General features: G+C 42.4%; 3 protein-coding genes and 1 non-coding gene across 11 annotated transcripts in view; 1 reads left to right on the top strand and 3 right to left on the bottom strand.

Moving 5' to 3' along the window:
- The window catches only part of zdhhc11 (zinc finger DHHC-type containing 11), a 44,940-nt gene extending 3,087 nt beyond the window's left edge, over window positions 1-41,853 (bottom strand). The window contains exons 1-11 of one of the 4 annotated variants that reach the window (XM_060900294.1): window positions 41,787-41,853; window positions 41,500-41,633; window positions 28,753-28,974; window positions 26,819-26,997; window positions 15,021-15,122; window positions 14,799-14,923; window positions 11,031-11,186; window positions 7,949-8,064; window positions 5,775-5,833; window positions 3,616-3,673; window positions 3,460-3,535 (exon numbers count right to left, since the gene is read on the bottom strand). In XM_060900294.1, the coding sequence (XP_060756277.1) occupies window positions 3,460-3,535; window positions 3,616-3,673; window positions 5,775-5,833; window positions 7,949-8,064; window positions 11,031-11,186; window positions 14,799-14,923; window positions 15,021-15,122; window positions 26,819-26,997; window positions 28,753-28,974; window positions 41,500-41,508 (1,102 nt within the window). In that variant the 5' untranslated portion in view covers window positions 41,509-41,633; window positions 41,787-41,853. The remainder of the gene's footprint in view (window positions 1-3,459; window positions 3,536-3,615; window positions 3,674-5,774; window positions 5,834-7,948; window positions 8,065-11,030; window positions 11,187-14,798; window positions 14,924-15,020; window positions 15,123-26,818; window positions 26,998-28,752; window positions 28,975-41,499; window positions 41,634-41,786) is intronic. The other 3 variants (XM_060900296.1, XM_060900295.1, XM_060900297.1) reach the window with 3 other exon arrangements.
- Window positions 15,204-15,306, bottom strand: LOC132868122 (U6 spliceosomal RNA). Its single transcript, XR_009650810.1, has one exon. It is a non-coding gene; the product is annotated as a U6 spliceosomal RNA (small nuclear RNA).
- Window positions 41,854-47,284: 5,431 nt separating the features above from the next.
- brd9 (bromodomain containing 9) lies at window positions 47,285-77,513 on the bottom strand. 3 transcript variants are annotated; one of them, XM_060900290.1, is made up of 17 exons: window positions 77,371-77,513; window positions 71,947-72,167; window positions 71,281-71,370; window positions 71,058-71,187; window positions 66,516-66,573; window positions 66,139-66,283; window positions 63,940-64,050; window positions 63,433-63,614; window positions 56,938-57,070; window positions 56,780-56,852; window positions 54,940-55,035; window positions 54,718-54,850; window positions 54,317-54,428; window positions 52,501-52,551; window positions 51,587-51,683; window positions 51,318-51,491; window positions 47,285-47,524 (listed from the first exon to the last, which is right to left on the bottom strand). In XM_060900290.1, the coding sequence occupies exons 1-17, from the start codon at window positions 77,420-77,422 to the stop codon at window positions 47,427-47,429; spliced, it is 1,956 nt and encodes a 651-aa protein (XP_060756273.1). In that variant the 5' UTR covers window positions 77,423-77,513; the 3' UTR covers window positions 47,285-47,426. The 3 variants fall into 3 exon arrangements, with proteins under 3 accessions (XP_060756273.1, XP_060756274.1, XP_060756275.1); XM_060900291.1 differs by having other exon boundaries at window positions 63,433-63,554; XM_060900292.1 differs by having other exon boundaries at window positions 63,433-63,551.
- Window positions 77,514-77,553: 40 nt separating this feature from the next.
- trip13 (thyroid hormone receptor interactor 13) lies at window positions 77,554-109,809 on the top strand. 3 transcript variants are annotated; one of them, XR_009650733.1, is made up of 14 exons: window positions 77,554-77,606; window positions 79,723-79,869; window positions 81,005-81,155; window positions 82,065-82,191; window positions 91,729-91,784; window positions 91,876-91,966; window positions 96,309-96,381; window positions 96,478-96,541; window positions 96,651-96,737; window positions 99,776-99,882; window positions 104,374-104,527; window positions 104,704-104,839; window positions 108,813-108,882; window positions 108,975-108,994. XR_009650733.1 is itself a non-coding variant. In XM_060900288.1 (14 exons), the coding sequence occupies exons 2-14, from the start codon at window positions 79,760-79,762 to the stop codon at window positions 109,068-109,070; spliced, it is 1,299 nt and encodes a 432-aa protein (XP_060756271.1). In that variant the 5' UTR covers window positions 77,554-77,606; window positions 79,723-79,759; the 3' UTR covers window positions 109,071-109,809. The 3 variants fall into 3 exon arrangements, 2 of the variants coding, with proteins under 2 accessions (XP_060756271.1, XP_060756272.1); XM_060900288.1 differs by having other exon boundaries at window positions 104,704-104,816; window positions 108,975-109,809; XM_060900289.1 differs by having other exon boundaries at window positions 77,558-77,606; window positions 79,759-79,869; window positions 104,704-104,816; window positions 108,975-109,809.
- The last annotated feature ends 9,269 nt before the right edge of the window (window positions 109,810-119,078 follow it).

The following is a 119,078-nucleotide window of genomic DNA, read 5'->3' as shown; positions in this document are numbered from 1 at the left end:
AAGTACCCATAGGGTACCTACTTTTTTTGCGATATCTTCTTTCATATTCATCATAAGTGCTACCGGGCGAGGTTTGTTTTGCCTGGCAACACTTATTTATTTTACTGTTTTATAGTCTACAAGCTGTCCACATGATTCTGCATCTCTTTTTATTGTTATCGAGAGCTATCTGCCTCAAAGACAGGTTGAATGGCAAAAGCTTCTCTGTTATTATGCTTTCGGCTCTGTGCCATTTGGGGTTGTGTCTTTGGCTGTATTACTTTCAAGCTCAATGATGTAGGGCAGAGGAGAACTGTCAGGGCCTTCTAGGCCTTCAGAGGAGGCCCAAACATATCAGTATTTCAAATGTTATATTTAATTTCTTTCATTCTTTCATAATTTCATAATAATTATTTTCTTCTAATTCTAATTTGGCCTTATTTTCTATCAAATTTGCTTCAGAAATGAAAGGGTTACTGTCCTCAAAAAAATTTAAATCGAGTTATCCAATGAAATATTTTTGTTTGTTGTGTCTAGGCTGAGAAGAGTTTCGAGCTGGCTCACTCATTGGTTAGGACTTCATTGCCGGGACAGAAGGCCATGGCAGTGTATGTTTATGTAGGAAGCGACAGATGAATTAACCAATCAGATTTTTATTTATAGTGGGAGGGACTAAAATTGATCACCCTAGGCCTTCTCGAAGGCCAACGTGAGCTTAACCACGAGTCGTTCATCAGTAGCGTTAGCGAATGCTAATAAAGCAGTCAAGCCAGAGCTATTGAGAGCAAGTAGCACAAGCTAACGACCGAGAAACTAAGGCCCTGTCCACACGGCAACGGATTCAGGTGACTCCGATACAATTGCTTATCGTTTAGGCCTGGCGTCCACACGGCACCGGCGTTTTGGGTGCCCAAAACGCAGTCTTTTTGAGAACGGGTTCCAGAGTGGAAAGATCTGGCAACGTTGCCGTTGCGAAGTCGTCTGGATGAGTAGAACGGATTTGTTTACGATGACGTCACAACCACATGACTGTGAGTGCTTCACGCCGGGTAGAAGTGTAACGAACTCGATGCAAGTTGTCAACAAATCCTACAACTTGGTTCATGAAACGCGCTTACAAAATATTTTCACTGTGAATATTTATTGTGTAATGGTGCAAAGTGAGAGAGAGAGAGAGAGAGAGAGAGAGAGAGAGAGAGAGAGAGAGAAAATAGCCCTTAGGGCAGAGTCAATCCCGCCAGCAAAAATAGGGAAAAAAAGGAGCGATCTCACCTCTTCAGATGTTGGTTTAAGTCCTACAATACATTCCTCAAAAAGGGCATAGAACAACAAATTAATCCATCAACGTGTAGCATTCAATTTATTCCGGACCATTAGGCAGCTGGGCCATAGAAGGTTCACGCTGCACGCTGCATGCTGCACGCTACACGCTACACGCGTGTAAAGAAAAGTGGACAAACGTAGCATGACTTGCTCTGGGCCATAGAACGGCGTTCACGTTGCACGCTGCACACTGCACACTTCACGCGTGAAGCGAGAAATGAACATGCACACTTTTTTCTAGGCGTGAAGATGGAAATTCCAGTCAATGCATGCGGTCACCGCCACGCCAGCCAATCAGAACGGGTCTAGGGAGATAACTCTATGCTTTCAGGGGAAAACTTCAGAAAAAATATAATTGAATGGTATAATTGAAAAATAGTTCTTCATCGGGATTGTCAAGCAGATTATAGAATGTTCGGTGAAATTCACCACGGGTTTCTCTCAGAAGGAAGTGTTCTCGGCTCCAAATTCTGTTCCTTTTTCTCTTCCTCTGTCTCAGTAAAAGCAGAATGAGGCAATCGTCGTCATCCGAAGAGTCCATATTGTTGGTTACTCGGTCAAAGTAGAACAGACGCAACACGTGAACATCCAAGCATGAAGTTTAATGGCCCAGGGCCCGGTTCTTCACGTGAACGTGTAGCGTGTAGCGTGCAGCATGCAGCGTGCAGCGTGAACCTTCTATGGCCCAGCTGCCTTAAAGACGCCGCCTTCCGCGTAGAATCATACGTCATCCTCGCCGCCATATTGGATAGGTCAAAGCGGAGAATAAAGATGCCTCATTCATGTGCTGCGTTTAACTGTACCAACAGGTTTACCGTCCAAACGAGATCACATAGGATTACCTTTCACAGGTGAGACTGGAAAAATACTTTTCATTGTATTTGGTCATTATAATGTAATTTTACGAACAGATTTTCCTGACTTTGTGGCTAATATGAAGTCTCGCGCATAATAGTTTATGCGCATGTGTCCTTACTTCTTCTATTGTTCTGGTGTCTCCGAAGGGACCGTCTTACAGCGCCCCTAGAGGTGTGGCATGTGTATTGCATCGTTTTCAGCAAGCGTTGCGTTGCCATATGGACCTGATATTTTACTGATCGTTGCCCATTTGGACGCGATATATTTTTAAATAACATCTCGTTGCCGTTGTCGTGTGGATGTAGAAGATTTCTGTCTCCAGACTCTTCTTCCATGTACGCTTGACCCAGTATTTTTCCACTCATACTTAAGTATTCATTTCCTTGTGTAATTTAGACAGCTACACACAACGGAGCTACCTGGCACCCTGCCGCTGCTAATCCCTTGCAAAATCTTTTGCCCTGTTGCTTTTTCTGGTGTGTCTGGCTACGTTTTGGCTGAGCTGAAGTCCCAGCTCTAAGAGTAGCGGTTCGCCACTGATGTAGGATATACAGTATCTGAGCTTGATGAAGTATGATGTGAATATTTGAAAATTTCCACCAGATCGAGCCTGACAGCACTGACTTTGTGAATTTACTGTTACAGGATTGTCACAGCAGCTTAGGAACATCATGTTTTAGAGTATTTTTTTTCATCTGATTTAGCATTGTTTGTTTTTAGAGTATTATCCAAAGGATCCTATGTGCTGTGGCTGTAAATATTTAGATCAGTGTTTAAGTTTTACAGGAACAACTGCTCAGCACTGCCTAACTTGAATTCTGTCTAATTTGTTTTGGGTAAATCTCATCTCATCTCATTATCTCTAGCCGCTTTATCCTGTTCTACAGGGTCGCAGGCAAGCTGGAGCCTATCCCAGCTGACTACGGGCGAAAGGCGGGGTACACCCTGGACAAGTCGCCAGGTCATCACAGGGCTGACACATAGACACAGACAACCATTCACACTCACATTCACACCTACGGTCAATTTAGTCACCAGTTAACCTAACCTGCATGTCTTTGGACTGTGGGGGAAACCGGAGCACCCGGAGGAAACCCACACGGACACGGGGAGAACATGCAAACTCCGCACAGAAAGGCCCTCGTCGGCCACGGGGCTCGAACCCGGACCTTCTTGCTGTGAGGCGACAGCGCTAACCACTACACCACCGTGCCGCCCTTTTGGGTAAATCATAACTAAATAAATCATACTACTCATGGGATGTTAACTTTTATGAACAAAAGAATGAATGAGCCCTACCTGGTACCACTTGCATTTCTGATTTCGGGCCATAGTTTGGACAGTTCTCAACATCAGCTGACTGAGGTTTCGTCTGCTGTGAGAATACGTTTCAGCACCACATCTGTATTCAGTAACGCTGATAGAAAAGTGCTAATTTTAATGATCTTAATGAACCTTAGAACAGATGTTTTGTGAGACAGTTGATTGTCCTCTGTCTTGGTACTTGAAGATACTAAAGAGAGGGAAAAACATATTCACGGAATATTTATAAAAATAAAACATCATTAGACAACAGGAAAAAATATGCCTTTTCCCTTAATAACCAAATTATAGCAATATGGAATTCAACATGCCCCAGAATTTAATATACTCTTCTGCATACTGCAACACAACTGGCTCTTATATTTTATGATGCAGTTACACTCATCAGTCGTATTAATCACATTCTGACCAGTCACATTAATTAATCTTTAAAAGGGATTCAGTCATAATACACGTTTTAGAGTTACATACACTCCCTGGCCACTTTAATAGGAACTCGTTCTTGATTCTAAGATTCCTGTTCTTGGCTGGCAGGACTGGAACCCAATGTGTTCTTCTGCTGTTGCATGCTGAGATGCTTTTCTGCTCACCACGGTTGTAAAGAGTTGCTATGAGTTACTATATCCTTCCTGGCAGCTTGAACCAATCTGACCATTTTCCTCTGACCTCTCTTATCAACAAGGCGTTTGTTTTGAGAACTGTCACTCACTCAGTGTTTTTTGTTTTTCGCACCATTCTGTGTAAACTCTAGAGACTATTGTGTGTGAAAACCCCAGGAGATCAGCATTTTCTGAAATACTCAAACTAGTCCATCTGGCACCAAGTGAAAGAAAGTCACACTTTGAGATTACAATTTTTCCCATTTTAATGTTTGAAGTGAACATTAACTGAAGCTCTTGATTTGTATCTGCATGATTTGATGCATCGTGTTGATGGCAAGGGATCGCCTGATGAGATAACTGCATAAAACAGCAGGCGGATGGATGGGTGTTCCTATTAAAGTGGCCGGTGACCGTATAAACCCTTAGGTTTTCTCATGAACAGAGGTGGACAAAGTACCCAACTTCATTACTTAAGTCAAAGTACAGATGGCACTGGTCAAATGTTACTCCGATACAAGTGAAAGTTGTCCAGTCAATTTTTTACTTAAGTTAAAGTACTGAAGTACTTGCTTTTAAAAATACTTAAGTATTAAAAGTACATTTTCTGTCAACGCATCATTGTATTATTGCCACAACGCTTACAAAACCTAATGCCGTTACCAAAGACAGAAATGTGAATTCACAAAATGAACGCATGCTGTGCCGTCATGGTGGTTTAACGTTAAGCTAGCTAGTCAGTGAAACTCCACCTGACATGCTAGCAAACTCTCTTCAAACTTGAAATCATATTGGGTAGCTAACGCTACTAGAAAATAAACATTTCTACATTGTTTATTTGGCAAGATTATGCTAAAACGTATTTCTGAAAGGACTTCAGATAAGTTAACATTATTCATGTTAGCGTAACTCCGTTTTTACATGCTAACTAACAGTGTCCAAGTTAACTAGCTATGTGTTAACGTTAGCCGTGGACAAGGCGATGGCAACTTGGCGGGCAAATCCATAGAAAGTCATGTGACTAACCAGACTGCATAGCTATTGCAATGTTATCGCTAGCTCTAAAAGCACAGACAACTTCGTTGCAAGCTTTCTCTTGGAATAAAACGTTTATACCTCGATATGCTTCCACAGGTTGGATGGCGAGTTTTTGTAGGCCGTGATGTGGTTCATTTTCGGCAAACAAAGCAAACATTTAAAATGAAATGAATCTTTAATCCTTTCAGAAAACTGAAACATGGGTTCTAGGTAAAGCCATGAGTGCGTGCATTCCCCAGAAGAACAGCCTCCTTCCATTCTGACATCAACTGATCATGTTAAATAATGCTGCGGAGAAATCACTGAACTTGATTTTATACAGTCTATGGACGTGACGTGACCCTAGTGATTACTGATCAGCTGTCTCAGTGTCGCCTGCGAAAAAAAACAGTCATGTTTTAAAAAAGAAAAGAAAAAAACATCCACTTTGAAAGCCACTTCATAGTAATGAGTAACGAAGACCTTGATAGAAATGTAGTGGAGTAAAAAGTACGATATTTGTCTTTCAAATGTAGTGACGTTAAAGTAATAAGTTTCCCAAAAAAATAATGCTCAAGTAAAGTACAGATATTCAAAAAGTGTACTTAAGTACAGTACTCAAGTAAATGCACTTCGTTACTGTCCACTTCTGGTCATGAATACGCTGAAAGTTACCTTGAATTGCTGGACACTGGTGCATCACACCCTAGAGGCATCTCAAATTGTCCAAGGTTCTGAGAGAAGAAAAATAAATGTCATTAGTATCATAGTACAGGGCAGGGCCACGATACCATCGACGAAACTCAGACTAAAATATGATCCATAGACGGAAAAAAAAAACAGAATCAGGTTATAATGCAGTAAATTAGTTTAGTTTAGCTTATTTATCTTTGAAGAATGGAACAATATGAATCCAACATGAAACCGAGTGCACTTGGCTCAGGTTCTGTAGTGAACACGTAGTGAAGTAGTAAATTGGAGCGCGATCCATGTATTTCACTTTCCTCCATCATTGATTTCCAATTCCATTGAGATTGTTTGAAATGCAATGTATTGTATTTTGATATATAATCTGAGTTGACCAGGAGCAATGGGACACAACCAGAGGGTTAAAACGTTAGAATGTTACACCGTATTTAGATGAGCTCCCAGAGCCTGAAGGTCGAGGGTGAGAGTAATAAAGAAACGTGATGTTATGAAATCTCAGATGTGGCTTGATGATGTTACAGAGGCATGCAAAAGTTTGGGCACCCTTACTGAAAATGTGTGTTACTGTGAATAGTTGAGTGAGCAGAAGATGAACTGATCACCAAAAGGCATAAAGGTAAAGACGAGACATTTCGTTTCAGCGTTTTCTGCAAGATTTGTGTATTATTTTTGTTTTGGACAATTGGAGAGTGAAAAAAGAAAAGGAACACCATGTGAAAGTTTGGGCACCCCAATACATTTGAGTTCTCAGGTAACTTTTACCAAGGTTCCAGACCTTAATTAGCTTATTGAGCTGTGGCTTGTTCAAATTCTTGGTTAGGAAAGGTCAGATGATGCAGATTTCAAAGCTGTATAAATTCTCTGACACCTCAAACTTGTCCCTAAAATCAACAGCCATGGGCTCCTCTAAGCAACTCCCTCGCATTCTGAATAATAAAATAATTGATGCTCACAAAGCAGGAGAAGCTACAAGAACGTAGCAAAGTGTTTTCAGGTAGCTGTTTCTTCAGATTGTAATGTTATTAAGAAATGGCAGTTAACAGAAACAGTGGAGATCAAGGTGAGGTCTGGAAGATGAAGAAAACTTTCTGAAAGAACTGCTCGTTGGATTGCTAGAAAGGCAAATAAAAACCCCTGTTTGACTGTAAAAGACCTTCAGAAAGATTTAGCAGACCCTGGAGTGGTGGTGCACTGTTCTACTATGCAGCGACACCTGAACAAATATGACCTTCATGGAAGAGTCATCAGAAGAAAACCTTTCCTGCGTCCGAGCCACAAAATCCAGTGTCTGAAGTTTGCAAATGAACATCTAAATAAGCCTGATGCATTTTGGAAACAAGTCCTGTGGACTGATGAAATCAAAATAGAACTTTTTGGCCACAATGTGCAAAGGTATGTTTGGAGAAAAAAGGGTGCCAAATTCCAGGAAAAGAACACCTCTCCAACTCTGAAGCACGGGTGTGGATCAATCATGCTTTGGGGTTGTGTTGCAGCCAGTGGCACAGGGCACATTTCACTGGTCGAGGGAAGCATGGATTCGAATAAATACCAGCAAATTCTGGAAGCAAACATCACACCATCTGTAAAAAAGTTGAAGTTAAAAAGAGGACGGGTCCTACAATAAGACGATGATCCAAAACACACCTCAAAATCTACAATGGAACACCTCAAGAGGCGCAAGCTGAAGGTTTTGCCCTGGCCCTCACAGTCCCCTGACCTAAACATCATTGAAAATCTGTGGATAGATCTCAAAAGAGCAGTGCATGCAAGACAGCCCAAGAAACTTGTCGAACTGGAAGCCTTTTGCAAGGACGAATGTGTGAAAATCCTCCAGGTAAGAACTGAAAGATCATTAGCTGGCTACAAAAAGTGTTTACAAGCTGTGATACTTGCCAAAGTGGGTGTTACTAGGTACTAACCATGCAGGGTGCCCAAATTTTTGCTTCGGGCCCTTTTCCTTTTTTGTCATTTTGAAAATGTTAAAGATGAAAATAAAAAATTGCTTTTGCTTAAAATATAAAGGGAATGAGTCGTCTTTAACTTTATGCCTTTTGGAGATCATTTCATCTTCAACTTGCTTAACTGTTCACAGTAACAGCAATTTTGACCAGGGGTGCCCAAACTTTTGCATACCACTGTACCTGAGGTGCAGCTTGGTTCGAGGAGGACGGCTGTGTGGCTCTTTGCTCCTGCTGCCTGGAGCTCTGTAGGTGCCGCTGCTTCATTATGTACTCATACGTGCTCATGCCTTTATATACTACAGAGAGAGAGAGAGAGAGAGAGAGAGAGAGAGAAAGATTAAGAAAAAATACTGTATTTCTGTAGATTACAGTCCAAAGACTTTACTATATACATCATCTTGAAAAATAAATCCTATTTAATCCAGATGTGGTCAAAGCTTTGTGCTTTTAACTTCTCTGACATTGCTAGGCAAAAGAAATATCCAGGTTCTGGTTACTGATTATTTTTGAGGAATTATTTCTTTTTGCTTGAACGGTTCAAAAGTATTTGGAGCATCAGTCGAGGAAACGCAGTAAACAAAGACATTGAAAAAAAAATTAACAAAACAGACAAAACAAGATTTAGACTTGTGCTAAAGAACATACAACCACATCAGGTATATACTGCCCAGCCACTTTATTAGGAACACCCTGCTGTTTTATGCAGCTCTCTAATCAGCCGATCCCTTGACAGCAGCACAACGCATCAAATCATGCAGATACAAATTAAGAGCTTCAGTTACTGTTCACTTCAAACATCAGAATGGGAAAAATTGTGATCTCAAAGTGTGACCTCCTTTCACTGTGGCATGGGTGTTGGTTTGAGCCAGATGGACTGGTTTATTTGAGTATTTCAGAAAATGCTAATCTCTTGGGGTTTTCACACACAACAGTCTCTAGAGTTTACACAGACAGAATGGTGTGAAAAACAAAAAACATTGAGTGAGTGAGCGACAGTTCTCAATGTGGGTGGAAACAAATGCCTTGTTGATAAGAGAGGTCAGAGGAAAATGGTCAGATTGGTTCGAGCTGCCAGGAAGGATATAGTAACTCATAGCAACTCTTTACAACCGTGGTGAGCAGAAAAGCATCTCAGCATGCAACAGCAGAAGAACACATCGGGTTCCGGTCCTGCCAGCCAAGAACAGGAATCTTAGAATCCTATTCCTATTAAAGTGGCCAGTGAGGGGTAACAAGCAGCATGATTAAGTAAAAGGAGAAAAGTATTCACCAGGCAGATAATTTTGTAATGAAGACAGGAAACAATGATCTAATATGGAAAGTGGGTCGCAGACTCAAAGGTTTCTTACAGGAAAATATGGCCTATGTGGTAATGCTGATGGGTACACGCATACTGTATATCAAAGAAAGAGCATCATGCATGAAAACAAATTATTTTGTTTTGTCTTCTCCTTATTATTATTATTAGTAAGCCCAGTGTACATGTTTTCAATTTATTATGGACACAGTATATATTAAGTATAAGTCAATATACATTTCCTTTGGCAAAAAATAACATTCTACAACCCTGATTCCAAAAAAGTTGGGACAAAGTACAAATTGTAAATAAAAACGGAATGCAATGATGTGGAAGTTTCAAAATTCCATATTTTATTCAGAATAGAACATAGATGACATATCAAATGTTTAAACTGAGAAAATGTATCATTTAAAGAGAAAAATTAGGTGATTTTAAATTTCATGACAACAACACATCTCAAAAAAGTTGGGACAAGGCCATGTTTACCACTGTGAGACATCCCCTTTTCTCTTTACAACAGTCTGTAAACGTCTGGGGACTGAGGAGACAAGTTGCTCAAGTTTAGGGATAGGAATGTTAACCCATTCTTGTCTAATGTAGGATTCTAGTTGCTCAACTGTCTTAGGTCTTTTTTGTCGTATCTTCCCTTTTATGATGCGCCAAATGTTTTCTATGGGTGAAAGAGCTGGACTGCAGGCTGGCCAGTTCAGTACCCGGACCCTTCTTCTACGCAGCCATGATGCTGTAATTGATGCAGTATGTGGTTTGGCATTGTCATGTTGGAAAATGCAAGGTCTTCCCTGAAAGAGACGTCGTCTGGATGGGAGCATATGTTGCTCTACAACCTGGATATACCTTTCAGCATTGATGGTGTCTTTCCAGATGTGTAAGCTGCCCATGCCACACGCACTAATGCAACCCCATACCGTCAGAGATGCAGGCTTCTGAACTGAGCGCTGATAACAACTTGGGTCGTCCTTCTCCTCTTTAGTCTGAATGACACGGCGTCCCTGATTTCCATAAAGAACTTCAAATTTTGATTCGTCTGACTACAGAACAGTTTTCCACTTTGCCACAGTCCATTTTAAATGAGCCTTGGCCCAGAGAAGACGTCTGCGCTTCTGGATCACGTTTAGATACGGCTTCTTCTTTGAACTATAGAGTTTTAGCTGGCAACGGCGGATGGCACGGTGAATTGTGTTCACAGATAATGTTCTCTGGAAATATTCCTGAGCCCATTTTGTGATTTCCAATACAGAAGCATGCCTGTATGTGATGCAGTGCCGTCTAAGGGCCTGAAGATCACGGGCACCCAGTATGGTTTTCCGGCCTTGACCCTTACGCACAGAGATTCTTCCAGATTCTCTGAATCTTTTGATGATATTATGCACTGTAGATGATGATATGTTCAAACTCTTTGCAATTTTACACTGTCGAACTCCTTTCTGATATTGCTCCACTATTTGCCGGCGCAGAATTAGGGGGATTGGTGATCCTCTTCCCATCTTTACTTCTGAGAGCCGCTGCCACTACAAGATGCTCTTTTTATACCCAGTCATGTTAATGACCTATTGCCAATTGACCTAATGAGTTGCAATTTGGTCCTCCAGCTGTTCCTTTTTTGTACCTTTAACTTTTCCAGCCTCTTATTGCCCCTGTCCCAACTTCTTTGAGATGTGTTGCTGTCATGAAATTTCAAATGAGCCAATATTTGGCATGAAATTTCAAAATGTCTCACTTTCGACATTTGATATGTTGTCTATGTTCTATTGTGAATACAATATCAGTTTTTGAGATTTGTAAATTATTGCATTCTGTTTTTATTTACAATATGCACTTTGTCCCAACTTTTTTGGAATCGGGGTTGTAAATGACTAAATAGATCCCTACCTCATTTAATTTAATGACTTAGAGTAAGCAAATGACTGGGTGAGCCTGAAATCCTGGGACATGTGCACTCACACAGGTATATATGGAAGATCAGTAAGTGGCACAGCAGTACGAATGAGGCAAATGCAATGATGACAGTGATGCCAGCCAACACGAGGAGACTGGCAGAACTGGTCTGTACTGGTGCTACGGGCAGGAACACTAACCACGTCGTGCTCTCATTCACAGCTGTGTAGAGAAATTACAGAGTAACACTTAATCATACATTCATTTCATAATTAATAACACAAGAAAATATTAATTCTGATAATAGAACGTGATTTTGAGCATTATTCAAACACTGTTAGGCACATTAACCTTTAATAACACGCCGTGAGTTTTGTTTTTGTGCTATTTTGGGTGCAATCTCTTTTTAATTTGCGCTAGGAGCGCCGGTGCAAATTGTTACTCTCATTCAGGATCTTTCTACTTTTCTTCTTCTTCTTCTAATGTTTTTAGGACGCTATTTCTGCCTCAGTTTTCAACCAATCATCACCAAATTTCACATGAAGAATACCTCTGGGGCTGAATTACGTTGCTATGACTTTTGGTGGTGATCTGGATCACTGATCTGGACTCAGAGGTGGACAATAACGAAGTACATTTACTTGAGTACTGTACTTAAGTACACTTTTTGAGTATCTGTACTTTACTTGAGTATTATTTTTTTTGGACTTATGACTTTAACTTCACTACATTTGAAAGACAAATATCGTACTTTTACTCCACTACATTTCTATCAAGGTCTTCGTTACTCGTTACTATGAAGCGGCTTTGAAAGTGGATGTTTTTTCTTTTCTTTTCTAAAACATGATTTTTTTTTGCAGGTGACACTGAGAGCCTATCAGTAATCACTAGACTCATGTCATGTCCATAGACTGGATAAAATCAAGCTCAATTATTTCTCAATAGCATTATTTGAACACGATCAGTTGATGTCAGAATGGAAGGAGGCGGTTCTTCTGGGGAATGCACACACTCATGGCCATACCTAGAACCCATGTTTCAGTTTTCTGAAAGGAATAAAGACACGTTTCGTTTTAAATGTTTGCTGAAAATGAACCACATCACGGCCTACAAAAACTCACCGCCCGACCTGCGGAAGCATATTGAGGTATATAAATGTTTTATTCCAAGAGAAAGCTTGCAATGAAGTTGTCTGTGCTTTTAGAGCCAGCGATAATGTTGCAAATGTAGCTATGCAGTCTGGTTAGTCAAATGACTTTCTATGGATTTGCCCGCCAAGTTGCCATCACCTTGTCCACGGCTAACGTTAACACATAGCTAGTTAACTTGGACACTGTTAGTTAGCATGTAAAAACAGTGTTATGCTAAGATGAATAACGTTAACTTATCTGAAGTCCTTTCAGAAATATGTTTTAGCATAATCTTGCCAAATAAACAATGTAGAAATGTTTATTTTCTAGTAGCATTAGCTACCCAATATGATTTTGAGTTTGAAAAGAGTTTGCTAGCATGTCAGGTGGAGTTTCACTGACTAGCTAGCTTAACGTTAAACCACCATGATGGCACAGCATGCGTTCATTTTGTGAATTCACATTTCTGTCTTTGGTAACGGCATTAGGTTTTGTAAGCGTTGTGGCAATAATACAACGACGCATTGACAGAAAATGTACTTTTAATACTTAAGTATTTTTAAAAGCAAGTACTTCAGTACTTTAACTTTAGTAAAAAATTGACTGGACAACTTTCACTTGTATCGGAGTAACATTTGACCAGTGGCATCTGTACTTTGACTTAAGTAATGAAGTTGGGTACTTTGTCCACCTCTGTCTGGAATGATCCATGAAAAACGGGATTTTTTTCAATCACTTATAACTCTGTCAATTTTCATGATTTTTTCAATCAGTTTTTAATGCCCTGCTGGCCGAAAGGCCAGAAGGGGGATTAAGTCATGGTGATGTCCGTCCGTCCGTCCATCCCAGGAAAGGGTTCTCACCTTCTGAAATCAACTCCTCTCACAATTTTTGGAGGAATTTCACGCAACTTGGCAGAAGGTTTTGTTACAGGACGGTAATACACATACTGCAATTTCGTTTGCAATATATTGTAGCAGGGGATATTGTGCACTCAGAGCACGCTTGTTTTATTTTGTTCAGGGCGGCAGGGCGCAACTTTTCCTCACTAAGCGTCATTCTCTATCGCTTACCGTTCCGGATCTATCGGGTACAGTGACCAGACGTCCCGGTTTGTAACAGCTAGCGTAAACTACTGTGACTTTAGTCACAGCCTCTATGTCATCTCATCTCATCTCATTATCTCTAGCCACTTTATCCTTCTACAGGGTCACAGGCAAGCTGGAGCCTATCCCAGCTGACTACGGACGAAAGGCGGGGTACACCCTGGACAAGTCGCCAGGTCATCACAGGGCTGACACATAGACACAGACAACCATTCACACTCACGGTCAATTTAGAGTCACCAGTTAACCTAACCTGCATGTCTTTGGACTGTGGGGGAAACCGGAGCACCCGGAGGAAACCCACGCGGACACGGGGAGAACATGCAAACTCCGCACAGAAAGGCCCTCGTCGGCCACGGCGCTCGAACCCGGACCTTCTTGCTGTGAGGCGACAGCGCTAACCACTACACCACCGTGCCGCACAGCCTCTATGTATTTTTCTTTTAAATTTGTCACCTGTTCCTATTTCCGTTATCATAAATGAATGCACTGTACTGACGCCTCCCAAGAATCCCTTTTAGTGCACGTGGAATAATTGACATGACTTCTAACTGAATAATTGAAGTTCAAACTGTAAGGTCCACCAAAAATTATTCGGATCTTGCCAAGCTTAACCGGCAAATCTCACAACCATAAAGGGTTAATAAGCCAGGGTCCTTACTGTTGGGTATTAATCAGTGAATAAGAGCAGCCCATTTTTAACAATACTGTGCATGTTAACATGACAACGAATTTGTTAATATTTAAAACCATGTCGCCAAAGTTTTTAGGTTTGTTAAACTGGACTCTGAATCTACTGGCTTTCATTTTATTGGCTAGGGAGTGTCAGGAGTGTTCTGCTGAATCTACTTTATTCTTATTTGGAACGCAACATACACTGTAAAACCCGATAAGGTCACTGAGCTCAAAAATTTTATTGAAACCGATTACGTAAAAATTTTTGAGGTAAGTAACTTAAATTTTTTTAAGGTAAGATTTCTTAAAAATTACAATTAAGTGTAACTATAGTGTAATTTTTAAGAAATCTTACCTTAAAAAATTTAAGTTACTTACCTCAAAAATTTTTACGTAATCGGTTTCAATAAAAGGGGCGGCACGGTGGTGTAGTGGTTAGCGCTGTCGCCTCACAGCAAGAAGGTCCGGGTTCGAGTCCCGTGGCCGGCGAGGGCCTTTCTGTGTGGAGTTTGCATGTTCTCCCCGTGTCCGCGTGGGTTTCCTCCGGGTGCTCCGGTTTCCCCCACAGTCCAAAGACATGCAGGTTAGGTTAACTGGTGACTCTAAATTGACCGTAGGTGTGAATGTGAGTGTGAATGGTTGTCTGTGTCTATGTGTCAGCCCTGTGATGACCTGGCGACTTGTCCAGGGTGTACCCCGCCTCTCGCCCGTAGTCAGCTGGGATAGGCTCCAGCTTGCCTGCGACCCTGTAGAACAGGATAAAGCGGCTACAGATAATGAGATGAGATGAGATTCAATAAAATTTTTGAGCTCAGTGACCTTATCGGATTTTACAGTGTACAAATGAGGTGTAACACCAAATTGCGTATAAGGTATGAGGGACTGATCAGGGCACAGGTTAACAGGGTGAGTCACGTTTTCACCTTGAAAAGCTGCTGCTGTACGAAGAGTCGCAGGATTCACAAAATGTTCGATAAAAACAAATAAGATGACCAGGATGAGGAGGAACGTTCCACAAACAGCTGAAAGCACAGTCACAAAAAATAGCCTGGGGACAGAAAACACAGGATCTGTAGGAAACACTGCAAACTAGATTTACAATGATTTCTCTTGCAAAAGGATATTTTTTTGTTCCAGATATTTACCAGTAGTTCCTACTTCCTACACAGTTGTTGAGCCATTTGCAGTGGTGGTCAAAATCTGCAATGCACTTGTTGCAGCTGCTGCAGTGTTTCACTTTAGATCCCCTGCAGAGAGACAGTAGACACGCTGAGTCAGACAGGATGCTGGGTTTCTCTTTGTTGTAGCAACAGTTATAATCAAAACAGCAATGCGACATACACTTCACGACTTTACGTGTCATCCTTGTACAAAGGTCATGCAAACCTTTTCTGTATCATTCCAATTTTAGTGTATGTGCTGCCGTCGCAAGAGGCATCCAATGTTCCCACTATGAGGTGATAATTAATACCTTACAATCACATCACATCATATCACAATGGGTGTATACACAAAATAGCTGAACAAAAACTAATCTCTTACTGTTTATTAAAGCAGCGTTTCTCAACCTTTTTTCAGTCACGGCACCCTTCAGAAGTATGCAAATTCTCAAGGCACCCCCATATAAAATATATGCAGTCACGTTGACCATACGCTGACCCCGGCAGTGACGTTGTGACATGGGAAAGGGGTCCGTGTGACAAATTTTGATGATGCATGAGGTGGCGATGATCTGCATTAGTGTAACTATCGTTTTTTGGAATTTTAATTCATCTCATCTCATCTCATTATCTGTAGCCGCTTTATCCTTCTACAGGGTCGCAGGCAAGCTGGAGCCTATCCCAGCTGACTACGGGCGAAAGGCGGGGTACACCCTGGACAAGTCGCCAGGTCATCACAGGGCTGACACATAGACACAGACAACCATTCACACTCACATTCACACCTACGGTCAATTTAGAGTCACCAGTTAACCTAACCTGCATGTCTTTGGACTGTAGGGGAAACCAGAGCACCCGGAGGAAACCCACGCGGACACGGGGAGAACATGCAAACTCCACACAGAAAGGCCCTCGCCGGCCACGGGGCTCCAACCCGGACCTTCTTGCTGTGAGGCGACAGCTCTAACCACTACACCACCATGCCGCCCAGTTTACATAAATATCTCATCTCATCTCATTATCTGTAGCCGCTTTATCCTTCTACAGGGTCGCAGGCAAGCTGGAGCCTATCCCAGCTGACTACGGGTGAAAGGCGGGGTACACCCTGGACAAGTCGCCAGGTCATCACAGGGCTGACACATAGACACAGACAACCATTCACACTCACATTCACACCTATGGTCAATTTAGAGTCACCAGTTAACCTAACCTGCATGTCTTTGGACTGTGGGGGAAACCGGAGCACCCGGAGGAAACCCACGCGGACACGGGGAGAACATGCAAACTCCGCACAGAAAGGCCCTCGCCGGCCATGGGGCTCGAACCCAGGACCTTCTACACTGGCAAGTTATTTAGGAAAATGTTTCCAGACTCGGAAATAGCAAGAAATTATGCCTGCTCCTCCACTAAGACAGCAGCTGTGATGAACCTGGCACTGGAACCTGAATGTTCAGAGGATGTATACAAATTAATCCGGGCAGAAAAAAGGCCATACAGTATTTTGGTTGATGAAAGCAATGACATCATGTGTGAGAAAGAATGTGCTATTTTAGTCAGGTACTACAGTGAAGCACAGGATAAGGTGACAGTTAGATTTGTGGATATGCAAGTGTGCAATGATGCCAAAGCTGAAAATATATTCAACTGCATTGCATCATCCATGCATGAAAAAGGCCTTGAATGGTCTAATTGCATAGGATTCAGCAGTGACAACTGCAATGTTATGATTGGCAAAAACAACTCTGTCTTATCAAGAGTGAAAGCACAGGCCCCACATATATACAGTGTTGGCTGTCCTAGTCACTTGGTTAACATACACTACCGTTCAAAAGTTTGGGGTCACCCAGACAATTTTGTGTTTTCCATGAAAAGTCACACTTTTATTTACCACCATAAGTTCCCATCTCATCTCATCATCTGTATACCGCTTTATCCTGTTCTACAGGGTCACAGGCAAGCTGGAGCCTATCCCAGCTGACTACGGGCGAAAGGCGGGGTACACCCTGGACAAGTCGCCAGGTCATCACAGGGCTGACACATAGACACAGACAACCATTCACACCTACGCTCAATTTTGAGTCACCAGTTAACCTAACCTGCATGTCTTTGGACTGTGGGGGAAACCGGAGCACCCGGAAGAAACCCACACGGACACGGGGAGAACATGCAAACTCCACACAGAAAGGCCCTCACCGGCCACGGGGCTCGAACCCGGACCTTCTTGCTGTGAGGCGACAGCGCTAACCACTACACCACCGTGCCGCCCACCACCATAAGTTGTAAAATGAATAGAAAATATAGTCAAGGCATTTTTCTGGCCATTTTGAGCATTTAATCGACCCCACAAATGTGATGCTCCAGAAACTCAATCTGCTCAAAGGAAGGTCAGTTTTATAGCTTCTCTAAAGAGCTCAACTGTTTTTAGCTGTGCTAACATGATTGTACAAGGGTTTTCTAATCATCCATTAGCCTTCTGAGGCAATGAGCAAACACATTGTACCATTAGAACACTGGAGTGATAGTTGCTGGAAATGGGCCTCTATACACCTATGGAGATATTGCACCAAAAACCAGACATTTGCAGCTAGAATAGTCATTTACCACATTAGCAATGTATAGAGTGGATTTCTGATTAGTTTAAAGTGATCTTCATTGAAAAGAACAGTGCTTTTCTTTCAAAAATAAGGACATTTCAAAGTGACCCCAAACTTTTGAACGGTAGTGTATGTGCCAAAACTGCTGCTAAAGAGCTCTCAGTGTCACCTGAAGAATTACTAATTGACATCTACTACTACTTTGAGAAAAGTTCAAAAAGAAGAGAGGAACTTAAACAGTTTCAGGACTTCTGTAATGTAGCCCAGCAGAGAGTACAAAAGCACTGCCCTACACGATGGCTTTCTTTGGGAAAATGTTTGGACCATCTACTTAACCAATGGCCTGCCGTTACTTCTTATTTTGAATCACGTAATGAGAATCAGAAGTCCTGTGATATTCAGAAGAGGCTGACAGACCCAATTATGAAAATTTACACTTGCTTTCTCCACAGTGTCACACAGTCTCATCTCATTATCTGTAGCTGCTTTATCCTTCTACAGGGTCGCAGGCAAGCTGGAGCCTATCCCAGCTGACTACGGGCGAAAGGCAGGGTACACCCTGGACAAGTCGCCAGGTCATCACAGGGCTGACACATAGACACAGACAACCATTCACACCTACGGTCAATTTAGAGTCACCAGTTAACCTAACCTGCATGTCTTTGGACTGTGGGGGAAACCGGAGCACCCGGAGGAAACCCACGCGGACACGGGGAGAACATGCAAACTCCGCACAGAAAGGCCCTCGCCGGCCCCGGGGCTCGAACCCAGGACCTTCTTGCTGTGAGGCGACAGCGCTAACCACTACACCACCGTGCCGCCCGTGTCACACAGTGTTTTGACAAATTTAATTTGATTTTTCAAAAACAAGGCACCCATTCTTTTCAAATTAAATGACAGTGTTGAAGAGCTCCTGCATGACATAGCAAGCAGATTTATTGTGCCAAAGGTGTTGAGAGAACAGAAAGTGCAGGAGATAGATGTGAGTAACCCTGAAATCCACTGTGAAGATGAAGAGCTTTTTGTTGGGTTCTTGACAAGGAGGCACTTGCTAAGTGAGGAAGCCCTCCCCCCTTACAAGACAAAGCAATTCTTCAAAGATGCCAGAGCATTCTATGTCAGGAGCTTCCAAAAAGTAAAGGAAAAGTTCCCAATGAGAGACCAAATCTTGACGAATCTGTCAGTGGTTAATCCAGAGAGCCAAGATGATATGAAACCAGAGCAGATTTTGACTTTGGCTGCGAGATTCCCTAATGTGATGAAGGCAGATGCCAGAGAACAACTCCACTTGGAAGTCCTGGATTATACGGTACCTCTACCAATTTGGAAGCACTGGTCCCAAATTACAAGACTTTGTCAATCGATGAGTTCTGGGGGAAGCTGTCCAAGGTAAAATCAGTAAGTTCAGGGCAGGTCAGATTCAAGGAGCTCTGCCAGTTAATGAAGGTGTTGTTGGTTCTGCCTAATTCCAATTGTGATGTGGAGAGAGCATTCAGTTTGGTGCGTCACATCAAAACTGAATTCAGGTGTCAGGTGTCTCACCAAACTCTTGTGAACCTGATGTCCTGTAAAATCAACAAATTCAATGACACAAAGTGCTATGAGCTTGAAGTTTCAGCGAAATTGCTCAAGTCTGCAAAGCAAGCAGCATCAAAATACAATGAAACCCTGCAAAAGTCACATGAAAAGGAATAGGTCTACATTTAGGCTAAAAAACAGTGTTCTATTCATGTGAAGATATGAAAGCAAATTGGATCCTAACATGGAAAAGACATGGAAGTAGGCCTACGTTCCGGCTATGTCCAACCTATGTAAATAGTTACTGAAAAAGTTGTGTTCTATTCATGTAAGAGCAAAAATGAAAGGAAATATCATAAGTGTTGTTTTACATGGCTTGCTAGTACTTAACATGCTAGTAGTTAATTAAAATTTGTTGAAGTTACATCGCCCCCCTGTTATGTGCATCTTTATTTTTTTGGGGTGGGGGTGGGGGGGGCATGACTTTTTTCCCCATCAGCGGGGGTGGGGGTGGGGGGGTCATGACACCTCCCTGAAATGAGTTTCTGCAGGTTGGGATGTCTGGAAAGGCTGTATTAAAGATTAAAGGGATGCTAAAAATTCACTTGGGCTTAACTATAGCGCCATCTGTTGTTTAAATATTAAATAAGACACCAGACGGGTTGGTGTAGACAAATTGTCATGATATTGAAGTCTCTGAATGGTCTTTCTCCACCGTACCTTGAAGACTTTATAATGAACAGGCCCCTAAAGAGGACTAGAGCAGACAACAACAATGATTTGGTGGTTCCTAGGATCAAGAAAAGTTCATTTGGTGGAAGAATGCAAGCCTACGCAGGTCCCAAGTTAGGAATACCTTGCCGAGAGAACTTGAGTCATGTAAAACATTAACAATTCCAAGAAACAATTGAAAACCTTCTGATTTAAAATCAGCTTAGCTTCTTAGGTTCTGACATCTCATCTCATTATCTCTAGCCGCTTTATCCTGTTCTACAGGGTCGCAGGCAAGCTGGAGCCTATCCCAGCTGACTATGGGCAAAAGGCGGGGTACACCCTGGACAAGTCGCCAGGTCATCACAGGGCTGACACATAGACACAGACAACCATTCACACTCACATTCACACCTACAGTCAATTTAGAGTCACCAGTTAACCTAACCTGCATGTTTTTGGACTGTGGGGGAAACCGGAGCACCCGGACGAAACCCACACAGACAACATGCAAACTCCGCACAGAAAGGCCCTCGTCGGCCGCGGGGCTCGAACCCGGACCTTCTTGCTGTGAGGCAACAGCGCTAACCGCTACACCACCGTGCTGCCTAGATTCTGACTTGTTTATTAAAATTTATTTATTTATTTATTTATTATCCTGTAGTGATTTTAGACTTGAAGTATAATTATTGCTTGCTTGCATTTTTTTGAACTGTAAAGCACTATAGAGTGTACATATATACTAGCACCATATAAATGCAATAAATTATAATTATTATGAACGTAATAAATTATTGTACTGGTGTAGACAGGTTTAGACCTTACTTGACCAAATGTTACCAGTTTGTTAACATTCCCTGTGTCCGAAATCACTCACTACTCACTATATAGTGAGTTTGCCATTTTGTAGTGCTGTCTGAATGTATAGTGAGAATTATTACACCCTATATAATGGACTCATAGTATCCTACAGTGCACCGTGAAAAGTAGTGTACAACCGATGGTCACTAACCAAGCAATACATACACCATCATGCATTGCGGTTGCACTGAAAGAAAAAAAAAGTGTGTTGGGGTGAATGGACGGAGGAAGAAACACATTATAAATGGACATTCACGTACAATTAAAAATAGTAAGAGAATAGAAAATAAGTTTAGAACAAGACATCCATCCATCCATTATCTGTAGCTGCTTATCCTGTTCTACAGGGTCGCAGGCAAGTTGGAGCCTATCCCAGCTGACTACGGGCGAAAGGCGGGGTACACCCTGGACAAGTCGCCAGGTCATCACAGGACTGAGACATAGAGACAAACAACCATTCACACTCACATTCACACCTACGGTCAATTTAGAGTCACCAGTTAACCTAACCTGCATGTCTTTGGACTGTGGGGGAAACCGGAGCACCTGGAGGAAACCCACGCGGACACGGGGAGAACATGCAAACTCCACACAGAAAGGCCCTCGCCGGCCGCTGGACTCAAACCCAGGGCCTTCTTGCTGTGACGCAACAGTGCTAACCACTACACCACCGTGCTGCCCGGAATAAGACATATAAAATACAAGAATAAAAGTTAGAGTACAGAGTGAAGAATTAATCAAAAGCCTCAATTTTGATTTAATAAAAGGCAGCGGCAAAGAAGAAAGTATTCAGCCTTGATTTAAAAGAACTGAAAGATGCAGCAGACACAAAGTACTTTGTATTGATTAATGTGGGAAATGTGCTCAGTATAATATGGATTTATCACAAAAATACATGCATGCATTTATTATTTTGAAAACCCACCAGCCGACTGATCTGGCATGTTTTAACTGTGCGACAGTAATGACGTAAATAACAGCGCGGCGGAGTAGTGTCCGAAAGTGTTTTTTTCATTTTATTAATAAGTTCACTATATAGAATTCCCTAGATAGTGAGTAGTGAATGAGTGAGTGATTTCAGACACAGCCATTATCAGAGATTCTGTAGAGTGTAAAAAAAATGTAATATGGTGTCCCACATGGCTCTTTTCTAGGTCACCTACTATTTTCCCTTTATATGGACATGTATGGGCGGCACGGTGGTGTAGTGGTTAGCGCTGTCGCCTCACAGCAAGAAGGTCCTGGGTTCGAGCCCCGGGGCCGGCGAGGGCCTTTCTGTGTGGAGTTTGCATGTTCTCCCCGTGTCCGCGTGGGTTTCCTCCGGGTGCTCCGGTTTCCCCCACAGTCCAAAGACATGCAGGTTAGGTTAACTGGTGACTCTAAATTGACCGTAGGTGTGAATGTGAGTGTGAATGGTTGTCTGTGTCTATGTGTCAGCCCTGTGATGACCTGGCGACTTGTCCAGGGTGTACCCCGCCTTTCGCCCATAGTCAGCTGGGATAGGCTCCAGCTTGCCTGCGACCCTGTAGAAGGATAAAGCGGCTAGAGATAATGAGATGAGATGGACATGTATTTCACAAACATAAGGCCTCCACTTCTATGCAGATGATGATACTTTTCAATAACTTAACAGTTATACAGTACCTATCAGTTTGGCCAGGTTCATATGGTACGACTGTGTAAACGATATAAAAGTTCGTATTAACAGAAACGTCCTTCCACTAAATTTTAATAAAACCGAAACACTGATATTGGGTACTGATTTTCAGTTGCTGAGTTCAGCCTCGAGCTTGACTGCTTTTCTGTGAAACATAAAGCTACAGTTAGGGACCTCGGTGTACATGACTCTAGACTCTACCTTCTCTTGTCAATCTCTAAAATGGTTTATTATTTGAGAAACATAGTCAAAACTAGTCGAACTTGCAGCCAAAGGAGTTAATGGGGATGCCTCGGTCCTTACTAATTTATATGCCTTAAATACCCTTAAAATACATGTTAAACATAAAGAAAGCTATTGAAGCTGTTGATCTTGGGATCAATTCCAAAATGCAATCAGTTTGTCTCCTGGTTAAATTGATAATCCCATGTAAACATTCAACCATTCTTGAGATATTGCACTAATGAGAGCCTTAGATGGTTTCCACCATGTGGTGGATGCATAATTAACAGTTATTCCACGAAATCGAGTCGTACATGAGCTAATAGCCGACAAGGCATGTCACACCGAGTTGGCTATAAGCCGTGTATGATGAGATTGAGTGGAATAACTGTTTTATTCTATCCACGTTCACTGGATTTTGAGAAACAGAGCATTTTTATTTTTTGCAAATTCGATAAATAGAAACTTTATACAAAACGTCCGACAAAATCATTTTTATTTAGAATGGAAACAAACCATTGAAATGACAGGAGCAATTTGTGAAAAATGCTATTCCTTTTTTTTGGGGGGGAGGGGGGGTGTCTTCTGCTTCTTCTTTAGGGTTCTTTTGGTGGTTGGCAAACCAACTTAAAGGTGGATTACCGCCACCAGCTGGGCTGGAGTGTGGAACGGGAGATATTGGGGGAGGGGACTATATTGTTTTAGCTATTTCTATTTACTTGCTAACAATTTTGGGGGTTTTGTTTGAGAGTAGAGCTTTTATTTCGTCCTCGGTTGGTTCAGCAACACGCTCCACCATTTTATTTTTCTCTACTCACGGTATATGAGCTGATATCCTAGTAGTAGCGTAGCCAATCAGAGCATATGATTGCTCATATCCAGTGAATGTGGATAGAATAATAAGACATATTGGAACCCAACAATATGCTGAGAAGCTAATGAATACTTTCATAACCTCTGGACTGAGATATTGTAATGTATTTCTTGCCGGCTCCTCTGCTTCTTTTTAGGTAAGATTCATATTGTTCAGAATGCACAAGCTCACATCCTTACCAGGAAAACATACACTGATCACCTATTAAGTTACACTTTGCCTACAAAGACTACATCGAAAGCAGTGAATGGTTTAACTGCAGCATAATGAATGGTTCAACTGTGGCATAACTTGCTGATCTACTGAAGCAGTATAACCCATTCTGAGAACTTCACTCATCTGATGCAGACTTACGATTAATCTTGAGGATTTTTCACAGCTATGCCAATGAAAGATGAGTTTCATGACCCTAAACTCTGGAACAGTGCTCCAGGGATCAGTAGGAACGTCAGCAGTTTTCAAGTCTATATTAAAGTCTGTGTAGAATTAGCTAGTCTACTTGTACTTATTTAACCTGATTTATTCTTGGAGCAGTTGAGGGATAAAATGTGTTGTGCATGGGCAGCCTGAGGCAGTCCTGCAAACTAATAATATATTATTCAAACAAGAGTGCTCTGAGAGCACTCCCCTGCTGGCAACTAGGCCATAACTCTGGTACAATGCGACTGAACTGAACGAAATTGCAAGATGCGTATTACCGACATATAACAATGAATCCTGTCAAGTTTCATGAAATTCCTACAAAAATTGTGAGAGGAGTTGATTTCAGAAGATGAGTGCCCTTCTTGGGCCAGACGGATGGACGGACATCGCCACGACATAATCCGCCTTTGGGCCTTTGGGCCAGTGGGGAATAAAAATTGCGAGGGAAGTTGATTTCAGAAAGCAAGCACACCTTGATGAAATTGCCAAAGTACAAGTTTGTTAATAATCAAGGGCATAACTCTGGTAAAATTTGCCCAAATTCAACGAAATTTCAATATGCGTATAACTGTCATATAACAAAGCCTTTTGCCAAGTTTGGTGAAATTCCTCCACAAACTGTGAGAGGAGTTGATTTCAGAAGAATGTACAGTGGTGCTTGAAAGTTTGTGAACCCTTTAGAATTTTCTATATTTTTTGCTAAATACTGTCTGACCTAAAACATCATCAGATTTTCACACAAGTCCTAAAAGTAGATAAAGAGAACCCAGTTAAACAAATGAGACAAAAATATTATACTTGGTCATTTATTTCTTGAGGAAAATGATCCAATATTACATATCTGTGAGTGGCAAAAGTATGTGAACCTCTAGGTTTAGCACTTAATTTGAAGGTGAAATTCGAGTCAGGTGTTTTCAATCAATGGGATGACAATCAGGTGTGAGTGGGCACCCTGTTTTATTTAAAGAACAGGGATCTATCAAAGTCTGATCTTCACAACACATGTTTGTGGAAGTGTATCATGGCACAAACAAAGGAGATTTCTGAGGACCTCAGAAAAAGCGTTGTTGATGCTCATCAGGCTGGAAAAGGTTACAAAACCATCTCTAAAGAGTTTGGACTCCACCAATCCACAGTCAGACAGATTGTGTACAAATGGAGGAAATTCAAGACCATTGTTACCCTCCCCAGGAGTGGTCGACCAACAAAGATCACTCCAAGAGCAAGGCATGTAATAGTCGGCGAGGTCACAAAGGACCCCAGGGTAACCTCTAAGCAACTGAAGGCCTCTCTCACATTGGTTAATGTTAATGTGCATGAGTCCACCATCAGGAGAACACTGAACAACAATGGTGTGCATGGCAGGGTTGCAAGGAGAAAGCCACTGCTTTCCAAAAAGAACATTGCTGCTCGTCTACAGTTTGCTAAATATCACGTGGACAAGCCAGAAGGCTATTGGAAAAATGTTTTGTGGATGGATGAGACCAAAATAGAACTTTTTGGTTTAAATGAGAAGCGTTATGTTTGGAGAAAGGAAAACACTGCATTCCAGCATAAGAACCTTATCCCATTTGTGAAACATGGTGGTGGTAGTATCATGGTTTGGGCCTGTTTTGCTGCATCTGGGCCAGGACGGCTTGCCATCATTGATGGAACAATGAATTCTGAATTATACCAGCGAATTCTAAAGGAAAATGTCAGGACATCTGTCCATGAATTGAAGCTCGAGAGAAGGTGGGTCATGCAACAAGACAATGACCCTAAGCACACAAGTCGTTCTACCAAAGAATGGTTAAAGAAGAATAAAGTGAATGTTTTGGAATGGCCAAGTCAAAGTCCTGACCTTAATCCAATCAAAATGTTGTGGAAGGACCCAAAGTGAGGAGTTCATGTCAGGAAACCCACCAACATCCCAGAGTTGAAGCTGTTCTGTATGGAGGAATGGGCTAAAATTCCTCCAAGCCGGTGTGCAGGACTGATCAACAGTTACCGGAAACGTTTAGTTGCAGTTATTGCTGCACAAGGCGGTCACACCAGATACTGAAAGCAAAGGTTCACATACTTTTGCCAGTCACAGATATGCAATATTGGATCATTTTCCTCACTAAATAAATTACCAAGTATAATATTTTTGTCTCATTTTTTTAACTGGGTTCTCTTTATCTACTTTTAAGACTTGTGTGAAAATCTGATGATGTTTTAGGTCATATTTATGCAGAAATATAGAAAATTCTATGGGGCTCACAAACTTTCAAGCACCACTGTACACCCTCGTGAAATTGTCAAAGTACAAGTTATTTAATCAAGGGTCAAAACTCTGGTAAAATTTTCACAAATGAAATTAAATCACAATATGCGTATTACCGTCATATAACAAGGCCTTTTGCCAAGCTTCGAGAAATTCATCCAAACATTGTGAGAGGAGTTGATGTCAGAAGGCAAGCGCACCTTCATGAAACTGTGAAAGTACAAACTTCTTAATCAAGGGCTGTAACTCTGGTAAAATGCGACCGAATTGAACAAAATAACAGTATGCGTACTACCGACATATAACAATGCCTTTTACCAAGTTTGGTGAAATTCCTCCAACAACTGAAAGAGAAGTTGATTTCAGAAAGAAAACACACTCATGAAATTGTCAAAGTATAATTTTGTTAATCAAGGGCTGTAACTCTGGTAAAATGTGACCGAATTTAACAAAATTACAATATGCGTAGTAACGACATATAACAAAGAATCCTGCCAAGTTTTGTGAAATTCCTCCAAAAACTGTGAAAGGAGTTGATTTCAGAATGTGAGAACCCGTCCTGGGACGGACGGACGGACATCGCAACGACATAATCCCCCTTCAGGCCTTTCAACCAGCAGGGGATAATAAATACAGTAACATCAGAGACCATGACTGGCCTTGAACTGTACATACACGTCGACGTCACACAGGCTGCAGTGCTGATTGTGTATGACGTGTGGTTGTTTCTTCCTGTCAAACACAGGCATAGGGCTGGAGTAATCCTTCTTCACACGCACAGCATAGTCAGCCGGGTCCATGGTCACCGCCGCCAGATGAGTCAACAAGTGCAGGACGAAGACTGTACCGATCACCTGGGAGATCTATGTTAAGGCTTTATATTACATCGAGACACAAGGTCAACTGATCAACTGAGTGAGAGCAAGTCATAGTTTGTGAACTGATATGTGAATTCAGAAAGTGTCAGACAGGGCAGAGGGTCAATCAATTCAAGTGGGTTTAGATATTGTGGCTTGTGACACAGCCTGCTTCATTCCTTATAATATAATATAAAAGTACCCTCACTGTCTGGGTCATGTGACTGAATCATCTCTGTGTATTTTCCAATTTTAGTTTTCCAAACTACATTTGGACTCATCATATTACCCACAACTCCGTGTGTGTGTGTTGTGAAAAGGATCAATGAGACAAATCTATTGTGTATAACTCTAAGTTCCAGCAATTACAGTTAACTGATATAAGGTTATATCTGTCCTGGAACCCATATCTGTACAGTATAGTACAGAGTCCATTAGTATTGGCACGCCTGAAACCTGACATTAACTCAGTCACTGTATTCCTCTACTCACTGAAAGCAAAGGGGAACCGCCAGGGCTTTTTGGGCCTTCAGAGAAGGCCCAAACATATCAGCATTTCAAATGTTATATTTAATTTCTTTCTTTCTTTCATAATTTCATTATAATTATTCTCTTCTAAGGGCGGCACGGTGGTGTAGTGGTTAGCACTGTCGCCTCATAGCAAGGAGGTCCTGGATTCGAGCCCAGTGGCCGGCGAGGGCCTTTCTGTATGGAGTTTGCATGCTCTCCCCGTGTCCACATGGGTTTCCTTCGGATGCTCCGCTTTCCCCCAAAGGCATGCAGGTTAGGCTAATTGGTGGCTCTAAATTGACCGTAGGTGTGAGCGTGAATGGTTGTTTGTATCTATGTGTTAGCCCTGCGATGACATGGCGACTTGTCCAGGGTGTACCCTGCCTCTTGCCCATAGTCACCTGGGATAGGCTCCAGCTTGCCTGCAACCCTATAGGACAGGATAAGCAGCTACAGATAATGGATGGATGGATATTCTCTTCTAATTTGGCCTCATTTTCTATCAAATTTGCTTCAGAAATGAAAGGGTTACTGTCCTGAAAACACTAAAATCAAGTTATCCAATGAGATTTTTTTTGTTTGTTTGTTGTCTCTATGCTGAGAAGAGTTTAGATCTGGCTCACTCATTGGTTAGGACTTCATTGCTGGGACAGAAGGCCATGACAGTGTATGTTTATATAGGAAGTGACAGATGAATTAACCAATCAGATTTTGATTTATAGTGGGAGGGACCAAAAATTTATCGCCCTAGGCCTTCTTGAATGCCAGTGCGAGCTTAACCATGAATCAGTGCCATCAGCGCAGCAGTGAAGTCACCTTCCAGCCAGTGTAGCGTTCATCAGTAGTGTTAGTGAATGCTAATAAAGCGGTCAAGCCAGTGCTATCGAGAGCAAGTAGCACAGGCTAACGACCGAGAAACTAAGATTTCTGTCTCCAGACTCTTCTTCCATGCAGTCGCCCCAGTATTTTTCACTCATACTTAAGTATTCATTTCCCTGTGCAATTTACTTAGTTACTTTTAAAATCAACATCGACAACTACATACAATGGAGCGACCTGGCAGCCTGCCGACGCTAATCCATTACAAAATCCTTTGCCCTGTTGCTTTTTTGGTGTGTCTGGCTACGTTTTGGCTGAGCTGAAGTCCCAGCTCTAATAGTAACAGTTCACCACTGACTGAAACCCATTTGCTTTCAGAAAAGTAGGCTACACCAAAAGTACCTCAAAAACTGAGCAGGATACTCCATATGAAGTGTAGTTCCATGGAGGAGGCAGGAGAGGGATATAAACTCCAAAGCCTACAATACCCATGAAGCTGTATATGAGCCACGCCACTCCTTGGAGAACATGAAGTGGTAAGGACCATCCGTTCACTCTAGCGTGAATTGGCGCTGTGACGAGTCCATTGCTGCTTTGTCCCCACGTCGGCACTGTGCGTCTGAAACGGCGCTCGAAACAGCCGACCTGGAACACAGCAAATTAGCTTTACGAGGCTGTGATGGCTATCTGAATTGAAATGTTAATTACATTTAACATTGTTATTTATATTGAACTTCATTCTTTAAATATGAGGTTTATTTTTATTACCATTTAATTGAAGAAAACCTAATCTGGCTTTTGGATGTCAGCATTGTGATTGTATATAAAAGATTGTGCATAAATTATCTAGAGAGATACATTTAAAACGGCCAACACGCTTCCTTCACTGACATGCACATACTGAAAGTGAATTGCACTGAACTTGACAGGCACAGTGGTCTAGAGGTTAGCACTGTCGCCTCACAGCAAGAAAGTCCTGGGTTTGAGCCCAGTGGCCGACAAAGGCCTTTCTGTGTGGAGTTTGCATGCTCTCCTCATTTCCGCGTGGGTTTCCTCCGGGTGCTCCGGTTTTCCCCACAGTCCAAAGGCATGCAGGTTAGGCTAATTGGTGGCTCTAAATTGACCATAGGTGTGAATGTGAATGGTTGTTTGTCTCTATGTGTCAGCCCTGCGATGACCTGGCGACTTGTCCAGGGTGTACCCCACCTCTCGCCCATAGTCAGCTGGGATAGGCTCCAGCTTGCCTGCGACCCTGTAGGACAGGATAAGCAACTACAGATCATGGATGGATTGACAGGCCCAGACACCATGCCTCCTTCGCTGATATTAAAAAGCACAGATGCTTCACCTTCTTGACTGGCACTGATAGACACACAGGCCATGCCTCCTTTAGGGAGACTGACCACCACCTCTACTGGGACTGTCAGACAAAGAGACCACTGTCAGAAATGGCGAGCTGAGGTGAAGTGAGGACCCAAGAGCAGACTCAAAACAGGCAGTGTTCAGAGAAAAACTTATTTAATGAAGTAGAGGGCAGAGTTACAATAGGGCTGAGGCAAAAATCAGTGGTCAAAGAACGGGCCAAGAGATCAAAAACACAGTGGACGCACGGTCAGGGACAAAAACAGGACAGAAAAATCTTCACAAAAAACGAAGAACACAGGAACAAGGGAAATCCAGGCAGAGGAAGCGAAAACACAATCCCAAAGAACAGGCAGGTACAAAACTGGACAGAAAACTAGACAAGAAAAAACAAGGAACAATTCAAGCAGGGGGAATCAAGAAGGCACAATATCAAAAGGCTGTAGCGAGGCGAGGAAAGTCTACAGGAGACAGTCTGGCAACTGGAGTGGCTCCAAACAGTTCTTAAAAAGGCCCTGGCTGATGGGAGAGGAGTGGTAGCAGGAAAATGGCCTTCAGCAAGACAGGACTGAATTCCTGGCCCAGATCCGGCCTGGAGCTGGCATTGGAGTCCCACATACTCAGGCATGGATGGACCGGACCGGACTGTGACAACCACATCTTCACGGACACTTAGGGCCTCTGCATGCTCTTGCGACAAGGCTTTCGCAGATAGCTTTTCGCAGACAGTTGTAATTTATCATTGAGCGGGGAGTAATAGGCGTGCGCGATGTTATTCACCACCACAACGCAAGGGGGCGCGAAGTCGTGAAATCGCTAGGAGTAGTTGGTGGGTGTGGTTAGTGGAGTGTTTATCCTCTGGTTACTTATAATGACTAGAACTGGAGTCGTATAGATGTACGTACTTCCTCACTTCCTCGATCAACCGCTCTTCGTGCTGCTCCATCTTCGCTCATGTTTTTAAAAATGGCGGTAGTGAAAACAAACCAAACCGGGAAAGTAGGGAAGCGGAAGTGCGTGTACAGCGGATGTAGAGTGGACCAATCAGAGCCCTCTTGTCTGCGACGCTGTCTGCGAGGCTTCTGCGGTGGTCACAATTTTTGGGAGGTGCGCGCAGAGCGTCTGTGAAGGGGGGGGCTACGCAGACGCCATCTGCGAGGACTGGGTTGTCAGCATAAATTAGCCTTTAAGCTACATCCACACGACAACGGCAACGAGATTTTTTTTTTAAATATCGCGTCCACATGGGCAACGGATCAGTAAAATATCAGGTTCATATGGCAACGCAACGCTTGCTGAAAACGATACAATACACATGCCACACCACTACGTGCGCTGTAAGACGGTCCCATCGGAGACACCAGAACAATAGAAGTAGACGCATGTGCATAACTGCGCATGCGCACAGTGACTATCCCTGTCACTGTCACACGCACACACTTTCTCACTCCCTATCCTATGGATATAGTCCCCTTAAATTACGTGCTCGTTTTTTGAATGGAGACGCGGAAAGAGGAATGAACGGGGGTAGATGGAAGCCGGTACGCCAACATTCTGATATCCTCCAGAATTCTTTAATGGTCCAGAATAAATTGAATGCTACATGTTGATGGATTACTTTGTTCTTCTACGCCCTTTTTGAGGAATGTATTGTCGGACTTAAACCAACATCTGAAGAGGTGAGATCGCTCCTTTTTTTTTCCCTATTTTTGCTGGCGGGATTGACTCTGCCCTCTCTCTCTCTCTCTCTCTCTCTCACTTTGCACGATTACACAATAAATATTCACAGTGAAAATATTTTGTAAGCGCGTTTCATGAACCAAGTTATAGGATTTGTTGACAACTCGCATCGAGTTCATTACACTTCTACCCGGCGTGAAGCACTCACAGTCATGTGGTTGTGATGTCATTGTAAACAAATTCGTTCTACTCATCCAGACGACTTCGCAACGGCTCCGTTGCCAGATTTTTTCACTCTGGAACCCGTTCTCAAAAGATTTCGTTTTGGGGCACCCAAAACGCCGGTGCCGTGTGGATGCCAGGCCGAAACGATAAACAATTTTATCAGATTCACCTGAATCCGTTGCCGTGTGGACAGGGCCTTAGCCAGTGTTGCCAAAATAATCTCACCAGAAGACGCTAGACTGCGTGATGAACAAACCTTTATTCATCACATGCCACTTCAAGCACAGTGAAATTCATCCTCTTCATTTAACCCATCTGAAGCAGTGAACACACGCACACACACCCAGAGCAGTGGGCAGCCCAGAGCGCCCGGGGAGCAGTCAGGGGTTCAGTACCTTGCTCAAGGGAACCTCAGCCCAAGGCCGCCCCACGTTAACCTAACTGCATGTCTTTGGATTGTGAGGGAAACCGGAGCACCCGGAGGAAACCCACACAGACACAGGGAGAACATGCAAACTCCAGACAGAAAGGCCCTCGCTGGCTGCTGGGTTCGAACCCGGAACCTTCTTGCTGTGAGGTGACCATGCAAACCACTACACCACCATGCCGCCCACTGGAGTCGAGCACACGGCATGGCCACCAGGCTAACTGCTAAAAGGCTAACTAGCAATGGCAAGCCGAAGATAGCGTCCTGTATTTATCCCGTTTTCTGGAACGAAAGACAAAAACAGGCCGCTTTAGTTGTAATGTGTTAATCTAGTTGCCGTTCTTGATCGTATTTAAATAAAAATGAGACTTGGAGACTGAAAATAACTCACTTTAAGTCTGAAAGACCCGAAACGTTGGACTTGCTGCAGTTTCCGCTGCAGATATCACATAATGTGTAAGTAATCACATCTAATTTGCATAGGTCATGTACCTGAATGGCATCCTATTCTTTGGTTGTTGTTTCTTGGACGAGTGGGGTAGGGAAGATGGGTTAGGACCAAACGTCCTCTTTTGCCCGGACATGTCCACTTTTTACGTCCTGTCTGGGGCGTCCAGGGGTTTTTATAAATTCATGAAAATGTCCGGTTTTCACTGTTTTTCATGGGACCATTAAGCGTGTACTTAAATTGACTGGCACTTTGCACAGAATACTACGGTAGAAAAAGAAGAAAGAGAAGAAGAAACCTTCATTTGTCACATGCACACTTCAAGTACAGTGAAATTCATCCTCTGCATCTGAAGCAGTGAACACACGCACACACACTCAGAGCAGTGGGCAGCCACACCAGAGCACCCAGGGGTTAGGTACCTTGCTCAAGGGCACCTCAGCCCAAGGCAACACAAGCACCTCAGCCCATGTCAACTTAACTGCATGTCTTTGGATTGTAGGGGAAACCGGAGCACCCGGAGAAAACCCACGCAGACACGGGGAGAACATACAAACTCCACACAGAAAGGCCCTCACCGGCCACTGGGTTTGAACCCAGAACCTTCTTGCTGTGAGGCGACTGTCCTAACCACTACACCACCATGCCGTACTTTGGTGCATGACGTAATTCCCGAGAGACTGTCTTGTGGGCAGCTCTGCGACGCACACACACAGAGGGAGCAGAGCAGACAGCGGAGCAGCATTGCGCACAAAATGTCAAAGCGAAAGTGCAGCTTCACAGATGAACTGCAAAAAAATTTTCCCACGTACCGTCCCAGTCGGGACAAGTTGGAGGCTGAGTGCACTGTGTGCAAAGCTGGCACATATGTTTCAGTGTCTAATAAAGGTGCTGGAGATCTCAAAGCTCACATGGACTTCGTTGAGATCTACCTCTGGCACATGCACTCACTCATGTCTGTGTTCCACACCCACATTCAAGAAATGGAACAGGAGAGCATGTCCATTCTGGAGGTGAAGAAAATATTGAACAATATCCACACCATTCTTCTTCAACGCAAGAGCAACAACTTCATGCCCCTTAAAGTTAAGGGACTACTGGCACAAAAGCGCAAAGATGGACTTGGTAAGGGCTGTGACCAGTTCTGTGCTGATGTACAAGGCCTGTACAGTGCATGTCTGGAGTATCTGGAGAAGTGGATGACTCCCATGGAAGAGTTCTCAACATTCATGTGGATGGATCTGAGTGAGCCACCAAACTGGAATGATGTGGAGGCCTGCATCAAGTACCTCGGAGAGAAGGGGGTGCCAGTTGATGTCAAGTGTTTTGACCAGGTCACCAATCTGAAGAAATTCACAGAAAGATACAACGGTGATGAGGAGTTCAGTGGCCTGCAGGTGCACCAGAAGTGGACCAAATATTTTGAGAAGGCAAAAAGCATTGCATGTTACTCAGAGCTACTGAAGATCGCACAGTTTGTCTTTGCACTTCCCTCTCACAATGCAAATGTTGAGAGGGTTTTCTCACTGATGCAGAGCCAGTGGACCAAGGAGAGGAACCAGCTATCTGTTGAGTCACTGAAGGGGATTAGTGCAATACAATTTCAAAGACACTTCTTGCAAAGACTTTTATGCTTATTTGTTGAGCAACCGAAAACTGCTGGGAAAGACCAGCTCTACAACAAAATATGGATGGGAAGACAAGGAGGATGAAGAAGAAAAGCATGATGAAGAAGAAAAGCAGGATGAAGTAGACAACTAAAGATTAAAAGTATAGATCCTTTTTGTTTGTTGAGTTAGTATCTTTGTGAGACTGTTTTATTCTCATTATCTGTAGCCGCTTTATCCTGTTCTACAGGGTCGCAGGGCAAGCTGGAGCCTATCCCAGCTGACTACGGGCGAAAGGTGGGGTACACCCTGGACAAGTCGCCAGGTCAATACACAGGGCTGACACTACGTTCAGACTGCAACCTGAAACGACCCATATCCGATTTGTTGTGAAATCCGATTTTTTTTGTTAGGCCGTTCACATTACCAATTAGATATATGAGACTTGTATGCGATCTCCAATATGAACGGAAAACGACCCAAAAGTGTCCCGCATGCGCAAATTGACATGTAATAAGCACATCTACGTAATACATAAACAAAAAAAAAGCGCACTCTTCAAGTTTGCAAGTAAAGCATGGAGATGAGGCGAGACCTTGGCGATGTGGTTTTTGTGGCGGCGGCGGAACTCGCACAATAATCTGATTAATGTGGGCAGCAGACTAATGAGACCGAAGGTGTCAAATTACTGGAAATTTCCAGAACAATCTTATAATCTTGTAATACAGGATGATTTAACATCCAGGTCCCCTACCAAATCCACCATTAGCTTGATCAATTCTATAAAAGTCTATTTAAATTCTGAACTGTACAAATGTTGTTGTTTTCCACCAAAGAGGCGGGATTAGCCAACGCAGAATAGTGACGTTTGTCTCTTGTTGATGATGTGTAGGTCGCGTGAATGCGACCTGTCCCGGTCAGACTGCAGTCGCATGTGAAAATAACGGATATGCATCGGAATTAGGACCACATATCCAAGCGGCCTGGGTCGCATGTGAAAAAAATCGATCTGTGTCGTTCAGATTGTCAATAACAAATCGGATACAGGTTGCATATGGGCAAAAAAATCGGATATGGGTCGTTTCAGGGTGCAGTCTGAACGTACAGACAACCATTCACACTCACATTCACATGGATTAAAGCAAAAAAAAATTATTTGACTGAAAATTTACGGGGGGGGGGGGGGGGGGGGGGGTTATGGGTGGATTTCGATCGATGAAATTCTGAGAATGGTTAACTTAGAACTGATAACTTTATCAATTAATTAACGGATTAATATATTCAATTTATTGCACTTTCTTTCCATTGCTTCTGTATATTTTTTTTGTGGCAAACCACACAAATGCAAGCGCCTGGAATGTTTAGTTTTTTGCACCATGAACTAAATGGCTTTCCGTTTTCACCCATTTCGTACAGCCAAGCCCACCTCCACTTGTTTTACACCTTTATCGATGGCAGACACATCAGTGCATTCTTTCATGTAAAGCGCATCCATGCTGCCGAAACCGAAAGCAGAATGACATGCTCCTCTGTGCCGAACGTCAATAATAGAAAAAAGTTTGGATCTTCGCTTAAATTAAAATTGGGGTTTGACCTTACTTTGTGTTGAATACGACTTCAAAAACAATTCAAGATTTTATTAAGAGAAATATTGTGGCCAACACGAGTGTTAAATTACCTAAAAAATCGCGTGAAGTTGGCTGCTATCTACTTTGCGTTCGTTCTCATTTTCCTCCATCATTTCATAGGCCAGAAACAGATGCTTTGACATAATTTAACTTAGTAGGCTATGATGATTATTTAACTGTAGTCTTCTAGACATTTTGACTGTTTGGGGCGTTGAACGCTGGTGTATGATTTTCAGGGAATAAAGTTTAGCGCATGTCGGAACATCATTGCGCTCGCAGCCTCCAACTCCTCAAACGTCCTTTAAATTGTGATATAACGTAGGCTATAAGGCACGGTTCTAACATACCTTACACATTGGCCTAACGAAAATAATTGTTGGGGCGTCTGCTGATTTGTTAGCTATAAATTTAGGTCTAATTACTTCTGACAGTCTGCAAGCATTGCACTGTCGGGTCTTCAAGTCTGGCTGAAGCAGAGGAGCGGGCTTTCCGGGGTTTATTTTTTCGTGTTTTTTTTAACATGCTCTATTTCTATATGCCCAAGTTTGAACTAAGTCATTTTGGCAAGATTTAATTTAATACAAAGCAGAAATGGTCAGACACAAGCACGCCAAGCACATGGGAATGTATTTTGCCAATTTTGACAGCGCATGTTTTTTTAATGCCGCACTGTAGACAGCGAACGTTTAAACATGATCAAACATAGGAAATGAACGACACAAAGCATGGCTCAAAAACAAAAAAGTTAAATAAACCCTGCTGATAGTTGATGGTGTTGCAACACATCAGTGTTATAACCCAATCTCTATGGAAGCAATTTTGTGCCAAAATGTTCATACGATACTTTTGAAATATCAAACGAAAACGACAAATCAAAATACAAAAAAAGAGAGTTCAGTTGACGGAAATCCGTCACACGACGGAAAACTTTAACCCATGCGTTCACACCTACGGTCAATTTAGAGTCACCAGTTAACCTAACCTGCATGTCTTTGGACTGTGGGGGAAACCTATGGAATCAATTTTGTGCCAAAATTCATACAATTGCTTCCATAAGGTGCTGATCCGAGGAGAATTAAAATGACGGGTGGTTGGGTAGAGATTTATGGAATCAATTTTGTGCCAAAATGTTCATACAATACTTTTGAAATATCAAACAAAAACGACAAATCAAAATACAAAAAAAGAACAAAAAGTCAATTTTTTTAGACTGGCAAACAAATTATTCTTGTAATCGTGCAAAATATCAGTCTATTACTCTTCAGAAACCTTTTATTTTTGTTCCGCGTCTTTCTCAGTTTTGCAAATTACGTCAAACAAAACTGAGAAAGACGCGGAACAAAAATAAAAGGTTTCTGAAGAGTAATAGACTGATATTTTGCACGATTACACGAATAATTTGTTTGCCAGTCTAAAAAAATTGACTTTTTGTTCTTTTTTTTGTATTTTGATTTGTCGTTTTAGCGGCACGGTGGTGTAGTGGTTAGCGCTGGCTGTCGCCTCACAGCAAGAAGGTCTGGGTTCGAGCCCCGGGGCCGGCGAGGGCCTTTCTGTGTGGAGTTTGCATGTTCTCCCCGTGTCCGCGTGGGTTTCCTCCGGGTGCTCCGGTTTCCCCCACAGTCCAAAGACATGCAGGTTAGGTTAACTGGTGACTCTAAATTGACTGTGAATGGTTGTCTGTGTCTATGTGTCAGCCCTGTGATGACCTGGCGACTTGTCCAGGGTGTACCCCGCCTTTTGCCCGTAGTCAGCTGGGATAGGCTCCAGCTTGCCTGCGACCCTGTAGAAGGATAAAGTGGCTAGAGATAATGAGATGAGATTTGTTGTTTTCGTTTGATATTTCAAAAGTATTGTATGAACATTTTGGCACAAAATTGCTTCCATAGAAACCGGAGCACCCAGAGGAAACCCACGCGGACAACATGCAAACTCCACACAGAAAGGCCCTCGCCGGCCACGGGGCTCGAACCCGGACCTTCTTGCTATGAGGCGACAGCGCTAACCATTACACCACCGTGCCACCAACTGTTTTACTATTTATCTTATTACACTGAAAAGGTATTAAGAGATATTTTGTTGAAGCTGGATTTTCTAACACAGAAGAGGTCATATTTAGAACATTATTTCATATTATTTATTGATTTGAAAAGAGAGCTATCATTTTGTTACAGATTTAATTTTATTTTATTACAGAAGTTATTTTTGTACCATTGAGGCATAATAAAGCATGTTCATTAACCTCTGAGAAGCCTGTCTGAATTTGTGTCTCGAGGCCGGGCCGAGTGTCCTCTTTTTTGGAAATCAAAATATGGTCACCCTGCCCAGTGTGCGCTGCTCTGACTCAGTGCTTATTTATACCTCTACAGCCTGCGCTCCCGAATACAGGATGTTCCTGTTGTACAGAGCGAATCTTTAACTCCGTTTCATTTGCCAGTGAAATGAGCTACATATACAAGTCCAAACATTAATGCGCTGTTTACCCAGGAAAAGAAAAATGAAGCACGTCTTCTACACCTTCAGGATATACCTGATTGTGTTCTAGGTACACACGCCTCAGGGTATAATAGGTTATTACCCCATCCATTGGTACTTTTACTTTATGAACTCGATTTTCCCTAGAGAACAAAATACTGTTTCTACTCAAGTTTGTATTCAAGCAAACTAAGCAACCTGACTAAAGAGAGACCTGTTTCGCTGTCGGGAGGAGTTCTTTGTGCCAGTCGATGTGGAAAGTGAGCAAAGTAATTGGGTTGCCTAGCAAATATAACCACAAATCTCCTGTCATGTTGTACGCTCCTGCTGGGTCGAGCCAGCGTTTAGTCCACCATGCACCTGTATCAGTCGTTTACCTGTATTATCTTCTCACACATTCTTATCACGACTCTTCTCCAGCTTCATCATGTAACCTACAGTATTTCTGCACATTCCAGGACATACTGTACAGCTTGGACTTCAACAACTCACTCACTTTTCAAATTTTCAGATATATTTCAGATTCTTCTATTTTTTATTCTATGTCTATAGCTACTGTTTGTCTTTGCTAAATTCTTCTGTTTTAACTGCTCAAGCACTAATCACCAAAGCAAATTCCTTGTATGTGAGAACATGATTCTGGTTCTGATTCTTTCTTCCTTTGAGTTCTAGTAATCTTTTTTTGTTGTATTTCACGAAACGTTGTGTTAAAATGGTATCACATGCATTTTGCATGTCTAAGTTTATTATTATATCTGTATCGGGGTTAGACCTAATATTATTGTAATATTATTGCATCCGCGGTTCGCATACCTTTAATTCGTATTAATCTCCTGCCTGTGTTTGTTCAACATCCAAGCTAGAGTAGAGTATATCAGTCCACGTACTGCTGTTTTCTTGCAGTTCATCCATTTTATATAAAAATCTGGATTAGTTTATCTTTTACCAGGCTTGTAGTACTCGAGTCTGACTCATGCCCTAATTTTAAAGACTTGTTCCTTGACTTGGACTGTGAGTTTTTCTTTATTTTTTGTAACATGCCATAATAATTTGGCAGAAGATACACTACCGTTCAAAAGTTTGGGGTCACCCAGACAATTTTGTGTTTTCCATGAAAAGTCACACTTTTATTTACCACCATAAGTTGTAAAATGAATAGAAAATATAGTCAAGACATTTTTCTCTCCATTTTGAGCATTTAATCGACCCCACAAATGTGATGCTCCAGAAACTCAATCTGCTCAAAGGAAGGTCAGTTTTATAGCTTCTCTAAAGAGCTCAACTGTTTTCAACTGTGCTAACATGATTGTACAAGGGTTTTCTAATCATCCATTAGCCTTCTGAGGCAATGAGCAAACACATTGTACCATTAGAACACTGGAGTGAGAGTTGCTGGAAATGGGCCTCTATACACCTATGGAGATATTGCACCAAAAACCAGACATTTGCAGCTAGAATAGTCATTTACCACATTAGCAATGTATAGAGTGGATTTCTGATTAGTTTAAAGTGATCTTCATTGAAAAGAACAGTGCTTTTCTTTCAAAAATAAGGACATTTCAAAGTGACCCCAAACTTTTGAACGGTAGTGTATTTATATCTACATTCATTTTTATCCTAATTTTGTGCAAGAGAATGCACATTCACCTGTTCATACGTCATGTTGAGGAACAACCTAACGTTAATGGCGCTAAAATGCCTGGAGAGAAGCACCTAGGATTGTCCGCTTTGCTTATACAGACTTCTCGTGCAGTGGGAAAAAATGCCCTGCTGTGTGTTCCATATGTAGAAGAACTATCGAGGAGATGACGGGGACAACCTCGAACTTCAATCGTCATTTGGCAAGACTCCACCCAGAGAAGGAAGTGACATGCTATGTTCATTGCTCTGTTGATAGCGGAGCTTGCTTGCTGACTGATGAACTAGCTAGTGTTAACCGTCTCTCATGTTATTTGCCCTGTTGTTAGCGGGCAGGGCTTGCTGAGCGATGAACAAGCTTTTTATCTGTAGCCTGTTGACTAAAATGGGGCGGTCGAGCAGTAACGTTAGTCCAGCACAGTAGTAGAGACGCTTTCACATAAAGGCAGCAACAGCCACCGTCAAATGGTGCCATTGGAGTCTTGTTCTCGGACTCCATCCATTATCTGTAGCCGCTTATCCTGTCCTACAGGGTCACAGGCGAGCTAGAGCCTATCCCAGCTGACTATGGGTGAGAGGCGGGGTACACCCTGGACAAGTCACCAGGTTATCGCAGTGCTGACACAGACAAACAACCATTCACACTCATCCATGGTCAATTTAAAGCCACTAATTAACCTAACCTGCATATCTTTGGACTATGGGGGAAACCAGAACACCTGGAGGAAACCCATGCAGAACACGCAAACTCCACACAGAAAGGCCCTCGCCGGCTGCTGGGCTCGAACCCAGGACCTTCTTGCTATGATGCGACGGTGCTAACCACTACACCACCATGCCACCATGTTCTTGGACTTGACTCGAAATTTTCTTTAATGATTCAGACTTGAACACTAGGGACTCGAGACTGGACTCGGACTCGAGGTTTAGTGACTCGACTGTCTTTTACCAATATTTCATCTACCTCCTAGTTATATCAATGTTTAGTCCAGGGTGCTATTTCGTCTGCCTCTATCTGTGTTTAGTCTTTTTACGTCTATTAGTATACCGATTGTAAATATTTAGGTTAAAACATTTTTCCTGCTGGTGTGTTAACTTGACCTTCTGCGTTTTCCATAGTACCTGTATTAAACATATTTAGTATACCTTTTATATGTCTTCACCTTGTTTTTGACCCACTTCCAACCTGTAACAGTTTACATTCTGCCTTCATCATATTAATTTAATATATAATTTCTTACCTGTGTTTAGACTCTTTTTCACCTATCTGTGTTGTAGTATTTTTTTGTATTATTCTTTTAAGATTTATCAACATTATACCTGCTTTTTACCTTTATTAAAGTCAACATTTCATTCGTATTAGTATTATAACCGGATTTAGTGCCTCTATTTGTCTTAGGCCCTAGTTTTATTTATTTACCTGAGGCGTTTGGTTCACCTGTAACATGCTAATGAGGTGCTGTATCCTAGCAGCGTTACAGTGAGTGAGCTAACTTTATGGAAATATAGGATAAATACATATTAATGAGCAAACAGACTGTAGTTTCATTATTCAACTGGAACTCATTTTATCACTGTTATTCTTACATTTTTAAAGGTTAGTTAGCATTACTGTTGTTTTTGTGAGCCAACTGTGATGAAATAGTCTATTGACAGTGTCTAAATAAGCACAAAAATACTTACATCCGTCATTTTATACTTTTCTGAGCATTCTTTATATTTCCATATGAAATAATTCGTCCTTCAGAGTATATCCTAGAAAACCTTAACTCCATAAATTCCCATTCCCAGTAGGAGATCCAGCGTTGGGTTATTAACTAAAATAATAATAATAATCATTATTATTAGTATTATAATAATAATAATTATTATTATTATTATAAAAAAATTATTATAATAAAAATAAGTGCAGTTTAGTTCAAGCACAGCTCAAAATTAGTGACACAAATGAACATTGTACACAAGCACACCATTAAATCCTCACATCCATGTGAAAAAGTCCCACACTAACTCCCCAGGTGTGCTGCAGGTAGAGTTGGAGAAGTTGTGCTTGTTTCAGTTTCCTCAGGTTGGACACTATTGCCTGGATACGAGTGATGTGTCATTTGGGAACGAATCAGTTCTTTTTGGTGAGCCGAATCACGAACAAGTCTTTTTATTTATTTATTTTGCAATACATATGTGCTGAATTTTTAGCTTGGATTTTAAAATTATCTTAATAATGACTTCAATCAGATTTTCAGCAATTGCACCAGGTCGGCTATAATAACATTAATGATTGTGTATTTGCGAAAGCACACGATGCATTGATGATTAAAAATATATATTAAAAAAAAAACCAATGCAAAATAGTGTGATTTGTTCATTAGATTGCGAGATTTTGAGTATCTGTACTTTACGTGAATTTTTTTTTTTTTTGAAACTTCTGACTTGGGCGGCACGGTGGTGTGGTGGTTAGCGCTGTCACCTCACAGCAAGAAGGTCTGGGTTCGAGCCCCGTGGCCGGTGAGGGCCTTTCTGTGCGGAGTTTGCATGTTCTCCCCGTGTCCGCGTGGGTTTCCTCCGGGTGCTCCGGTTTCCCCCACAGTCCAAAGACATGCAGGTTAGGTTAACTGGTGACTCTAAATTGACCGTAGGTGTGAACGTGAGTGTGAATGGTTGTCTGTGTCTATGTGTCAGCCCTGTGATGACCTGGCGACTTGTCCAGGGTGTACCCCGCCTTTCGCCCGTAGTCAGCTGGGATAGGCTCCAGCTTGCCTGCGACCCTGTAGAACAGGATAAAGCGGCTAGAGATAATGAGATGAGATGAACTTCTGACTTTAACTTCACTACATTTGAAAGACAAATATCGTACTTTTCACTCCATTACATTTCTATCAAGGTCCTCGTTACTATGAAGCGGCTTTGAAAGTGGATGTTTTCTGTTTTCTTTTCTAAAACGTGATGGTTTTTTCGCAGGTGACACTGAGACAGCCGATCAGTAATCACTAGGGTCACGTCACGTCCATAGACTGTATAAAATCAAGTTCAGTGATGCACGCACTCATGGCTTTACCTAGAACCCATGTTTCAGTTTTCGGAAAGGATTAAAGATTCATTTCGTTTTCAATGTTTGCTTTGTTTACCAAAAACAAACCACATCACGGCCTACAAAAACTCGCCATCCAACCTGCAGAAGCATATTGAGGGATATAAATGTTTTATTCCAAGAGAAAGCTTGCAACGAAGTTGTCTGTACTTTTAGAGCTAGCGATAACGTTGTTAGCTATGCAGTCTGGTTAGTCAAATGACTTTCTATGGATTTGCCTGCCAAGTTGCCATCGCCTTGTCCACGGCTAACGTTAACCCATAGCTAGTTAACTTGGACACTGTTAGTTAGCATGTAAAAAGAATAAGAAACTTTTGTCACATGCACATTTCAAGCACAGTGAGATTCATCCTCTGCATTTAACCCATCTGAAGCAGTGAACACACACACACACCCAGAGAAGTGGGCAGCCATACTACACCGCCCAGGGAGCAGGTACCTCACTCAAGGGCACCTCAGCCCAAGGCCGCCCCACGTTAACCTACTGCATGCCTTTGAACTGTAAGGAAAACCCATGCAGACACGGAGAGAACATACAACCTCCACACAGAAAGGCCCTCACCAGCCACTGGGTTTGAACCCGGAACCTTCTTGCTGTGAGGCGACCATCCTAACCACTATACCACCATGCCACCCTAAAAATGGAGTTACGCTAACATGAATAACGTTAACTTTGACATAATCTTTCTTTTCTAGTAGCGTTAGCTACCAAATATGATTTCGAGTTTGAAAAGAGTTTGCTAGCACGTCAGGTGGAGCTTCAGCTCTACAGGTTCTACAAACTAGTCAGAAAATCCAGTCGGTTGCTTCAGAGGCATTCGGTATTGTAAGCATTGTAGCAATAATACAACAGTGCGTTGACAAAACTTTTAATACAAGTATATTTTAAAAGCAAGTACTTTAACTTAAGTAAAATTTTGACTGGACAACTTTCACTTGTATCAGAGTAACATTTAACCAGCGGGATCTGTACTTTGACTTAAGTAATGAACTTGGGTACTCTGTCCATCTCTGCTACTCAAAAATATCAAAAATAGGTCTGCTTTCGGGCGGCACGGTGGTGTAGTGGTTAGCGCTGTCGCCTCACAGCAAGAAGGTCCGGGTTCGAGCCCCGGGGCCGGCGAGGGCCTTTCTGTGTGGAGTTTGCATGTTCTCCCCGTGTCCGCGTGGGTTTCCTCCGGGTGCTCCGGTTTCCCCCACAGTCCAAAGACATGCAGGTTAGGTTAACTGGTGACTCTAAATTGACCGTAGGTGTGAATGTGAGTGTGAATGGTTGTCTGTGTCTATGTGTCAGCCCTGTGATGACCTGGCGACTTGTCCAGGGTGTACCCCGCCTTTCGCCCGTAGTCAGCTGGGATAGGCTCCAGCTTGCCTGCGACCCTGTAGAAGGATAAAGCGGCTAGAGATAATGAGAGAGAGAGAGAGGTCTGCTTTCTGAGAGAAAAGAGTCACTGAGGAGTCGAAAGAGTCGGTTCTGAGTCGGTGAGCTGAGTCAAATGATCTGATTCCCTAAAAAGAACCAAAAGTCCCTTTCTTGCGCATGCGCAGTAGCTAAAGCGTGCGTCCTGTCGCACGAATCAAAATAAAATGGTGATTAAACCAACAACCTGCTGGCTAACCTGTTTTTAGGAAGTGTAACTACAAGTAACAAGGGTTAGTAAGTGGAAATATTATCTCACTTTTAAATATTTACATAAAAGATACTAAATTGTGAGAGAACCTGATTAGAGATAGGTGTTATCTATGAAAACAGGGTTACAGCTGATTATTATTTGGTCATAATTATATTTGTTTTGTCATAATGGTTATGATATAAGTACAATTATAATGTCTTACTAGACATTAGCGGCGGCTACAATTATCGACAGTCCATAATTATCGACACCTTTTCAGATTTACCAATAAAAAACAATTTTACAAAGGTGAGTTTCAGTTACAACAGTTCTTCTTGGCTAATTAATCAACCGGAAGACCCGCCCCCTCACCTTTTGATCTTGTCTGATGACGCAGCTGGTTACCCTGAGATGGGATTTTTTTTTCTTTTTCTAACGATCAGCAAGTTGAGGAAAACCCAGATGTTATCATCACAGGTAAGCATGTTCTTACTCATCAGATTCACTGATATTTCATGATCTCCTTGTCGAACCCTTTAGAATTTTCTATATTTCTGCATAAATATGACCGAAAACATCATCAGATTTTCACACAAGTCCTAAAAGTAGATAAAGAGAACCCAGTCAAACAAATGAGACAAAAATATTATACTTGGTCATTTATTTATTGAGGGAAATGATCCAATATTACATATCTGTGAGTGGCAAAAGTATGTGAACCTCTAGGATGAGCAGTTAATTTGAAGGTGAAATTAGAGTCAGGTGTTTTCAATCAATGGGATGACAATCAGGTGTGAGTGGGCACCCTGTTTTATTTAAAGAACAGGGATCTATCAAAGCCTGATCTTCACAGCGCATGTTTGTGGAAGTGTATCATGGCACGAACAAAGGAGATTTCTGAGGACCTCAGAAAAAGCGTTGTTGATGCTCATCAGGCTGGAAAAGGTTACAAAACCATCTCTAAAGAGTTTGGACTCCACCAATCCACAGTCAGACAGATTGTGTACAAATGGAGGAAATTCAAGACCATTGTTACCCTCCCCAGTATTGGTCGACCAACAAAGATCACTCCAAAAGCAAGGCGTGTAATAGTCGGCGAGGTCACAAAGGACCCCAGGCTCGAACCCGGACCTTCTTGCTGTGAGGCGACAGCGCTAACCTCTACACCACCGTGCCACCATAGACTATATGTACAAAAGAAAACAAAAGCAACAAACAAAAAACATACCAACAAAGTATAATATCGACCAACTTCAACTCGAAATCCAACTCGCGTGGTCGCCATTTTCAGAGTGATGATGAAATCATAGTGGTGTAGTGGTTAGCACTGTCGCCTCACAGCAAGAAGGTCTGGGTTCGAGCCCCGTGGCCGGCAAGGGCCTTTCTGTGCAGAGTTTGCATGTTGTCCGCGTGGGTTTCCTCCGGGTGCTCCGGTTTCCCCCACAGTCCAAAGACATGCAGGTTAGGTTAACTGGTGACTCTAAATTGACCGTAGGTGTGAATGTGAGTGTGAATGGTTGTCTGTGTCTATGTGTCAGCCCTGTGATGACCTGGCGACTTGTCCAGGGTGTACCCCGCCTTTTGCCCGTAGTCAGCTGGGATAGGCTCCAGCTCGCCTGCGACCCTGTAGAACAGGATAAAGCGGCTACAGATAATGAGATGAGAATCGTCTAGGTGTCGATAATTGTGGAACGGTGTCTAATTGTGGACAAAGGTGTCAATACTTGTGGAACGGTATCACGTGATCTGATATGCTCAGTAATCAAGAATCAACTCATTTTTTTCCAGTGGAAGTTTGTGTAATTATTCATGCACAATTTACTTTTTGAAAGCCTTTTCTACTTTTGCAATGGCCAAAAGATCGTTAAGGTGTTGATAATTGTAGCCGTTGCTCTATTTCATAATAATGAGAACATTTCAAAATTATGACTTGAGATTATTCATTATTCAGAGATTAAGTCATAATTTTCCATCCATTATCCATAACCGCTTATCCTGTCCTACAGGGTCGCAGGCAAGCTGGAGCCTATCCCAGCTGACTACGGGCGAAAGGCGGGGTACACCCTGGACAAGTCGCCAGGTCATCACAGGGCTGACACATAGACACAGACAACCATTCACACTCACATTCACACCTATGGTCAATTTAGAGTCACCAGTTAACCTAACCTGCATGTCTTTGGACTGTGGGGGAAACCGGAGCACCCGGAGGAAACCCACGCGGACACGGGGAGAACATGCAAACTCCGCACAGAAAGGCCCATGTCGGCCACTGGGCTCAAACCCAGAACCTTCTTGCTGCGAGGTGACAGAGCGAACCACTACACCACCGTGCCGTCCTAAGTCATAATGATGTACTCTCTCATGATTTAGTATGATCATATAATCATGACTTAGATTTTCATTATAATTCATTCTTGATTCTAATAAGATTTTATCTCATAATAATGAGATCCTAAGGCATAATTATGAGATACGAGAGTCATGATTATAAGAACATGATCTTATGAGAACCCTTCTCAATATTATGGTGGCAGAAACAAGCTTCCATAGTTACCACCTATTCTGGCTAAATTATTATTAATAATAATGTGTTGATAACTTGTATAATACAATGTAATAATAACCAACGTTAGTGAAAATTGTACAGAAAACAATATTGCATCATGGATAGTTATGAGTATTCCTCATTATCTTGTTACCTTATGATCAAATCTGAAATAATACACTTAAGGACAGACCCAAATAAATACAAATGCAAATACAGTTTCATGAGGAGCATTTATTGTCTAAGAAAAAAGTGACACCAAATGCAGCTAATCTGTACAAGGTCTCTCTCTCTCTCTCTCTCTCACACACACAAGCACATAATCACACAGTCTAATTTATACAGAGAAACACTGCATACGTCAGCTGGTGCCCGACTCCGGCTCTGGAGACTGCAGAAATTCGTAGGGGTCGTGAACCATCTCAGCCTGGTCTCCGACACCCAGGTGAGGTGAGCTTCCTGCTTGCAGGGGGGGGGGAAAGTAATTTTACTTATTTAACCCAGATTAAAATACCTACAATGTCACCGTTAAACAGTAAACTTTAAACACAATCACTGTGTGGCAGCGGGGGCGTGGTCAAGCGCCGGTCTGTGACCGGAGGGCAGAGTCAGGGAAGTGGCAGAATCACTACACCTGTCAATTAACCTGTGTTTGTGTGTCTTCCCAGTGACCACGCCCTATATATAGAGAGAGAGAGCGAGAGCAGAGGAAGTGAGCTCTCTCCTGAACCAGACGACCTGTATGTGTGTGTGTATGACTGGGAGAGTAATTTGTGTCTGAAAAGAACAAATAAACTAAGTTATGGAACTTTATTCTGGCCTGCCGTCTTTCTGTGCTCCGTCCCGGGTTTCGGCACCACTGTGGCAGTTCGTAGGAGGGGGAGGGGCACAGAAAGACGGCAGACCAGAATAAAGTTCCATAACTTTAGTTTATTTGTTCTTTTCAGACACAAATTACTCTCCCAGTCATACACAAGTCGTCTGGTTCAGGAGAGAGCTCACTTCCTCTGCTCTCCCTCTCTTTATATAGGGCGTGGTCACTGGGGAAGACACACAAACACAGGTTAATTGACATCAGGTGTAGTGATTCTGCCACTTCCCTGACTCCACCCTCTGATCACAGACCGGCGCTTGACCACGCCCCCGCTGCTACACACTGATATCAAATGGAGTTTTCATATGTAGGAATTTTTATTTGGTTCCAGACATTCCACAAAAAAAATAATCGTGACTAAAGGCACAACGCCATTCCACATTGTCTTTGAGTTCAGGGTCTATGAACAAGGAGGTGGAGTCTATCTGCCTGTCAGTTCTTGGTGAATGAAGTCTGGTCTCTGTGCTGGTCAAGTCAAGTGAAGGAAGTGTCACCTCTGTGGTTGAAACTTCCAGTTCCAGTCTTGGTAAAAGAGGCGTGGCTTTTGTACCTGCCAGTTTTGGTGTGCATCCTGAATTGAACGTCAGTCATCCCAGAAGGAAAGATACAGACTCTATACTCTAATCTTCTAGAATCTTTTAAACCCATACAAAAAAAAAAACCAAAAACCTCACCATTATCTCAATTCTTTGCCTCCGATGAGCTTTACTCATCTTTAATCATAAAGCAACCCTGAGTGATAAAGGTGCTCAATAAACACAAGGAACTATTAACAACACTTTTAACCTCTTAAGGCCCAAGGTGTTGGGAGGTATGACTCACTGAGACAGACATACCCAAAACAAGATCAACTGTGACCTACTGCTCACTTACCTATCCCCCCATTCTCGCTTATATCAGAATCCAAACAATCGCAGGAATCGGACACTTATTATGACTGTTGACTTCAACAAATAATCAACCCTGAAACAAGTAAGTAAAGAGCAGTGTCTCTCCCCAAGGATTACAAATAGCATCCTGGTAAACTGTCATTTTGAAATAGCATTTTGCTTCTTGAAATGGCGTCAAAATCCACCCTATAAGTTTCGTAAATGCATTCAGTCAGGAAACAGGAAGTTGATGTGATGTGTGACAGACCTGAAAACGGTATACATGGTAAAGAACCCCAAGCTGAAGCTCGGTACCAAATATCAAGCAGTTGTGGTTTGTAGTTGCGGAGAAAAGTGTTAGGAAAATTTTGTAATTCCACGCTATATGTTTTGTAAATACATTCAGTCAGTAAACAGGAAGTTGATGTGTGACAGACCTGAAAACGGTATACATGGTAAAGAACCCCAAGCTGAAGCTCGGTACCAAATATCAAGCAGTTGTGGTTTGTAGTTGTGGAGAAAAGTGTTACGAAAATTTTGTAAATTCACGCTATATGTTTTGTAAATACATTCAGTAAACAGGAAGTTGATGTGCGACAGACCTGAAAATGGTACAGATGGTGTAGAATCCCAAGCTGAAGCTTGGTACCAAATATCAAGCAGTTGTGATTTGTAGTTGCTGAGAAAAAGGGTGTTTCGGATGGACGGAAATACGGACGGACAGACAGAGGTAAACCAGTATACCCCCATTCCTTCAGAGCGGGGGTATAATTAATCAAAAATAGCTCCACAATTACAATGATCAGGTTAATATACATAATCTTGGTCTCTATGGATTTGTACGACCTCATATATTTCCAGTATCAGTAGCACTGTGACTGTTACTATGCTTGAGTAAATTGTGATAACCCAACCAAGCAACTGACATTTTTTTTTTTAAAGGTCCCATGGCATGGTGGTTTGTTGATGCTTTAAACGGGCTCGTGGAGGCTTCCAGATGTTATATCCGCAGCCTTTCTCGAAATGAACCCTCGGCACGTAGATATAGCCTCCTGGGAGAAAGCCCCATTTCAGCGCTTTTCCCAGTGCGTCGTTTTGCTAATGAGAAGCAGGAGGCGGGGAAGGGTAGAGGGTGGGGGCGGGCCATGGGGGGAGGGGGAGGGGCTTGACCAAGCTGTGCGCGCGCACACACATACTCGCTGCTATCAGCGCCTGTAGCCACGCTGCTAAGACAAAACCCTGTTCTCCCTCGGACTCCTTTCGTAAACTCAAAGTGACACAGAGAACAGAGAGTGAGAGTGTTCGGAGTGGTAGTTTACGAATGTATAATACCCTAGGCTTGAACACGCACTCCATAACCAAAGAGGATAGAAGCAGCAACTACAACAACATATCGCTTATCCAACAGAAGACATGCATTGCGGAGCAATAGTCAAACATAAGCTCATAAGTTACAGTCGATTTCCAGACTAAACTCAGTTTAACACAGCATGCTGCATGCTCTTTAGTTTTGTAGCGCAGATTACCTGGCTAACTACAGGAAGCGGTTAGCTGCACAGCTAATGTAGCCATTGCTAGGCTAACGCACCGATTTTAAAACACGGCAAAACGACCAGTTACACACTTACTTGTTCGGTGTTTGGTGCTGATGCGGCAGGGATGCTTGGTACGGACCCAGGCTTCAGTGACAGTTGATGTGCAAAACCTGCCCTGTACTGTCCCAAGTTGTGGAAACATTCCTCAGGAAAATGCTTCCGACAAACATACACCGTCTTAGGTAGACTCGACGGCGTATTATTGAAGTAAATAAAATTAAGCCACTGCGTCTTCAGGGGCTCTCCCTTCGGTAGTAAAAACACACTCTTTTCTGTGTTGTCACATCCATGTACAGCGCAATTTCCATGTTTCGCTCGCTTAGGTGATGCCATGTTGTTGTGTCCTCCCTCTATGGTCTCCTCACTACAACTGGGCGGGGCAATCCATACGGTGGGTGGGAATCCAGAGGGGGAGCGTGGGGATCATCTCCCTTGCTGACGTAGTAAAGGGAAGAGCTTATCAACGCGCCGTTTTGACGCGCCATTCTCAAATGTTGGGCATAGTTTGGTTTACACATTATGAAATTTCTAGCCACTGGGGTGACTTAAGGTCAGAGGAACTCATTTTAACGTTAAAAAACCTCAGAAAGTGAAAATTTCATGCCATGGGACCTTTAAAAATCCTCGCCTAAAGTTTATTCTCGACTAGACATGCACAAAGATGCCATTTTTTTTCCATTCAGCAACTCCTTGACTACAACTGGACCAAAAAACAGAAATACCACAAAGTATATAGATCCTACAAAAGTTTTTGCAAGTATAGAACTTACCAAGACAGCATTTTTTGAACTTTTTACCGGAAGTCAATTATAGTAGCGTTCGGCTGGTTCTGGTACCGTGTCCATAGGGTTTAATTAATAAGCAGTAATTGTTTCAGAGTCATGTTTTCTTTTCAGTGCTGCATGGTGTGTTACCTAAATGGTGCTGGTCTCTCTCCGAGGCATTGGAGAGAGAGGAGAGATTGGAGGAAGGTCTGGATCCGACCCTGTCCACCGCTGCGTCCTGGAATTCCTGCAACAGCTTGGCCGTGTCATCAAAGTGCTGGTGGCTCTCCTCATGCTCGGGCTCTTTCTTCACAGGCTTCCCTGCTACAGAATGGGGAAAAAAAACGATGAGAGATGAGATGTGCATCAGTGCTGCTCAGTTGTTCCTTCTGCGATGAAAAGATGAAAGAAAGACTTACTCAGAGGGTTCAGCATGTCCAGGGTCATGTCTGGGTAATTCTTTAGACTCATGAAGTCCAGGACCGAGCCGCTGTCCATCATGGCTTCGTCTGTACTCTGAGATCATAAAGTGAGCAAGAACGGTTAGTCTGCCATAAGACTTGATGGAAAAAAGAGTTTAGAACAGTCCACATACAATTGCTTTATAAATACGATTCGAAACCTTCCGTGTTGATCTTTGATGGTTGTCCCCTAAAACTTTATTTATTGCCTTAATAGTGTCATAAATTAGGACATGTTTCATGCAAATAATCCTCATATGCACACATAGTCATGTCTTATGAATATGTACATAAAGGACTACTCTGTAGGTCTTAGATCAAATTATATTCTCCTACAGCTGTTTCATCAGTTGGCATGTTGGTGCTCCTTTGAATGAATGTGAAGTTAAAAGGCACCATAAGACGGTGGAGTAACACAGGAGGCTCTGTTTCACGTTCTCACATTCCTTCATCAGTCATGGAAAAGATTCTTAAGCTGGGCATACACTGCGATTTTTGGCCCGATTTTGACACGATTTTCACTCGTGCGACTATTTTGGAGATCGGGCCGAGTTTTGGCTCAATCGTGCGTCTCGGATCGTGTAGTATACACGGGGTAACGACAAGCGATTAACACCTCACGACCTCCTCCCGATCGACCGGATGAAAATCAAACCTGTTTGAAATCCTGAGCATCGGATCCGAGCATCGCATCGTATAGCGTGAGAACAGGAATCGTAAGCTGCGTGCTGTTTACCCCTGCGATTCACTCGTACAGTGTGAGCAGCAGCTGAATACCGCGATTGAAAAAAAAAAAAAAAAATCGCACAGTGTATGCCCAGCTTTAGATAAACAAACTCTTCATTGTTGTGTTGTAATGCAAACAGCATTACCTGCATATCACACAAAACAGACTTGGCTTCATCCACTGGCATGTTTCTTTTCTGAAAAGGAACACAAGTATTTTATTTCTTTTTTTTTTTTAAAGTTGCCCGACTTGTATCACCACAACCCCTTTACACCAATTGTAGTACATCACCAAAACACACTTGGTGTCCAAAATACTTCTGCAATTTTGCACTGGAGAAAGTAATAAAAGCTTAAAACCTCTCTGCATCTAAATCATTGAACACTTGCCTCAAAAAGTGATCACTTGCACTACCGTTCAAAAGTTTGGGGTCACTTTGAAATGTCCTTATTTTTGAAAGAAAAGCACTGTTCTTTTCAATGAAGATCACTTTAAACTAATCAGAAATCCACTCTATACATTGCTAATGTGGTAAATGACTCTTCTAGCTGCTAATGTGTGGTTTTTGGTGCAATATCTCCATAGGTGTATAGAGGCCCATTTCCAGCAACTCTCACTCCAGTGTTCTAATGGTACAATGTGTTTGCTCATTGCCTCAGAAGGCTAATGGATGATTAGAAAACCCTTGTACAATCATGTTAGCACAGCTGAAAACAGTTGAGCTCTTTAGAGAAGCTATAAAACTGACCTTCCTTTGAGCAGATTGAGTTTCTGGAGCATCACATTTGTGGGGTCGATTAAATGCTCAAAATGACCAGAAAAATGTCTCGACTATATTTTCTATTTGTTTTACAACTTATGGTGGTAAATAAAAGTGTGACTTTTCATGGAAAACACAAAATTGTCTGGGTGACCCCAAACTTTTGAACGGTAGTGTAGATTAGCAGCACAAAAATTAAATACGCAAAGCCACACCTCCTACCCACGTGTTACACTTATGGCACATAAGGGAATGAATTATGATGTTTTTTTTACATTCTAGAGAAGCCATTGGCAAAATTTGTCTTATAAATACTGTATCTATTTAAACAAATATCCATCCAAATCACCATCCATCCACATATCATTCAAATCTCCATCCATCCCCCTCTCTCTCTCTCTCAACTTATATATATATATATATATATATATATATATATATATATATATAAGTTAAGTTAAAAGTCCTTCCCGCGCCATGTGGCGCATTGGGTGGCGCCGATGTCCGCTGTTTCTGCAGCCCTCGGCCTCTCGCCTATTACATAGCTACGGTTACAGTGGGGGGCTAGTCCTCTGGTAACCACGAGAGTTTAACTCCCCACTCGCATCTGTATTGCAGCGTGCCTTGCCAGATGGTAGTAGGTACCATTTTTATGATAGTCTTTGGTATGACCCGACCGTGAATAAAACTCACGATCTCCCGATTGAGAGGCGGACATGCTACCACTAGGCCACTAGTTGGTCATCCATCCATCCATCCATCCATCCATCCATCCATCCAAATCTCCATCCATCCATCTATATATCCTCTTTCCTCATCCGATTTCAGGTGAAAAGCAGGGTACATCCTGGGCAGGTCACCGATCTATCACAGGGCTAACACAGAGACGAACAACCCTTCACATTCACACACATGGGCAATTTAGAGTTGCCATAAGCTCCGTGGCAATTATTTGTCAATTTTGTAAGTCATCCAGGTCTCAGGAACCACAGCAAGTCTGTCTGAGATACTGATTCACATAGCTTGGTTTGATGTGTAACTATTTTGACAAACCAGCAGTGGTAACCATTGCTTTTTTTTTTTTTAAAGCTACATTAGCCTCATTGCTCCAGTGCAAAACTAAAGAAACATTTCATACACCAAATGTTTTAATCAGTTACATTTTGGGCAAACTATCGGTGTAAGTAACATCCCCGGGTACCTGTCGGATTTGGAAGGTAGCCTTGGAGTGATCGTTGCCTGTCATTTTATCTAACAGATCATTGACGAGCCTCTTGGTAAAGCTGCCACAGTCCTTGACAAACTCCTGAAGGCTGAACATGACCATATCACATATGGACAGAGATACTGATGTTAATGCGCACAACCACATAAAATGTAATAGTTCGACAAATGAAAGACAGGAGTAACGAGTTAGCATTGACTAGAACAATACAATAGATACACCACAGTACAGATCAGTTACACCACATACAGTTCGCACATACAATATACAGTATGGAAAATATAGACTATAATCATAAACAAAACCCGTTAACGGATTGTACAAAATTCTCTCTTCATAGCAGATGGTAGGACAGATTGAGAGTTTTGATGGCACACCTGAGAGCGAACTGCACCCCTGTCTCGTCTCCATAAGCTGAATACAGCGTATCCATCTCCTCAGGAAGCAGGTCCGGGTAGATGGAGTTGTTCTGCAGCGTCTGAGTGTTGTACGCGCTACTCAGGAACGTCACTGAACGCAGAAAAAAAAAAAGAATGAAATCAGAACTGTGCACCAAACATAAGCAGTGCGCATAAAGGTGAGAGCTTTGGACTAATTACCCTTGTGTCTCCGGTCATCTTTGAATCCCAATGTTGTAAGGCCAGGTAAGAGCTTATTGCAGAGCGAGCTTAAATCTACGGTATGAGTCTCTTCATCTGTAAAATATTGCATTTTAGAAACAGGAAGGATTTGGACTGTAAGAGTAGTTGTATTTGAGCAATGTGATGCACATGTAGGTGTTTTTCCACTTCTGGTACATTTTCTGGTCCTGATACCATTTTCCAGAAAATTTCTTGAAGAAAAATCTAAATTTGTTCACAGAAATCTTTGTTCCAAAATTAAAATGACTTGTATTTAAACTCCTTGTTGACAAAATAAACAGAACGTTGTAAGGACCATCAACGTAATTTATGATGCTGCACCCCTTTTAATTAAACAAGAACTAATTACCATTATTCTATCCACATTCACTAAGCAATTATGCGTTCTGATTGGCTACTCTACTACTAGGATATCAGCTCATATACCGTGAGTAGAGAAAAACAAAATGGCGGAGCGTGTTGCTGAACCAACCGAGGACGTAATAAAAACTAACCCCCCCCCCAAAAAAAAATACAAAACCCCAGCAACAAAATATGGAATGAAAGTATGAATATATTTGATGGTAAGAATGTACCTTATTTTTTCCTCAAGTTTTTTTTTTTTTTCAGATGATGTCACTCAATCGAATCGTACATGGCTTATAGCCTACTCGGTGCTATGCACCTCGTTGGCTATCAGCTCATGTACGACTCGATTTGGTGGAATAACTGTTAAATATTTCTCATACAACCCCAATTCGTAAATAAAAACAATGTGGTAATTCGCAAATCATGGAAGCACTATATTTCACTGAAAATAGTACGAGGACATACATTCATTCCATATTTTTTTCTTTGTTTTTTTTGGGGTTTTGTTTTCGAGTAGAGTTTTTATTACGTCCTCGGTTGGTTCAGCAACACGCTCCGCCATTTTGTTTTTCTCTACTCACGGTATATGAGCTGATATCGTAGTAGTAGTAGAATCAGAGCGCGTATTTTCTCATATCCAGTGAATGTGGATAGAATAATGGTAATTAGTTATTGTTTAAGATCTCATCTCATTTCGTTATCTCTAGCCGCTTTATCCTGTTCTACAGGGTCGCAGGCAAGCTGGAGCCTATCCCAGCTGACTACGGGCGAAAGGCGGGGTACACCCTGGACAAGTCGCCAGGTCATCACAGGGCTGACACATAGACACAGACAACCATTCACACTCACATTCACACCTACGGTCAATTTAGAGTCACCAGTTAACCTAACCTGCATGTCTTTGGACTGTGGGGGAAACCGGAGCACCCGGACCTTCTTGCTGTGAGGCGACAGCGCTAACCACTACACCACCGTGCCGCCCTTGTTTAAGATCAAATGTTGAAATATCAAATGTTGAAATTGAGAATTTTTTTTAAATGTATGCTCAGTCCTATTTTAGTACCAGCAACACGTTGATTTATAAATAAATAGAATTTCACACCCACAAAAATAACATTTGTGCTGAGTTTGTACTCGGGAAAACATTGGGCTGTTACTTTCTTTTAAATAAAACAGCAAAATGTTGATTCGGACAAATGTTTTTTCTTTTTAATTTTGTGTTATGTGTGTCATGTTCGGTGTTTCATGTGTTATGTTAACCAAAAGCATGCATTTGGAAACTTTCCTACTTGACAGCTGGCTGACGGGGAGGAAGGTGGGGTGGGGAGGAAGGTGGGGTGGGGTGGGGTGGGCTGGGGGGTTGGGGAAGGAGGGAAAAAAAAAAGCAGCCCTCCAGTTTCCTGGTGCCAAAATTTCCAGAAACAAAATGTTTGTCTATGGTGATGTGTACCTTCTGCCTCTGGATCCTGATTAACTACAGTATAAATCAGAGTTCCATCTCCTTCTTTTTTAATGTATCCTATCTGAATAAGAGAAACAAAGAAAACTCATCAGGAAGCACCTTAATAATTTGTCTCTCTTAACAGTATTTTAATCGACATCGTGTACCTTCGAGTTTGGCATGTAGCGGTTGATACGATCCCGGGCCTCATCAGCTGCGTGCTCCACCAGCGCCAGGACATGTTCCTCAGCTGTACTGTCCGTCAGGCTACACGCGTTCCCCTCCGGCTCGTACAGGTCACTGAGGGAAGGAATACCCAACAAAGGAGTAACACATTCAATTCTATTGAACAGGAGTTACTGTTGATTATTTTCCAATAACCGCAGGTCCTGAAGTGTTTTTATTCCTCTTATACAATTTTAAAAAAAAAATTATTAAATGAATGACAAGCCGCACTTTTTAATCCATTTTTAGTGAAATTTAATGCTGTGGGACGTCCATGAGAGAAGCTGGTTCCTATGTAACAGCAGCGAACAAACAAGCGGCCTTTTTTTGGACACTGGAGACTCGTTACAGAAAACTTTACCATAACAACTCTCGATTATGACTTCAGAAAGTTCTCAGCATCACCAGGAGAAAGATTGTTCTTGCACTCTCCTTTGACTTCAATGCACTTGGTCCACCAATGTTCAAGCTTCACTACCCCTTCGCGGAACATGGTCACATCTTAAACCTCCAGATGCTCCTCAACAGCATGGATGATTTCATCTCATCTCATCTCATCTCATCATCTCTAGCCGCTTTATCCTGTTCTACAGGGTCGCAGGCGACCTGGAGCCTATCCCAGCTGACTACGGGTGAAAGGCGGGGTACACCCTGGACAAGTCGCCAGGTCATCACAGGGCTGACACAGACACAGACAACCATTCACACTCACATTCACACCTACGGTCAATTTAGAGCCACCAGTTAACCTAACCTGCATGTCTTTGGACTGTGGGGGAAACCGGAGCACCCGGAGGAAACCCACGCGGACACGGGGAGAACATGCAAACTCCGCACAGAAAGGCCCTCGCCGGCCACGGGGCTCGAACCCGGACCTTCTTGCTGTGAGGCGACAGCGCTAGCCACTACACCACCGTGCCGCGGATGATTTCATCATCACTCTGAAAATGGCGACCACGCGAGTTGGATTTCAGTTTGGGGAACAGATAGAAGTCAGACGGTGGCAGGTCGGGTGAGTAAGATGCATGAGGCAACAGATCCAAGCTACGTTTGGCTGATTCTGCCCCTGCCACCTGCGCTGTGTGGACGGGATCATTGTCCGGAGCAACAGCACACTACCTCGAAGCTCATCTCATCTCATTATCTGTAGCCGCTTTATCCTGTTCTACAGGGTCGCAGGCAAGCTGGAGCCTATCCCAGCTGACTACGGGCGAAAGGCGGGGTACACCCTGGACAAGTCGCCAGGTCATCACAGGGCTGACACATAGACACAGACAACCATTCACACCTACCGTACGGTCAATTTAGAGTCACCAGTTAACCTAACCTGCATGTCTTTGGACTGTGGGGGAAACCAGAGCACCCGGAGGAAACCCACGCGGCCACGGGGAGAACATGCAAACTCCGCACAGAAAGACCCTCGCCGGCCCCGGGGCTCGAACCCGGACCTTTTTGCTGTGAGGCAACAGCGCTAACCACTACACCACTGTGCCGCCCTGCCTTGAAGCTTCATCTCATCTCATCTCATTATCTCTAGCCACTTTATCCTTCTACAGGGTCGCAGGCAAGCTGGAGCCTATCCCAGCTGACTACGGGTGAAAGGCGGGGTACACCCTGGACAAGTCGCCAGGTCATCACAGGGCTGACACACAGACACAGACAACCATTCACACCTACGGTCAATTTAGAGTCACCAGTTAACCTAACCTGCATGTCTTTGGACTGTGGGGGAAACCGGAGCACCCGGAGGAAACCCACGCAGACACGGGGAGAACATGCAAACTCCACACAGAAAGGCCCTCGCCAGCCACGGGGCTCGAACCCGGACCTTCTTGCTGTGAGGCGACAGTGCTAACCACTACACCACCGTGCCGCCCTACCTCGAAGCTTTCTTCTCTTTTTTTTCTTTGATTGCTTCTTTGATTTGAGTTTGTCTGGACAGTGATAAGGCTTTATAGCATACAGTTATGCCCCAAAATGGGAGTTACGCCCCTTGTTTCCAGGTGAGGCTGAGAACTTTTTGAAGTACTCTCATATTAATTAGCCTTACATTATGTGGTATTTTGGTGTCTATACAAGTCTCAGTAAAGGAGCTGTTGCAATAGAAACGATATTATATGAGAAGAAGTGCATTAGTATAAACCTGTTATTTTCCTTGCAGGCCACCGTCATAGCTGCTGTTATAGAAAACTACAACAGTGCTGTGATGTAATTTAAATTTACATAATATTCCCTTTACTACAAATGTCAATCAGCCAATCACTGAAGACATGTTTAATGTACGAAGCTGCCTTTTTAGTTTTGCACTGAAGCCGTAAAGATTTCTATTATGAAAATAAAGTTTTCCATATAGACATTCCCAAATATCTCACCAATATGTGTACAGGATTGTGTAAAAGTTTTAGGCACACGTAAAGAAATGCTGGAGACCAAAAATGGCTTAAAATAATGAAATGAAAATGTTTCAACATAAAAAAAATAAATACTATAATCAGTAAGCCATAATCAGTAAAACAAAAGTCAATATTTGGTGTGAGATGACCCTTTGCCTTTAAAAGGAAAAAAAAAAAAAAAGGTAGTCTCGAGTACAGTGAGTGCAGTTTTATGCGGAAATGAGCTGTAGGTTTTACTGAGCATCTTACAGAACCAGCCAAAGTTCTTCTGGACACTTTGACTGTCACACTCGCTTCTTCATTTTGCCCCAAAACCCAGTAGCCTTGATTATGATTTCTTTATTCATCTGAAAAGTGCCCTCTTATGTAATATGCTGCTCAGATACACACATTTTTTCCCGGCAACATTTAATTTTGTGCTGGAAAATGAATGTTTGGACTCCAGAATGTTTTTGTACTGACTCGATAATGCAGAAGTCAGTTTGTATGGGGAAAAAAAAAAAATAATAGGGTGCCTTAGACTTTTGCACAGTACTGTAAATGTTTCCAACAACGTTACGTTCTGTAAAATCTCTTTCTTTCAATGACTGTCTAAATTTACATATTATTATTATTATTATTATTAGCATCATCAGTTCCTGCTCAAATGTTTTATGAGCTTTACAACGTCGCTTGTGTTCCATTGGAAGGTTCTTTTGTAATGACACTGTGATTAAGCACACCCTACACACTATATAAGCTCAGCTTAAAGGAACAGTCCACCGTACTTCCATAATGAAATATGCTCTTATCTGAATTGAGACGAGCTGCTCCGTACCTGTCCGAGCTTTGCGCGACCTCCCAGTCAGTCAGACGCAGTCAGACGCGCTGTCACTCCTGTTAGCAATGTAGCTAGGCTCAGCATGGCCAATGGTATTTTTTGGGGCTGTAGTTAGATGCGACCAAACTCTTCCGCATTTTCCTGTTTACATAGGTTTATATGACCAGTGATATGAAACAAGTTCAGTTAAAAAAATTGAAACGTAGCGATTTTCTATGCTATGGAAAGTCCGCACTATAATGACAGGCGTACTAACACCTGCGCGCTTCGGCAGCGCATTGATACGGAGCTCAGATATCAATGCGCTGCCGAAGCGCGCAGAAGGTGTTAGTACGCCTGTCATTATAGTGCGGACTTTCCATAGCATAGAAAATCGCTACGTTTCAATTTGTGTAACTGAACTTGTTTCATATCACTGGTCATATAAACCTATGTAAACAGGAAAATGCGGAAGAGTTTGGTCGCATCTAACTACAGCCCCAAAAAATACCATTCGCCATGCTGAGCCTAGCTACATTGCTAACAGGAGTGACAGCGCGTCTGACTGCGTCTGACTGACTGGGAGGTCGCGCAAAGCTCGGACAGGTACGGAGCAGCTCGTCTCAATTCAGATAAGAGCATATTTCATTATGGAAGTACGGTGGACTGTTCCTTTAAATAAATAAGCGAGACTGTCAATGACGGTATAGCTCACTCCGATCCCGTCTAGTCCAGAAGGAACGATCTAAAGTGGGCCACCTTGCACAATAAATATTGCAAGCTATATACGATACACCTTAGGAATACCTACCTATTTGCCAGAAAGAATCCAAAACGGCAAGGAACTGACCGAGAAGAAGCGATTTTTGTTGAACTAGGCTTAATTAGTCCATAACTTCATTATTAATAATTGTAATTAAGCATCGCTACCTGAGGTAGCAATGACAGGCCGTTTTTTAAAGTAGTTGTCATAGTGTTGTGTAATGTATCAAATTAAAGAGCGTGAAGATCTGATTTGAAAACTTGTTTAATTTTGTAAATATGTCTAAAAACAAAAAAAGTTGTGAACATTTGAAAATCCAGTGTTTTATAACATTTCCATTTCTGTCCGTTGCCCCGGTCATAAACCAGCAGTCATTTTCCACTGGCTTAATTTTCCATTAATGAGAAAAAAAAAAAAAAACCTCAATCAGAAATGAATAGACCAAAAAGCCAAAAGTAAAAAGAGATTTAGGATTTTGAGTATCAGGGTAAGAATTACAGATAAAGGCTTCTTCCTTTATATCACAATTATGCACCTAAAAGGCTTAAAAGTAATGCATCAGTGAAATCGGTCCATCCTTTGTTTTTCAACATAAAAGCCAGAATTGAGTGGGTATGTTCACTTTAAATTGTGGACACCAAGCGTGACTAATGACGGTCGTGCTCGAATGCGCTGTGTATAAGAGGGTCAAACTTTTGTTAATTCTCTTCAAAACAGTATTACTGATATGTATACACCTTCTTCTCATTTTTTCTCCATGAAAGAAAAAAAAAAATAGGAAAATCATTGATTTTTAGGCAGGATACAAAATTTTCCTCAGTGATCTCACCTTTCACGAGGGTTCAGCCGATTTTATTGGAAAAACAAGTCAACATGAGAGATTCGACCACTAGGTGGGAATCATGAGTTTCAAGCTGATCGAACCAACAGTGAGCGAGCCGGAAGTAACAACAACAACAACAACAAAACACCACGGACTGGTGACGAATATCACTAAAAAACCCAAGATGGTGGCGCCTGTGAATTTGGTGTATTGCAATACACGACGTTAAACGCTTAAAGTAAAAGCTCACCACAACGCTGCACAAAATGAACATCTCATCTCATTATCTCTAGCCGCTTTATCCTGTTCGTTCTACAGGGTCGCAGGCAAGCTGGAGCCTATCCCAGCTGACTACAGGCGAAAGGCGGGGTACACCCTGGACAAGTCGCCAGGTCATCACAGGGCTGACACATAGACAACCATTCACACCTACGGTCAATTTAGAGTCACCAGTTAACCTAACCTGCATGTCTTTGGACTGTGGGGGAAACCGGAGCACCCGGAGGAAACCCACGCGGACACGGGGAGAACATGCAAACTCCGCACAGAAAGGCCCTCGCCGGCCACGGGGCTCGAACCCAGGACCTTCTTGCTGTGAGGCAACAGCGCTAACCACCACACCACCGTGCCACCCATAATGAACAACATATTCCGTAAATGTGTTAATTATTCTTGAATCTTATGTAGATTAAATGCTTTTAAATGTCTTTGAAGGGCAAATGAAAACATGTTATTCTCCCATACAAACATCTCATCTCATCTCATTATCTGTAGCCGCTTTATCCTGTGCTACAGGGTCGCAGGCAAGCTGGAGCCTATCCCAGCTGACTACGGGCGAAAGGCGGGGTACACCCTGGACAAGTCACCAGGTCATCACAGGGCTGACACATAGACACAGACAACCATTCACACTCACATTCACACCTACGGTCAGTTTAGAGTCACCAGTTAACCTAACCTGCATGTCTTTGGACTGTGGGGGAAACCGGAGCACCCGGAGGAAACCCACGCGGACACGGGGAGAACATGTAAACTCCGCACAGAAAGGCCCTCGCCGGCCACGGGGCTCGAACCCGGACCTTCTTGCTGTGAGACGACAGCGCTAACCACTATACCACCGTGCCGCCCAAAATGAACAACGTATTCCGTAAATGTGTTAATTATTCTTGAATCTTATGTAGATTAATGCTTTTAAATGTCTTTGAAGGGCAAATGAAAACATGCTGTTCTCCCATACAAACATACGGGAAGTTTATCAGCGCAGCGGCACGCCGTCAAGCCTACCCTAGGTACCCCTACCTTTATGCCAGAAAGAATCAAAATTGATGAAGAATTGAGAGAGAAGAAGCAATTTGTGAGGGTTTAATTACTCTGTATCTTTGTTAATTGCAATTATGCAAATTTGGGTAGAAGTTATATGCACGCCAGGCAGATCTACCTTCCTGCCAAAAAGAATAAAAATCGGTGGGAAATTGAGAGAGAAGCAGCGATTTTTGTGAAATGTGGGCGACGCTGGATGGACGCCGGACAACGGACAACACATGATGGCATAAGCTCATCGGCCTGCCGGCCGGATGAGCTAATAAACAAACAAACAAACAAACAAACAGCAACTGTTGTAGTATTCATAGCATCCTTTCTTCAAACCTTGAGCTTTACCTCATCATGGGCTCTTTAACCGGCTGCTTTTTGGATTTTTTGGCAGACTCTGTGTGGAAATGGGCAACTTCTGGAACTGGCTCCTCACCGGCTACGTCCTCGTCACCCAGAATGGCAGCCTGCTGAGAGAAATCCATGTCGTGCATGAAAGACATGCTGCGCTTCAGAGCTAACAGCCGTTCCTGCAAACAGAGCAGAAAAAGAGCCGCGCAGCCATGTGTTTACTCCTCCATCATGAGGCCTGAGTGGGTCATGACCATGGGAGTGTAGGAACGTAAAAGCCGATGGCATGCAATGGAAAGGGCTCTGGCTTGGGGATTAAAAAAAAAAAAAAAGAAGCATGCAAGCCTATCATGCATGTGCATAGCAAGCGCAGTGATGTTACTCATGTTAGTGGAAATACTAAGCATTAGAATTAGAAGCGCGTTTTAATGTTAGGGTGCATGAAGTGGACAAATGATTTTGATGGAGAATCAAAAATCAGAATACAAAGAGGCAGCGTGTTACTTTGCTCATCATCTTGAAGCCTGTGTGAAGGAGCTTCTTCGCAGCTTTATAGTAGACGGTCTCGGGTCTGTTGTACACCATGGCGTTGTCACACATCAGCTTGAAGTCGGCCTAAATATCAGAAAGACGGGAGCATCAAAGGTTCCAAGGAAAATAAATTGCACACAAAGTTGATGTATCTGATATGAAGATGCCTCTGCAACACAATACCAATCCAATAGAGGACTTTCACGTGACTTCATCGCAACTGCGGGTTTGTTTATGCGGCCATGTCGCTGGGCAAACTTTGTGTTCGACAGTGACCGGCACAAGTGTATACGAGTGACTTTAAGCCCAATTTAGTAAACATCTAGAGATAAACTTGTAGAAGTTACACCGAAAAGAACAATGCCAGAGACATGTAGTGCTTTTGGATGTAATAACAGACGTGGCGATGAGCCTGGTGGAACTTCTCACTACTTCCTGGCGAACCCAGAAAGACAAGAAAAATGGCAAGCTGCAGTTAAATAGGAAGAAAAACATCCTTGTGTGTGTGTGTGGAGAACATTTTATATCGGGTTAGTATAAAAGCTCTGTACAATATTAAAATGTAGGTCTGCATGTGGGCTTTAGACGCGATATATTTTATTAGACCTAATGCTTTGTGAGCCTAGCAGAATATTTATGTACTGATAATGTAGATTTGGCTAAACGCCATAAAATATGCTAGATCTAGGCCCTGGCTGGTTTATGACTATTAGAAGTCCATGTTAGCGCTTACCTTTTTCATTCAAAGTCCTTCCCACGCCATGTGGCGCATAGGGTGGCGCCGATCTCCATTTCCGTAGCCCTCGGCCTCTCACCTATTACATAGCTATGGTTACAGTCGGGGGCTACCATTTTTATAATGGTCTTTGGTATGACCCGACCGTGAGTAGAACTCGCGATCTCCCGATCGAGAGGCGGACATGCTGACCACTAGGCCAACTCGCGGTGCAACCTTTGTCATAATAAGGTATTTTTCTCATTCTCATCTCATTATCTCTAGCCGCTTTATCCTGTTCTACAGGGTCGCAGGCAAGCTGGAGCCTGTCTCAACTGACTACGGGCGAAAGGCGGGGTACACCCTGGACAAGTCGCCAGGTCATCACAAGGCTGACACACAGACAACCATTCACACTCACATTCACACCTACGGTCAATTTAGAGTCACCAGTTAACCTAACCTGCATGTCTTTGGACTGTGGGGGAAACCGGAGCACCCGGAGGAAACCCACGCGGACACGGGGAGAACATGCAAACTCCATACAGAAAGGCCCTCGCCGGCCACGGGGCTCGAACCCGGACCTTCTTGCTGTGAGGCGACAGCGCTAACCACTACACCACCGTGCCGCCAGGTATTTTTCTTTATCGGGAATTTTGCACAACATTCCGGCATGCACAAAACCTGCCTCGAAATATCAGTAGGCATCAGTACTTTTGTAAACCTTTAGCATGTTCGGTGTATTTAGAAGTCCTGAATACTACATAGTTCAGGATGTAGTAGTGTCCCAAATCCGGTAGCTGGTTTGCGGAACACTTTTCAAGTGGAATAAATACATTTGTGGGTAAATTAAGAAGAAGCAGCCTTTATTTTTGTCACGTGCAAATTCAAGCACAGCGAAATTCCTCCTCTGCATTTAATCCATCTGAAGCGGTGAACAAGCGTGTGCGCGCACACACACAAACAAACAGAGAAAGAGATGTGAGTAAATTATGTGGATCTGTGATGCCTGCATGTTTCAGCTTTTGGATGTAACGCGATCTGCTGGTATAAAATAAATTTTTAATAGTTTCAGAGAAATTGTACTGACTGCAGTCGTCTCGATTTTCATTATTAACCGTTGTGGCGGTTTCTTTGTTTGCCTGGCAATATGGCGGACGCTGCATGATAAACAACAATCTATGATGTCAGTGAAAGTCCTCTATAACTGATGAATCTGTTTGAACCTGTATATGAATTAAAATACCAGTCTATGGACCTTTCTATTGCGGGCTGTATAAGGACCTCTCTGCCATCCCACCCCTCGTCCATGTCTCTTTCTATGAACCTGTCTTTAACCTTATGCGTCTATCTATGAACTCGTGCACCTGTCTATACACTTGTTCCTCTTATTTCACCAAAATATAAAAATATAATGAGATATTAGACCTGACTAGATAAAAAAATACACCAAATACCTTAAACTCTGTGACTGTTTTGTATTCGTTCATGGCAATTTTGTCCTTCATGGTGCTGAAGTCCATGGGGTGTTTGATGATCATGGAGTAGCCTGGTGCGATGGCATCCGTCACAGGGAAGGCAAAAAACCCATGAGGGTCTTTCCTGAAGAGACACAAAAGACCAGCAAAGGGAAAGCACTGCATAAATACCGTCGGAAACATTTTTCTGGCTCAGACAGTGTTCTAAATACTGGGTACAGAGAGCAAACTTTTCTTTCTTTTCTGATTGTATATCTTTAATATGCCTATGCTTTGATTTGAGAGACAGGAACGTGATGAGAGCAGACAGGATGAGACAGAAAAGACTTGGTGCAACGTGCATGATGTGAACGGACCTCTGCAGAAGACGCAGGAAGTGCTCGAGGAGCTGCTGGCGAGGCGTGCTCTCGTTTTCTGGAACAAAACAGAGATGCATTATAAATACATTTTAACACAATGGCTGGGAACGATCTTCAGCCCTCTCCTTTAAAGTACCTCATTCTCCACCGGAGGGCAGAGTGAGACTGAGCGAGGATCTAATGCACTCTCGCAATATATAACTGATAACTGTACAGAAAGCAGAATTTAGAAAGGTCGAAAACATTTTTAACCACAGTTATGAACAGAGAGACATTCTCAAAGCCACGGGAACGGATTTCTTGTTTGGATAACGTCACATTCACATCACATTATCTCTAGCCGCTTTATCCTTCTACAGGGTCGCAGGCAAGCTGGAGCCTATCTCAGCTGACTACGGGCGAAAGGCGGGGTACACCAGTTAACCTAACCTGCATGTCTTTGGGCTGTGGGGGAAACTGGAGCACCCAGAGGAAACCCACACGGACACGGGGAGAACATGCAAACTCCATACAGAAAGGCCCTCGCCGGCCACGGGGCTCGAACCCGGACCTTCTGGCGACAGCACTAACCACTACACCACCGTGCCGCCTTGTTTGGATAACGTGTAATATGGAAACAAGGACTAAAGAAGCAAGAAAAGTCTGCTGGGTTCACAAGGAATAAGGTTAACTGGTGACTCTAAATTGAGCGTAGGTGTGAATGTGAGTGTGAATGGTTGTCTGTGTCTATGTGTCAGCCCTGTGATGACCTGGCGACTTGTCCAGGGTGTACCCCGCCTTTCGCCCGTAGTCAGCTGGGATAGGCTCCAGCTTGCCTGCGACCCTGTACAGGATAAGTGGTTACAGATAATGGATGGATAAACTAATTCAGTGATGTGGACTCTAGACAACAGTAGTGGCTATCTTTAAAGTGTATATTCTGGACCAATTTCGTGTTTTTTTTTTTTATATGAAAGTATGTCCCTTTACACACTCATCCAGAAGGGTAATTTTGCACAAAGCCATCTGTCTACAGCAGAAAAAAATAAAATAACAAAACGCGTCTGGAAAAATCCCAAGGGAGTCTGGAGCCAGATTCATGACGTCATGTGCGGATCCGCCAACAGGCTGCGGAGCTTGCATGGATTCAGTGCACAGTCTGTGTCGACCAAGTTTAGCAGCTAGCGATTTTGCATTGAAATATGGAATTGTCGCCTGAGCTTCTAAACCCATGGATTCATCTATTAATGCTCATCTATCTATTGTTACATAAATCCTATTTTTTCTAATTACTATTATGTATTTATATATTTCTTCATGGGCAGCACGGTGGTGTAGTGGTTAGCGCCGTTGCCTCACAGCAAGAAGGTCCGGGTTCGAGCCCCGGGGCCGGCGAGGGTCTTTCTGTGTGGAGTTTGCATGTTCTCCCCGTGTCCGCGTGGGTTTCCTCCGGGTGCTCCGGTTTCCCCCACAGTCCAAAGACATGCAGGTTAGGTTAACTGGTGACTCTAAATTGAGCGTAGGTGTGAATGTGAGTGTGAATGGTTGTTTGTCTCTATGTGTCAGCCCTGTGATGACCTGGCGACTTGTCCAGGGTGTACCCCGCCTTTCACCCGTAGTCAGCTGGGATAGGCTCCAGCTTGCCTGCGACCCTGTAGAAGGATTAAGCGGCTACAGATAATGAGATGAGATTTCTTCATTCAGAAGAGTACTGGCTACTGTAGGAGAAAGATTTCATAAGCTACACGTATGGAATCGGCTAAGCAGGGTTGTACGTACATTTAATGTGTTTGACAGGTCCCAAGATCTCAAGCCCTGACGCGCATATCCCTTGATACATGTGAAGTGTATTATCGCCCAGCGCTTTCGTGTTGTTTACTTTTGTGTGTGTCAATAAATAACATTATCCGTGTACCATACAAACACAGGAACACCTAATTTAGAGTATAGTCTCTCTTATTTCTTACCCTGGCAACAGTCAACTTGTGAATTGCCGATTTTTTCAGCTCTGCTTGGTCCTCGGCTTTTTTCGGGTGCTTCGCACGAAGCGCTCCCATTTCTCTCTCATTGTCCGGTCTTTTGGAAAACGATGAGTACTAATCCCATCATGATTGGTGTTGCTACACCCTCCTACGATACATCTGTTAACCATTTTAATAATTACGCGATAACGTTGAAGAAATTTGCAGAAAACCACCAGGTCGTTTTCTCATAAACAAACCAGCGCTGACGTAGGATTCAGAAGGAGGCGTCCCGCACGCGACGTCACGAAAATCAACGTTTGCCAGGAAATCCAAATGCCAAATTTTTTCAGAGGCGGACCGATTCGTCTCAAATGGTTTGATTTCAACTGAATTTTTCTGGTATTGCGCAAGGTAAAAAAAATTGCACAAAATGCAAAATGTGACAGATATTCGACCAAAGTTTAATATAAAATAAGAGAATTACATTGATCTTGCTCCTAAATGTACCCAAGATGTCCACTTTAAATAAAGAAAATAAAAATCCAAAACCCAAATAAGGCATACGGGTCATAAAGATGTTTTCGGGTAAAATGCAGTGACTCACTGATAAATATACGGTACATTCATGAGCAAAAGCTGCATTTATAAACACTTTTCTATAACTCACTAATTTCCCAGAATAAAACAAACTCTCTCACTCTCACTCCAGGGTGCAGCCTTAGATACACACACACCTGAACCTTAACACGTCTTCTTTTCTCCTCTCTGTACCATCAAAAGCATATAAAAATACACATTTTACATAATCAGTCAGAATACAATACAAGTAGATTCTGTACATAAGTGCACTTTATCATGACCTGCGCCAACCCGTTACTCGCTACATCGCTCACTCGCGCTACATCACTTCCTGATTTCCCAAACTACGGGGGAGGGGTATAGAACGTGCATGCGTTAATCGCGCGTCAAAAAAAATTAGTGGCGCTAAAAGGAACTGGCGTTAACGCGTTATTATCGCGTTAACTTTGACAGCCCTCGTAATTATTTTTCTTTTTGTGGTGAACTGCAAATTTTATTTTATTATTATTAATAAATTGTTTATAAAATTATTATTTACTAAACTAAAGTAGACATTTTCACGAAAGGTCAGCAAGAAAGATGCCGGAAATGTTTCTCACACACACAAACAATGTGGATGAAGCAGGGCTTTGAACCGGTTCAAGGAACAAAAACGAAAACCGGGAACCTTTTCTATTTCACATGGAACAGAAACGAAACCAGAAACTTTATTATTTTTTATGTTCTGGAACAGAAACGCTTATTAAAAATAATGGTAACCGGTTAATACCGGTTTTTATTTCGTTCCTCAAAGTTTCCGTAGCCTACAAATAAAAAAGTCATTCTTCTCCTGCGCAAGTTTCTATGACCCGCTGGGGTTCACTTCCTGTGTGACGTTCGCTGACTGAATGGAGAGAGCGGGAAGGTGGACTACTATCACGTCTCCACGTGATAATAAGTGAGTAAGTGCATTACTCAGTAAGTGCATTACTGAGTGTCTGAGCAAAGAAGAGCCTGAACGTTGCAACCTCCCTATTGGCTGTTTGTAAAAATGTATCAGTTGTTGCCCTTCCCACGGGAATCATCGCGGGCTCGAGAGACGAGACCTGACGAGTTAGTCCGTTGGTAGCAGAACAAAATGTCTGGACACAAATCGGGTTTTCAGAAAAGGAAAGAAAATAAACGGAGGGTCGAAAATACAAAAAAGGAGGCAGAAAATGCAAAACGAGTTTTAAGGTAGGACAAATGGTTACTTTTCTGAGGCAGCCCGCCGTGGCTGCAGGCTTTCAGTTGTGTCATTGAATGGTTACTTTTCTGAGGCAGCCCGCCGTGGCTGCCTGGAGGCTTATTTATTATAGCCCATTTAGTTAAAATAGTTGATATAAAATGTTTATAGTTATGTGATGGTTGTCCTGATTTAGACTGGTGTTTTTTTTTTTGGGGGGGGGTTTGCGCGATGTTGCACCCGGGTCCAGATTAGGGCAGAACCGGCCCTGGCTACATTTCAGGTGTAGTTTGTTTTATGTATGTATGTACTTGCATAGATGTGTTCTTGGCCTTCCAATATGGCGCCTAACAAAATCTCGCGGCGCGGTGACGTCATGCGGTAGCCCTCTATAGGGCCTGACTAGCCTTTGGTAACGCACTAAACGAATTATCTTTCATTTTTGGCACTTTTTCTGTTTGTGTAGATGGGAAGACATACTGAGAATCCAAATCGCCAACATTTGAAATAATAATTGTTTTGAATTATTTCTTGTCTTATTTAATGAAGGTTGTAATAGAATTAGCCTACATTTGGCTTAAGCTGGATGAGACAGAGACATAATTTTATAGCCATTTGTTAAACAGCTGACAGGGAACGTAATTAACCGTTCCGGGAACGAAATTTTTTTGTTCTAACCGGTTCGGGAACGTCTATTTAATGGTGGAACCCAAAACCGGAAACGTTAAAATTCCGTTTCTGTTCGGAACGAACCAATAGGAAAAAAATTCTGGTTCAAAGCCCTGGGATGAAGTGAATACATTAAAAGGCTACCTTGCTGAGTGCGGCAGGCTCTGACAGGTCGGTCCGCCTGCGTCTCCGTCTCCACCTTCACGCTGGGGTGGAACTCGTCAGCCTCCGGCTCAAACTTCTCCCTCTTTCTCTTCCTCTCCTCCACCACCACCTGCAGCACAGCACAAAAACTTCACCTTCAGAGCCCAAAACCATCACACTTGGTCAACGTTGGTGTGAACCTTTGAGACGCAAGTGACGTTACCTCAACAGACTTGGTCAGGGTGAAGGGCTCCACCGGGGCACTGGGTGTGTTTTCTAGCTGCTCCCTTTCACGTTTTTTCTTCTTCTCCTCCTGAGAAATGCAAATCAAAGCAACAATGGGCCTCATTTATCAACTGTTCAATAATATTGCGCAAATGTTTTGATCGGTGGATGAAACCAGACTAAAAATTTAGATTTACAAATGTTTATATTGTATACACGTAGACAGATGGTCTCATCTCATCTCATTATCTCTAGCTGCTTTATCCTGTTCTACAGGGTCGCAAGCAAGCTGGAGCCTATCCCAGCTGACTACGGGCGAAAGGCGGGTACACCCTGGACAAGTCGCCAGGTCATCACAGGGCTGACACATAGACACAGACAACCATTCACACTCACATTCACACCTACGGTCAATTTAGAGTCACCAGTTAACCTAACCTGCATGTCTTTGGACTGTGGGGGAAACCGGAGCACCCGGAGGAAACCCACGCGGACACGGGGAGAACATGCAAACTCTGCACAGAAAGGCCCTCGCCGGCCACGGGGCTCGAACCCGGACCTTCTTGCTGTGAGGCGACAGCGCTAACCACTACACCACGGTGCCGCCGTAGACAGATGGTGTACTGTAAAAATGACAAGATGACAAGCCTCCTCCTTTACTAACCTTTCTTCTTCTTCTTTCTTCATCATCCAAGTGTTTGTCCTTCTCCTTTTCAGATTTTTTCTTCTTCTTCTTTTTCTTTTCCTTGTGGCGCTCCCGTTCGTGGTCAGACCGATCATCGTAATAACTCGAGTCGTGTCCTGAGCCAGAGAGTTCAGTGACCTCGCTGCCTCCGACCTTCAACACCAACTTCAGGGGCTTATCCAAGGGCTGGTCCTCATAATCTGGGCGTCAAAGAAAAGATTTAACAGGTCTGACTGACTGCTTCAATAAAAGGAAAGACCAACAGGTATTTTACAATAAAAGAACAATATCTGCATGAGGTTCGCGATGCAATGTCAAATCTAATTGCGGTTACGAGTACATTACATCACTAATGCAACTGGACACTTTTTTTTTTTTTAGCTAACTAGACACTTTGATATTATAATAGTTTGGTGCCAAAAGTTTAACTTTCACCCCTTTCTGGGGACATTAAAAATAAAACATATATTAATCAATTAAGTAAAATTAAAAAAAAAAAAAAAAAAATACAGCACTACTATTTAACCATTTAATGAAACTGAAATACAATTAAGTGCGAAAGTTTGCCCACCTTTTGGGACAAAATGAATCATTTGGATCTTCTGGGTTATTTTATTGTTTTTTTTTTCCCCTCGGATGCAAACACATTTAATTTTTAACTTCCGGATTTTTTTCTTCATCCACCCAGCTTGAGTAATCATTATATTTTGATCAGGGTCACAATGGAGCTAGAACACTGAGTGTGATGCAGGGATACAATCATGCACATAGAGAAAATCGAATTTCTGCCGTAGCTCGACTGAAATCGAAGTTCTAAATGCCATGGAAATACCTTAACTCGGCTGAAATCGAACCGAACTGGATTTCTCGTAATCGAGCTACGCGACCTAGATTATGCGATTATAGCCAAGCTACTTAGTGCATGTAAACCCTATCGAGCTACGTAGTCGAGCTACTTACTTCAGCGCTGCCCCTTCCGGAAGTGACGAGACCACAAGCGGGAAACACAACAGCCTCGGTCGGCATGACAACAGTAGTAGAAACGTGCACTTCTGGAGCAATGAGGAGATAGAGTTCATGCTCATTCAGCTTAAGGAGTTGAATATATATATATATATATATATATATATATATATATATATATATATATATATATATATATATATATCGATGTTGCTGTCCTCGTCGTCGTTCTTCTTGTGAACAAAGAACTGATAACTTTGTTTATACTCTTGAATAGCTCTTCTTCATGACGACAACCGGAAGTGTACCAACACGATGGGGTGTGTAGCGCCACCTGTGGCTCGGGTGCACAATGTACCTCACACAATAGCTCGATTTCCTTGTGTGCATGTAGGATTGGATTTCTCTGGCACCCCTGCTGGGACCCTTAGCTCGATTACCGACAGTAGCTCGATTTGGATGTGCATGTAAACACACTGAATGTGACTGCGACAGCAGTCCATCACAGGGCACCATGCACACACTTTTTCATACCCAGGAGTAATTTAGGACAATCTACCTACTGGCATGTTATTGGGAGGTAGGAGGAAACCGGAGTACCCGGAGGAAACCAACGAGGACACTAGGAGAATATGTGAAATTCCACATAGAGAGTAATCTAAGCTCAGGATCGAACCGAGAACCCTGGAGCTGTGAGGCAGCAACAATATTTGCTGCGATACTGTTCTGGAAATGACTGAAACTTTTGCAAGTGCATGCTGACAACTGCATATTGTCTGTACTAATAAGTTTAAGTAATAGTGTTCCTCCTGTAAGTATTACAGATTATCTGAAGAGCACGGTAAATAAAAACAACTAAAACATTCTCGAGGAGTATAAAAATTTGCCAGGTTCTATTAGTGATGCTCAGAGTTGAACGGCCGCGAGTTGGCCTAGTGGTTAGCGTGTCTGCCTCTTGATCGGGAGATCATGAGTTCTACTTGAGGTCGGGTTATACCAAAGACCATTATCAAAATGGCGAGGCATACCGCAATACAGATGTGAGTAGGGAGTCAAACTCTCATGGTTACCAGAGGACCAGCCCCCCACTGTAACCCTAGCTATGTAATAGGCGAGAGGCCAAGGGCTATAGAAACGGAGACTGGCGCCACTCAATGTGTCTCAAGGGCCTGGTTAATACCGGGACAGGAGATTGCCTGGGGAGATCAGGCCCTGGCACAGGAAGGGACACAGTTGAAAGACGCAGTAGTTAAGATTAGGCTTATTCATGAAGCTCCGCCCCCTGGAACCACATCTACATCTAATTTGCATCCAAACAAGCATTCTGGACCGGAAACCAGTTTTCCAAACGGGGTTTCTTAGCTCCTTAGTAAACTTTTGCTAAGGTCTGGCTTAATGCATGTATTATTATCCCCCGCCATGAAGCGGAATGGAGTCCGTCCGTCCTTCTGTCCGTCCGTCCATTTCAATCTGGACAAGTTCTCTCAGAAACTACATCAATGAAACTTTGCATGCTCAAACTAGAACAATTATCGACAGCTTTTCAGATTTACCAATAAAAAACAATTTTACAAAGGTGAGTTTCAGTTACAACAGTTCTTATTGGTTAATCAATCAACTGGAAGACCCGCCCCCTTGCTCTTTGATCTTGTCGTCTGATGACACAGCTCGTTACCTGAGATGGAATTTTTTTTCCGCACGATCAGCAATCTGAGGAAAACCCGGACGTTCTCATCGCAGGTAAGCATGGTGGAAAGATCATGGACATGTTTTTACTCATCAAATTCACCGATATTTCATGATCTCCTTGTCGAAACCTACGTTGTTTCTTACTCTTTCATTCGACAGTCGCCTTTTTGCATCCAAACGCGCGTTTGAGAAGTCACGTGATGTTTCGATAACAGTGATCACTTTCACCGGTGTCCACCATTATCAACACCCTGTGGAATTAAGGGACATTTACAACTGTTATGGATCCATCTTTGTGTAACATTGTTGAAGCAGATGAAGTACTTTAAAAAAAAAATAAAAGTACTACGATTTATAATTTTTTTTTTCTGATTCATAACAGAATGGAATGTTTATATAGGATTTAGACCAGAATTAAATTCCTAGAATATATAAAAGAAATTACAGGGCGGCACGGTGGTGTAGTGGTTAGCGCTGTCGCCTCACAGCAAGAAGGTCCGGGTTCGAGCCCCGTGGCCGGCGAGGGCCTTTCTGTGCGGAGTTTGCATGTTCTCCCCGTGTCCGCGTGGGTTTCCTCCGGGTGCTCCGGTTTCCCCCACAGTCCAAAGACATGCAGGTTAGGTTAACTGGTGACTCTAAATTGACCGTAGGTGTGAATGTGAGTGTGAATGGTTGTCTGTGTCTATGTGTCAGCCCTGTGATGACCTGGCGACTTGTCCAGGGTGTACCCCGCCTTTCGCCCGTAGTCAGCTGGGATAGGATCCAGCTCGCCTGCGACCCTGTAGAACAGGATAAAGCGGCTAGAGATAATGAGATGAGATAAAAGAAATTACATGCTTGGAATATTCAGATTTTTCTATTCCATTCAGAAAATATTTTTTGCAGTTTGTTGTAAATATCTACCACATATTACAATATCAGTAGACATTTTATATTTTGGTTCGAGGAATGATATGCGACCTTTGACCTGGATTTTCATGCGGTTACAATGTCAGTTGCCTGTTGACATTTATTGGTAAACTAGAAATTAAAACAAACAACAACGAATCATTAACAAAACGTGATCTATGAAAATACTTAGAAAGTGGGTAGAAAGTGGAACAAAAAGATTTTCTGATGCAGGTTAAACATTATCAGTTCATTTGTTTACAAACATTAGAATTACTTCCTTGTGTACGTAAACACCGATATCCATTTTGGACTAAATATAAGTCTATGTAAAACAAATTTTAAATAAAAACCTATGTTTTGTTAACTTAATACCACATACTGATTTTTTTAAAAATAAATAATCATCTAGGTGTTGATAATTGGTTAAAGGTGTCGATAACCGTGGAACGGTGTCGATAACCGTGGACAAAGGTGTCGGTAATTGTGGAACGGTGTTGGTAACCGTAGACAACCGTGGACAAAGGTGTTGATAATTGTGGAACGGTGTCGATAACCATGGACAAAGGTGTCGATAATTGTGGAACGGTGTCAGTAACTGTGGACAAAGGTGTCGATAACCGTGGACAAAGGTGTCGATAATTGTGGAACGGTGTCGGTAACCGTGGACAAAGGTGTCGGTAACCGTGGACAAAGGTGTTGATAATTGTGTAACGGTGTCGGTAACCGTGGACAAAGGTGTCGATAACTGTGGACAAAGGTGCCAATAACCGTGGACAAAGGTGCCGATAATTGTGGAACGGTGTCGGTAACTGTGGACAAAGGTGTCGATAATTGTGGAACGGTGTCGGTAACCACGGAAAAAGGTGTCGATAATTGTGGAACGGTGTCGGTAACCACGGACAAAGGTGTCGATAATTGTGGACAAAGGTGTCGATAACTGTGGACAAAGGTGCCGATAATTGTGGAACGGTGTCGGTAACCGTGGACAAAGGCGTCGATAACCGTGGACAAAGGTGCCGATAACCGTGGAACGGTGTCGGTAACCATGGACAAAGGTGCCAATAATTGTGGAACGGTGTCGGTAACCGTTGACAAAGGTGTCACGTGATCTGATACACTAAGTAATCAGCAATCGTCTCATTTTTTCCAGTGGAACTTTGAGTAATTATTCATGCACAATTTACATATTGAAAGTCTTTTCTACTTTTTCAACGGCCAAAAAATCGTTAAGGTATCGATAATTGTAGCCGCCGCTCTACTGAAGAAAGCCGGGTAGCGTTTTATGCAGGTGTCATAGCACTTATGACATCATAAGTCAGTATTAAAGCAATGGGCTTATGAGGGCATAAGTGTTAAGAGGTCTTCATCAAGTGTTCGTGAAGAGGACAGTGATGACCATGTCTTCTTGTTTATATCACATCATCATGGTTATTTGTATAAGAAAGGAATAAACAAATCGACTATTACACATTTAAAAGATTTTTTTTAACCTAAATGCCTCCATACTCTCTACATTAGTGCACTTATTAGCGTGCAAAATAAGGGTTTCTGTGCCCCATTTTGTGCATTATATCTGCGACAAGAGGGAATGTGGGCTCCAGCCTCTGGAATACAGCCTGCTACAGGATGTGGGATTTCATTCCAATGAAACTTTAAATTAAATGAAAGCCTGCTGCGGTTTAGCTGCTGGAATATTTAAACAATTCAAACCTCTTTCAGAAAAGACAAACACGATACAATTATTTTTAATTATGTTATAAACCTCGGCTGAATTTATTATTATTATTATAAAATAGCTGTTATCTAAAGCTAGAATGAATAAACCAAGCTAACCACATGCACGAGCTACAACACACTCACCTCCATCTACAGTTCTCCACTCCGGCTTGTATTTTTTGTGTTTCTTTCCCATGTTGTGTCTTAACAACTCTCGGAATAATAATAATACACCCAAATCCCTTTCTTAACGGTTAGCAACAACAATTCGGACTGGTAGTGATTACTTCCGGTTGGGGCGGCGTTCTCTTCCGGGTTAATATTTGCGCGGGCCTTTTGGTTACAGGAAGTTGTGTTTTTTCTGGTTAGCTGCGCCTGAGGTAAGTTAGCTAGCCTTCTTAAAAAACACACACACAGACAACTATTTACAAGTAATTTGACGGTGTTAAATTATTCTTTTTTTAAAATTAATATTAGTTTTGTTTTGTTAACTGACTGACGGAGTAAAAATTTCGAAGTTTATTAAACTTTTGGACTGAGTTGTTAAGAGTCTTGTGACTGAAACAGTCAGATATCAGTAATGTGGATGAAACAGACATGACACTAATTATTAATTATACCTAATATCTATTAATGTTAATCTCTCCTTCCTACTCTTTTATATCTGGTAATTAGTATCAATAGTTTCTGATGTTTGTTATCTGCTCCTCACTTTAAGGCTAACACTGTAATACATGGGAATTAGTGGGAAATACCTTGGCATTATGTATCATTAAATATTAATTAAGGCATATTAATTCTGACCTCAGTACCTGATACATGATGGAGGCACTTATTATTATCTTTAAAACCTAATTCTTCAGTCATTGTTTATCTCTAGAAATTCAATGACAGATCAATTATGACAGCTCAGCTCCTGCAGTGTGTATTATTATTATTATTATTGTTGTTGTTGTTAATAATAGTAGAGTGACAGCTACAGTTATCGACACCTTAACAATCTTTTGGCCATTTCAAAAGTAGAAAAGACTTTCAATATGTAAATTGTGCATGAATAATTACTCAAAGTTCCACTGGAAAAAAATGAGTTGATTCCTGATTACTTAGTGTATCATCACGTGACGTCCACAATTATCAACACCTTTGTCCACAGTTATCGACACTGTTCCACAATTATCAACACCTTTGTCCACGGTTAGTTATCGACACCGTTCCACAATTATCGGCACCTTTGTCCACGCTTAGTTATCGGCACCTTTGTCCACGCTTAGTTATCGGCACCTTTGTCCATGCTTAGTTATCGGCACCGTTCCACAATTATCAACACCCAGATGATTATTTATTTAAAAAAAAAAATCAGTATGTGGTATTAAGTTTGACAAAGCATAGTTTTTATTTAAAATTTGTTTTACATAGACTTATATTTAGTCCAAAATATATTTTATATGGATGTCAGTGTTTACGTAAATGAGGAAGTAATTCTGTTTGTAAACGAATTAACTGATAATGTTTAACCTGCGTCAGAAAATCTTTTTGTTCCACTTTCTACCCGCTTTCTAAGTATTTTTGTACATCACATTTTGTTAATCATTCGTTGTTGTTTGTATTCATTTCTAGTTTTGTAGTTTACCAATAAATGCCAACAGGCAATTGATATTGTAACCGCATGAAAATCCAGGTGAAAGGTCGCATGTCATTCCTCTAACCAAAATATAAAATGTCTACTGATATTGTAATATGTGGTAGATATTTACAACAAACTGCAAAAAATATTTTCTGAATGGAATAGAAAAATCTGAATATTTCAAGCATATAATTTCTTTTATATGCTAGGAATTTAATTCTGGTCTAATTCTATTTATTGCAATAGGATTCCAAATACTCTATAAACGTCCAATAAAAAAATTATAACTCGCAGCACTTTTATTTATTTAAGTACTTCATCTGCTTCAAGAATGTTATACAAAGATCGATCCATAATAGTTGTAAATGTCACTTAATTCCACAGGGTGTTGATAATGGTGGACACCGGTGAAAGTGATCACTATTATCGAAACATCATGTGACTTCTCAAATGCGCATTTAGATGCAAAATGGCGACTGTCAAATGAAAGCGTAAGAAACAAAGTAGGTTTCGACGAGGAGATCGTGAAATATCAGTGAATTTGATGAGTAAAAACATGTCCATGATCTTTCCACCATGCTTACCTGCGATGAGAACGTCCGGGTTTTCCTCAGATTGCTGATTGTAAGAAAAATAATTCCATCTCAGGTAACGAGCTGTGTCATCAGGCTACAAGATCAAAGGGTGAGGGGGCGGGTCTTCCGGTTGATTGATTAACCAGTAAGAACTGTTGTAACAGAAACTCATGTTTGTAAAATTGTTTTTTTTAATTGGTAAATCTGAAAAGATGTCTAATTATGGACTGTCGATAATTGTAGCTGCCGCTCTAGTAGTAATAATAATAATAATAATAATAATATTTAATCATTTAGTTTTCTAGATGCTGAAATTCTCCCTACTGTTTAAAGGATGAATGGGGAGAAAATGGAGGTCTGTTGGACTCGCCATCAGCAGCCCTGCGAGGACGGCATTGCTGACCGAGTCGAAGTTCACATCGAGGTTCATGTCAAATCACAGAGGTACTAATTCAAGTTTAAAAATGATTCAGTGACTTTTTTTTTTTTTTTACTAACGTAACCAAAAGGTGCATTTGTTGCTGAAGGCAACTTAACTGTTCACAACATTCTGGGCTCAATATAACATTTGTGTGTTTCGTGCTTGGGTAGACCTGTGTAATAAAAATATATATTGTATGATTATATGCAATATGGCTAAAAGTTTGTGGACACTTGACCGTCACACCCATATATGGATCTTCCCCAAGTTTTTGCCAGAAATACCAAAACACACAATTGTATAGGATGTCCTTGTATATTGTCGTCATCTTCTTTCGGTTGCTCCTGTTTGGGGTCTCTACAGCGGATCTGTTCCGCATATTTGATTTGGCTTAGGTTTTACACCGGATGCCCTTCCTGACGCAACCCTCCCTAGTTGATCCGGGCTTGGGGACCAGCACTAAGTATGCACTGTCTTGCACAACCCTAGTGGCTGGATGTTTTACCTAATCTGCATGTCTTTGAACTTTGGGGGAAACCGGAGCATCCAGAGGAAACTGTGAGGTTTGAACCCGGTACCTGCTTGCTCTGAGGCAACAGTGCTAACCACTACACTACCGTCCTGCCCATGCCCTTGTATACTGTAGCATTATTATTATTATTTTCCTTCAGAACTAAAAGGTCCAAACCTGTTCCAGCATGGCAATGCTGCTGTATACATAGCGAGCTCCATGAAAACATGGTTTGTCAAGTTTGGAGTGGAAGAACATAAGAGTCCTACACAGAGCCCTGACCTCAACCCCACTGAACATCTTTGAGATGAAGTGGAATGGCAGCTGCACTCCAGACCTCCTCACCAAACATCAGTGCCTGACCTCTTGTGGCTGAATGAACACAAACCTCTATAGCCATGCTCTAAAATGTAATGGAAAGCCTTCCTGGAAGAATGGAGGTTATTATAGCAGAAAAGAGGGAATAAATCTGGAACGGGATGTTCAGCAAGCACATATGGGTGTGACGACCGGGTGTCCACAAAAGTTTCGCCATATTGCATATATTATAATAATAATAATAATAATAATTATTATTATTATTATTGGAGAAGTATGAAACTATTATGATATTGTTTCTGTGAATTCCTTTAACTTAATACCTGCAGCACAGCGAGACGGGCTGAAATAAGGACACACGTTTTGGCTCTGCTCGACCGACACAGCCTCATAATCGGCTGCTTCAAGTGGACGGAGTTTGATGATGACTTCCTGGCTAAAAATGTTGAGTCTGTCGCCGTGGTGGACGTCGACGCAAAGGCAGGAAATTAGCTCGAGTCCTTTTTCTTTTTTAGCCATACTTTTTGTTTATATAGTGTGCCCATGTTGTAAACCAGAGTCTGAATTTCTCCACTTTGGACTATCGCAGGTGTCTGAGACTTTTGTCTGATACACAAGATAATTTTCCTTCTAATTCATTGTTGTCTGTTTTATCGCAAGACTACTGTTTGTGTCCATGTTTTTAATCAAAGCGTATAATAATTAGACAAAATTCTGTGCCACAGATGGGGAAGTATTGACTGTCCAAGAAAGTGATGCGTCCCAGTTTGATATTGTAAAAGTATTTGATAATGTTTATTACAATATTGTAATTATTTACAGATGAAGGCAAAAATGGCATTCCCTACGGCTTTGGAATTTAAAAAAAAGAGAGAGGAAAAAAAGGAAAAGCTCTATTTTACAGTTGTGTAGCTGATTATTGGATGTTTGTCATCTTCAGAAATTAAATGCAAGCTATCAGGATATTTAGTTTTATCCAGTGTTAGATCAAAGCTTTGACAGAAACTCTTATCTGATTGGTCACAGGGTATGACAGCAGTTCTGGTTGTATTCCAATCCACAGGTTTATATTAATATGTTACTGCCTCCATATTACATTACGTTATAGGCATTTAGCAGATGCTCTTATCCAGAGCGACATACAACATACCCGGGGAGCAGTTGGGGGTTAGGTGCCTTGTCCAAGGGCACTTCAGCCATTCCTGCTGGTCCAGGGAATTGAACCAGCGACCTTTAGGTCCCAGAGTGGCTTCCTTAACCATTAGGCCATGGCTTTCCCCATAGTAGTACCTCATCAGTCATTATTTACCGTACACCATTTTTCACTCTGTTTTAGCATGGGTGTTGTATTTATCTTTTTTGTAATTGATTGCTGTTTTTCATTCATAGCCTCTTGATTTAAAGAAAAGCAATCTGTGCATTCACATCTTCTCTCTGAACGATGATGGACCGAGCACACTCAACCTAGAGGAGGAGGAGGAGCTATCTGCTGCCAATCACTGGCTCCTACCAGCAGGTCAGGCTGCACAGTACTTCCTCAGCCCTGCTCCTTTCACTTGTTTTCTTGCGCTAGCTTGAATCCACTTCAACATCCATTTTAGTTCCTTTTGCAAAACAGGAACTGTTGCTCGGTTTCATGTGACGTCACATCCGCCTCATTAGTTATTCAAAACTTTAGCTGGTGGTCTATCAAAGCTCAGTTGACAAAGCGTTTGTACGGAGAAAGTGCATTGCTCGCATGAAAAATGCCTGACACTTGCATTGTTTTAGGTTGTTCAAATCGATCAAACCGTGAAACTGAAAAATTTCTTCAGGGTTCCACATGAACTAATAAAAAAGGGTGAACAAACACACAGGATTTCACAAAAAGACGTCGAGAAAGGTGGCTTTTGAACCTCTCACTGAAATCGAAGGGAGCCGAGTCGAAGCATGCTTGAGTTTGCAGTGATCACTTGGTGAAAGGTTTATATCTCCCTCTCGGCTATGTCCTGAGTGTTTTCCAAGTACTTTTCTTGCTATGTGTCGTTATTTTACTGGACTTTTTTATTTGGTCATGAAGTGCTAAAATCCCCAGCTGTTTCTCTGTTTACTCCTCACAAAGTCCATATGCATAAAGGTCGTGACAAAATTCTTCCCCAGCCGTACAGTTACAATGCGCCGTGATCACTTCTCCGTCTTGTTTAACTAAGATCCAGGTCTTTAAAGGGGTTTCTGATGATCTATGTGAATGATTTACCTGAGAGATAAGAGCCAACACAAGTGAGAATCAAGTGAACTGTTGTTTGTTTACACTTCAACTTGCAGCACTTCGTTGTAAAGACATGAACGAAAAGCTTTAAAAAAAATACTTACACGGGCAAAAACAATACAGGATTCATTCGGCAGCGACTTGATAGCGAGGTCCTTTACCCAGCCACATACAAAAAAGTTGTAAGCCTCCATACCCTTCCACGCTTTCATCTGTTTTGCGGTGTAGAAGGACGTCTGCAACACCAGATAGTTCGAGATGTCGGGGAACTCAAGTGAAGGGTAGTTTTCGAGATCGTATGACAAATCCTTCTTTCCCAGACTGTAGGGGTCGATTCCATTGCACATAGCAATCTTCTGAATATATCTAAAGCGAGAAGTGGCTTCTAGATTACAAGCATACTCTGATAAGTTTTCGTTAGTTGTTTGCACTACAGCAGCCGTTTAGACCACCAGCTATTTCACTTCCGGTAAAACCGCTAAGAAAAGTCACATTACTGAAACCCAGCAATTGGGGGAGTGGGAATTTATCCAGGAACTATTCAGCTCAGGTTTTTGGAATCAAGGTGCATTTTACAGTTTATCCAAAATACTTGCTTTCACTCTGTTGTGTAATTTATTCTTTATTATTTTTAAAGAAATTAACAGTAGGGTAAATCATATGGGAGGAAATCCCAATGAGCATGTTTACATGTACTGTATGCACTAATCTGTGAAAAGGAAAATCTGAGTCTACACGAGTCCGTCAGTAATCGGACATTATTCAGAACCACCACTCCGGCTAGAAAATCAAAAATGAAATCTCCCATAGTGTTATGGTAGAACTGCCACTTTCTAAACCATTCAGCTTTTTCCACATGACATTGTTTTCTTTTCTTAACGTATGCAGTCTGTATACTTTTTAAATAATCACATTGAGTAGCCTATTTCTTGTCAGTTATTCAGAAACACCATTAATTTGTCGTTACTGCTAGCTTAACAGTCTGCTCTTGAGTTGCATTACTGATAAACTTGTATTTAGAAATTTTTTATGCAGATAACCTGAAGGATGACAATTTCATGCTTTTCTCAATTTTGAATTTGATAGATGCTGCTGAGCTGATTTATTTATTTTATTTTTTTTTACCCTTCCCTCTAGTTGCTTTGAGACGTGTGTAAATATAGAGGGGAAATTAAATAAATTTTTGAAACAGGATAATGGATTTAATCTGATTTCATACAGTGCCCTTTATGATTATTGGCCCCCTTGTAAAGCTCAGTAGAAATTATAATGAACACAATGGACAGTAACTGAAGCATGTTTCCCAATTAAATTGTACAGTTTTGAGTTGATTGGAGTGTGTAGGGGGCGGCACAGTGGTGTAGTGGTTAGCGCTGTCGCCTCACAGCAAGAAGGTCCTGGGTTCGAGCTGGGCTGGCGAGGGCCTTTCTGTGCGGAGTTTGCATGTTCTCCCCGTGTCCGCGTGGGTTTCCTCCGGGTGCTCCGGTTTCCCCCACAGTCCAAAGACATGCAGGTTAGGTTAACTGGTGACTCTAAATTGAGCATAGGTGTGAATGTGAGTGTGAATGCTTGTCTGTGTCTATGTGCCAGCCCTGTGATGACCTGGCGACTTGTCCAGGGTGTACCCCGCCTTTCGCCCGTAGTCAGCTGGGATGGGCTCCAGCTTGCCTGTGACCCTGTAGAAAGATAAAGCGGCTAGAGATAATGAGATGAGATGAGATGGAGTGTGTAGGAACTTTCAAGCTGTAATCCATGACTTCCTGATTAACAGGGGCACAAATATGAGGTAACACAGAGGCCAAATACTTTTAGTCATCCATCAACATGGGGAAGATAAGAGAACACACACACCCAACGAGGGAGAAGTGTGTTGACTTTCATAAGTCAGGGAGTGGTTATAAAAAAAATAGCTACTCGCCTGAAAATGTCCATTTCTACTGTTGGGGCAATAATAAACAAAGTGAACACCAACTGGAACTGTTACAAACTTGCCTGGAAAACGACCCAGATTTATTTTGACCCCATGTACAGTGAGGAAGATGGTAAGAGAGGCAGCAAAAAAAAAAAAAAATCCCCATGGATCACTCTTGGTGAAATTACAAGAAAAAGTACAACCCCGATTCCCAAAAAGTTGGGACAAAGTACAAATTGTAAATAAAAACGGAATGCAATGATGTGGAAGTTTAAAAATTCCATATTTTATTCAGAATAGAACATAGATGGCATATCAAATGTTTAAAGTGAGAAAGTGTATCATTTAAAGAGAAAAATTAGGTGATTTTAAATTTCATGACAACAACACATCTCAAAGTTGGGACAAGGCCATGTTTCCCACTGTGAGACATCCCCTTTTCTCTTTACAACAGTCTGTAAACGTCTGGGGACTGAGGAGACAAGTTGCTCAAGTTTAGGGATAGGAATGTTAACCCATTCTTGTCTAATGTAGGATTCTAGTTGCTCAACTGTCTTAGGTCTTTTTTGTCGTATCTTCCGTTTTATGATGCGCCAAATGTTTTCTATGGGTGAAAGATCTGGACTGCAGGCTGGCCAGTTCAGTACCCGGACCCTTCTTCTACGCAGCCATGATGCTGTAATTGATGCAGTACGTGGTTTGGCATTGTCATGTTGGAAAATGCAAGGTCTTCCCTGAAAGAGACGTCGTCTGGATGGGAGCATATGTTGCCCTAGAACCTGGATATACCTTTCAGCATTGATGGTGTCTTTCCAGATGTGTAAGCTGCCCATGCCACACGCACTAATGCAACCCCATACCGTCAGAGATGCAGGCTTCTGAACTGAGCGCTGATAACAACTTGGGTCGTCCTTCTCCTCTTTAGTCCGAATGACACGGCGTCCCTGATTTCCATAAAGAACTTCAAATTTTGATTCGTCTGACCACAGAACAGTTTTCCACTTTGCCACAGTCCATTTTAAATGAGCCTTGGCCCAGAGAAGACGTCTGCGCTTCTGGATCATGTTTAGATACGGCTTCTTCTTTGAACTATAGAGTTTTAGCTGGCAACGGCGGATGGCGCAGTGAATCGTGTTCACAGATAATGTTCTCTGGAAATATTCCTGAGCCCATTTTGTGATTTCCAATACAGAAGCATGCCTGTATGTGATGCAGTGCCGTCTAAGGGCCCGAAGATCACGGGCACCCAGCATGGTTTTCCGGCCTTGACCCTTACGCACAGAGATTCTTCCAGATTCTCTGAACCTTTTGATGATATTATGCACTGTAGATGATGATATGTTCAAACTCTTTGCAATTTTACACTGTCGAACTCCTTTCTGATATTGCTCCACTATTTGTCGGCGCAGAATTAGGGGGATTGGTGATCCTCTTCCCATCTTTACTTCTGAGAGCCGCTGCCACTCCAAGATGCTCTTTTTATACCCAGTCATGTTAATGACCTATTGCCAATTGACCTAATGAATTGCAATTTGGTCCTCAAGCTGTTCCTTTTTTGTGCCTTTAACTTTTCCAGCCTCTTATTGCCCCTGTCCCATCTTTTTTGAGATGTGTTGCTGTCATGAAATTTCAAATGAGCCAATATTTGGCATGAAATTTCAAAATGTCTCACTTTCGACATTTGATATGTTGTCTATGTTCCATTGTGAATACAATATCAGTTTTTGAGATTTGTAAATTATTGCATTCCGTTTTTATTTACAATTTGTGCAGGTAGTCGTCGACTTAGGACTGTGTTTGGTTACAACTGACCGATCGTAAACCGATCTGGTCGTAAGTCGGCCTATGTTAAATGAACGTAAGTATATTGTGATGTGTAATGATATTGTAATCATCTTAGTCTTATTTTATCAACATTTTCTTATTTCATTACCTTGGCTCATTATTTGGTTTAAGTCCAACACTGCATACTACACTGCGTACAGTACAATTCGTTTAATATGTGCAAAACAAAAAATACAAAATACAGGTGTGAAAAATAGAAAACATTTTAGTTTGAAACATACCAAAATACAAATGTAAAACATAGCAAAATACAAAATTTAGTGACCGCTGGCATCACTGGTGCTTGGCTGTGGGTCGTCTACGGCATCAGCTGTTGCAGCGCTCGGGCTGGCGGGAGGATTTGCTCGTTTCATAAACCAGGAGCTGGGGCAGAAACTGTTTGATGGAGAGCGTGAGAGAGACTGTGCATGTGCCTGGAGCTGGGGCAGAAACTGTATGATGGAGAGTGTGAGAGAGACTGTGCATGTGCCTGGAGCTGGGGCGGAAACTGTATGACGGAGTGTGCGAGGGAGAGACTGCGCATGTGCCTGGAGCTGGGGTGGAAACTGTTGTACGCGGCGAGAGGCGCTGCCGGGAGCTGGGGCGGAAACTGTCGTACACTCCGCTAGCTCAGCTGGGAAACACTTGCCAGTCATAACCAGGCGGTCTTAAAGTCGATTGGTCGTAAGTCGCACATACCTGTACTTTGTCCCAACTTTTTTGGAATCGGGGTTGTAAAATCTTGCGGTTACCAAGTCTCCAAAACCACTTCCATGAGACTCCAACTCCATGCCAACAGATTATTTGGAAGGCACACCAGAAAAAGCCTTTTTTGTCAATTAACCACAAATGAAAGCGCCTGAAGTTTGCGAAAAGCTACTACAACTTTGACTGGAACTGTGTTCTCTGGTCTGATAAAACAAAAACATTTTGGCAATAAACACTCGAGGTGTAAACAGAAAGATGGCTATAAGTCACCTTATCCTGCCTTGAACCCAGGTCTACAGGATGCCAGGCTCGTTGGTATGGTGGTCAGAGCACATACTCAACTGTAGTGATGGGCACTCCGTCACACTGCCCTCCCCTTCAGGAGGCGCACCCGTGCGCTTCACACACACAAGCATCTCTCACGCGTCCCCCAGCCGTACTTCTCCCATACCAGGGTGCCCCACACATTCATGCTTCACCCATCTCAGGGGTCACCTATCCTGGGGATCCCTTGTACAGCTCACACACAGGGCACACCTCCGATGGCCTCCCGGCAAGCCATCCCACTCCTGACACTAACTGTAGCGAAGGGCGAGAGCAGTCACCCCACTCAGCCTGGAACCCAGGTCCACAGGGTGCCAAACCTGCATCCTGACCACAATGCCAAAGAGCCAGGCTCGTTGGTATGGCAGTCAGTCAGAGCACATACCCAACTGTAATGACGGGCGCTCCATCACACTGCCCTCCCCTTCAGGAGGCACACCCGTGCGCTTCACACACACAAGCGTCCCTCACGCATTCCCCCAGCCATACTTTTCCCATACCAGGGTGCCCCATACATTCATGCTTCACCCATCTCAGGGGTCCCTCGCACAGGGGCCACTTATCCTGGGGGTCCCTCGTACGGCTCGCACACAGGGCACACCTCTGATGGCCTCCCGGCAAGCCATCCCACTCCTGACACTAACTGTAGCAAAGGGAGAGAGCAGTCACCCCACTCAGCCTTGAACCCAGGTCCACGGTGTGCCAAACCTGCACCCTGACCACAACGCTAAAGAGCCAGGCTCGTTGGTATGGCAGTCAGAACACATACTCAACTGTAGTGATGGGCACTCCGTTACACCAACTGTAAAATATGGTGGAAGATCGGTGATGTTTTGGGGCTGTTTTTCCTCCAAAGGCCCTGGAAGCCTTGTTAGGATACATGGCATCATGGACTCCATGAAATATCAGGACATTTTAAATCAAACTCCAGCTGCCTCTGCCAGGAAAATAGAACTGGGTCATCATTGGATCTTCCGGCAGGACAATGATATGAAGCATATGTCCACATCACAAAAACGTTGTTTCGCTGACCACAGAATCAAGCCTCTGTCATGGCCATCTCAGTCTCCTGACTTGAAAACCTGTGGGGTGAGCTGAAGAGGAGTGAGCACAAGAGAGAGCTGAGGACTCTGGCTGATCTGGAGAGATTGTGTAAAGAGGAATGGTGTCCGATGCCCTGCTCTTTATCGCCAACCTTATAAAATGTTCTAAGAGAGACTCAGGGCTGTTTTACTGGCAGAGGCAGATTGTACAGATTATTAAATGCAGGGGGGTCAAAAATAGTGGGACGTGTTTATGTTGAAAATTATTTCTTGATCAGGGATTTGTTTATCGCTGAATAAACTTATTTCAGTGAAAGATCGGATTTTTCTCACGTTTTCAGTGTGAGATGAAGCGGCTTCAACAAAAGGTGGAATCTTTACGGGGGGGACAATAATCATGGAGGTCACTTTATAGAGGGATTTCACTGACGTCACCCGAAACCGGAAGTAAACAGACCCTGCGCCATTTTGGAAGACCAACAAACTCGTGATTAGGGGGAAATAACGGCAGCGGTATGTGATCCCACGAGAATAAAGTGGAGTGGCAAACGACTTAAACAAACAAATCTGAGCTGTTTTATTTATGATTTATTGGCCCAACGGTAGACTTGAAAGAAACCTGTGTGAGACTTGGCAAAAAACTGTGGATATAATGGATAAGTCTGTGCATGATCTGTGGACACTGAGGTAAGCAAACACAAGAAATTCAGATTTAAAACATGCTAAATTGGCCCCAAGTTGATAACTGTATGAGGAGCAAGCCTCCCAGACTTCTACAATTTAATAATAATAATAATAATAATAATAATAATTTAGGATGGTTTGGGGCTTGCTCTCCCTCCTATTATATAAATAAAGCATAGTTGTTGTGTAGGCATATATCATAAATACATATGTATAATTTGGATAAATTAACCTAAATTATGGATACCTTAATAGTAACAAAAAGTATTAATTTTTCAACTGAAAAGATATATTATTAAAAGATATCAACAAGATTACCTTGGCCATAACTATGTGTAGGTTATTCTTAATAACAGCTGTAATATCACGAACCAAGCCACTAACAACATAATTGTAAGCCTGTAGCCCTTTGTAGGCTTTCAAGTCATCAGCAGTGTAGGCACTGGGTGTAAACAACAAATAGTTTACAATGTCTGGGTAGCAAACAGATGGCAGAATTGGTGTCAGGTCCTCCTTATGTTTCCATTCTCCCTTGCCGCGAGTCTTATCATATGGGTCAAACCCATCAATCACAGCCAGTTTCTCCACATACCGTACCCTTTCTGCAGCTGGTAATGTACTCACATAACCAGAATTATCATCCATCGTGTCACTTTACTTTCGCTCGTACTTTGTTTTATATTGTGAGTGCATGTACTTGGTCTTCCAATATAGCGCCTAACAAAATCTCGCAGCGCGGTGACGTCATGCGGTAGCCCTCTATTGAGGTATTTCACCTGACGTCACAGGGTCACGTGACGCCCCGGTGTCCGCCATTTTGGACGGCAAGCTAGCTAATGTCAACAACAGTAGCTGGTATGTTACTGTAGCAATGTTTACGTTCAGTCATTTGGATGACTGTTAAAACCTTTCAGTCTCAAGTTTTTCCTTTACTGGATTTACTAGTTTACTGAGCCAGCCAGCCCCGGAGCGCTCGCTCGCCAGCCAGCCAGCCCCGGAGCGCTCGCCCGCCAGCCAGCCCCGGAGCGCGCGCTCGCCCGCCAGCCAGCCCCGGAGCGCTCGCTCGCTCGCCCGCCAGCCAGCCCCGGAGCGCTCGCTCGCTCGCCCGCCAGCCAGCCCCGGAGCGCTCGCTCGCTCGCCCGCCAGCCAGCCCCGGAGCGCTCGCTCGCTCGCCCGCCAGCCAGCCCCGGAGCGCTCGCTCGCTCGCCCGCCAGCCAGCCCCGGAGCGCTCGCTAGCCCGCCAGCCAGCCCCGGAGCGCCCGCCAGCCAGCCCCGGAGCGCTCGCCAGCCAGCCCCGGAGCGCTCGCTAGCCAGCCAGCCAGCCAGCCCCGGAGCGCGCTCAGTAAACTAGTAAATACAGTAAAGGAAAAACTTATAACGGGTCATGTCTCAACAGACTAAGAAGTTATTTCAATGACATTTAATAACATTTTGTTTATCCTGAGGACCGAAAGTAAATGAAAATGTGAACAAATCTTAGCTGTCAGTGAACAATCCTGGTGGAAGCAGGTAAACGTCGTTCTCTAAGCCTGCTAACCTCAATTTTTGCAAATACCTCTCCCTCTGCTCGCCCTGTAAATGCCCTACGTCGCTGGATAGTGAAGGTGTTTTCTGCATCTCGCTCCTTTTTCTTTTATGTTTTTCATTTGTCGCCTTCCTCGCATTCAAACTGATTCGAGCCGTGCCGTCCAAAATGGCAGCGTCACATGACTTGGTCACGTGAGTGAAATACCTCAATACCAGAGTGTGCTGTTTACATGACCACATGAATAACCTGGGGGTGGGTTTCCAAAAAGCCTCTTAACACTAAGAGCATCTTAACTAGGGGGAGAGAGAGTGTTCATTGTGATGCTCGCTCTACTATTTAACGATGATCTTTGTGCCACGATGCTTTTGGGAAACCCAGCCCTGATTGCTACCAAAAATCAGATGACGGGATTATCAATATTTATGTTTGCTAACAAATCGACAGCAATCCAGCTGGTCAACACTTAAAAATATGCATTTAAAATCTGAAGAACCAAGCCATTTAATATGGAAAAAGAAAGTAATGAACTGATGATGATGGGTCCAGAAATAGATTTTAACGTCCAATCAGTTACTTTTCACTGTGACTTGGTGTTTTAGATGTACAGGGCATTATGTGTACAGCCTTCAGAAAAGTGTATCATGATTTATACGAATCGATAATAATATCTAATCTAACCCACTATTACTCTCTGATTTCAGAAAATGAGAAACTTAAGTATTAATAAAATGGTATACCAAAAAAAAAAAAAATCCATTAAGATTGTTTGTTTTGATTTGCAGCTGAGTTTCATGGGATCTGGGAGAGCCTGATTTATGAAGAAGGAATCAAAACACAAGTATGTTCCTTTTGGAAACATCTTTCACCAACATCATCGTAAAACAAACACCCAGTGTGATGGTGTACATTTTTCTTACTTTGCCCTCCAGCTCTTGGATTATGTTTTGACAGCAATCTTCTTTTCGGACAAAAACGTTGACAGTAATTTAATTGCCTGGAATCGTGTTGTGTTGCTTCATGGTAAGGATGAATGAATTATTTCAACAATTAATCTCTTCTAGTGTTTGAACATGTTAATCTGATGAAACAGCAAATTTTTCCATCAGAAGGTTTGTTTGGATTGAGCGAATCAGGACACGCTGCCGTTTTTTTTTGTTTATCCTCTTGTATGCAAAACTGATAGATGTAATGAGTGATTGATCTGACTGTCTGTCCATCACTCTTTATTCTTAGATACAGATAGAAACAGACAGATACAGTGCTTAGTGTAAATGAGTCCACCCCCTTTGAAAAGTACCATTTTAAACAATATCTCAAAGAACACAAACAATTTCCAAAATGTTGACAAGACAAAGTTTAATATAACATCTGTTTAACTTATAACGGGAAAGTAAGGTTAATAATATAACTTGGAGTACACTTTTTTTTTTTTCCAGTTTTACTCAAATTAGGGTGGTGCAAAAATGAGTACACCCCACAACAAAAACTACTACATCTAGTACTTTGTATGGCCTCCATGATTTTTAATGACAGCACCAAGTCTTCTAGGCATGGAATGAACAAGTTGGCGACATTTTGCAACATCAATCTTTTTCCATTCTTCAACAATGACCTCTTTTAGTGGCTGGATGCTGGATGGAGAGTGATGCTCAACTTGTCTCTTCAGAATTCCCCATAGGTGTTCGATTGGGTTCAGATCAGGAGACGTACTTGGCCACTGAATCACTTTCACCCTGTTCTTCTTCAGAAATCCAACAGTGGCCTTAGATGTGTGTTTAGTCATGTTGGAAAAGTGCACGACGACCAAGGGCACGGAGTGATGGTAGCATCTTCTCTTTCAGTATAGAGCAATACGTCTGTGAATTCATGATGCAATCAGTGAAATGCAGCTCCCCGACACCAGCAGCACTCATGCAGCCCCACATAAGGACACTGCCACCACCATGTTTCACTGTAGGCACCATGCATTTTTCTTTGTATTCCTCACCTTTGCGACGCCATACAGTTTTGAAGCCATCAGTTCCAAAAATATTTATCTTGGTCTCATCACTCCAGAGTATAGAGTCCCAGTGGTTTTCATCTTTGTCAGCATGGGCCCTGGCAAACTCTAGGCAGGCTTTTTTTGTGCCTGGGCTTTAGGAGAGGCTTCTTTCGTGGACGGCATCCATGCATGCCATTCCTCTGCAGTGTACGCCGTATTGTGTGACGGGAAATAGTCACCCCAGTTTGGCTTTCTGCTTCTTTAGATAACTGCAGTGAACTTGCATGCCGATTTTCTTCAACCTTCTCATCAGAAGACGCTCCTGTCGAGGTGTTAACTTCCGTGGACGACCTGGACATTTCTGTGAGATGGTTGCAGTTCCATCTTTCTTAAATTTTTGTACCACTTTTGTTACAGTATTCTGATTGATAAGTAAAGCTTTGCTGATCTTCTTGTAGCCTTCACCTTTGTGGTGTAAAGAAATTATTTTCTTTGGGGAATTCTGAAGAGACAAGTTGAGCATCACTCTCCATCCAGCATCCAGTCACTAAAAGAGGTCATTGTTGAAGAATGGAAAAAGATTGATGTTGCAAAATGTCGCCAACTTGTTCATTCCATGCCTAGAAGACTTGGTGCTGCCATTAAAAGTCATGGAGGCCATACAAAGTACTAGATGTAGTCGTTTTTGTTGTGGGGTGTACTCATTTTTGCACCACCCTAATTTGAGTAAAACTGAAAAATGTGTAATCTAAGTTATATTATTAACCTTACTTTCATGTTATAAGTTAAACAGATGTTCTATTAAACTTTTTCTTGTCAACATTTTGGAAATTGTTTGTGTTCTTTGAGATATTGTTTAAAATGTTACTTTTCAAAGGGGGTGGACTCATTTACGCTCAGCACCGTATGTGGACAAATTGGATGGATAAATACATGTAGAACAAAAGACGGATGGACACGAATAGAGCAGACGGCTGGATAGCGTGAAAGAAATAGCAATTTGTAGACGGATCCAGATAAAAGATAGAAACGGATAGATGATATGGAGGGATTGTGTGTATCTACAGTACATGGATGGGGGAAAAGAGCAAAATGAACAAATGGAAAGACAAGTATAGACTGATGGTGTAATGGAGGAATTCAATGAGTTATATGGATAGATGGATGGATAAATGAATGAACAGACAGCTGACTATGGAAGGATCGACAGAAATGGGAATAAATGGATAATGATAAAGAGAAAGGTGGAGGAGTAGTGCTCTAGATGGACAGATAGAAAGATGGGTACATATTGATGGTGCAAGAAAGGCATTCAGAGACCCAGATGGATAGATGTAGGGAATGGAAGGATGGAACAATGGATTGACAAATTGCACTTGACAGACAGACTCACTGTGTGTGTGTATACAGTGGTATGCAAAAGTTTGGGCACCCCCGGTCAAAATTGCTGTTACTGTGAACAGTTAAGCAAGTTGAAGATGAAATGATCTCCAAAAGGCATAAAGTTAAAGACGACTCATTCCCTTTTATATTTTAAGCAAAAACAATTTTTTATTTTCATCTTTTAACATTTTCTAAATGACAATAAAGGAAAAGGGCCCGAAGCAAAAGTTTGGGCACCCTGCATGGTCAGTACTTAGTAACACCCACTTCGGCAAGTATCACAGCTTGTAAACACTTTTTGTAGCCAGCTAATAATCTTTCAGTTCTTACCTGGGGGATTTTCACACATTCGTCCTTGCAAAAGGCTTCCAGTTCTACAAGTTTCTTGGGCTGTCTTGCATGCACTGCTCTTTTGAGATCTATCCACAGATTTTCAATGATGTTTAGGTCAGGGGACTGTGAGGGCCAGGGCAAAACCTTCAGCTTGGGCCTCTTGAGGTATTCCATTGCAGATTTTGAGGTGTGTTTTGGATCATCGTCTTATTGTAGGACCCATCCTCTTTTTAACTTCAACTTTTTTACAGATGGTGTGATGTTTGCTTCCGGAATTTGCTGGTATTTATTCGAATCCATGCTTCCCTCGACCAATGAAATGTGCCCTGTGCCACTGGCTGCAACACAACCCCAAAGCATGATCGATCCACACCCATGCTTCAGAATTGGAGAGGTGTTCTTTTCCTGGAATTTGGCACCCTTTGTTCTCCAAACATACCTTTGCACATTGTGGCCAAAAAGTTCTATTTTGATTTCATCAGTCCACAGGACTTGTTTCCAAAATGCATCAGGCTTATTTAGATGTTCATTTGCAAACTTCAGACGCTGAATTTTGTGGCTCGGCTGCAGGAAAGGTTTTCTTCTGATGACTCTCTCATGAAGGTCATATTTGTTCAGGTGTCGCTGCATAGTAGAACAGTGCACCACCACTCCAGGGTCTGCTAAATCTTTCTGAAGGTCTTTTGCAGTCAAACAGGGGTTTTATTTGCCTTTCTAGCAATCCAACGAGCAGTTCTTTCAGAAAGTTTTCTTCATCTTCCAGACCTCACCTTGATCTCCACTGTTTCTGTTAACTGCCATTTCTTAATAACATTACGATCTGAGGAAACGGCTACCTGAAAACACTTTGCTACGTTCTTGTAGCTTCTCCTGCTTTGTGAGCATCAATTATTGTATTATTCAGAATGCGAGGGAGTTGCTTAGAGGAGCCCATGGCTGTTAATTTTAGGGACAAGTTTGAGGAGTCAGAGAATTTATACAGCTTTGAAATCTGCATCATCTGACTTTTCCTAATGAAGAATTTGAACAAGCCACAGCTCAATAAGCTAATTAAGGCCTGGAACCTTGGTAAAAGTTACCTGAGGACTCAAATGTATTGGGATGCCCAAACTTTCGCATGGTGTTCCTTTTCTTTTTTCACTCTCCAATTGTACAAAACAAAAATAATACACAAATCTTGCATAAAACGCTGAAAAGAAATGTGTCGTCTTTACCTTCATGCCTTTTGGTGATCAGTTCATCTGCTCACTTAACTATTCACAGTAACAGACATTTTTAGCAAGGGTGCCCAAACTTTTGCATGCCACTGTATGAATGAATGGATGGATGAGTAGAGAAAGAGGGAGGGATATAGAGAGATGGATGGACAGACAGACAGGCAGACTATAGATATGTATAGATGCATACAGATTTCAAGCAAGCTGAGTGGGTGGATAGATAGATAGATAGATAGATAGATAGATAGATAGATAGATAGATAGATAGATAGATAGATAGATAGATAGATCGATAGAAGAAGATTGCAGGCCATATTTGGACACAGTTTAATGGATTGAGAGACAGAAATACACAGACAGGCAGATGAATGTATAAATAAGAAGATGGATAGACTTGTAGACAGATGTACGTATTTTATTGGCTGAATGATTGTTTTGAATCCTGCAGGACCTCCAGGCACAGGAAAGACATCGCTGTGCAAAGCGCTGGCACAGAAACTCTCCATCAGACTCTCAGGACGGTCAGGAGATTTACAGGAGCTCTAATATGAACATCCGCGTCACCTGCTTAGTCTTTGTTTCAATGTGGTTTTTTTTTTTTTTCCACATTTTCACAGATATTCCTATGGACAATTTGTAGAAATCAACAGCCACAGTTTGTTCTCGAAATGGTTTTCAGAGGTATGATTAATCCCTGGTTCATAAAACAAAATGTACAGTAATTAATGAAATAATAAACATAAACGGAAGATAATAGCATTCCGTAAATAGCCGGCTTGGTGTTTTACAGAGCGGGAAACTGGTCACGAAGATGTTTCAGAAGATTCGAGAGTTGATAGATGAGAAAGAGGCCCTTGTTTTTGTCCTTATTGATGAGGTAAACTTGACAGTTGTAATTTTAAGGCTGAACATGATTGACTAGATGATTAGCTTCCTGTCATTTACCGTGTTAATAAGTATCTGGCAGGCCACATGCACATGTTTGCGCCTGTTAAGTGTGTGGGTGTTTGTTTTTTTTTTTTTTTTGGACTGCTACTTTCTACTTCCTACATTTTTGAGGAGCTGTTGAGGTTCTCAAAGGAGTTGCACACAAGAATCTCACTTCTTTCAACATAATCTTCATCTTTCGGCTGCTCCCGATTAGGGGTCGCCACAGCGGATTGTTTGTCTCCGTTGCTCCCTGTCTTCCACATCCTTCTCTACCACACCTGCCACTTTCATGTCCTCTCTCACCACATCCATGTATCTCCTCTTTGGCCTTCCTCATTTTCGTTTGCCTGGCAGCTCCATCCTCAACATTCTCCTTCCAACATGCTCTGCATCTCTTCTCAGGATGTGCCCATCCATACCATCTCAGTCTCATCTCTCTCAGCTTCATTCCCAAGCTCTCCACATGTGCTGTCCCTCTGATGTGCTCGTTCCTTATCCTGTCCAACCTTGTCATCTCAACTCCGCCACCTCCAACTTTGCCTCCTGTCTCTTCGTTAAGGGGACGGTCTCCAATCCATACATCACAGCTGGTCTCACTACTGTCTTATACATCTTACCTTTCACTTTTGCTGGGACTTTCCGATCACAAATGACTCCCGAAATCCTTCTCCAACTGCTCCATCCTGCCTGCACTCTCTCTCTCTCTCTCTCTCTCTCTCTCTCTCTCTCTTTCTCACCTCACTATCGCAGCCCCTATTTTCCTGCACAGTTGACCCCAGGTACTTGAATTCACCAACTTTCTTTCCGTCTACTCCTCGCATCTTCACTACACTCTCATCCCCATTCTCACTGATGCACATGTATTCTGTTTTACTCCTGCTCACCTTCATTCCTCTTCATTCCAATGCATCCCTCCATCTCTCCAAACCCAACTCAACCTCCTTTCTACTTTCACCACATTTCACAATATCATCCGCAAACATCATGTTCCATGGTGACTCTTGCCTCACTTCGTCCGTCAAGCTATCCATCACTATGGCAAACCAGGGCTTTGAACCGGTTCAAGGAACGAAAACCGGGAACTTTTTCTATTTCACATGGAACAGAAACGAAACCAGAAACTTATTATTTTTTATGTTCCGGAACAGAAACGCTTATTAAAAATAATGGTAACCGGCTAATACCGGTTTTTATTTCGTTCCTCAAAGTTTCCGTAGCCTACAAATAAAGTCACTCTTCTCCTGCGCAAGTTTCTATGACCCGCTGGGGTTCACTTCCTGTGTGACGTTAGCTGACTGAATGGAGAGAGCGGGAAGGTGGACTACTATCACATCTCCACGTGATGATAAGTGAGTAAGTGCATTACTGAGTGTCTGAGCAAAGAAGAGCCTGAACGTTGCAACCTCCCTATTGGCTGTTTGTAAAAATGTATCAGTTGTTGCCCTTCCCACGGGAATCATCGCGGGCTCGAGAGACGAGACCTGACGAGTTAGTTCGTTGGTAGCAGAACAAAATGTCTGGACACAAATCGGGTTTTCAGAAAAGGAAAGAAAATAAACGGAGGGTCGAAAATACAAAAAAGGAGGCAGAAAATGCAAAACGAGTTTTAAGGTAGGACAAATGGTTACTTTTCTGAGGCAGCCCGCCGTGGCTGCAGGCTTTCAGTTGTCATTGAATGGTTAGTTTTCTGAGGCAGCCCGCCGTGGCTGCCTGCAGGCTTATTTATTATAGCCCATTTAGTTAAAATAGTTGATATAAAATGTTTATAGTTATAGTTATGTGATGGTTGTCCTGATTTAGACTGTTTTTTGTTTGTTTTTTTTTGGGGGGGGGGTTGCGCGATGTTGCACCCGGGTCCAGATTAGGGCAGAACCGGCCCTGGCTACATTTCAGGTGTAGTTTGTTTTATGTATGTATGTACTTGCATAGATGTGTTCTTGGTCTTCCAATATGGCGCCTAACAAAATCTCGCGGCGCGGTGACGTCATGCGGTAGCCCTCTATAGGGCCTGACTAGCCTTTGGTAACACACTAAACGAATTATCTTTCATTTTTGGCACTTTTTCTGTTTGTGTAGATGGGAAGACATACTGAGAATCCAAATCACCAACATTTGAAATAATAATTGTTTTGAATTATTTCTTGTCTTATTTAATGAAGGTTGTAATAGAATTAGCCTACATTTGGCTTAAGCTGGATGAGACAGAGACATAACTTTATAGCCATTTGTTAAACAGCTGACAGGGAACGTAATTAACCGTTCCGGGAACGAAATTTTTTTGTTATAACCGGTTCGGGAACGTCTATTTAATGGTGGAACCCAAAACCGGAAACGTTAAAATTCCGTTTCTGTTCGGAACGAACCAATAGGAAAAAAATTCTGGTTCAAAGCCCTGTGGCAAACAGGAAAGGACTCGAAGCAGATCCTTGATGGAGTCCCACCTTCACCTTGAACCATTCAGTTGTTCCGACTGCACACCTCACTGCTGTTTCACCGTTCTCATACATGTCTTGCACCACTCTGATCTACTTCTCATTCACTCCACTCTTTCTCATACAATACCATAACTCATCTCTCGGCACTCTGTCGTATGCCTTCTCCAGGTCGTGCTCTTCCTTGGCATAAACCTGTACTGCTGTTCACAGATTGCTACCTCTCTTCTCAATCTCGCCTTTCCCATAGCTTCATGGTGTGGCTCATCAATTTTATTCCTCTGTAATTACTGCAGCTCTGTACATCTCCCTTATTCTTGTATATTGGGAGTAGCACACTCTTTCAACATAATGTCAATAAATAATCCATTGAATCAAATATGAAAAGTCAGATAAAGTCTAAAATTCCTGCTGATATTTTCAAGACAATACTACTTATTGGTATTTGCAATTACAGTATATTTGCAATTGATTTAACGTTATTAGGTTAGGTTTTCCTGAAACTGTTATAACATTAACAGATGTGGTTGACAGCTGTGGTGCTTATGTGCAGGTGGAGAGTCTAACAGCAGCGAGAAACGCCTCTCAGGCTGGAACCGAACCTTCAGATGCCATCCGAGTGGTCAACTCTGTCCTTACACAGCTGGACCAGATCAAACGGTTGGAATAAAGTGTGTGTGTGTGTGTGTGTGTGTGTGTGTGTGTGTGTGTGTGTGTGTGTGTGTGTGTGTGTGTGTGAGAGAGAGAGCGAGAGAAAGAGAGGGAAAGAGAGAGTGAGTGCCCAGGCAGGTTTCCATTAGAGTTTTGTGTAAAATAGAAGTAATTTAAAAAAAAAAAGGTTGACAAAACAATTGTATTTTGAGTGATGATTTTTTTTAAAGTCAGGTTTTCTCCTCTCACAATAGCCATTCTAATTAACCATGGCGATGGACCTCCAAGACTTGACATGGCGATTTTTGTGAGTGTATAAACTTAATAGCGATATTTGAGAGTCGTCCCCCCCTCCTCGAAATGCACATGTCCATTACTTGTATTTTTAGTTCACAAAATGAAACCTGCTGTATGTGTGTGTGAGAAAGGGTCTGTCACACAGTTGTGTGAGGAGAGAGAGACAGATGAAGAGAGCTAAAGAGTGACAGGGAGAAAGACAGAGTTGAAGAGAGCTTAAAGCAGATACGCAGACCCTTTATTTTTAAATAAATTTCTGAGTGGATAGTATCTCCATCCTTGACTCTTGTATGCTGCATAAATGGGAATAAAAAATATATATTTCTGAGAGGTTAAAATCGAGCGCAAAGTTGGTATTCGAGCTGCCCCGCTGAGCCAGCCAGCCCTGAATGCGTGACGTCATAGCGGTAACCGGTTTTAAGGCCGAGGCCTTTTACAGCTATAGACCAAAGTCATATAAATAAAAATTTCTGGTGAAAGTAAGAAATCCCGTTACCGACTTGCTCAACTAAGACTGATTTGACTTCATTGATTGTGGGTTGACTCTCATTAAAAGAGGATGGGCGTTATAACTTATGCAACATACATGCACGCATTTTCACTGATAAAACGTAAAAGGCTAATTAAATAATCAGATGAACTGAGACGATCACATTCTGAAGCAAATTAAATAATCTCATACCACTAACTTAAACACACAATACAAGTTACATGTATTAATCTAAATGCAGGTAAACAACATGTTGTTTTGTATCCAAATGAGAGTCGGAGCTTACCCGTCTGTGTTCTCGCTTCTTGAAGGCTGACCTTGTGGCCGATTGTTTTGACACAATCTGACTTTCAGTTGTTCGTTCAGTTCTCCGTTCATTCAATGGTATTTTTTGGGGCTGTAGTTAGATGCGACCAAACTCTTCCACGTTTTTCCTGTTTACATAGGTTTATATGACCAGTGACATGAAACAAGTTCAGTTACACAAATTGAAACGTAGCGATTTTCTATGCTATGGAAAGTCCGCACTATAATGACAGGCGTACTAACACCTTCTGCGCGCTTCGACAGCGCATTGATATCTGAGCTCCGTATCAATGCGCTGCCAAAGCGCGCAGAAGGTGTTAGTACGCCTGTCATTATAGTGCGCACTTTCCATAGCATAGAAAATCGCTACGTTTCAATTTGTGTAACTGAACTTGTTTCATATCACTGGTCATATAAACCTATGTAAACAGGAAAAACGCGGAAGAGTTTGGTCGCATCTAACTACAGCCCCAAAAAATACCATTGGCCATGCTGAGCCTAGCTACATTGCTAACAGGAGTGACAGCGCGTCTGACTGCGTCTGACTGACTGGGAGGTCGCGCAAAGCTCGGAGAGGTACGGAGCAGCTTGTCTCAATTCCGATAAGAGCATATTTCATTATGGAAGTCCGGTGGACTGTTCCTTTTAAGAGAAAGAAACACAGAGAAAGGGAGAGATGGACATGGAGAGAAGGACTCGTAGATACAGAGAGAATGAGAAAGGGGCGAGAGAGAGAAAAATCATGCTCTGCTTGCAACAATATCTCAGCATTGAATCCACCTGACATGCACTTGCAGTGCATTATGGGACTATACGCATTCAGACACCAATATTTTATCATTTACACGCTCAACAATAAGAAATAACTATCAAGAAACCTTAGAACGGAGTGTTTGGGATGTTTGTTAAAATGGCTGCTGTTCTTGTAAGAATTCTCACACTCGGGACAGAATCTATAACCCCCGTGAGTGGAGCTTCACTGCTCTAATGTTCATTATATAGAAGTGTAGTAATCCCTGATGTGGGTGGAGCACAGAAGCACGGCAGGCGAGAGTTGGTGTTCACACAGACACTTTATTTTACTTATTTTCATCAGCGGGGCGGCACGGTGGTGTAGTGGTTAGCGCTGTCGCCTCACAGCAAGAAGGTCCGGGTTCGAGCCCTGTGGCCGGTGAGGGCCTTTCTGTGTGGAGTTTGCATGTTCTCCCCGTGTCCGCATGGGTTTCCTCCGGGTGCTCCGGTTTCCCCCACAGTCCAAAGACATGCAGGTTAGGTTAACTGGTGACTCTAAATTGATCGTAGGTGTGAATGTGAGTGTGAATGGTTGTCTGTGTCTATGTGTCAGCCCTGTGATGACCTGGCGACTTGTCCAGGGTGTACCCCGCCTTTCGCCCGTAGTCAGCTGGGATAGGCTCCAGCTTGCCTGCGACCCTGTAGAACAGGATAAAGCGGCTAGAGATAATGAGATGAGATGAGATTTTCATCAGCTTTTCAGCTTCTCTCACTCACACAATCACACACGCAACACACACGTGTTCTGGTCAGGGGAGACTCTTCTCTGCTCTCCCCCTCCTTTTATACTCCATCCCTGCAACAAACAAACACACACATTAATTGACACCAGGTGTAATGACTTAGCCACTTACCTTCCCTGACCCCACCCTCCATTCACAGACTGCTGCTTGGCCACACCCCTGCTGCCACAATAAGTATTTTAAGAGAGAGAAAATTGCTAAGTGCCACAGAATGTCTTGTACATTCCTCAAAGATGGTCTTGAAAGTACCTTTGTTTCTTTATGTTCTTCACAGTTGTCTATGTAGTCGAGTACTGCTGTGTAGTTTTTCTATCTTGGAAATAACTTGAAATATTCCATAGTTCCTCAAAAAAAGCTAAAGCAAGGTGTTCAGTGTCGTAAAGAGATCCTCCAGTGGATTTACTCTTAAACTTATGTTAAGTAAAAGTATTCATATATTTCAACAGTCAAACGTTCATTTTCGGAGACCAAATGGTGTTCTAGAAAATTTAATTTTTATTAAAATACCAGATGGGCCTCCTGCAGAAGGGACGTATGCGATGACGTGGCGTAGTGGAAGCTTGGAGCAACTCGGCTGTTTATATACTCCGCTTACAGTGTGGTTTTGCTAGTTTTACAAGTATTTTTAACAAATGTATGTTTTTAAATAAGTAAAGTATGCCTCATTGTGCAGCATATGAATGGCAAAAAGACGAGAAGATATCTTTTCACTGTTTAACCTGGCCAGAATCGTCCAACTATTCACAAGAAACGGATTCATGCCATCGGAAGACCTCAAAACAATCTGCCTGTGGTGCCCGACTTGTGCTCCGAACGTTTTGAATCATCCTGTTTCGATGAATCGACGGAATTGAAAGCAAGATGAATGGAGGCTTCCAGAAAGAAAAGGAAAAAAAAAGACAATGCCGTGCGAACAATATTTGCCCATTGTTCAGCTCCAGAAGTCCGCCAATGCAGTGCCGAGCGGCAACAGACGACAACACCACCGGGAAGTTAGTTTCAACTTTGTTCTACCATGATTCTTTGTAGTATACAGGAACGGATCCAGCCCAAGAATCTGACAGATGCACATTTGCAGAAATATTTTCACTAATTTTACCAGATCGCTATGGATTTTCACAGGGGCGTGGAGCATGCCGAGCACTTTCCGAAGAGGGCAGACACAGCCCGCTATGACCGCGTCCCGGCCTGGTCTGTTGGTTGAGCGTAGCTATAGCTCATGTAACCGGCAAGCCGTAAAGTAAACAAACGCCTGATGACCAAGTGGTGCACATATTTCTGCACGTGCATCAGTCCGGATCCATCCCTGGTATATTATCAGTGTCTTACCTGGTGAATATACCAGGAGTTGGCCTAGTGGTTAGCATGTCCGTCTCTCGATCAGGCCATACCAAAGACCATCATAAAAATGGTACCTACTGTCGTCTGGCAAGGCACGCTGCAGTACAGATGCGAGTGGGGAGTCAAACTCTCGCGGTTACCAGAGGGCTAGCCCCCGGACTGTAACCCTAGCTATGTAATAGGCGAGAGGCCGAGGGCTACGGAAACGGAGATTGGCGCCGCCCTATGCGCCACATGGTGTGGGAAGGGACTTTGACCTGGTGAATTGTAATTGGTATGCCGATGTGTTGTCAGCTTTTCAGCGTAAACTGGAACAAAATACGTCACTTGTGCAGGAGGCCCGTCTGGTAATAAATTTTTCTAGAACACTATTTGGTCTCCGAAAATGAATGTTTGAGTGTTGAAATCCACGAATACCTTTACTTAACATAAGTTCAAGAGTAAATCCGCTGCAGGATCGCTTTTTAAAGTAGCTGACTTGAATCATCTGAAATGAAAACCATTGCAGAGTTATTACCTCTTGTGATTTAGACATCCAAACGTGGTGATCCTCACTACCTCCAACGTAACGGAGAAGATCGACCTGGCCTTCGTGGACAGAGCAGATATAAAGCAGTATATCGGCCTCCCAAGCACCCAAGCCATCTTCAACATCTACCTGTCCTGTCTGGAGGAGCTCATGAAGGTGTGTGTGTTTCAAATCTACAGTGTGAAGTTGTACACAGCTTGCCTAAACGGAGGCATTGGAACACCTTTACGAATATATCAGTATCAGATCAGTAGCTTTATAAGGGTAAATACACTAAACGTGTGTGTGTGTGTGTCTGATATATAAATAAATTATTTATTTTTTAAATCCAGCGGCAGATCATTTACCCACGGCAGCAGCTGCTGAACCTCAAGGAGCTTGATACTTTGGACTACATCGAGAGTGAAGTGACCGAGCTCAGTCTGCATCTGCAGAAAATCGCAGAGTCAGTCTTCACCTGATCTTTATGTCAGTCTTGGGTTCTCTTTGACAACACACATAGTAGTGATACACAATACTGTGCAAAAGTCAGGCTTGTAGCATTCCAGTCTAGGACTCGGACTCGTGCATTAACTGCATTCAGACTCATAAATTGGAGACGAGGACTCGGATTTTTTCTTTATTTTTTGTAACATACCATAATAATGTGAGATATTTATATCTACATTAAATTTTGTACCAATTTCGTGCAAGAGCGTCACACCTGCGCACTTTGGCACGTGCATCAGATAAACTCTCGGGCGCGTTCCGGACAGCGCGTGCGCCAAGCAGACTCTCGCGCACCATAAACGACTCGCGTCTACACAGGATTAAGGCGCAATCAGCACGCCTGTATAAAAACTGTGAAAACGCACTCACTTTTCGAAGTATTGAGTTGTTTTGCTGACACATTACCGAGCCTTATTTCCTTGTTTGGTTTCCTGATCCCTGATTTTTCCTGTTTCTCGTCTTTGATTCTGCCAAATCTACGATAGCCTGTTTGTGCCTCACTCGACCTATCGCCTGTTTCACTGTTTTACGATTTTGCCCGCCGTTCTGGCTTGTTTACCGTCTTCACTTGTATTAATAAACACACCCTCTGCACTTGCATCCGTCTCCCAACCATCTCTGACCGAATACTTCACGCTCCCTGATAAAGAGAAACACATTCACCTGTTCATACGTCATGTTCAGGAACAAACATGGCGCTAAAACCATAGACATATAAACATAGACGCCGCATTGAGCTGGTGGCCCGTTGCTGGGATACGTCAGAGTGTCCGCCATATTTGATGTGGCAAATCTTCCCCGTAAACCAATGCAAGTAAATGGACTGAACTTCATAAAGCCCCTTTCTACAATAATATTTAACTCAATGCCTTTTATTCACCCATTAAAACACACACGTATATATTTGGGAAACAAACGGGCATCAAAACAACATGTATAACTTTTAATGTGATGGTTATAAATAGTGTGCGAAATACCCTGTACACTGCAAACTAGCGACAGATACGCGATAGATAGCTCAGGTAAGCTAATCAGTCAGCATACCGTAGCAAGCTACCAAAACCTGAGGCCACAATAACCAACCTACAAGACTGAATATGATAAATGATGGAAATAGTGGAAAAACTGGAAATAGTGAATGAAAATAAAAATGTACCGTTTTATTTATTGAGTCACCACACAGACCTACTCTTGTTGAATAAAGTGAGCTGAATGACCGCCAAACTGAGTTCGGCCAGGTTCTAACGTCATACCAAAACAAAATACATCACTGATTCCTTCACATTCAGAAAGGTTAAAAACATTCAGCATACGTTCAAAAACGTTCATCATAGTGTGGCACTGTATTATCTAATTCTCACTGCTTATAACTCTACACCTACCCGGTGGAGATGAGCTGGGAGACTGAAGACTGAAGGAACAGCTCCCTCTCTGATCCTGACTGTCTGACCTGTTCTGTCAAAATCCTCCGTTCTGAAGTGTTCACTGCAGAGCATGGATGACGGAGTAGCAGAAAACCCTTCCCGTCGCACAGCTGTCTCCCACTGCTTTTTCATGGCTTTATTTTTGGGAAACCTACATAGTATGTGAAAAGTTAGCTAAGCAACTAACAACAATCAGCGTAGCTACGAAGGAAATACTTCGTTGTTTGGAGACAGGTTTCACCGAGCGGCTATTATGCGCGAGACTTCATATTAATCACAAAGTCAGAAAAGTCTGTTCGTAAAATTACGTTATAATGACCAAATACAATGAAAAGTATTTTTCCAGTCTCACCTGTGAAAGGTAATCCCATGTGATCTCGTTTGGACGGTAAACCTGTTGGTACAGTTAAACGCAGCACATGAATGAGGCATCTTTATTCTCGGCTACTGTCTAGACGCTATACCAGAGACGGTTGAAGAATCTCCACTTTGCCACATTCAATATGGCGGCGAGGATGACATATGATTCTACGCAGAAGGCGGCGTCTATGTTTATATGTCTATGGCTAAAACAGCCACTGTCAAATGGTGCAGTTGGAGTGTTGTTCTCAGACTCGACTCGGATCAATAGTGGGCTCGACTCAGTTTTTTTTAATGACTTGGACTTGACTCAGACTTGAACACTGGGGACTCGAGACTGGACTCGAGCTTTAGTGACTCAACACCAACACTGGCAAAAGTCTTAGGTACGTGTAAAGAAATGCTGCCGACCAAAAATGGCTTAAAAACAATGAAATTAAATGTTTTAACGTTAAAAAAAATACTATAAACAGTAATCAGTAAGCCATAATAAATGAAAAAGTCAATATTTGGTGTGAGATCTCATCTCATCTCGTTATCTGTAGCCGCTTTATCCTGTTCTACAGGGTCGCAGGCAAGCTGGAGCCTATCCCAGCTGACTACGGGCGAAAGGTGGGGTACACCCTGGACAAGTCGCCAGGTCATCACAGGGCTGACACATAGACACAGACAACCATTCACACTCACATTCACACCTACGGTCAATTTAGAGTCACCAGTTAACCTAACCTGCATGTCTTTGGACTGTGGGGGAAACCGGAGCACCCGGAGGAAACCCACGCGGACACGGGGAGAACATGCAAACTCCATACAGAAAGGCCCTCGCCGGCCACGGGGCTCGAACCCGGACCTTCTTGCTGTGAGGTGACAGCGCTAACCACTACACCACCATGCCGCCCGGCGTGAGATGACCCTTTAAAAAAAAAAAAAAGGTAGTCTCAGGTACACTAATTGCAGTTTTATGAGCTGTAGGTTTTACTGAGCATCTTACAGAACCAGCCACAGTTCTTCTGGACACTTTGTCACACTCGCTTCTTAATTTTGCTCCAAAACCCAGTCGCCTTCATTATCTCATCATCTCATCTCATTATCTCTAGCCGCTTTATCCTTCTACAGGGTCGCAGGCAAGCTGGAGCCTATCCCAGCTGACTACGGGCGAAAGGCGGGGTACACCCTGGACAAGTCGCCAGGTCATCACAGGGCTGACACATAGACACAGACAACCATTCACACTCACATTCACACCTACGCTCAATTTAGAGTCACCAGTTAACCTAACCTGCATGTCTTTGGACTGTGGGGGAAACCGGAGCACCCGGAGGAAACCCACGCGGACACGGGGAGAACATGCAAACTCCATACAGAAAGGCCCTCGCCGGCCACGGGGCTCGAACCCGGACCTTCTTGCTGTGAGGTGACAGCGCTAACCACTACACCACCATGCCGCCCGGCGTGAGATGACCCTTTAAAAAAAAAAAAAAGGTAGTCTCAGGTACACTAATTGCAGTTTTATGAGCTGTAGGTTTTACTGAGCATCTTACAGAACCAGCCACAGTTCTTCTGGACACTTTGTCACACTCGCTTCTTAATTTTGCTCCAAAACCCAGTCGCCTTCATTATGTTTTCTTTTTTATAATCTGAAAAGTGATCTCTTATGTAATATGCTCCTCAGATACAAACTTTTTTTTTCTGTTACGTTTAATTTTGTGCTGGAAAACGAACATTTGGACTCTAAAAATGTTTCTGTACTGACTCGATAATGTAGAAGTCAAGAGAGAGAAATCTGTAACAAAGTTTGTATGGAAAAAAGAATGGGGAGCCGAAGACTTTTGCACAGGACTGTATAATGCAGAACGTTACTGTAGACACACAAACACATCCTCCTTTTATATGGTGCCATTATTTTTGTCCTAATCAAATGGCTTGTCTTATTGTCTTAGTTTATGGATCTGCTTTAGATTTTAATTTTGAATTGAGACTGTGATTCAAAACCTGGATCATTTTTGCATTAGTTGAAGTTATTTATCATCTGGTCTCTTTTAAATTGTGCCTGTTAGAAAGAAAGTATTGTGACTTATGGGCTGGAGAGTATCATTTTTGACAGAAATAAATAAATGAGCTCATGGTAACGGTGGTCATTTTCATTCGCTTCTTTTCCTCTTTAACAGGAAGAGCGTAGGCCTTAGTGGACGCACCTTGAGGAAAATTCCCTTTTTGGCTCATGCACTTTACACGAAGGTATTGTCCTTCACCATTAGCGCTAAAGTAGTGCGTTTTACTAGAATCTAGACTCGCCGAGCCATCTCTCATACTCTGCTCTGTGTTTCTAGACATCTGTGATGACGGTCGAGCGCTTTCTGAGCGCCATGGACAAGGCCGTGGCTCATCAGATAAAGCAACAGGAGAAGCTGGGTAACTGTATATGAGTGTAAGCTAGTGGTGAAAGGGTATCATTATCTAATGTCACTGTTCTGTCCGTCACTGATTCTACCTGTTATGTACTGAACTTTAATGACTTGGATGATGATGATGATGATGCCATTAGCTTCAGCTTTCGTGTGTTGTCTCTTCTTGAGCACTTTATGAGCATAAGTTTTTTTTTTTTTTTAACAAGTTCCTCTTAACAAAGTAGTTAGTCAGGTTTGTCTTAGGTTAACTGATATAATGGTTCTTCATACGCCAAGCTCCAGGTTCTCTCCCAGCATCACTGTTGGATTTGTGTTACGATGCATGTAGGAGTCTGTCTACAAAGAAACGTGCCATAATGGACACACATGAACCCTTTTTTTTTTTTTAAGTTGTGCATGAACAAGAAATGTTTGTTGTGATTTTATGTGTATTTAAAAAAAAAAAACAGTTCTTGATTAAAATGTGCTGAAAATATTTCTTGGGACTCCAACTTATCCTATCACCACTAGATGGCGTATTAAAAATCTGTATTAAAACTATACAGTGGATATAAAGTGTACACACCCTGTTAAAATGATACGTTTTTCTGATGTAAAAAAAAACAAACATCAGAAATAAATAAATGAGATCATGGTACAATATGCAATAAGCTGGTTGTATAAGTGTACTCACCCTTAAAATGCATATCACGGGTAAATTCAGGAGCAAGATCAATGTAATTCTATTTTATATTAAACTTTGGTCAAATATCTGTAACATTCTGCATTCTCTGCAATTTTTTTTTTTACCTTGCGCAATACCAGAACAATTCAGCTGAAATCAAGCCATTTGAGGTGAATTGGTCCGCCTCTGAAAAAACGTGGCATTTGGATTTCCCGGCAAACATTGATTTTCGTGACGTCGCGTGCGGGACGCCTCCTTCTGAATCCGTCAGTGCTGGTTTGTTTATGAGAAAACAACCTGGTGGTTTTCTGCAAATTTCTTCAACATTATCGCGTAATTATTAAAATGGTTAACAGATGTATCGTAGGAGGGTGTAGCAACACCAATCTTGATGGGATTAGTACTCATCGTTTCCCAAAAGACCGGACAATGAGGGAGAAATGGAAGCGCTTAGTCTACACAGGCTGTGCACTGAAACCGTGCAAAGCTCTCACAGCCTGCTGGCGCTTCCGCAGGTGACGTCACGAATCTGGCTCCAGACTCCCTTGGGATTTTTCCAGATGCGTTTTGTTATTTTATTTTTTTCTGCTGTAGACAAATGGCCTTGTGTAAAATTACCCTTCTGGATGAGTGTGTAAAGGGACATACTTTCATATAAAAAAACCTGAAATTGGTCCAGAATATGCACTTTAAACTAATACTTTCCTGAAGCACCTTTTGATTTAATTACAGCATTCAGTCTTTTTGGGGTTCACACCTGCCATCAATTAAAATGACTCTGATTTAGAGCCCTGCACTCCCGCGGGAGTCCCGCGGGACCCGCCGCAAAGCAGTGCGGCGCGGGACAAATTTTGAAAGCTCATTGCGGGCGCGGGCGGGACTGGAAGTGCACATATGCGCGCGGGAGCGGGAGTGCACATATGCGGCGTGGGTGGGAGCGGTGATAAGCTGCAGTCCCGCTAACTAAAAACGTGCTTGAAATAAAATTTATAAATTATTAATTTATGTCTATCATATATAATTTGTGCTGGATATTTTATTTGGCATTAATAAAAACATTTTAAGATACCTAAATTTGCAGAGAAAGTCAGATTGCCAGATTGAGTGAGAAATGGCATCTTAAACTTGCCATTAATCACCCTCAGGGGAAATTCTTTATTCACTCTAACGACTCGCAGTTCACACCCAGCTAGCAAGAGAACCATGAGTGAATTGATTTACTTGTTGCGTTAGTCTACAACTTTAATCAGAGAGACAGGTTACACAGTGACGGTAGGCTTGACTCAATGCTATCCCAGAAATCCGCCTCTGATTGGACAGCCAAATTTGCATATTACAGGAAGGATTTCTGGGATAGCATTGAGTCAAGCCTACCGTCACTGTGTAACATGTCTCTCTGATTAAAGTTGTAGACTAACGCAAGCAGTAAATCAATTCACTTCTTTTACTAGCTCTGCTTTGCAATAAAAATAAAAAAAAATTGGTACAAAGCAAGCCCATTCACTTTTTTATGCTGATCAGAGAATTACAATGGTTTCTTATGTGATAAAAATGTGCAATTTGCGATTAAATATTTTAATTGTTTGACAGCACTAATTATTATTATTATTATAGATACTACATGCTAAATTCAGAAACAACGTAAACAATAACAAATGTGAGCTGTAGATATTTATGCTCAAATCCACTCAAAGTAGGGGGCGGGGCACCATCACGCTGTGTCAAGACAAGAACTTTCCTGAGAAATAACGCGAACGTCTGCATCATGCGGGATTTGCGGGCGGGAGCGGGACAAAATATGGCAGGCGGGAGCGGGACTGAAAATCATAATTTTTTTGCGTGCGGGAGTGGGACTGCACAATGCGAGTGGGACTGCACAATGCGGGCGGGAGCGGGATTGAAAAATCCGACCCGCGCAGACCTCTACTCTGATTAACCCCAAATAAAGTTCAGACATTTACTCAGTTGCATCCTCCAGCAAAAGCCAGGGTTCACAGAGAGCTTACAAAGCCTCAAAGGGATCTCATTGTTGAAAGGTATCAGTCAGGAGAAGGGTACAAAAAAAATTTCCACGGCATTAGATATACCATGGAGCACAGTGAAGACAGTCATCAAGAAGTGGAGAAAATATGGGACAGCAGTGACATTACCGAGAACTGGACGTCCCTCCAAAATTGATGAAAAGACAAGATGAAAACTGGTCCGGGAGGCTGCCGAGAGGCCTACAGCAACACTGAAGGAGCTGCAGGAATTTCTGGCAAGTACTGGTTGTGTACTACATGTGACGACAATCTCCCGTATTCTCCATATGTCTGGACTATGAGGTAGGGTCAAAGAAAAACATCCAAGCCCAGCTAAATTTTGAAAAAAAACAAAACATCAACTCTCCCAAAAGCATGTGGGAAAATGTGTTATGGTCTGATGAAACCAAGGTTGAACTTTTTGGCCACAATTCCAAAAGGTACATTTGGCGCAAAAACAACACTGCGCATCACCAAAAGAACACCATACCCACGGTGAAGCATGGTGGTGGCAGCATCATGTTTTGGGGTTGTTTTTCTTCACCTCGAACAGGGGCTTTAGTCAAGGTGGAGGGAATTATGAACAGTTCTAAATACCAGTCAATTTTGGCCCAAAACCTTCAGGTGTCTGCTATGAAGATGAAGAGGAATTTCATCTTTCAGCATGACAATGACCCCGAAAAAGATTTGGAACGGCCCAGCCAGAGCCCAGACCTAAATCCAATTGAACATCTGTGGGGTGACCAGAAGAGGGCTGTGCACAAGAGATGCCCTCACAATCTGACAGATTTTGAGCACTTTTGCAAGGAAGAGTGGGCAAATATTGCCAAGTCTAGATGTGGCAGGCTGATAGACTCCGACCCAAAAAGACTGAATGCTGTAATTAAATCAAAAGGTGCTTCAGGAAAGTATTAGTTTAAGGGTGTGCACACTTATGCAACCAATTTATTGTAAATTTTTTTAGATTTTGCTTTTCCCCCTAACAAATTTTTTTGTTTTTCAATTGAATTGTACAGGTTATACAGTGGTGCTTGAAAGTTTGTGAACCCTTTAGAATTTTCTATGTTTCTGCATAAATATGACCTAAAACATCGTCAGATTTTCACACAAGCCCTAAAAGTAGATAAAGAGAACCCAGTTAAACAAATGAGACAAAAATATTATACTTGGTCATTTATTTATTGAGGAAAATGATCCAATATTACATATCTGTGAGTGGCAAAAGTATATAAACCTTTGCTTTCAGTACCTGGTGTGAACACCTTGTGCAGCAATAACTGCAACTAAACGTTTGCGGTAACTGTTGATCAGTCCTGCACACCGGCTTGGAGGAATTTTAGCCCATTCCTCCATACAGAACAGCTTCAACTCTGGGATGTTGGTGGGTTTCCTCACATGAACTGCTCGCTTCAGGTCCTTCCACAACATTTCGATTGGATTAAGGTCAGGACTTTGACTTGGCCATTCCAAAACATTCACTTTATTCTTCTTTAACCATTCTTTGGTAGAACGACTTGTGTGCTTAGGGTCGTTGTCTTGCTGCATGACCCACCTCCTCTTGAGATTCAGTTCATGTACAGATGTCCTGACATTTTCCTTGAGAATTCGCTGGTATAATTCAGAATTCATTGTTCCATCAATGATGGCAAGCCATCCTGGCCCAGATGCAGCAAAACAGGCCCAAACCATGATACTACCACCACCATGTTTCACAGCTGGGATAAGGTTCTTATGTTGGAATGCAGTGTTTTCCTTTCTCCAAACATAGCGCTTCTCATTTAAACCAAAAAGTTCTATTTTGGTCTCGTCTGTCCACAAAACATTTTTCCAATAGCCTTCTGGCTTGTCCACGTGATCTTTAGCAAACTGCAGACGAGTAGCAATGTTCTTTTTGGAGAGCAGTGGCTTTCTCCTTGCAACCCTGCCATGCACACCATTGTTGTTCAGTGTTCTCCTGATGGTGGACTCATGAACATTAACATTAGCCAATGTGAGAGAGGCCTTCAGTTGCTTAGAAGTTACCCTGGGGTCCTTTGTGACCTCGCCGACTATTACACGCCTTGCTCTTGGAGTGATCTTTGTTGGTCGACCACTCCTGGGGAGGGTAACAATGGTCTTGAATTTCCTCCATTTGCACACAATCTGTCTGACTGTGGATTGGTGGAGTCCAAACTCTTTAGAGATGGTTTTGTAACCTTTTCCAGCCTGGTGAGCATCAACAATGCTTTTTCTGAGGTCCTCAGAAATCTCCTTTGTTCGTGCCATGATACACTTCCACAAACATGTGTTGTGAAGATCAGACTTTGATAGATCCCTGTTCTTTAAATAAAACAGGGTGCCCACTCACACCTGATTGTCATCCCATTGATTGAAAACACCTGACTCAAATTTCACCTTCAAATTAACTGCTAATCCTAGAGGTTCACATACTTTTGCCAATGTAATATTGGATCATTTTCCTCAATAAATAAATGACCAAGTGTAATATTTTTGTCTCATTTGTTTAACTGGGTTCTCTTTATTTACTTTTAGGACTTGTGTGAAAATCTGATGATGTTTTAGGTCATATTTATGCAGAAATATAGAAAATTCTAAAGGGTTCACAAACTTTCAGCACCACTGTAAGAACCTTTACACGTTTGTGAAACCAGCTCCTTATCTACCTAATGTGCTGTTTGCAGAAAGCCTAGATAAGTTTAAAAGGTTAGTAAAACCAATTCTACATCATCTAAAAGTCGATCGATACAAAATGACTTTACAGGTGTAAATGTGTATCGTGTTTTTACTCTGAACGTAGCAGCATTGTTCACTTTGAACAGAATCACTGAGCGGTTTTATTTGTGCTGAAAGTTACACCTATAAATTTTCAACTTAAGGCTGTTTTGAAACCATAATTTGGTGCAACTGATAGTTGATAAACTTGAATATCATGGCAGTTTACATTCAAGCTAAGGAGCTACGATAGAACTTAGATTGTGCTGGTGTACTCCAGCAGCTACTCAAGTGAAATCTCTGCATAGGTGTGACGTTAAACATGCACTGAATTCCTTTGATAGTATGAACGTACAAAGCTCCTGATCTTTTAATATTGATGTCCTTTGTTGTCTCACCTCCTGTATTATATGAAGAATGTAGTTACAGTATTATATGCCTGCTGCAGGTGCTGTTAAAAGTGTAATTATTTAGTTATAAAGGCATGTAAGGACGAGTCCTTATAAAATCAGGCTCTGATTTAAATGTTTTCTCTGAATAAGTCGATTCTGAAAACTCTGCCATGGTGTTGGTTATGGCTGTGTCCCAAATGCGAATGAATGAATGAATTATTTATTTATTTATTTATTTATTTTTTCAAGTAATAATTGTCTAAGAAATACCCATCGGACGTTGAACACAACAAGAAGTGGCTAGAATAGAGACGGTTATTACTAATTATTAGCTAGTATATGAGTAAAAAAAAAAGTCACTCATGTACGAGCTATTGGAAGTGTAAACTTTTATTTCCTTACAAAGTCTTTTGAACGTTGCATGTCCTTAAAGGAACAGTCCACCGTACTTCCATAATGAAATATGTTCTTCTCTGAATTGAGACGAGCTGATCCGTACCTCTCCGAGCTTTGTGCGACCTCCCAGTCAGTCAGACGCGCTGTCATTCCTGTTAGCAATGTAGCTAGGCTCAGTATGGCCAATGGTATTTTTTGGGGCTGTAGTTAGATGTGATCAAACTCTTCCACATTTTTCCTGTTTACATAGGTTTATATGACCAGTGACATGAAACAAGTTCAGTTGCACAAATTGAAACGTAGCGAATTTCTATGCTATGGAAAGTCCGCACTATAATGACAGGTGTACTAACACCTTCTGCGTGCTTCGACAGCGCATTGATACCTTCACTCCTCTTCGGGCACGGCCAGGCAGGCGAATGCCCTGGTCCGTCCGCCCTGTCTAAAAAAAAATGGTACAACTCGAGCCCCGTGGTAAAACTGGGACTTTGTCATTTTTCCGCATGAGGCCCATGGTAAAACCACACTTCCAGGAGGGGCTGCCGTCTGCCTCCCAAGCCGGCTGAGAGCGCTCCTCGTCGGGCACGGCCAGGCGGGCGAATGCCCTGGTCCGTCCGCCCTGTCTAAAAAAAAAAAATGGTACAACTCCGAGTGAAGGTATCAATGCGCTGCCGAAGCGCGCAGAAGGTGTTAGTACGCCTGTCATTATAGTGCGGACTTTCCATAGCATAGAAAATCGCCACGTTTCAGTTTGTGTAACTGAACTTGTTTCATATCACTGGTCATATAAACCTATGTAAACAGGAAAAACGTGGAAGAGTTTGGTCGCATCTAACTACAGCCCCAAAAAATACCATTGGTCATGCTGAGCCTAGCTACATTGCTAACAGGAGTGACAGCGCGTCTGACTGACTGGGAGGTCGCACAAAGCTCGGAGAGGTACGGATCAGCTCGTCTCAATTCAGATAAGAGCATATTTCATTATGGAAGTACGGTGGACTGTTCCTTTAAACTTTTAATTAAAATGCATTTTAACATTCTAGCATTTCAGACATTTTTAAATAATTCCTGCCGTTGTCTTTACCTGTGATGGTTCAGACACCTGTAGCGTCTTAAAAAAAAAAAAAAACCACTTCAACTGAATGAAAAGCAAAAATGACCCCATAACTAAGATGTCTAGAGGCTTTTCTTTGCTCTTGACTTCGCCCAAAACATCAGGCAGCTGTTTAATCGTAACTGTGAGAGGAAGAGTGGAGCGGAAAAAAAAAAGTTGAATCAAAGGCCTTATTGTTTGAGGTTTAATCTCATTCCCTTGTGGTTTAAAATTGCCAGCAACGTTTTAAACAAAACAAACACCACCATGTTTGTCTTCTCAACCACCGCCCAGGTATGCCGCCTCAAGCAGTAAAACGTCAATCTACCTGCCAATGGAGACGCACCAAACAACGGGTTAGTGAACTTCTGGATGTGGCCAAGGAGCCGAGGTCAGGCGTTTGGTGCTTGAGCTTTGTTTAATAGAATTAAAGTAAAGGGGGGAGAAAAGGTTCAACATGAGAGTTGAATCCGGACTCCGAGTCTGCTCCTTCTGGCCCGTTTCCACCTGCGAAATCTGTAAGTGTGGTGTAATATCCACAACATCAGAGCATCAACAGATGGGTAGTAACCTCAGTGGAGCCGCAACACCATAACCACAGCTGGATATGTCATTATGGCTGGCCACATCGACCACACAGATCGGGGCAGTCGCTTTACAGTCTGGTGGGAGACAAAGCTCATGGAAAAATGAGATGAGCAGAGAATTGATTCAAGCAAGTGAAGAATATGCGTGGACCAGGGGGAAAAAAGATCAACTTTTAAGAGAGACTTTTCTTTTTTGCATTTTTTAAAACTTTATCATCAAGTGAGAATTCTGCAAAGATCCTGTCTAATAATGCAAGCATGTAATAATAGTTCAGTGAAAGCTGAGATGTACATATTCACATAAACCCTAAATATAATCAAGTTTGCTGTTAGTTTTTTTTTTTTTTTAAAGTTTTCTTAGGAACGACAAAACTATTTAGTGAAGATATAAGAGAAAACTATAGCCACAAGTTTAGCACTGTCTCAATCATCAACTGTGCACTATCAGAGTTGTTCACTATCTCAAACAGACAGATGATATCGGATTTCTGACACTGTGTGACATTTTTATATCTGTAACAATATCCAAAAACACATTACAAACCGTTATGGCAGCTGTTATGAAGCCAAAATCACATTCTTCCCTGAACATGGCTTGAAGTTTAACCCCAAAGTTATACATGAGAAGTAACTTGGACGAAAATATAGTTCTGAAACTATTTGCATATTTATTTATTTATTTATTTCCAGACTTTTTCTCTTATTTTTTTTAAATTATTTTTTCCACATTCACTGGATATGAGCAATCGCATGCTCTGATTGGCTACTCTACTACTAGGCTATCAGCTCATATACCATGAGTAGAGAAAAACAAAATAGCAGAGTGTGTTGCTGAACCAAACATCCATCCATCACCGCTTATCCTGTGCAGGGTCGCAGGCAAGCTGGAGCCTATCCCAGCTGACTATGGGCGAAAGGCGGGGTACACCCTGGACCTGTAACCACCAGGTCATTTTCTCATAAACAAAACCAGCGCTGACGTAGGATTCAGAAGGAGGCGTCCCGCATGCAACGTCATGAAAATCAGTGTTTCCTGGGAAATCCAAATGCCAAGTTTTTTCAGAGGTGGACAAATTCGCCTCAAATGGCTTGATTTCAACTGAATTTTTCTGGTATTGCACAAGGTAAAATTGCACAAAATGCAAAATGTGGCAGATATTTGACCAAAGTTTAATATAAAATAGGAGAATTACATTGATCTTGCTCCTAAATTTACCCGTGATATGCACTTTAAGCTCATATTGAGATTTTTCTGTTCACACCTGAATACTTCAGTTTGTTGGTTTGTTTCAGCCAAATGATGTAGCATCTCTACTAATATTGGGATATTTCTGTTCACACTTACCCATTTTGGCTCAAAATGGGTTGTTCCTGTTTTTCCGTTTGCATTGGGGTTTTCTTTCTCAAATTGGGACATTAGCTCATACTGGGATTTTTCTGTTCACACTTGAATACTTCAGTTTGTGTTTCAGCCAAATTATGAAACATCTCATCTCATTATCTCTAGCCGCTTTATCCTTCTACAGGGTCGCAGGCAAGCTGGAGCCTATCCCAGCTGACTATGGGCGAAAGGCGGGGTACACCCTGGACAAGTCGCCAGGTCATCACGGGGCTGACACATAGACACAGACAACCATTCACACTCACATTCACACCTACGGTCAATTTAGAGTCACCAGTTAGCCTAACCTGCATGTCTTTGGACTGTGGAGGAAACCCACACAGACATGGGGAGAACATGTAAACTCTACACAGAAAGGCCCCCGTCAGCCACTGGGCTCGAACCCAGAACCTTCTTGCTGGGAGGCGACAGTGCTAACCACTACACCACTGTGCCGCCCATTGATGAACCAACCAAGGACAAAATAAAACTCTACCCGAAAACAACCCCCCCTCCAAAAAAAAGCAACAAAATATGGAATGAAAGTATTTGATGGTAAGAACGTGTCTCTTTTTTATTTTTCAAGAATTATTATAGCATTTTCACAAATTGTTCCTGTCATTTCGCCGGTTTGTTTACATTCAAAGCGGAAATGATTTTGTCGGACGTTTTGTATAAAGTTTTTATTTATCGAATTTGAAAAAAAAAATCCTCTATTTCTCAAAATCCAGTGAATGTGGAGAGAATAAAACAGTTATTCCACTCAATCTCGATGTACAC

This window comes from Neoarius graeffei, chromosome 19 (genome assembly GCF_027579695.1).
Source record: "Neoarius graeffei isolate fNeoGra1 chromosome 19, fNeoGra1.pri, whole genome shotgun sequence".
NCBI lineage: Eukaryota > Metazoa > Chordata > Actinopteri > Siluriformes > Ariidae > Neoarius > Neoarius graeffei.
This window is presented reverse-complemented; position numbering and strand designations above follow the sequence as displayed.

Coding starts and splice junctions, on each gene's coding strand:
- brd9 (XM_060900290.1), bottom strand. CDS start 77,422: ATGGGAAAGAAACACAAAAAATACAAGCCGGAGTGGAGAACTGTAGAT. Junction 63,615..63,939: donor GCTTCAAGATGATGAGCAAA/GTAACACGCTGC, acceptor CTCTGTTTGCAG/GAACGGCTGTTAGCTCTGAA. Junction 57,071..63,432: donor GTTAAAGAGCCCATGATGAG/GTAAAGCTCAAG, acceptor TCCTTCCCTCAG/TGACCTGTACGAGCCGGAGG.
- trip13 (XM_060900288.1), top strand. CDS start 79,760: ATGAATGGGGAGAAAATGGAGGTCTGTTGGACTCGCCATCAGCAGCCC. Junction 81,156..82,064: donor TGGTGGACGTCGACGCAAAG/GCAGGAAATTAG, acceptor TTTCATTCATAG/CCTCTTGATTTAAAGAAAAG. Junction 96,738..99,775: donor TTTTTGTCCTTATTGATGAG/GTAAACTTGACA, acceptor GCTTATGTGCAG/GTGGAGAGTCTAACAGCAGC.